Genomic DNA, 144179 nt, shown 5'->3' with positions numbered 1-144179 from the left:
GATACTCAGTGCTCTCCTCTGGCCTGTGCATGCACACACATTCATACACCACAGGTCACACACTACATCACATACACTTTCTACGTGCACACAAAAGCCAGGTGTGGTGGCTCACACCTGTAGTCCCAGTGCTGGGAGGCAGAAACAGAAGGATCCCTGGAGCTTGCTGGCTTGCTTGTCTAGCTGAAATAGTGAGCTCCAGGTTCAGTGTGAGATTTTCATGTAACAACCTACTGCTTCTTGAAGCAGCATGCTCAGATTCTTTAAATGGGTTTTTCAAAAGTCTATAGTTTTGGTTAACTGTCCCTCATCCCCTCCTTTCCTCCATCCCTCTCCCCTATACTCACTTAAACCTTTCCATACTCAGTATTCTGCCCCTCTACTTACATGTCTACTATCGCCTCCCCTCAAGACCCCCCTCCTAGGTCCCATAGCCCCCTTCTAGTTCCCTGGCTTCTACAAACTCTTACATTCAAATCTAAAAATTCAAAGCCAGGAACCATATATGAGAGAGAACATGCAGCATTTGTTAATATTTTCCCCATCCATTTTCCTACAAAGTTCATTTGTCTTTACTAATGAATAAAATTCCACTGTATATACATACCACGTTTTCATTATCCATTCATCAGTTGATGAATATTTAGGCTAATTCAATTTCCTAGCTATCGTGAATAGAGCAGCGATAAGCACAGATGAGCAAGTATCTGAAGTAAAGTGTCGAGTCTTTAGAGTATGTAACCAAGAGGGTACAGCGGTGTCCTTTGACACTTTATAGCTCTGCTAAAAAATGAGAAGCTTTGTATGTGCAAGTCTGTGGGTATGATGCATGCGTCTGTGCATCTTCTGGTTATCTCTGAGTTGCTGGGACAAACACCTGACCAAAATCAGCTAACGGGAGGAAAGTTTATTTGGCTTACAGTGTCAAGAGGAAGCTCCATGATGGCAGGAAAAGATGGTAGAGCAGAGGCTGAACAGCACTCCTTGCTATAGCAGCTGGCAAATGCAGCACAAAAGTGAGTTGAACTCTGGTAAGGGGGAAGCTTGAGCTGGCACACTGCAAAGCCCACCCCTAGCAACACAGCTCAGTTCTACTTCCCAAATTGCCACCAGCTAGGGATGGAGTATTCAAAGTACATGAGCGTATGGGGGAACATCTGATTCAAGCCTCCGCATGTGTGAGTATGGGCACACATATGCCATGGCATGTGTGTGCAGGTCAGAGGACAACTTCATGTATCAGTTCGTAATTTCCACCTTGTCTGAGGCTAGTCTCTTCTTTGTTCTTTACTGCTTTTTTCACCAGACTAGATTCTAGTAGATTCTCCTGTCTCTCTCATTTTGCTATAGGCTTTTCAACAGCATCCAGCCCTGTGTGGGTTCTGGGATCTGAACTCAGGGCACCCTCCTTGTGTTTCAAACACCTTTTCTTTCTGTGTTACACACTGAGCCATTTCCCCAGCCTACAGCAGTAGTTTTATCATGACAAGAATCCAAGTCAGTTGACTATATTTGGTTGCTATATCTTTCTATTCTTCCTTAAGCCAAAATGGTTTTTCAGACTTCATCTTCTGTGAGACTGACATTCTAAAAAAGAGAACAGGCCTGCTGTTCAGTGGAATGCATCATCAGTTTGGCTTATCTAGTCGTTTCCTTATGATGAAATACAAGTTATACAGATTGGGCAGGAGCATGGCATTGGTGATACTCATCTTCTCAGAGAGTCGCACTAGTGGGCTGTGACACCAGACATCACTGGGGAGTGAACTTGATTATTTATTAAGTGGGGCCAATCTCTGGCTGATGCCTTAGCTCTCGAGGACACAAAATGTCTTTTTTTTTTAAAAAAAAATGAGGCCTGTGGTCTGTGAGGAGTCTTTCTCATGGTTTCCTGAGTAGCAATAAGCTGGATGCCAGACATCCTGGAAGCCAGTGGGAAAGGGTTAATAAGGACATAGGACATCTGGTTTTCCTTAAGGACTGCTCAGCCCCCCTAAATATCATTGCTTTACACCTGAAGAACTCGAACCATCCTGTTTCCATGGAATCCACAACCAATGGAGCCCTGACCAGTGATTTATATAAAAAGTAGCTGTTCCGTAATTTCCCCCACAATGGCCTCATTCTTACCTTATGAACCTGCTGTGTCCGTGTTCCCTTTGATTTGTGGAAGAATTCCAACTCCCCAAATAACTATCCCTTTTCTTTTCATTAAAGTTAATCCCCACAAAGACACTTTCATCCACTGATTAGTCATGCCCCAGTGAGCCCTGCTAACCAGGGGCTAAGTTATTGATGTGTTAAAGATGTAATCTCTAAGTCGTGGGACCACTGAAGAAACCCCAACATGTTATTTGACAGTCAGCCTCACACAACATATTGCCTCCTTTGAGCAGCCTTGGTCGTACACGTTCCTTGGGGTCCATTAATCTCTCCAGCCTGACCACCGGTGAGGGCTGAGTGATTGTGGGGCTGAGAGTCAACTGCCAGCACATACTGCCTGGCACCCCAGTATACTGTAATGCCTTCCCCAGACTCCAGCTTCTGAGAATCAAAGCACAAGTCTGTTACACCAACAGCCACCCAGTTTCCACAGCCTTCCTCAGGAAGTGTCAGCCACCCACAAGTCAACAGGACGGTAATTTGTGTATGCTGTGGGCCACCCATGACACTGTCTCTTGCTCCTCCCCATTGGTTGGGAACATGTAAGCTGGGCTCAGTCATCATTGACTCTTTTATTGTTTTGTTTTTCTTCTCCTTCCTCCTCTTCTTCTTCCTCTTTTTCCTCCTCCTCCTCCTCTTCTTCTTCCTTCTCCTTCTTCCTTTATTTCTTCTTTTCCTCCCCCTCTTCCTCTTCCTCCTTCTTTCCAAAGCAAAGTCTCACTCTAGCCCAGGCTGGCCAAAACCTCACTCTGTAGCTCCAGGCTGGCCTCACACTCACAGTGATCTTCCTACCTTAGCTTCCCGTTGATGTTTTTGGGATAGTAAAGAGGCCTGGACTGCACAAAAGAGAAACCTCCATGGAAATGTATTGCAACCTCTCACCAGCCAAGTTCAAATTTGTAGATTAAATAAAAAGAAAAACAGAGACTTTTTACTTATATGAGGTCCAGTTTGGTCCACAGAAGTCCAGCGTTTCCCATTGGCAGACAGTCCAGTGGGCAGCATGCTCCCTGCATGGTGAGATGTTCATGGTTTAGTGGCCTTAGTTTTCATTGTAAGTGGCAAGACAGATGACTGGTCCATGTGACACTCTCAAATACCTACAAACGTTGTGTTTTTCTGCACACATTCTTATGTGGGAAGGCAGCACCAACCTGCTAACACACATGTACCAGTAAAGAAACCAACCCTTGGGGCTGGGGAGAGAGCTCAATGGATAAAGTGCTTGCTGCTCAAGTCTGATCCCATGTAAAGAGTAGAAGCCATGGCAGGCTTCTGTAATCCCAGAAGGCTGGTGGTGAGATGGGAAGTGGAGTCAGGAAAACTTCCTGGAAGCTCTAGACCAGCTAGCCTGGGGAACATAGCTGTGAATAACAGACCCTGCCTCAAACAGGGTGAAAGAGCAGAACTGATACTGACAAATTGTCCTCTGACCGCCACACAAGCACAATAGCATGGGCGCCCCGGCACAGACACACACACACACACACACACACACACACACACATACCAAAAAAAAAAAAAAAAAAAGAAGAAGAAAAAGAAAAAGATTCATACCCTTACTAATAACGGGCCCCAAACAATAAAAGTATGGATATCCACTGCCTACATGTTAGGAGACCCACCCCCTGGGCCTTTACCCCAAGTTTTGAGATTTTATTGTTCAAATAACACACATGTACCAGTACACAGTTCTATGGTAACGGAGACCAGGTGGCCCACACTAGTTATCACAACTGAAATCAGAATGCCAGCTGGGCTTATTACCCTTGGCCCAAGGAAAGAACTGCTTCCAGGTGCAGCAAGCCAGTGGTGGGATTCAGCTCCTTTGGCTGGAGGCTGGAGGCCCATTCTCTTGCTGGCTGTCATCCGGGACCTTCTCAGCTTCCAGAGACTATTCACCCTCCTTCCCATGTGACATCTGTACTGCATGGAAATTTTCTCTTGTAATCTCTCTGCCTTTCTCTTCTGCTTCCAGCTAGGGGAAAACTTTTGCTGAGCTGAGCAACTGGTCCACATTCTACTACAATGAGCCCCACTGAGCTTGGATGCTGGGGTAATGTCAAGTTACTATGAAATCTAATCGCTCTGCGTCAAACTTAATGAGTTTAGTTTCTTAAGTGACATTTATTTTTTAAGACCCATTTTAATGACACCAGAGACAGATGAATACATGCTTTCAAAACTGCAAAGCACGGCAGAGAGTTAATATTTCGTTGGCCACCTGTCATAGTCTTACCTCTCTTCTCTCCAGAAGGAACCATTGTTAGGAATGGGTGGATAGACAGCCAGGCTGTATTACCACTTAATATACATATGCATGTACCCCTAAAACATGCAGTACTGTTCCATGTGTATATTGTATTTTTAATAAATCATTAACTCTCTGTACATATTATCTGAAGATTGCATGCATCTCCCAGCTGAGATGGTGCAACTTCTCATAGGATTCCTGGCCATTTATTGTTTCTCTGTCCTTTTTTTTTTTTTTTGGTTTTTCAAGGTAGGGTCTCACTCTGGTCCAGGCATGGTGGCGCACGCCTTTGATCCCAGCACTTGAGAGACAGAGGTAGGAGGATTGCCGTGAGTTCAAGGCCACCCTGAGACTCCATAGTGAATTCCAGGTCAGCCAGGTCATGTTGGGGCAATGGCTCAGTAGTTAAAAATGCTGGCTTGCAAACCTGCTGGCCCAGGTTCAATTCTCCAGCAACCATGCAAAGCCAGATATAATGATCCCAACCTGCCTCTGACAATGGGAGTTGGAGATAGGAGAAGCCTGAGCGTGTGGGATAGCTAGCCTAGCCTGGTTTCATTTACAGCTTGATTGTTCATTTGCAGAAGCAAGAGACACTGTCTTACAGAAGGTGAAGCACAGACACTTTTCAATTGTCCTCTGACCTCCGCACGTGGGCTGTAGCACACACGCTCACACACAAGCATGAATAAGTAAATCTTAAAACTGGGGATACTCTTTGAGAAGTTTTTAAATTGGGTACTTGTCTGTTACTAATTTATGAAGTCTTTATACATTTTAACTCATCTTTTGCTGAACAATATGTAAAATTTCTTCTCACTATATTGCTAAAATTATCCTTGATGGTGTCTTGTAGAGTTTATGTTGATGTAGTCTAATTTATCTTTTTTTCTCTCACAGTTTCCAAATTTTGGATCTTAGGTTGATATGCTTTCTATAACCTAAGATAATTTATATACTTTCTTGAATTTTAATTATTTTCATTTAGCTTTTTGCTGGGGAGGAAAAAAAAAAAAAGCCTGCCAAAAAGCTCCAAGGAGGGGGAAAAAAAGAAAGGGTTGACATCTTTATGAGTCAGGGTTTTCTAGATTTCAGGTCCTGGACTGATATTGCCCTCTGGTCTTACCAGGGCAAGTTGGCATTTTATGTTCTTTTGAGACTATGTCCCTGACTAGTTACCTACAAGATGGGGCTATCTTGCTCCTAATCTTTTTCAGTTCCATTTTTAATTTTTTGAGAGACCTCAGTATTTCCATAATGATTTTGATAATGATTTCACATTCCCAGCAACAGTAAATAGGGTTCTTTCTTATTTCCTTGTATACTCACCAACACTTCTTGTCAGTTTTCATGATGGCAGTTCTGGCTGGAATGAGATGCAATCTCAAAGAAACATTAATTTGTATTTCTTTGATGGGCTTTTTTTTTTTTTTTTTTTTTTTTTTTGTGGTAAGTTCTCTCTCTAGTCCAGGCCAACCTGGAATTAACTATGTAGTCTCAGGCTGCCCTCAAACTCTTGACAATCCTCCTGCCTCTGCTACCTGAGTGCTGGGATTAAGTGTATGCCATCATGCCCAATACAGAGAAAGGGAGAGAGAGAGAGAATATGGGCATGCCAGGGCCTCTACCCACTGCAAATGCACTCCAGATGCATGCACCACTCTGTGCATCTGGTTTTACATGGGTCCTGGGTAATTGAACTCCAGTTGCTAGACTTTGCAGGCAACCGTCCTAGCTGCCGACCCATCTCTCCAGCCTCCCCACCCCCACCTTTTTTTGAGAGAGAGAGAGGGGGGGGGGCGGGGAGACAGAAAGAAAGAGGAAGACTGCCTTGGAGCAACTTTGTAAAGCTGCTTATCTGGGAGAGAGAAGAAATGAGTGTTTGAGTAAAGATTCTTTTTTTCCCCCTCATTGCTGTGAAATAGGTTTGGCCTTTAATGGAAAAGTGGAGTCTGCTGAAATGCATAAGGGCCATCTCTACCTTGGTGAGCATTTAAAATCCTGTTGAATGTGTTTGCCCTGATTCTCCAAGGAGGCACTGTAGACCTGGCTTTGACTGTAGACCATTCAATTGCTTCAAGACTGGGTCACCCACTCCAGCTCTGCAGGTGTCACTCAGCATGAATAAATTACCAGTAATTAATTAATTAATTACCAGCACACACAGTTTATTTCAATTAGCTTATCAAAAGGTTTGGCCAGGCTCCAGAACAACTGGTAATAAAAATATTCAGTTACATAGATGGGATTAAGTGCAATGTTTTGTTACAGATCAGGAACCGGCTCTGAAACAGGAAGCAAATGGGAAAGAAAAGCTCTGGTAGAAACACTCCAACAACAGATCTTCCATTACCTGTAAGCAGGAGTAGCCACTTACAAGCTACTTTGTAAGCCGGACAAAGTAGACACTAGATCTTCACATTTACAAAGGCAAGTGCTAAGAACTCGAGAGTCCCTGAACAAATTCTTGAACTTTATTTCTTTGAACTGTAAATGGAAATATTGCATCTTCTTATTGTACAGGAGGATAAATGAGGTAATGCCTTTTATCATCTGGGATCCTTTGCTACAAGTGAGGATTAACTACTCTTCTCATTGATGTGACAGAGTACCTGGCAAAAGCAACTCAAGGGGGAAAGGGTTTATTTTGGCTCACGGTTTGGGAGGATATAGTCCGGCATATCAGGGAAGGCATGGTAAATTCCATAGCTCCTCAATTACTGCTGAACAGGATGGGACAAGAAGTGGGCTCTGGCTATAAACTTTAAGGCCTATCTCCCCAGCCACCCACTTTTTCCAGCCTCCTAAAGATTCCACAGCCTCTCAACTCAGCACCGCCAGCTGGAAAACAAGTGTTGGAACACATGATACATCTATACCATAACAAGCTGTTCATCTTATTTCTCCTAGTAATTATTAATCTGATGGGAGCAGACTAGACAACACCTCAGTGAAACTGCATGCTAAGCCCTGACAGCAGATGAGACCTGCGTCCTCAGACATTTGCCATCCTTACCGGACTGCTCATTCTGTACTTCTCTGCTGGTGTTGGGTCTCATGCTCAGGGCATCAGCTCCTTTCCCCAACCCTCACCTTGCCCTGTTTACTTTTTAATCTTGTCTAAATATCTGTCACTTCCCTTCTCCACCCCCATGCTGCCTTGCAGCTCTTAGTTTATATCAGGAGTCAGCAAACTTTTCTTTTGAAACACATCACATAATTTTTTTTTTTTTTTTTGGGTTTTAGAGGTAGGGTCTCACTCTAGCCTAGGGTGACCTGGAATTCACTCTGTGTTCTCAGGGTGGCCTCAAAATAATTTTTTTTTGTATTGCCAGCCACACCCACTCTCTGTTACAACTTATAGCTGCCCCTTAGTTTGGGTGGCTCCCCACCCCATACCTGTGGAATTTCAAGCTCTTTATATAAATGGTGTGCAGAATTTGCACACATCAAATTGCTTCTAGATTACTTACAATACCAAAGCAATACAAATGGTGGTTTGTTATGCTGTATTGTTAGGTAATGAGGATGAGGGGAAAAGTCTGTTCATGATCAGTACAAATGTGATTTTCTTCCAAACACATATTAGTCTGGTGCTAGAAGAATCCATACACGCATATCCTATAGATACAGAAGGCTGGCTGCCTGGACTCTTAAATGCCATAGTCAATTGCATAAGGGAATAGGTATGAGGCTCCCAGGTGTTGCTCAGTGGTAGAGTGCTTATCTAGCATGGCTGAGGCCTGGGTTCCATTGACAGCATTCAAAGGGTGCTAGGAGGCAGCATGGTCATGTTCCACAAATCTGTATTCACAAAAGCAGGAAGAAGCACAATTTCATTCTCCAGAGTATAGTTAGCTGGCCTCTGCTTTAGTGATGATCTCTCTGGACCTGGGAATATGGGCCCAGAACTCTTGAATGCTTCTTATAATCTTATCACTTCTCCCCCTAATGCCAGGGATGGAACCCATTCCAGAAAAGCACTGTACTACTTAGCTACAACTCCAGCCCTGCATTTTGTCACTTTTATTTAAAACCTTTCAGTGGCTTCCCGTTGTTTTCGTAGGTGGTGACTTTGGACCATATCATTAGAAGGCCAGGACTGCATTTATAAATACAGAAATCTAGAATCTTCTGTTACAAACCACTGAAACTCCTAACTGGAGTTTTTGGGCAAAATATATGGCTCAGGTAGTTCCAACAAGCTCAGCTTGGACACTCATCCTAATATGCCAATTAAAGATACAAGCTCTCCAGGTCTGGTGGTGCACGCCTTTAATTCCAGCACTCTGGAGGCAGAGGTAGGAGGATCACCGTGAGTTTGAGTTCACCCTGAGACTCCATAGTGAATTCCAGGTCAGCCTGGGCTAGAGTGAGACCCTGCCTCGAAAAACAAAAACAAAAACAAAATAATAAATAAATAAATAAAGATACAAACTGCTAGATGTGGTGGTTCACACCCAGAACTTAAAAGGGTAAAGTAAGAGAATTTCCATGAGTTCAAAGCCAGCCTGAGCTACTGACTGAGTTCGAGGTCAACCTAGACAAGAGTGAAACCCTGCCTCAAAAAAGACAGCACACATGTGCACACACGTGCATGTGTATGTGCATAGACACACACAACGATGAAAAGCAGAGAGAGAGGAGATTTAATCAATACCCATTGGAAAGAGGAACAGATACAGGGCCTTCTGACTCCATGTCCGTCTTCAGGTTGCCAACATGAGCTGGAAGTTAAAATAGAGAAAGAATTTGTGCAGGAAGCAAGAGGTATGCATAATTAAACAGTTCTGCTCAAGGTGTGCTCTGGTTACCCACTGTCTCCTTTCTGCAAAGTGGTCTGAAGAGATTGTTATTACAGTCCTTGATTGAGGGGTGCAGTTGAGTTCCCATAAGATGATTATTCCTGCTCTGGGTTGCAGCTTCCCCACCATATAGATAATTGTCCTCATGGGTGGCATCTGTCTTTGAGGATTTGCTGTTCTTTAGAATCCAAGGTGACTGCAAATTTAGGACAGTGACTCATGTTTGTGCCTTTAGCCTTGAAGGGGGATGAGAGAGGTTAGGCAGACAGACACGTCCTGAGTGATTATCACGTCTATGCACAGTCAAGTAGGAGTCCCTCTCAGAGTAAGGGGACAGACAGGGAATGAAGGCAGAAGTGCCAGGCATTCTTCCTGCTTTTAGCTACCTCAGGAGGCCAACTGAGAAGTCTTCTTTTCAGCAAAATCGGCTTCTAAGTTCCTGCCATGGCATCAACTGGACTGGGCTGAAGAGCTCCCAAGGAGTTCTAATGCAGTGTTCCTCAAAGGGATTTTCTACATGCTTGGAGGAGGTTGGTGAAGCAGAAAGAAAGAACTAAGTGTGTTGTGGGGGCTAGGCAGGGCAAGGGGCACAGAGAACCTCATGGGAGGTGGCAGCCAAGGCAGTGCCTGAACAAGGCAGGAAGTATCCTAAGCAGATGTCTGGTAAGGACATGACAGAGGGACATCACGTTCAAGGCCCCCAAGGTTAGTGTTGCTGATAGAAGGCCAGCATGGCTGATGTGGAGAAGGGAGAGATCTCACAGGGAGAGGGTGAATGCAGGAGTGGGAAGGAACTAGGCAGATGGAGCCCAGCCTTGGAGTCCCTTAAATGATTTTGGCTTTTCCTCAGAACAAGACAGGGATCTTGGCATGTTTGAGCAGCTTGAACTATGCAAGCTGTTTCAAGAATCTAGACCTCTCTTCTTTCTTCCTCACACACTTTTTCATGGGCTTTTAATTTTTTTAAATTTATTTATTTAGAGAGAGAGAGAGAGAGAGAGAAAGAGAATTGGTGCACCAGGGCCTCAGCCACTGAAATTGAACTCCAGACCGTGCTACTTAGTGGGCATGTGTGACCTTGTGCTTGCCTCACCTTTGTGCGTCTAGCTTAGGTGAGATCTGGAGAGCCAAACATAGGTCCTTAGGCTTTGCAGGCAAGTGCCTTAACCACTAAACCATCTCTCCAGCTGAATTTTTAAAAATATTTTAGGGCTGGAGAGATGGCTTAGAGGTTAAGTTACTTGCCTGCAAAGCCAAAGAACCCAGGTTCAATTCCCCAGGACCTACATAAGCCAGATACACAAGGTGGTGCATTTATCTGGAGTTCATTTGCAGTGCCTAGAGGCCCTGGTGTGCCTATTTTCTCTTCCTCTATCTGCTTCTTTCTCTGTGTGTCAAATAAATAAATAAATAAAATTAATAAACCTACTTTTTGGACAATGGAGCACTCAGAAGCCATAGATTGTTACTAGAAAATTTTTAGTGCCAGGGACGGGATACCTTCCAGTGAGTTATTGGCCAAGGAGGTAGTTGATATCCCTAAAATATTACAGGCCATTACTGAGGCTCTTGGTTTCCCACCAGGAATAGATGGTAAGACACTATTGCTGAAGACTCCACATACTTGGGCTGCTAAGGTCACTGAGAAATCCTGCTATAGCTAAGCTGAAAACCTCCTCCATGTGGAGCAACTGGCAGAAAGCTGGAGAAAGATAAACTGCATGCAGTTCAGTAGGAGAGAGAGAAATCACCAGTGGAGCTATTCACCAGTGGACACTGCAAGCCTTAAATTTGGCCAGCCAGGCCAAATGAGCCAACAGGTGCAACAGTGGCATGCCTGTTATGGGGAAAACCAACCATTCTCTAATCAGACGGGAGGCCTGCTCCATGGGCGGGAATACATCCTTGATACTGAAAACCTACAACAGGGGTAGTCATGAGCCCTAGGGGTATATCATCTGCTGCTGTCTGGCTGAATGTATATACTATGCTTACCAAACTGCCCAGTAAGCTCTTCTCATATGGTCCATATCCATATATTAATGCTTAAAGAAGCTTCTCTTTTCAGATGGCATTGACATTGGGATGACTCAGAAGGCACCATCATGCTGAGAAGAAGTGACAGAGGAGTGCTCAGCACTGAAATTTCTCTATCACAGCTTCCAGGGCTCAGGGTCCATTGTGGAAGAGGTGGCAAAAAGAACGTAAGAGCCAAAAGAAGAGTATGGCTTCTTTCAACGTGCTCCTCTGGACACAAAATGGTCTAGATATCCATGACCCCACATGACCCTGACACTACCTACACAAGACCATCATAATAAGGAGAAGAAAATCATGACATCAAAATAAAAGAGAGATTGATTGAGAGGGGGAGGAAAAATGATGGAGAATGGAGTTTGAACAGGGAGAGTGGGATTATTGTCTACAATTATGGAAATTGTTAATATAAAAATAAATTAAATAAATAAAAAATTAAATTAAGAAAGTAAATTCCTTAAAAAATTTACTTATTTATTTGAGAGGGAGAAAGAGGGAGAGAGAGAGAGAATGGGTATGCCAGGGCCTCTAGCTACTGCAAATGAAGTCCAGATGCATGTGCTACCTGTGCATCTGGCTTAGATGGGTATACTGGGGAATTGGACCTGGGTCCTTAGGTTTAGCATGCAAGCACTTTACCCACTGAGCAAACCCTCCAGCTTTCTTCATGAGTTTTAGTGCCCCCTTACGCTCCTTGTGGGTCCAGGTTCTGTCCTATGTACGTTTATCCTCAGTACCTAAGATAACAAGGTACCCATGGGTATTTGCAGAACACAGATGAAGGTAAGAACATCATGGTCTTCCTCCAAGGCTTGACTCTAACTTGAGCTAGTAAGAATTTTGTGGGAAAATTGCAAACTTTAAAAATAAATAAATAAACACCCCAAAAATATTTTTTGAGTAACTTAAATGATGTGTTGCCATATTTTAAATCCATCATAAAAATCATAGCACTTCACCAAAACATCCAGAACTCATCATGCTGTTTCTTTGTAATCATAAATAAGTCTGAATTGAACAACTAGTATTTTTCTGGATGCAATTCCATGGTACTGGGGAAACAAGTCCTGCTCTTCTATATTGGGTCTTCATGGAGTTTTACAAGGCTCTTTTCTACTCTACTCAGTGAATGTGGCTGACCTCCTGAACTAAAGTGGCCAGCATCTTCCTGTGGGGGAATTTTGGGGTGGTGTTTCCTCAGCACCACCCTGGCCACCCCAAGGCTGGGTCCCAGGTAAAGCAGCGATAGCTCTCTCTCTTCACTGGGCTTCAACCTTATATTCCCTTCAGGTTAGCCCCAATCACCTCATCTTCCTACAGGACTGAAGTGCCTGGAAGTGAAACATGGATTGTTAGGAGAGGCTGCTAGACCCCATCCTTTCTTCCTGTTCTTGAGAAGGGCATGAGGTGAGAATGAGTCAGGTAGCTTTGTTAGGTAGTTTATGGTGACTGGGGCCCAAAAGTAAAAAGCAGAAATGTCTTTAAATCTGTCCTTACAATCTCCACCTTACTAGCTATCAGAGCAGGATCTCTCCTCTTCTGATCTCTTGACTAAAGGAATTACCTAGACCTGTTTTTCCATAAATAACCTGAGACCCTCCTGGGAAGGATTTACCCTTTCCTAGAATTTAAAACTGATCCTGGTACTGTGGTTGGTTAATCTCAGCCCCCAAACTTGCTTTCATACCTGGCCTCTTCTTGATCCAGCCCCTAGCCCAGACCAATCAGCCCTCACCCTGGCTCACCTGAGCCTGGAGGTAAGGCACAGCACAATAAGAATGCCTCCCTTTTTGCTGGCTGTTATTCTCTCCTGAACTTCCAGGTCCTGGTAAGCCTCCCCTTGCTCCCACATAGGCTCTCTACTCCCTCCATCCCTTCATGTGGCAGGAGCTCTCTCTGTACTTTCTTCTCTTTCCTCTCTAAATCCCCTCTCATAGTTCAGGCTTAGGCTCATTTCCACAGGGGTCCTTGGGCTATGTGGGTGCATCCATTTTCCCTTCCTTGGTTCCTGTATCCTCATTCTCCCTTGTATATTCCTGAATAAAGTGCAATAATTTAGTAATTATCCTTCTCAGTCTTGTTTTATTTCAATTCTTTGGTAAAACAGACATGAACTCAGGGTTTGGCATATGTTTCATGAAGTCAGAAGTCTCTAAGAAGGTATCTTGTTTTAATGAAGCAAAGTTGCAAATCATTAAGGAAAGATTTTAATACAGATTCAAGAAGAGAGGGGGTGTTTCTCAGTATAGGCATGGATTTCTCAAGAGGTAGTGGCCTATTTCTCTGTCTTTATAGCCAATGGTTCATCTTTCCCTGTAGACAGAGCATGGTTTCAGGGCAGTGAGTATTACCAATGTATTTCTATGATGGCTCTGGTTGCAGCACAGTGTGTGAATGTGGAAGACATAGCACTCAGGAGGCAGAGGTAGGAGGATTGCCATGAGTTCAAGGCCACCCTGAAACTACATAGCCTGGGCTAGAGTGAAACCCAACCTTGAAAAACTAAAACATAAATATACATATATATATATATATATATATATATATATATATATATATATATATATTTATGCTTATATATTATATATATTTATTAAACAGACAAGTAAGACTTAAATTTTCAAAAAATTAACCTCTGTTTCCCCCCAAATTTCATTCTACCCAACAAGCCAAGCTCTAGCCAGGAGAGATGGCTATAGAAAGGCAAGCATTTGTTGCCTTGACTGGAAAGAGGGGCTTGTGAGGGAATTTAGGGCAAAATACCTTTAACTTGGACAGCCTAGGGAATGAGATATGCCCAGGTAATGGAGAATAAGTGGGGACTGGAGAAAGAATGAAGAAGTCCTCTACCTTCACTCTCCTTTCATTATGTTATATCCAAGATACAGAAGACAGCAAACCCCCAGGGGTGGGGTGGAGGGGCTCTGAAGAAGCTGAGAAAGATGGAGAGCTGCCCTCTGCCTGAGCCCAGCGAGAAGCAAGTGCTATACCAGGGCAGAGTAGTGCTGCTGGCCTGCCTTGAGCTGTGGAATGCATCCAATGAGCCAATAGTAAAAGTAATGGGCCACCTCTCTGGGCCCAGCCACAGACTATCACCACAGTTGTATGTGGCCTCCAAAAGGCCTGAAACTGACAGACACAGTTAAGTCTTGGGGTTAGAAAAGTGGAGGAGACACAGCCATGACAAGAGTGAACAACTCCATAGACAGCCAGTATATTCATGGTAGGGCACCCAGGACCAGATTCCCACCATCTCTCTCAGCCTTTGTGCCAGGGGAGCTCCCCAAATGTAAGACTCAGCCCAGGAGAAAGGAAGGGAAACCCTGAGATGAGAGCCAGAAAGTTTCCTCTTACCTAGGGAGAAAGTGCTTAGGAATGAAATGCAGATCTGCTCCAAGAAAATTAATGCGTTCTCATAACTAAGTACATGAAAAAAGTTGCTACAATGACCAAAGCCGGGGGAAGATGTGTCACTGGTGCCCTCTCTGTCTCATCCTTCACTGCCAAAGTCCAGAAAGGCACAAAAGAGGAACTGACTGAGAGGATCTATTACACCATGCTTGCTCAGATATTTGTAACAGTGGCCCTGCGCCCGTAGGCACTGTGGCACCAGCCATCTACCTCTCTCCAGTCCTGCCCTTGGACACCTGCACCCTGCCTGGAGAGCCAGGTCCATATGCCGTGCTCATAGAGATGACAGGCTTGACAGCTGAGCTGTGTAGGAAAGTCATTCTGAGGAAATGAGCCCCACAAAGACTGGTGTCGAAAGGAAGTCAGTATCTTGTGATCCCTGAGCTTAGGCAATGGGGATGGCTCTGATTAGAGAAAGAACACCTGGAATTACAATGATCCATTTTACCCTTTCCCCTCTTATTTAATCAGTCTTGGGACATACCAGACATTCTCCCAAGCCCTTCGCAAATATCATTTCATCTGATACCTAAAATAGCCCTTTGAGATAAACTTACTTCCTTACATTTTTTATTGTACCAGATTATATATAACATAAATTTTTACTATTTTGATCATCTTAGGTGTATAACACAGGCCACAAGCTGCATTCACACTGCTACACAACCATTACCTCTCTCATTTCCAGAAGTTTTCATCAATCTAAACAGAAATTTTATCCCTGATTACTAACTCCTTATTCTTCTGCCTGACTCCAGTCCCTCATAATTATCATTTACTTCTTGTGTATAAATTTGCCTATGCTAGGTATCTCACATAAGAAGAATCATACAGTATTTGTTTTTTTACTCCTGGCTTTTTTCACTTAGTATGATGTTCATGCATGTATGTATCCAAATTTAATTCCTTTTAAAACTAGAAACTATTCTATTACATGCAAATGTCACATTTTTTGTTAGATTCTTTTTTTGGGGGGGTGAGAGGTTGAGGTAAAGTCTCACTGTAGTTCAGGCTGACCTGGAATTGACTATGTAGTCTCAGGGTGGCCTTGAACTCATGGTGATCCTCCTACCTCTGCCTCCCGAGTGCTGGGTTAAAAAGCATGTGTCACTACGCCCAGCCAAATGTCATGTTTTGTTTAGCCATTTGTAAATATTTGTGTCGCTTTCACTTCTTGGTTATTTTGAATTAACACTGCTATGCATGTGACTGTTCATAAATCTTCATTCCTATGTTGTTCTTTTGGGGCATGTATCCCAAAGAGAGATGACTAGGTCTTGTAGTAATTCTATGTTTAACTTTTTGAAGAACTGCCAAACAATGTTTCACAGTCTACATTCTCACCAGCAAAATACAAAGACTTGGGCTGGGCAGGTAGATCAGTGGTTAAAGGCACTTACTTGCAAGCCTGCTGGCCTGAGTGGAAGCCCCTAGCACCAGCCCCAAGTAAAAGCTGGAAGGAAAGTGGTGCACACATCTGTGATTGCAATGTGCCTATAGCAAGGGGAGGCAGAACCAGGAGAATCTGAAGCATGTGGGCCAGATGGATATGCACAGCAAAATCAAGGGAGGCCCTACCTCAAGCAAAGGTAGAAGAGGACCCACCCAGATCCTCGATTGCCATGCACACACCACGCACACATGTATGTGTCAAAAAATACAAGGACTCCACTTTCTCTGTCCTCACCAATATTTGTCATGTTCTACTTTTGAAAAATAGGGGGCTGGAGAGATGGCTTAGCTATTAAAGCATTTGCCTATGAAGCCTAAGGACTCAGGTTTGATTCCCCAATAACCATGTAAGCCATACACACATGGTGGCGGATGAGTGTGGAGTTTGTTTGGAGTAGATGGAGACCCGGGTGTGCCCATTTTCTCTCTCTTTCTCCCTCCTCCTTTCTCTCTCAAATAAATAAACTATCATGATCCTAATGAGTGCGAAGTAGTATTCCATTGTGATTTTAATGTCTATTTTCCTAATGACTAGTGAGGTTGACCATCTTTTCATGGACTTATTGGATGGACGTTTGTCTATCTTCCTTGAATAAATGTCCATTCAATTTCTTTGCTCAATCTCTCCTTGCCCCAAACCCCATTCCTCCTGTGTTGCTTTGAATCAGATGTCCCTTATAAACCCATGTGTTCTGAATACTTCTCTGCAGCTAGTAGCCATTTGGGAGGTGGGGCCTTGCTGGAGGAGGTGTGTTGCTGTGGGTGAGAGGTTTATTAGCTCTAGCTTGCCAGTGTGAGTTGGATCACTTACCTGTTGCTGATTTCCACCTGCTGTGGCAGAGATGATGCCCAGCCTCTGCTCATTCCAAGGTTTTCCCTGCCATCATGAAGCTTCCCCTCAGGGCTATAAGCCAAAATAAATACTTTCCTCCCATCAGCTGATTTTGGTTAGTTGTTTTGTGCCAGCAACCAGAAGGTAAGGACAACATCCCTTGCCATTCAAATCAAACTCAAGGTCTTACACATGCTAGTCAAATACTCTTCTACTGAACTATATATCCAGTTCTCTTCTCTCTCTCTCTCTCTCTCTCTCTCTTTAGTTTTATTATTTTTGAGCTGTCCAGGCTGAACTGGAATTCACTCTGTATTCTCAGGATGGCCTTGAACTCACAGTGATCCTCCTACTTCTGTCCCCTGAGTACTGGGATTAAAGGCGTGTGCCATTACACTCACCTTTTTTTTTTTTTTTTTTTTTTTTGGTTTGAGGTAGGGTCTCATTCTAGCTCAGGCTGACCTGGAGTTTACTATGTAGTCTCAGGGTGGGTTTTTATTTTATTTTATTGTATTGGTTTTTCAAGGTAGGATCTTGCTGTTGCTCAGGCTGACCTGGAATTAGTCTCAGGCTGCCTTTGAACTCAAAGCGATCCTCCTGCCTTAGCCACCCAAGTGCTGGGATTAAAGGCATGTGCCACCACACCTAGCCTTTTTTTTTTTTTTTTTTTTTGGTCCTCTTGAGGTAAGGTCTCACTCTAGCTCAGGCTTACCTGGAACTCACGGTGTAGTCCCATGCTGGCCTCAAACTCACAGCAATCCTCCTATCTCTGCCTCTCAGTGCTGAAATTAAAGGTATGTGCCACTATGTCTGGCTGTTTGGCTATTTTTGGATTGACTTGTTTGGGTTTGGTGGTTGAGTTATAGGAATAACACATTTTGGGTATTAACCCTTACCATATTTGCAAATATTATATTTATATGATTTGCAAATATTTTCTCACACTCTGAGGATTATCTTTCCTCAGTAGAATCCTTTGATTCACAAGTTTTTTATTTCGGTGAAGTCCAATTTTTTCTTTTGTCTTCTGAACTTTTGGTGTCCTTATCCCATTTTTCAGATGGAGAAACTATGGCCCAGAGAAGTTAAGTAACGTGTACTAGATCGTGCTGTCATTTAGGGTGAAGTTGAAACTGTGAACTGAGACAATGTGGTTGCAGATCAGTTTGTAGCAACCAATTTATCAGTCAGCTCTCTACTGCTTAGAGTGGAACAGTGCCTGGCACAAAGCAGGCATTATTTACTGAACTAATATATAGAGAGGTGCTCAGTGATGATTTCCAGCTTTCTACACTTTGCCTGAGTGAATTTTAAGCCAGTGATGTCTGTTACTCATCTGTGAAATGGAGACATCCTAACACTCCCACTGGAGACAGTGGAGGAAATAGCTGATCTGTTGGTTATCAACCCTGCATCCTGTGAGGCACTGAAGGAAGACTCTGACACACAGGCATGCCCACAGAACCCAGGCCATAACTGACTGGGAGGACAAGACTCAGGTAGTAAAAGGAGGTTTATTAGAAAAGTAAACATATAAAAACCAGATGAGGTTGACATCACTACCAGGGGAATAGAGTGTAGAGAGGGATGGGGGGTGGTGAGGATATTGAAATTTGAGCAGGATTGAAATGAAGGGGGAAGGCATGTCTTATGTGAGGAGTAACCAGCCTTTAGTGTTTCTGAATGGCAGATAAGTTCATATCTTCCCAGAAATAACCAGCTAACAGTTGTTGATGATGAAGAAATTCAGAGCTGGGCATGATAGGAAATGTCTGTCATCCCAGTTTTCAAGAGTCTGAAACAGGATTGAGGTCAGTCTGGGCTACTTAGTGAATTGGAGACTAGGTTATATGATAAGATCCTGTCTCAAGAAGAGGAGAGAGCCAGGCTTGGTAGTGGTGCATGCCTTTAATCCCAGTACTCAGGACGCTGAGGTAGGTGGGTCACCCATGAGTTTGAGGCCAGCCTGGGACTCAAGAGTGAATTCTTGGTCAGCCTGGGCTAGTGATACTGTATCTCAAAAACAAAACAAAACAAAAACAAACAGAAAACAAAACAAAAAAAAGAGGAGAGGGAACAGGAAGAGGACGGGAAGGAGGATGAGAGGGAGGAGAAGGGAGAGGAGGAAGAGTCAGAGGAGGAGCAGGAGGTGAAGAAGTGGGAGGATGGGGAAAGAATGAGCTGGAAGAGGAAGGTGACTGTTTGGGATAACCTGTTGTGATATTTCAGGGCTGAAGCATGGTTTTGAAAAAAACATCAGAATACTGGTAAAAAATTTATCAGCATTAACTGTCAGAGGGCTCTTGTAGCAGGTTCCTGAGTGCCTCTCTTTCCCTTCTTCCTCACTTTTTAATGATCCATTTATTTCTCAGGCAATTCTTTCAGGAATTTGAAAGTTTAAGCAGGGGTTACGTGGAGAACTAACAGGAAATGTCTCATCTTTCCAAGTTTACTGTTGAGAGTGGCCAGATGTCATTTGTTTGTGAGTGGGAAATGGGAAGTTAGATCACAGAATGTGAAATTTAAAACTTTTTTTTTTTTTGAGAAAGGAGGAGTGGAGAGGAGACGAGCACACAGGGAAGCTTCTTTGACTCCTCAGACTATGTTAACAGGGCCAGGGCAGTACTAGGAGAAAGATGCTAATAAGAGCACATGTTTACTGGCTGCAGACTTTGCTCTTGCTGAGGTCTGTGGCAAACAGCTGGTCTCCACCCGGCCAGGCCAGGCTTTTTGGGAGCTCTCTGTGGAGCTGCTATAATTATAAACCCCACAGAGGGCCAGAAATGGGGGCCGATGTTCTTATTGGTCACCATGGCCCAGAATAAGGAATCAGAAAGTTAACTAAGAGTCTTTTGGCATTTAGCACTTGCAACGGCAAATCTGGACAGAAAATTTAAATTATATTTTCAGGCTCTGCTGATTAAATTCTGGATCAAGTACTTCCAACCTGCTGGGCCCTCTGGTCCCTGCCTATTAGTTGCTGTCTGTCTGTCCCGGAAGTGCCCTCTTCATCCCTTGCCATTGCTACAGTGGCCTTTGGCAGGCTTCTGCTTGGCCAGGTGTAGTCCCCAGCCATTACCATGACAGCAATGTACAATAAAGACTCTAAGGGGCTTGGAATTGACAGGCCAGACGTGGGATCTGGATTCCTGTCTCCAGCCCACAGTCTGCTGATCCATCTGCCTTTCTCAGAAGGAGTGAGTAGATGCAGGTTGGGTTTCTTTGGAAGATTATGGGCTCCAGGCCAGATAAAGTGATGAAATCTTGGAATCTGTTATTGGATCACAGGGCCAAACATGGAACATTTAGGTGAATGGGAGGATATAGAGCAAAAAGGAAGCCAGGAACAGTTACAAAAGTCAGCATTTCTGCCCAGATTTGCAAAGGAAAAAGGGAAGAAATCCCCCACCTGCCTGCTGGACTTTGAAGGTAAAGGAACAGTTCTCTCCAATTGCATTCCCTCTTCCATTCAAGTCACTGGGGGGCTGGAGAGATGATTTAGCAGTTAAGGCGATTGCCTGTGAAGCCTAACTCAAGTTCAATCCCCAGGACCCATGTAAGCCAGATGTACAAAGTGGGACATGCATCTAGCATTCATTTGCAGTGGCTGGAGGCCCTAGTGCACCCATTCTCTCTCTCATAAATAAATATTTGAAAAAAAAAAAAGAAAAAGATCATATGGCAGTGATTTCTTCCATGGGCCCTACTCAAGATCTTCAAAGAGCCATACTCATCCTTCTGGGATGAAGCCCTTCAGGCACCGTTCTGAGTAAGTATTGAGCTGGGAAAGCAAGCCAGCCCTTCACCTGGCTGGTACGCCATGTTGGCTTCTTTGCCATAGTCTGTTAGAGTGCCCTAGGGGCAGAAAAAAAACCAGCAGACACACCCAAGCATTTGTTTGTTTTGAGACAAGGTTTCACTATATAGCTCAGGCTGTTTTTTGTTGTTGTTGTTGTTTATTTTTATTTATTTGAAAGCAACAGACACAGAGACAGAGAATGGGCATGCCAGGGCCTCCAGCCACTGCAAACAAACTCCAGACGCGTGCACCCCCTTGTGCATCTGGCTAACGTGGGTCCTGGGGAATCGAGCCTCAAAGTGGGGTCCTTAGGCTTCACAGGGAAGCACTTAATCACTAAGCCATCTTTCCAGCCCCAGGCTGTTTTTTAACTCCTGGATCCTCCTGCTCAGCCTCCTGAGTTCTGAGATTATAGATGTGAGCCACCACATCTAGCTAGCAGACATGCTTTTTTCTTTTTTTGTTATTGTGACAAAATATACATAAGAAGGGCCACAGAGTGGAAGGAATTGTCCAGAGGCATTGCTCACTCCTTACAATGACTAACTGCTGCTCTCATATTTCATAACCCATAACCCCATGGTGAACAGAAGCAATCCCAGCAAGGAGGGCTTCAGCAGAATGGGGGCAGGAAGGAAGGAAATGACGCTACTAACATATGATGTGTCTATAGAAACTATATACTTAATAAAAAACAAGTATGTTATACTTACTCTCTCTATGAGCTTTGCCTACTCTAGATACTGACAGGTATTTTACAAAAAAAATTATTGTTTTGTGAAAATAATGAACATTTGCACATATACTCAAGTAATATGGGAAAGTACAAAGAAAAAAAAGATGGAAGAGAAAATTACATCATAGCATAGCATACCCAACATATACTAAATAGTTTCACAAACATCATTTTATGTATTTAGAAATATACAACTGCAGTAATAGGCTGGTAAGATTGCTCAATGAAGGCCCTGATTGTGCAACTGTTGAAGTTACCTCTTATTGCTGGGATAAAACACCCAACCAAAAGCAGATGATGGGAGGACAGAGTTTAAGGGGGTGTACATTATTGAAGGTCCATTTTATGATGGCAAGGAAAGGATGGTAGAGCAGAGGTCAGACATCACATATTGCCATAGCATCTGGCAAAAAGCAGCAAGAGTGAGCTGAGCTCTGGCAAGGGGGAAATTGGTCTATAACACTCCTAAGCCTGTCCCCAACAACACACCTCCTCTGGCAACACTCCATCTCCCAAAATGCCACCAGGTAGGGACCAAACTCAACTCTCAAGAGCCTATGGGGGACATCTGATTCAAGTTACCACAGCAATCATGAGTACCTGAGCTCCAAACTCCAGAACCAACATAAAAACCAGAAGCTGTGGCAGGCTTCTGCAATTCCCATGTGCCTACAGTAAGAAGGGTGGCAGACACAAGACACTCTCAGAATCTCAAGAACAGAGTGCAATGAGAGACCCCACCTCAAATGAGATGGAAAATGAAGACTAGAAAAGTTACCCTCTGACCCCCCCTGGCATACATGCCTGCGCTCATACTTGTGAAAATGTACCCAGACACACACAGCAAATTCATTGATGTTAAGAAAAATATAGTATTAAATATCCAGCTAGAGAAACTTTACAGAAATGAGGTCATTCAGGAAGATTTTAATTTGGGGGGAATTTAACAGAAAACAGTGAGGATATTTGATCCTTTCATTTGTTGTTCAACCTTGACTATGACACTTGTATTGCTGAAGTAAGCAATCGCCATGTTCAAGCACTTAGGACCACGAGGCCTGGTAGCTTCATAGCACTGGGATCTCCTACTTGGAGCCTTCATTATCTAAGCCAGTCACGACGAAGACAGCTCCCTCTGGGTCAAGCGTCCTGCTAGTTTACCATCTTCATGTATTAATTCCTCCTTCCTTACAGTCAGGTAACATCGTTTGGGGTGGGAGTATGTATATGTGGTGTGTGGCTTGTTGATATGTGTGTGGATGTACGTATGTGCACACGGAGGCCAGAGGTCAACGTCAGTGTCTTCCTCAATCACTCTCCACTTTATTTTTTGAAATAGGAACTCTTGTGGAACCTGGAATTATTACCTAGCCAGTGAGCCCCAGGGATCCCCTGTCTGCCTCCCCAGTGCTGGGATTTTCTAGGCATTTAGTGCCATATCCAGCTTTTGTGTGGGTGCTGTGGATCCAGATTCAGGTCCTCATGCTTGTGCAGCAAAACACTTTATTAACTGAACCAGCTCCCCAGGCCTAGATAACATAATTTTTGCTGTATTTGCCAATAGCAGAAGCTCAGTGACAAAATGCCCAAGGTTGCGAATCTGTAGGATTCGGAACGAGGTAGGCTGACCACAGAGCTCATACTACATGTAAAAGCGAGCAGCGATTGCTCCTTATCGAGTCAATGTGGGAAGGCGGTCCACAGCAGGGCTTGAGAGGAGTGGTGCGAGGCAGGGAGGGGCCCCCACAAGGGGAAAGAAGGCAAATAAACTCTGGGGCCTTCACCTGTGACCTGTTAAAAGCCTGAAATGTGGTTCCTTCTGCCTCCTTGTGTTCTCTTAACAGCTCTGTCAATAAACACCAGATTATGCCACAGGCTAGAATGTTTACACCTGGGAGCCCCTTATGACTAGACCAAGCTAAAAGCTAGTGAGGTTCAAAATAGTTACACAAATGATAAAGATGAAGGAATTACTAACTGAAGAAAAACCTGAATAAATCCTCTAACTCTGCATGCTTTGTTGATTTAAAAATCACTGATTTTGGAGGTCATACAGCCTACCCATTCATATTAGCTCCCTTATTTGTGTGCTACAAGATAGATAACACATCTGACATGTGGGTTAGGAGAACAATTGCCTTGGTTACTTTACAGAAGCTTAAAAGTGACTTTGGCTTGAAAGCACCAACTCTTTCCTAGACCCCATTGATATCTGATGGGTGACTGAATGGGATGACTGGCTTTGAATCTCTGTTTTCACATTGTATCTATTCCCTTTCTGTCTCAGCCTTTGAGTAAGAGTAGACACAGCTCTGCATGTGGCCACCTATAGCCAGTGCTGCCTCCCTTTGGCTTGAGTCAGCTGGCTCAGGTTGAGAGGTCCTAATAAAGAAGCCTTTTCTCTCTCTCTCTCTCTCTCTCTCTCTCTCTCTTTTTTTTGTTTGTTTGTTTTTCGAGGTAGGTTCTCACTCTGGTCCAGGCTGACCTGGAATTAACTCTGTCATCTCAGGGTGGCCTTGAACTCATGGCAATCCTCCTACCTCTGCCTCCCAAGTGCTGGGATTAAAGGCGTGCGCCACTACGCCCAGCCCTGCCTTTTCTCTCTTATTCAAATGCATAGCTTGATGTCATCTTTCCTGTTTCCATGCTATGAGCTCCTACCATTTGGTGTTGCCAGAATCTAGCCAATCCCGTGTACTGCCATGGTGCATTCCCCAGAGATCTCATTTGGTCTTCTCCATTATATTCCTACCTGACAGGTACACCAGAATCCAAGTGCCTCCTCAGGTACACAGCTCTGAGTTAGGCTTGGCCTGTTCCTCCAGAACCACTTCTGCTCTGCCCTCTCAGCCCTGCCCACTCTGAGTCTGATGATATCACTTGACAAGCTAATTGGAAGAGGGGAGATTACTTTAAAACAAAAGATCCTCTTTTGAATATTTCCTGTTGAATACCATTAATTGACAATCGAGACTACACTCACTATTATTTATTTATTTATTTGCAAGGAAAGAGAGCTAGAGAGAAGAGAGATAGATAGAATGAGTGTTCCAGGGCCTCCAGACACTGCAAACAAACTGGAATCTTGTTTTACATGGATACTGGGGAATTGAACCCTGGTTGTTAGACTTTGCAGGCAAGCACCTTAACGGCTAAGCCATCTCTCCAGCACTCTTTTCCTCTTCTATAAAGACATTTATCATTGGATGTAGGGTCCACTCCAATTCACCAAAATCTCATCTCTAGGTGCTCATCATTGTTACATTTACAAATACCCTTTATTCTAACCAGGCATGGTGGCCTCCACCTATAATCCCAGCACTTGGAAGGCTGAGATAGGAATAACAGTGAATTTTAGTCCAGTCTGAGGTTCCAAGACTGAGTACTAGGTCAGTGTGGGCTAGTGTAAGATTCTGCCTCAAAAAAGAAAAAAATAAAAAGGATACAGAAAAAAAAAAAAATCCAAGTAAGGTTTAAGGTTGCATTTCCAGTTCTGAGTGGACATGTCTGTTGATTGAGAGGCTATTTAACCTCATGGCAAATGACTGAGTGCTTCAAGCCCATCGATACAGTGGGCAGAAAACCTACCTGTTGGTGAAATTTTAGTTCTGTCTCCAGCAGGGAGCCATGGACTGTATGGGAACTCAGTTCTGCCTCCTAGAGTTCCAGACACACAAATATCCCTCAGGTGTCTATTGCTGGCAGAAATCACCTGACCAAAGGTAGCTTTTTTGGTGGGGGGCACTATTTTGGCTTAATGACTCGAGGGGAAGCTCCATAATGGCAGCGGAAAATGATGGCATGAGCAGATGGTGGACATCACCCCCTGGCCAACATAAGGTGGACAATAACAACAGGAGAGTGTGCCAAACACTGGTAAGGGGAAACTGGCTATAACACGCATAAGCCCAGCCTCAACAGTACATTGCCTCCAGGAGGGTCAATTCTCAAATCTCCATCAGCCGGGAACCTAACATTCATTACACCTAAGTTTATGGGAGACACCTGAATCAAACCACCACACCCAGCAAAGCTCAAACACCGTGAGTCTGTGTCACAGATCTATATATAACACTCTCCTGTTGATCTTACAAACACCCACAAAGATGTTTATTTTACATTTGGAACACTCTTCAAGTTTATAGCACATATGAATGGGGTTGGAACATCTGAGAAATTATTTTGGGGAAATAAACCTGGTCCAGAACATACATTTGAACATGAAACCTTTTGTCTGACTTTGTGCCATTCACTGTAGGCATGGTATGAGGTGGTATGAGGCCTGTGGCCCACCATTTCAAAGGAAGCACATACCAATGAAAGGACTGAGGTTCAACACTGGCCAGGAGAACTTGATCACTAATTTTGTGCCTAGTAAATTTCTCCCTCAGTTAAAATTCTGCTCTGCTCTCTCCTTTCTAGCTTGTCCCACTCCAGCCCAAATGGAAGGAGGATTGGGATGAATATTATTTTGGTACCGGATGCTTCCCAGGGGGAGATTCCTTTCTCATCAGTCTGCCTTACTCAGAGCCTGTTCATTCCTTGAATCCTTCCCTACGCAACCAAAGCCTCACAATTCAGGCTTCTCTCCAATATCCCCAAGGCTCTATCCTTCCTCACTGGCACTTGGCACCTCTGTGCTGAGGCTGGGAAATCCATTCCTTGCTTATCTTTATTCACATCTGTGTCAAAGACCAGTATAACTTGGTGAAGTGTCAATGCTACTTGAATGGCACTGGAAGACTCTGGTGTTCCTGTCCCCACGCCCCACCACACCGCATCAGGACAACTGAAAGACACTCAGTTTTACAGATTTCAGTAGCTTCACATATTTCATTCATATTTGTTTTTCATTGATTTTTAGACTTTTAGAATTTGGGGAGATAGCTCAGCGAGCAAAGTGATTACTGTGCAGGGATGAGGACTGTGTTTGGATCCTCACCACTCATGTGAAGTTCAGGTGTGGTGGTGAGTGTCTGTAGTCCCAGTGCTGGGGAGGCAGGGACAGGAGGGTCCCCAGGGCCTGCTGGCTAGCATATCTTGCCAAACCAGTGTGTTCTGGGTTCTCTAAATGATGTTTCAAAAAATAAGGTGGAGGGCTGAAGAGATGGCTTAGCAGTTAAGGTGCTTGCCAGCCAAGCCTAAGAACAAGTTCAATCTCTCTCTAGATCCCTCATAAGCCAGACGCACAAAAGTGACCAAAGCACAAGGTCGCACATGCCCACTAGGTGGCACAAATGTCTGGAGTTTGATTGCAGTAGCTGAGGCCCTGGCACACCAATTTATTCTCTCTCTCTCTAAAAATAAAATAAAATAAACAATGGCTGGGCATGGTGGTACATGACTTTAATCCCAGAACTTGGGAGGCAGAAGTAGGAGGATTGCCATGAGTTTGAGGCCACCCTGAGACTACATAGTGAATTCTGGGTCAGCCTGGGCTACAATGAGACCCTACCTTGAAAAACTAAATAAATAAATATTAAAAAAAATAAGGTGAAGAGTGACTAAAGAAGACAGCCATTACAATCTCTGGCCTCCACAAGTATGCACACACATTTGCAAGCACACCTGCACACCCACATGCACCCATACACACACAAACATGCACAATACATGCATGCACACCACACACACATACACATGCAAAAAACCACAAAGCAGATATAAAAGTCCCTAGACTTGCTTTTTAAAATGGCTCACTGTTGGGAGTGGGGAGAGGGCTGAGGTGTTGTAGGTGCTTGCTTGCAAGCCTGCCAGCCCTAGTTCAGTAGCCCAGCACCACACAAAGCAGTGCATGTGTCTGTGATCCCAAAACACCTTCATGAATGGGAGGTGGGACCAGGAAAACCCAAGAGCTCACAGGCCAGCCAGACTGGGACATAGGCAGCAGCACAAAAGAGCAAACAGCAAAACAAACGGGACTGCCTCAAAAAAGGTCAAGCCGGGCGTGGTGGCGCACACCTTTAATCCCAGCACCCAGGAGGCAGAGGTAGAAGGATCCTGTGAGTTTGAGGCCACCCTGAGGCTACATAGTGAATTCCAAGACTCTACCTTGAAACAACAACAAGGATGTAGAAGAACAGAGAGCCCAAGGCTGTCCTCTGGCCGCCACATGCGCCTCTGAGCACTAGCACCCCCAACACACATTAAAAATAAATACCTGGTTGTGAATTTTATTAGTTTTTCTTTTCTTTTTTTTCTGTATTCTGAGATTTTATTTTGATGATATTTACATAAAATATACTTTTAGTCACTGAGTTCTTCCTCATCACTGAAGTACGTGCTCTTCTTTATCCTTGGACGTCTGGAATCATTGGAAGCTGAGGGACCCCCGGGACTGGGCCTCCATCTGTTTTGCTCTTCTTCAGTTTTGGCTTGCTGGAAAGCAATGGCCTGACTGAGACTGTCCAGAGCCGGATCCTCCCCCTCTTCTTCACTTACTTCTACTTCTTCAATTTCTTCTTCTGGTTCCGGAACCTTCTTTTTTTTCTTTCTTTTTTGGGGGCTCCCGTTCTCCAAGCATATTTTTGGGGCAGGCATAACTTAAGTGTCCACTTTCCCCACAGTCATAGCATTGAGATTTATCAAACTAGTTTCTCCTGCAGATGAATTCAGCAGCTCTTCCATTGTCAATAGCAATACTCGCTTTTATCACTCTACCAAATAACTGCTTGTTGTTTATTGCTCTTGTACAGTTTTGTGCAGAGTCTTTATCCAAGAATAAAATAAATGCAACCCCTTTACTCTTCCTGGTATCTTTGTCTTTCATTATAGTAACCTTCACAACTTTGCCATACTTGGAAGTCGTACAAGTCGTTGTTTGTTAGGGAGAAGGGCAAGTTGGATACATAAACTGTGCTCTTACTGGGAGCCAAGCCACCACTCATTTCTTCAGTGGGGCCGAGGAGCGCGAGCCAGGCCGGCTGGGGCTCAAGCCCGACAAGTTCTCCGCCGATTCGGCGGCGCCGGCATCGGGAACCCAAGCAGGCAGGCAGGCAGCGCATCAGGAGACAGCAGCAGCGGCGGCGCCTCCCCGGAGACCTACGGGCGGAGCCTGGAGCATCAGTTTTTCTTTTCTTAATATTTTATTTATTTATTTGAGACAGAGAGAGAGAGAGAGACAAAGAGAGAGAGAGGCAGGTAAGAGAAAAAGAATTGGTGTGCCAGGGCCTCTAACCAGTGCAAATGAACTCCAAATACATGCATCACCTTGTGCGTCTGGCTAACATGTGTTTGATTCCCCAGGACTCACGTAAAGCCAGATGCACAAAGTGGTGCATGCATCTGAAGTGTAATTGCAGTGGCTGGAGGCCCCGGTGTGTCCATTTTCTTCATCTGCCTCTCTTGCAAATAAATAAAAATGTGAAGAAAAAAAAAAAAAAACTGGGTCCTGAGAAGTTAAGTAATCTACTTAAGGCCAGAGAGTTGGACCCTGGCTGGTGTCAGCATGTGTTATAACCCATCCATTTTGTCACATTGACAGGTGGGCCACAGCCATAGGCCATACTGCCACCTTTGGGAAGAACTGGTACACACCTTCACAATATTCACCTGCATTGTTTCAATGTGAGATGTAAAGTAAAGCACATTCAGTATCATGAGACTGCCATGGGTTAGGATGAAAGTCCTATTTTTTTGACATGTGAAGAAATTGAGGTTCTGATGACCCCATTTGCCTAAGGTTGGGCCATAGGTAGAGGAGGAGAGACAATTTGACTCCAACTCTTCTGTCCCTAGCTCTGGGCTCCTTCTCCCACCCCTTGAGAGGCTCAGGAACACACCTCCCAAACACCAAGGTGAGACCTACTTCTACTTGCTCTGTTTTGTCCCTACAGAGAAAATGTGTGTTCCTGAAAGCATCTTCACCCTTGTCTGAGGCCAGCCCACAGCACTGCCTCAGCTGAGTTCAACCACACAGGGTGTCCTCCCTGTGCCAAGCCTAGTCCAGCTGCTTATAGATATGTGCACAGAATGAATGGATTTCTTCCCTGTAAGTTTTCTCCACAGAAAAAAAGTTAAAATGCAACCAGGCGTGGTGGTGCATGCCTTTAATCCCAGCACTCGGAGGCAGAGGTAGGAGGATTGCTGTGAGTTCAAGACCACCCTGACACTCCATAGTGAACTGCAGGTCTGCCTGGGCTATAGCGAGACCCTACCTCATAAAACCAAAAAATTAAAATAAAAAAAAAGTTAAAATGCAAAGGTGTTGCCTGGCACAGAGGTCTGGCATTTGTTTATTGGTCTCCACCCAGGGACATGAAGGGGTGAAAGGATACAGGAGGGGAAGGCCTTGGAGGACAGTGGCCTCGGAGAATCCAGTCACCGGACTGGAAAGCCAAAACACCATGGAAGGGAGAAGAGAAATCGGTCCTGGTTGCAGGGAGAAACTCCAGCTCTGCACTCTTCAGTGGGGCCACTTGGCCTTGGGGTGCAGTGAGCCTGATCGCCACCACAAGCAGAGGCTAGTCACTAGCAGAGTCCAGCTCTCTATCCTCCTCAGTCCTGAGAAAGGGCAGAAAAGTAGGTGCCCCCAAGAGGGTGAGGAGAAATGCCCAGCTGTCCACTCATCCTCTTATTCACCCAGGGGCTTCCCTTCCTCTCACAGGACATCAGATGGACAAAGGACAGCAAACACTGTACATCATCACATCCTCCTGAGTCCGAGTCATCAGCGCCCTGCTGCCCTCCTGAAGCTTCCTTCCAGACCTTCTGTAGATGTGGACAGATGTATACATTATGCCCAGCAATGGGTCTCATGGAACACATGGTGATGTGCCTTATCTGTCCCGTTTAAATATTTTGGCCATCTCATTGTCAATTCCCATAGATGACCCGTAGTTCTCAGATAGGTGCACTGTATGTCATCACCTTGTATACCAGACATACACCCCTCTCCTGAAGGAGGCAGATGTCTCCAGTTCTTGCTATTGTGGATACCACCAGCAGCAGCATCTACCTGCCAATATCTGAAAAACATACTTAAGAGATTCCATGGACCACTCTGCTTTCTGGTCTGTCCTTAGGAAGGGAGAGAACAAGTCTCTCCTGTCTGAGATTTAGAAATCTAGCTCCAGGCTGCCCTTCTGACTAGAGAGAAGCCAGTGAATCATTCCACCCAGAGTCTGAGCCCAGACCAGCAAAAAAGACCATGAGTGAGGATCCTGACCCCCACGGTTACCACCCAGGTGGCCTCTGGCCTTCCATTCCGGGGAATGGAGGCTCTCCTGCATCATTTTCTGTAATGCCAGAGGAAATCCCCAAACAAGGCGGACACCTCCTGCCTCCCAGAAGGCACTCCCACAGAGATAAGTGGGTGAGTGCTTTCTTTTTCAGCACCGGCTGTTCTTGATGGCCTCTGCCTGCCAAAAACCTTCTCATAGCTCACTGCCACTGCCTCAGCCTGACGAGGCGCTTCCTAGAAACTCCTCCTTACATCCATTGCTTCCTCTGGGGGTGGGTCATCATTTCCCATAAGCTCTTGCAGCCTTAATGTAGGTTTTTGGAGATCATACTTTTAGTTTGTGATAAAAGCAAGCAACGAACATATTCTAACTTGAGAATTCATGAGGGGTTGTTTTATGGCCATGGTCTCCCCCCGCCCCCGCCCACCCCCAGAAGCTCCCGTGCCTCCTTGGCATGAAAAGGAACAGGACTGTGTTCCTCACATAGTAAAGTATATAAATTTCTCACACTTTTCATTGGCAGTCTTGATTTCCTCCCCCAAAAGATTTGGGAGCCACTTGTACAGTTAAATGTATAATGGCTTATCTTGTTGATGTAGCTTTACCCTCATTAATATGTTACATAATTGATTTGGTGAGCTGATTGTATCCATACTACACATTAAAATTTAAAATGTTTCCTGTCTCTTAAGGTGCTCTGGAACCCAAACTGTGGCATTCTGGAAAATACTGGACCATACATGATCTCACACTTCCACAGGGGAGTATGCAAAGCTAACATGGAGCCATTTCTCTTTGCACTGTATATACCACAGATCCTAAAATTGGGTTGGGAGAGGGAAAATTACCTACTTTTTGGAAGGAAGAGTAGTGTAATGGAAAAACATGTGCTTTAGAATGGAGTCTAGGTATCCACGTGAGTGACATTAGCATGGGGTCTAGATCCCCAAATGAGTGACATTAGAAAGGGGTCTGGGTCCCCACATGAGTACATTAGGATGGGGTCTACGTTCTCACATGAGTGACATTAGAATGGGGTCTAGGTCCCCACGTGAGTGACATTAGAATGGGGTCTAGGTTTTCACATGAGTGACATTAGAATGGAGTCTAGGTTCTCACATGAGTGACATTAGAATGGGGTCTAGGTCCCCACATGAGTGACATTAGAATGGAGTCTAGGTTCTCACATGAGTGACATTAGAATGGGGTCTAGGTTCTCACATGAGTGACATTAGAATGAAGTCTAGGTCCCCACATGAGTGACATTAGAATGGGGTCTGGTCCCCATGCGAGTGACATTAGGCTCTGTTTCTGTTTTTCATCTGTGAAAGGGTCATATTGAAAGCCGCTTTCTAAAGAGAAGCAAAAAATTAAATGAGTTAATCTATAGAGTGCCTCATTGGGGAAGGTTCCAGACTATCCAGTAGCCAGTATGGCCTTCTGAGAAAGTACAGATGTGACAGTCACTCGAGTGCGCACAGACATAGCCAATGGCAGGCTAGACACACTGGTGCCTGAAGGGCTCTTGAAGAATAAATGACAATTCAGAAAAGAGTGGTTTCAAGTTGTATGAGGGTCAAGATTCCTAAAGATTAAGATAAAGGAATGGAACCCTGCCCTGAACGCATCAGAGACTTGTGGAGAAGTAGCAGCCGGAGCTCTTCCAGATGATGTCCAAGTCTGCTATGTCTTACACTGCAACCAAGTAACTTAGGGTTAGAAATTAAGAGGAGCTTTTGGCCTACCTCTTTTGAAAAAGGAAGAGGTGATGTTCAATATGTAAACTTCTCTAAACGGAAAAAAAGCAGCAAAATGTCAAGGTGAAATGCGTGGACCATAGACTTGGTGTGTGAGCTGGGATCCTGCTTCCACTACGCACCTGCACGGAAACAGTGAATGCAAAGGGCCTGGGACGGGAGTGTGGCTGCGGAGACTGGGACAGCAAGGAGGCTGGCACGGCTACAGAGGCCTGGAAGATGGGTTTCAGCACCTTGGGCCTCCCCCAGGAAGTGGCTCTCCTGGAGCCCATGATGGGAAGGATGCCACTTGTAGGACATGGGTCAGGCAAGTGAGGACTGGGAGGAGGCAGCTCAGGGCCTTGAGAACAATTCTGAGATCCTCAACCAGTACCTTGAGTTGAGAAGGTATTGGAGGATCTTTGAGCAGAAGAGGGATATGAGGTGAGTTCTTCCCATTTTGCCTGGTTTACATTAGTCATATCCCAGATCAAATGTCTATTTATACATGTCTGAAATAGAAGCTGGAGTAAATGGTTTTAATAACGCAATAGTGATATTCATCCAATTTCTTAGAAAGAGGAAAAGGAAACCCTACATTATAAACACAGTGGTCCCTAGTCAGAGGTTCACTGGTCTAGGGGCTCTTTCTATAGCCTCTAGGGTGGGGAACATTCACACCTGACCCCAGCTCTAGTCTTGGCTCTGCCTCTTGCCAGACATGAGATCTTGAGCTGGTAACTTAGCTGACTGGGCTGTCAAGGTCTTCAGTGACACAGTGGGGATAACACTGTCTATACACAGAACCAGTAAGATGAAATGAAACACATGACAAGCACTCCAGGCCCCAGTAGGGCCTTCAGCTAGAGACCTATGGCTGAGCCCTGTGCTATGCTATGGTTAGCAGGCCTCTTGGTGTTGACAAACCAGGTCTCGTCTCTCCTTGTCTTCTGGGATTAGAGAACACAGACAGGGAATCCTGCTAGCAAGTAGCATGTGTAAATGAAAACATCATGGCAATGACCTACATGGCCATTCTGGACTCATAACCACATTGGGGTAATGCTGGCTCTTGGAAGTGCTCAAAGCTGATCTAAGTTTAAATGAAATGAATTTACCATCCTTCTGAGCAGGGAGTAAGGAGCAGAGAAGACTTAGGAATCATGCTCACTTTCCTCGATGCAGGGCCCAGGCTACCTCACACATGGTGTGAGGTCCATCTCTCCCCAGTGGACAGGGCACAGTGGAGGACAGTGTTAGGGGACAGGAAGGCACACTCCAGCTGAGTTCTTGCAGGTCTCACAGTTGCACCCCTCCTCCTGAGAAGATGCACTCAGATGTGGTGCTGAGAAAACAACGCTGCTTCCTGTGGAGACTTGTAAGCCCACGCCTGCTCTACCGCTGCACATTTTTGCAGCTGAAGAAGACCCTGCTGGAAATAGGAGTTTCCCTGATGTCATTGGGATGAGGCCGACTGTGTTCTGCAGACAGCAGGGAGTTGGCTCAGGAAGGGCTGGGTGGGAAGTGATGCAGCTTTGCACAAAGGCGCTGGGCTCTTCGCAAAGGGAGGTTAAAAAAAAAAAGGGAGGTAAGGTGGGGCTCTCCCTTGGCTGAACTTTCATGTACCCATAATGGGGCTATCACAGCTCCGGTCCTGAGACTGAGGTGGAAGAGGCAGAGAGGTGGAGAGCAGATAAGGCCATGCAAGAACCTCTGAAGTCTTCCAGTCACCAACTATATGTCCTGCTCCTCCAAAAAGAATGATAAGAAGAAATCTGGATGTTAGGAACTCATCTTGTTGCTTCCGATTCTTTTCTTCAGTGCTAGTTACAACTGCATTGAGAGTTGCCTAGAGGGCTTGGGGTTGCAGATCCGTGGTTGAACACGTGTGAAGTTCTGGGTGTTACTCCCAGTATTGAAACAAAACAAAACAAAAACCCTCACAGAGTGCCTCAACTACCTACTACCTACTTGACTACAGGAACCAGCTCCTTTACAGAAGCAGCGGAGTCCCAGTCAGGACAGAAAGTGCCCTAGCTGAGGTGGAGACCTGCAACCACACCAGAAATGAGGGAACTCATCAGAAGCTGACCCCGGAACAAGCTGGGGAGTCCCAGTGTTCGAAGATGGGGAATTTTTCATTGAGAAAAGGAATAATTGCTTGAAAACATGGAAAGGTAAAAATGCAGATTTACAGTTCATAATAATAACAAGAGACACCCTCACCGGTCATCATAGAGCTTGTTTGGTCATTTCTCTGAAAATTGACAGAGGGAAGAACAAGCATCTATCCCACCATTCCTATGGGAATCAGATTTCAAAGTAACCAAAGAGCTGATAAGGCGGAGCTCATCATACGTAAGAAACTGGAACTGGAACAAAAGGAGGAGGGGGGGGGGCGAAGCCTCAGCTGGGTGTGGCGGTGCATGAGAGTCATCCAACGTTTGGGAAGCTAAAGCAGAAGGATCTTAAGTTCAAGACTTGCCTAGAGTGCGTAGTGAGACCCTGCCTAAGAGAGTAAATGCCCCACAGTTACAGAAAGATCTCCAAGAAAACATTGGATTTTTTTAAAAATTATTTATTTATTTATTTATTTGAGAGCGACAGACACACAGAGAAAGACAGATAGAGGGAGAGAGAGAATGAGCACGCCAGGGCTTCCAGCCTCTGCAAACAAACTCCAGACGCGTGCGCCCCCTTGTGCATCTGGCTAACGTGGGACCTGGGGAACCAAGCCTCGAACCGGGGTCCTTAGGCTTCACAGGCAAGCACTTAACCGCTAAGCCATCTCTCCAGCCCCAAAACATTGGATTTTGAAGTGGTTATCAATAATACTAATCTATTTGGTATCCTGGGAACTTTAAAAATGGAACGATTGATGAGGAACTTAAGGGGTTCTAAAAAATGTTTTTATTTATTTGTAAGGAGAGCAAGAGAGAGAGAGAGACAGAGAGAGAGAGAGGGAATGCATATGCATACCAGGACCTCCCTGCTGCTGCAAACAAACTCAAGATGCATGAGTCATTTTGTGCATTTGGCATTATGTGGGTACTGGGGAATCAAACCCAGACTCTCAGCCTTCACAAGCAGGTGCCTTAACTAAACTACTTAACAGCCCAAACTTTGGTTTTTGTAGTTGGCTTTGTTTTTTTTTCCCAATTTTTATTTTTAGGCATAGTCTCTCTTTCACCCACGCTAACCTAGAACTCACGCTTTAGCCCAGGCTGGCTTTGAACTCAGCCTCTTGAGTACTAGGATTAAAGGTGTGTGTAACTATGCCCAGCTTTTTGTTTTGATTGTTTTTGAGACAGTACCTCACTATGTTGCCCAGCTAGTCTTGAATTTATGGTCGTACTGCCTTAGTTCTCTGATAGCTAGAACTGCAGGTATGAACCACCAAATCCAGAGACAGGGAACTTTAAAATAAGAAATAGACAGTGCCTTACCCAGGTTCACTGGTTTGTGTCTGTACTTCCAATCAGTCAGGAGGCTGAGACAGGTGGATCTCTTGTTTCTAAGAGTTCAGGTCTAGCCTACAGCCGAGACAACCCCATACCTTGCCAAAGGAAAGGCAAAAACAAAAACAAAAATACACCTCAATAACAGTAATTTCTATGAGAAGATTCTTGTATATAACGGGTTTTCAAGAGCTGGGCATGGTTGTGCACACCTTTACTCCCAGCACAAGGTTTGCTGTGAGTTTGAGGCCTGAGAGTACATAGTGAATTCCAGGCCAGCCTGGGCTAGAATGAGACCCTTTCTTCAAAAACCCAAAAACAACAACAAAAAAAAGGGTTTTCAATTAAATTTAAGTAAGCCTACAGATCTGCACTATTCAATATGGTAGCCACACATACCCCTCAAATCCTTGAAGTATGAGTTTCTGAACTAAATTTTGTTTTGAATATTCAATGCACCTCTGATATTTGAAGAATATATAAAAAAGAATATAATTTATATTTATAGATAAATAACATCTTAAAATGATGTTATTTGAGTTACTTTATATTAAATAAGATGGATTATTGAAAACAGTTCCAAAGTTAGGCATGGTGACTCATACCTTTAATCTCAGCATTCAGGAGGCTGAGGTAGGAAAATTGATATGAGCTCAAGGTTAGCCTGAGCTAGAGAGAGGTCCAGGTCAGTGTGGGCTAGCGTGAAACACTGTCTCAAAAATAAATAAGTAAAGCTGGGCGGGGTGGTGCACTCCTTTAATCCCAGTGCTCGGGAGGCAGAGGTAGGAGGATCACTGTGAATTTGAGGCAGCCTGAGACTATGCAGTGAATTCCAGGTCAGCCTGGACTCGAGTGAAGCCCTACCTAGAAAACCAAAAAATAAAAATAAATAAATTAATATAATTCCACCAGTTTTTAAAAACTTTTTAAATGCATCTCTGGAATGTTAAAGTTTAGTATGTGGCTGGAGTTCTACTTCCCCTGGGCAGTGCTACCCTAACCTGAACACCACAGTTTATAGAAAGTTCTGGCCACAGTGGAATTGTTTAACCAATGTCAATGGGAAACAGGTCCAGAATGTGAGGGAATTTGCCAGTCTAGAAATGATTTACTCTGACCTCTAACCCCCACTACCAGCATGGGGCTATCATCCACAATGAGCTTTTGATCAGAGAAACCTACAAGGTTTCCTAAAACAATGACAGACTTCTGTCAGAGTACTTGATGACCCACCAAAGGTTAGTGGTAAGACCCTATTGCTGAAGACTCCATATGCAGCTGACACGTAAAATGGAATGGCATGGCTGGAAGCCAGGAGAGAGTCAGTCCCAAGACAGTCAGCTCATCTCGTGCCAGAAGGTGCTACATGGGGGACTGGGGGAAATGACCAATAACTGTCCCAGCAACTCATGGTCCAACCTACTTAGCAACAAATAACCTGTTGTGATGCCCACACAAGTGCAATAGTGGCACACAGCCATGGTGGGGAACCAACTGCTCTTGATGTGGTTAACCGATCCCTTCAGTGGTACGGGACCCATAGCTGGAGCTGGGAAACAAGTCAGAACCATATCCAAACATAAGCCCACTCTCCAATATTAAGCTACCATCAATCATGGGGTACAAGAAGGCCTACACCTATTAAACTCTCTATCAAAAAAGTAAGTGTTATCTCAATTTTCCAGGTGCTAACTTACTCTCCGTTGGAGAATCTGCTTCTCTTTTTCAAATAGATGCAGATCCTAAGGAGAGAGCCGCCTCATCATACCTCAAAAGGGGCCTGACTGAAACTAAGGAAAATTGGCGAAACAAACAAGTGTGCTGTTTTCTTGATGAACCGGTACCAGCACAAAGGGGAAGGAGACCAACACAGAGAAAAATCAACTCCTACCAAATCAGAGAACCAGAGCCTCAGAGGCCCCCAACCCCTCATCACTGAAGCAGACCAAAAATGAACCCAACATGGCTCAGGGAAATTTTGCGGAAGAGGGGGTGGAAAGAATGTCAGAGCCACATGTTGGGTCATGATATGCAGAGACATTTATCATACCAATAACTGTGGGCTAACTCCACAATGCACGACCCATTTACATCAACCAGGAGGGTCCAATGGGAGGGGGTAGATCATGGATGAGCCTAAACAATGGTACCAAACTGCCTGTATTTGCTGAAAAGAAATCTAATAAATTAAATTTAAAAATAAAAATTAAAAAAAGATAGAAATGATTTACTTTCTACAACAAATACCTGCATTTAGAACAAATGGAAAAGGCATGGCTTGAGAGCCTACTGTCTTAAACTGTTGGTTGCAACCCAATATGAGGTCATGTAACTGAATGTAAGGGTCACTAAAAATGATGTAACAACAGTAACGGGTCTCTGAACACATGATGACCAAAAAACAATTGGCAGTTGAATGCAAAAGGAATCCAAGGTGTTTCCTGCATTGCCCGTTTGTGTTACACTGGGTGGCTTTCCTGCAGCCTTGGTTCTGAAGACACCCAGCACCTTGCACTGCACATGCCATCCATACACTGCAGGGCCGGGAACACCCCGGCTCGGATTCAGGATTATTGCATGTTATGAATTGCGGCATTTTTACTGTGCATACCAAGTTTGCTGCTCTTATAGAAACATAATGGTTTAGTTACAGAAAATGATTTTGGATGTTTTCCTACTATCATTTCCTACTAACATTCAAGTATCAAGTTAGTATGTCTGTAGATAGTATTCTGTTAAATGTTTCATTTTTAAAATTGCTGATTGAGACACTGGCTTAAGTTTTATTTTAAAAAAAATCATGCTGGGCATGGTGGCACATGCCTTTAATGCCTTTAATCCTACCACTCGGCAGGCAGGGGTAGGAGGACTGCCCTGAGTTTGAAGCCACCCTGCGACTACATAGTGAATTCCAGGTCAGCTTGGGCTGGAGTGAGACCCTACCTCAAAAATGAATGAACAAGTAAATAAACAAATAAAATCATTGTATGAATTTTGTCTTCAGACTTGGATAATCCAATAATCCCTGAAATGGCCCAAAACATACTTTTGCTATGGAAGCAGGGATCTCAGCAATAATAATATAAAAAATATCAGTGCTCTTCATCTCACAGTGTGAAATATCTAGCCAAGATTTAATTCTTCATACAAAAGTAAATAAACATGCCTATTTATTAGTATGCAAATGTGGTGGTTTGATTCAGGTGTTCCCCATAAACTTAGGTGTTCTGAATGCTAGGTTCCCAGCTGATGTCAATTGGAAATTAATGCCTCCTGGAGGCAGTGTATTGTTGGGGGTGGGATTATGGGTATTATAGCCATTGTCCCCTTGACAGTGTTTAGCACACTGTCCTGTTGCTATTGTCCACCTTATGTTGGCCAGGGGTTGATGTCCACCCTCTGCTTATGTCATAGTTTTCCCCTGCCATCATGGAGCCTTGAGCCTGTAAGCCAAAATAGGCCTCTTTTTTCCCACAAGCTTCTTTTGGTTGGGTGATTTCTGCCAGCAATGTGAACCTAACTATGACAGTATAGTGGTACCAGGAGTGGAGTTGCTGCTAGACACCTGACTGTGTGGCTTTGGCCTTTTGCAGCTGATTTTCAAGAGGAATGTGGAAGGATTTGAAACCTTGGCCTAAGAGATGCCTTGAAGTGCTATAAGTACAGCTTGATGGACTATTCTGTTGAGAGTTGAAAGACCTGAATGCAGTAAGAACTATGGACTATGAGATTTGGCTTATGAGTGTGAGAGAGAGCTTTGCTTGGACTGGGCTAGAAGCAGTTTAAGAGGCTTGCTGTTATAGCTGTGTCCTGAGTTGTGCAGAGTTGTATTGTGTAGAAATGGACTGGTGGGATATGACACAGAAAAAAAGAAATCTCTGTGCCCAAACAGATGCCTTTTCACTGGCAAGTTGTTTGAGAGATTACAGCCTTTGAGATTGGGTCAGCTGACTGGCACTGGGGTAACAGAAAGAATATAGACTCTTTTGAAGGGGCCTGAGTGCTCAAGGAGTATCCTGTTCTTCAAAACCTGCTTTATCCCCCCCGCCCTCCGGATCAACAAACTGGCACCCTACCTGGCACTGTAAAGTATAAGAGATGCAGGAAAGAGAGGGTCATCGAGTTTGCAACATGGTCTTATGTTTTGGAAATGGCTATAGGCAATGTGAAGCAGGTTTGCTGGATGCTTGCATGGAAACCTGATGGAGCCATGAGGTTGAACTGTGGGTTTCAGTGGAGACCCATTGGAGATGCCAGGACCACTAGATGCCTGCCAAGTAGAGCTGCTAGCCCTGGGAGAAGTTTCCCAGGACTGTAAGTAGTCTAGCTGGAGGGCCGGAATTGAAACTCCAGAGAGTTGTTGCTGATTAGAATTATTGAACTTGGAGACGTGTTACTGACTAGAGTTGTTGGACTTGGAGCTACAGAGTTTGATGTTTTCCCTGTTTAAATCTTGTATTGGTTGAATATTTCTTTTCTATGCCCATTGTCATCTTTTGAGTGAGTGTTTATTCTGTGCCATTATGGGTTTTGAGGGGATTTTTTGGTATGGACCATGGGGATGTATGAACATCATTGGAATTGATAGAAACTATGGGGACTTTTAAAGTTGGATGAATGCATTGCATTTTACATCATTTATGGTTATCAGTTCATGGAGGCCAGGGGCAGAATGTGGTGGTTTGATTCAGGTGTCCTCCATAAACTTAGGTAGCCTGAATGCTAGTCTCTCCAGCTGATGGCAATTGGAAATTAATGCCTCCTGGAGGCAGTGCATTGTTAGGGGAAGACTTATGGGTGTTATAGCCAGTGTCCCCTTGCCAGGCTTTACATGGATACTAGTCTCCTGTTGCTATTGTTCACCTTATGTTGGCCAGGGGGTGAAGTCCACCCTTTGCTCATGCCATTGTTTTCCTTGCTGTCATGGAGCTTTCCCCTCAAGCCTGTGAGCAAAAATAAGCCTCTTTTTTTCCCCCTACAAGCTGCTCTTGGTTGGGTGATTTCTGCCAGCAATGCGAACCTGACTGCAATAGCAAATTTTCCCTAATTGCTAATAAATGGTGAAATTATAGTATACTATAAAATTATAGGATATAAGCTATTTTATTCACTTGTTTTAATGCTTATGATTTATTATCAGGATATGTTTGACTTGCATATCTATTTTTTATATACCTTTATACCTAGGTTTGCATAGAATTTTTTGGGTGAAAAGGGGTTGTGAGTGAATTAATTTAAGAAGCCCACATGGGGCTGGAGAGATGGCTCAATGATTACAGCGCTTGCCTGTAAAACCTAATGACCAGGGTTCAATTCCCCAGTACCCATGTAAAGCCAGATGACACATGCGGCTGGAGTGTGCATTGGCTAGAATCGCTGGTGCACCCAGTCCTCTGCCTCTTTCACTCTCTCAAGTGTAGATATTAGAGCTAGGTAGAGAGAGAAAGAGGGGGGAAAGCCTGCGTGAAGGTAATATCTTCTGTGGAAACTCAAAACTCATCAAAGTCCTGGGAGGGATCAACACTAAATGAGACATCTCTATCACATCCTCGAAGGCTCAGGGAACTTAGTGGAAGAGGGGCTGGGAAGAATGTAAAGCCAGAGGATGGGGAGGAGTGGTTTGGAAAACTCTCCAAAAATGAAGTAGTCACTGCATTCATTACCTGACAGTGTTGTTACCTGCACAAGATCTGTACAACATTCCATCCTGGATGATGGAGAAGGGGGAATAAGACATCAAAGTAGAAGAGAGACTAATTGGAAAGAAGAAGGTGGTCAGTGGAAAAGGTACTGGAGGGAAGACAAAGGAAGGTAATAAGAGGGCATTATGGCACTGGAGAGATGGCTCAGTGGTTAAGGCACTTGCCTATAAAGACTAACGACCTGGGTTCAATTCCCCAGTATCCATGTAAAGCCTGATGCACAGGGTGGCATATGCATCTGAAGTTCATCTGCAGTGGCTGGAGGCCCTGGCATGCCCATTCTCTGTCTGCCTCTCTTCTATCTCTCTCTGCAAATAAATAAATAAATAATATTTTTAAAAGAGGGAATTGTGATCAAAATGCATTATATACATGTATGAAACTGGTCAGCAATGAAGTTTTGCTTTGCTTATTTATTTTATTTATTTATTTTGGTTTCCAAGGTAGGGTCTCACTCTAGCCCAGGCTGACCTGGAATTTACTTGTAGTCTCAGGGTGACTTTGAACTCATGCTGATCCTCCTATCTCTGCCTCTGGAGTGCTGGGACTAAAGGCATGCGCCACCACACCTGGCTATAAAATTTGTATGTTTGTTTATTTTTTGGATTTTTGAGGTAGGGTCTCACTCTAGCCCAGGCTGACCTGGAATTCACTATGTAGCCTCAGGGTGGCCTCAAACTCATGGCGATCCTTCTACCTCTGCCTCCTGAGTGATGAGTGCTAGGATTAAAGGCGTGTGCCACCACACCTAGCTTAAAAATTGTTTTTTAAACCATTAAGAAAAATAGACGTCCTGCATTAGATAAAATAGATGTCACACACTTGCCTACAAAGCCAAAGGACCTAGATTCAATTCCCCTGGGCCCATATTAAGCCAAATGCACAAAGCTGTGCATATGTCTGGAGTTTGTTTGCAGTGGCTAGAGACCCTGGTACATACATTCTTTCTCTTTCTGCTTCTCTTTCTCATAAATAAATTAAAAAAAAAAAAGATGTCACAACCAGGTATAGCATATGATCCTAGTTTGCCTTCTAACCAACCAATTGAAAAATGAGACTTCTGAAATAGTATGGGAAACTTGAACATTGGACCTGGATATTACTAAGATTTTGTTGTTGAGACCTGGAGCTTCTGGCTAAAGCGTAGTCATGTTTCTCCAGTATTACCTCAACGAGCAGGGAGATCGTGTCTATACACTGAAGAAATTTAACCCCATGGGACAGCAGACATGCTCAGCTCATCCTGCTCAGTTCTCCCGAGAGGAAAAGGGCTCCTGACACCGCATCACCATCAAGAGATGCTTCAAGGGGCTCATGACCCAGCAGCCGGCATCCGTGCCCTGGGGACTGAGGGCCACTCGCCCGACGTTGGGCACCTGCAGTCCCACACAGGCCACCGTGTGCTGAAGCCTGCTGCCCCCTGCTCATTGGAGACCAGTGTCCTCCTGGCCTTCGACATGCTTGTTTGAGTCAATCCTGATGGGCACCTCCCTTCAACAAGTTTGAATGGGCTTTGTTTCCATGAGATAAAGTGATTTGAAAGATCTCAAAAAAAGAAAGAAAGAAAGAAAAGAAAAGATCTTGTTGTTGGGCTGGATAGATGGCTTAGTGATTAAGGCATTCACCTGTAAGCCTAACAGCCAGAGTTTGATTACCCAGTACCCATGTAAAGCCAGATGCACACTGATGCATGTGTCTGGAGTTTGTTTGCAATGGCTGGAAGCCCTGGTTCTCTCTCTCTCTCTCTCTCTCTCTCTCTCTCTCTCTCTCTCTCTCTCTCTCTTTCCTGAGTGTGGTGGCATACACCTTTAATCCCAGAACTCAGGAGGCTGAGCTAGGAGGATCACTGTGAGTTCAAGGCCAGCCTGAAACTAACTCCAGGTCAGCCTGGGCTAGAGTAAGACCTTAGCTTTTTAAAAAAGAAAAAGAAAATTAAAAAAAAAAAGAAAATATAGTTTTGCTAAAAAGCTCTATGGAAACCTACTTCTTTGCTAGATAATAATATACAATGTTATGTTAAAAAAAGAGAGAGTTTGGGCAGAAATATCTGGTGGGAATGGATAATGTGTCCAGAAACCACAGATTATTAGAAATATTTCAGTGCCAGGGGTGGGATACCTTTCAGCCCTGTTGCTGGCCAGGGAAGCTTCTGATGCCTCCCTCCCCAAATTAAAGCATATTTCCAAGGTTCTTGGATGTCCACCAGAACTAGATGAGAAGACCCTATTGCTGAAGACCCTATATGCCTGAGCTTTAGTCACTGAGACATGGAGGTGGAGCTGAGCAGGATGCCTCCTCCCTGTTGACCTGCTGTCAAGATTCTTGAAAGACCTATGCAGCCTGTTGGGGGAGAACAGTTATCAACATTGTTAACCAGCAATGAACCCTAAAAGCTTATAGCTAGACAGACAGGCCAAATACACCAACTGGTACCATGGTGACATGTCTGTTATGGGGAAACCAACTGCTCTCTGATTGTACTTGAGGCCTGTTCCACAAGAGGGAATTCCTGCTTGCTACTGAAAACCTAATGAAAAACCTATGGCTAGGGAAGTGATAAGCCCTAGGGGAGAAACTACTACTGTTGTCTGGCTATATACATATATTATGCCAAACTGCCCCCTAAATAATTATGTTTATGCCCATATATTTTGCTATTCTCACTTTTGGTTAGAGAAGCTTCTCTTTTCAGATGGCAGTAACCACTGGGGTGACTCAAAACCCAAAGTGCTAAAAGATATGACAGTGGAGTGTTCAGCGCAATTGGAACATCTCTGTCACACCCTCAAGGCTCAGAGTCCATTAAAAGATGTAGCTGACCATATATTAATGCTACTCTCACGTTTAGTTAGAGAAGCTTCTCTTTTCAGATGGCAGTGACCAAGGGATGACTCAGAAGGCACCATGGTGCTAAGAAGAAGTGACAGTGGAGTGCTCAGCACTGAAATATCTCAATCACACCTTCCATGGCTCAGGGTCTATTGTGGAAGAGGTAGGGGAAAGAATGTAAGAGCCAAAGGAAGGGTAGTACTTCTTACAACATGCTCCTCCAGACACAGAATGGCCTGGATATCCATGAACTTGCAGTGTCTGACACTACCTACACAAGACCATCATAATAGGAGGAAAACATGACACCATCAAAATTAAAGGCTGATTGAGAGGGACAAGGTAATAATGGAGAGTCGAATTGCAAAGGGGAAAGTAGGGGGAGGGAGGGAATTACCATGGGTTATTGTCTTTAATTATGGAAGTTGTCAATAAAAAAAGAAAGATGGGCTGGAGAGATGGCTTAGCGGTTAAGTGCTTGCCTGTGAAGCATAAGGACCCCGGTTCGAAGCTCGGTTCCCCAGATCCCACGTTAGACAGATGCACAAGGGGGCGCACGCGTCTGGAGTTCGTTTGCAGAGGCTGGAAGCCCTGGCGCGCCCATTCTCTCTCTCTCTCCCTCTATCTGTCTTTCTCTCTGTGTCTGTTGCTCTCAAATAAATAAATAAATAATTTAAAAAAAAAAAAGAAAGATGTAGCTGAAAGAATGTAAGAGCTAAAGGACATGAAGGACTGTTTACAATACTGTTTTCCAGACAGAGAGAACCCTTGATATTCATGACCTCACAGTGGCTGATGCTACCTATACAAGACCTGCATAACAGGAGGGAGAAAGTAATGGCATAAAGACAATTGGAAAGAAGAAGGAATTCAGTGGAGGGGGGGACTTGGGAAGGGAAAAAGGAGGGTAATGGAAGGGGTTATGATCATGTTATGTATATTGTGGAAGTTGTCAATGAAAATGTTTGAAAGGGGATGAAGAGATTGCTTAGTGGTTAAGGTGCTTACCTGCAAAGACAAAGGACCCGGGTTTGATTCCCCAGTATCCATGTAAGCCAGATGCACAAGGTGGCACATGCATCTGGTGTTTATTTGCAGTGGTTTAAGGCCCTGGTGCACCAATACTCTCTATATATCTGTCTCACTCTCTCTCTCAAATAACTAACATAAATAAAATTTTTTTAATTGTTTAAAAACAAATAGAGAGATGGCTCAGGGGTTAAAGGCACTTGCTTACAAAACTTGATGGCCAGGGCTTAATTCCCCAATATCCATGTAAAGCTAGATGTACAAAGTGGCTTATGAGTCTTACTTCATTCAATGAAGTGGTAGGAGGCCTGAGCACACTAATCCTTCCTCTCTCTCTCTCAAATAAGTAAAAATATTTTTAAAGAAAGTTTAAGGTAAAACAACCAAGCTAACACCAGCGAAGATTTTATCACTCATTTTGTTAAAAGAATCGTTGAAGCTGGGCGTGGTGGCGCACACCTTTAATCCCAGCACTCAGGAGTAGGAGGATCATCGTGAGCTCAAGGCCACCCTGAGACTACATAGTGAATTCCAGGTCAGCCTGGGCTAGAGTGAGACCCTACCTCAAAAAAACCAAAATAATAATAATAATAATAATAATAATAATAATAATAATAATAATAGAAGACGATATTATGCTGTAGTTTTGAAATGTGCCTATCTGGAGCTGTGGTTAGAGATCATGGGTAGAACACTTGCCTAGCATTCATGAGGCTCTGAATTTGATTCTCAGCAACACACACACACACACACACACACACACACACACACTCAGAAATGGCTTACCTGTTAGTAACATGATCATATATTTGTAAGTGAAATCATAAATCCTCTTGTATTTGCCTTAAAATGCTTTTGGAGTCAGTGAGTGTGCTAAGGATAAATGAAACTAGGTCAGCAAAGTATTAATTATTATTTATTTATTTATTTATTTATTTATTTTTAATTTATTTATTTGAGAGCGACAGACACAGAGAGAAAGACAGATAGAGGGAGAGAGAGAGAATGGGCGCGCCAGGGCTTCCAGCCTCTGCAAACGAACTCCAGACGCGTGCGCCCCCTTGTGCATCTGGCTAACGTGGGACCTGGGGAACCGAGCCTCGAACCGGGGTCCTTAGGCTTCACAGGCAAGCGCTTAACCGCTAAGCCATCTCCCCAGCCCAGTATTAATTATTTTTTAAATGGGATGATAAGACTGCTGCTGGGAGTTTATTACAGCTGTCCTTTTACTTCTACTTTTTAAAAAATTAAAAAAAAATTTCTAGACAGGGCGTGTGGCCTTGAACTTTTCAGCCTCTTGTTTCTACCTCCCACAGGCTGGGCTTATAGGCATGTGTCATCATACCTGGCTCTCTTCCCTAAGCTTTTTTTTTTTTTTTTTGAGACAAGTTCTCACGTATCCCAGGCTGGCCTTGAACTCCCTATGTAGCTAAGGAGAACCTTGAATTTCTGATCCTCCTGTCTGCCCCTTTTCTGTGCTGAAATTAGAGATCTGTCCTACCATGCTTGGTTTATACAGTGCTGAGGAATGAAACCCAGGGCTTTTTATATGTTGAATACTTCTGGAATTTAATCATTATAAACATACAATATGTCTAGAATCTATGTATAACACTATAATGTTGATCATTAAAGTATATACATTTATAAATATTTTTATTTATTTATCAGACAGAGATAGAAGGGAGACAGATAGAGAGAATGGGCACATCAAGGCCTTTAGCCACTGTAAATGGAGTCCATGCATGTTCCACTTTGTGCATCTGGCTCTATGTGGATACTGAGAAACTGAACTCAGATCATTAGGCTTTGCAGGCTTTAACCCTTTAACCACTGAGCCATCTCTTCAGCCACCTAAAGTATATTTTACATGATAAATTATAATGATTTTTTTCAAGGTAGAGTCTCGCTCTAACCCAGGCTGACCTGGAATTCACTAAGTAATCTCAGGGTGGCCTTGAACTCCTGGCAATCCTCCTATCTCTGCCTCCCAAGTGCTGGGATTAAAGGCGTATGCCACCACATCCAGTTTATAATGAATTGTAATGCCTCTGAAACTATTCTTAGTTTGTTATTTCTTTGGTGCTAAGGATTAAACCCAGGTCTTCACATGGGCTAAGCACACACATGCTTTATCATTGAACTATATGCCTAGTCTTGTTATTTGTACTTTTTGTCTAAATTATTTATTTATTTATTTATGTGAGAAAGAAAGAAAGAGGCAGACAGAGAGAGAGAGAATGGGAGTGCCAGGGTTTCTAGCCACTCCAAATGGACTCCAGAGCATGTGCCACCTTCTGCGTCTGGCTTACTTGGGCACTAGAGGATCAAACCTTGTCCTTAGGCTTTGCAGGCAAGTGCCCTAACCATGAAGGAATCTCTCCAGTCCTGTATTTTCTTTTTTTTTTTTAATTTTTGTTTATTTGTATTTATTTATTTGAGAGTGACAGACAGAGAGGAGGAGAGAGAGAGAGGGAGAGAATGGGCACGCCAGGGCTTCCAGCCACTGAAAACGAGTTCCAGACACATGTGCCCCCTTGTGCATCTGGCTAATGTGGGTCATGGCGAATAGCCCCAGCTCTGTATTTTCAATACGTAGGAAAGGTAACAAGTGATGAATTTGTTCATCCATGGTTCATGAATCTCTACAATTCAGTGTCCACCCAGGTGTGGTGGTGCATGCCTTTAATCCCAGCACTTGGGAGGCAGAGGTAGGAGGATTGATGTAAGTTTGAGGCCACCCTGAGACTACATGGTGAATTCCAGGTCATCCCGGGCTAGAGAAAGACCCTAGCTCAAAAAAAAAAAAACAATAACAATAAAAGGGAAAGAAAGCAGTGTCCAAAGTTGAACATAGTAGCATAACATTTGGGAGGTTAAGGAAGGAAGATTGCCAGCTTGGGCTACAGAGTAAATTTGAGGCCAGGCTGGGCTATAGTGTGAGATGCTATCTCAAGAAGAGAAAAGGCTCATGCTTGTCTGGGCCCCTGCAGTAACAGGTTGTACCTATCTTATCGTGAAGAACATTGGCTGTCCAGGGAGCAGCTCAAAGGTCCTGGATTATTAGGAGGAAAGAAGTTTGGCAAGGATCAGGTCCTCTAAAGAAACCCTGAAAGGAACTGACAAGCACCCACCCATGCCACATGGGCAGGCTTTGTGGCTGGGGTCAGGACTGTTAACTGTTGTATCAGTTACTTTCTTGCTGCTAGAACAAAATATATGACCAGAAGAAACTCAAGAAAGGAAAATGTCCATTTTCACCTTGCAATTTGGAGGGGATGTCTGTCATGGATAGAATGGCAGGCCCAAATCTGGCCTCATGCCTTCATACCAACAGGTAGTAGACAGAATAAGAACCTCAAGGCCAGCCTCAGTGACACACTTCCACTAGCAAGACTCTACTCCACAATATTCCCAACAGAACTACGAACTAGAGATGAATTACTCACATGCTTGAGTCTATGGGGGACATTTTGCATTCAAACCACCATATACATATATCTGGAAAGCATAAGGTCCTAAGTTCTTGAGATGCAATGAACATTCACAATTCCAATTTGTTAATTGACAATGAACCATCAAGAATCAAATATCCATAGCCACTGAGCAGTATGTTGTAGACGAAAAGCACCCAGGGAAGAAAATTGAGAAGATAGTGGTGGCTGATAGCATCAGGCTATGAACATTCCCAATGCCTCTGCTTCTGCTGCTGCAAGTAGGAAAGCAGCTCTGTGTAGAGCACATGACTTTCTTTGTTGTATTAAGTGGAGAGGACTCAGGCTGGGGAGATTTCTCAGTGGTAAAAGGCACTTTCTTGAAGCCATCCCAGATTCAATTCCTCATTACCTACATAAACCCAGATACACAAACTGATGCTTGCATCTAGAGTTCATGTGCAGTGACAAGTGACCCGAGTTTGTGCCCATACTCCCTCTCTGTCTCCTTGCAAATAAAAATAAATAAATAATTTTTTAAAGAGGAGGGCTAGGGAGATAGCTCATCAGTCAAAGGCACTTGCTTGTAAAGCCTGCCAGCCTTGGTTTGATTCCCCAGTACCCATTTAGAGCTGGATGCACAGAGTGGCACATGGGTCTGGAATTTGTTTGCAGTGGCAGGAGGCCCTGGCGTGCTCATGCTCTCTGTCTATCTCTCTTTCTGGTCATAATTAATTAATTAAAATTGATAAATAAAATAGGAGAAGACAGATGAGTGTGTGTTCCTGATTTTAGTCGTGGGAGTGCTGACTGAGCATCTATCCTTCTTCCTGTCTGTGTACCTCCAATCAGGTTGCAGCTGAGACACTGCATCTCTGTAGAGTAACTCTTCTTTTTGTTCTTTACAAATCAATCTAGTCCCAAGTTTTCATGCCATCTGGATTCATTTGTGCTGCTACAACAAAATGTCATAGACTGAGGAACTCATGAAAAAAGTGGAGATTTATTTCTCACAGTAATGGATGGCGGGAAGTCCAAGATCAAGGTGCTAAGGGTCTGTGTCAGATGAGGACTGCTCTCTGTTTTCTTATCTCTGTTGTCACATGGTGGAAGAGGGAACAGCAAAAAGGTACAAATGGGGCTGGAGAGAGAGATGGCTTAGGGATTGAGGCACTTGCCTGCGAAGTCTAAGGACCCATATTCAACTCTTTAAGTCCCACATAAGCCAAATACACAAAGTGATGTAAGGTCACAAATGTGCACAAGGTGGTACACATGTCTGGAATTAGATTGCAGTGGCTGGAGGCCCTGGCATGCTAGTTCTCCCCCCCCCCCCGCCCGACTCACTTTTGCTCTCTCCCATAAAAAATAAAAGAAAGGCCAGTCTTGTGGGCTTGCCCCCGCCCCCCAAAGGGAAAATGTTGCAGAATCTTTCTTTGCACTTGTGGGAGTGTGTGTGCACATGCATACACGTTTGTTTTGGGACAGAATCTCACTATGTAGCCCAGGCTGGTCTCAAACTTGCCACCCTCCTGCTTCAGCCTCCAGAGTGCTATAGAAGTGTCTCTCATGAGGCCTGAATCCTTCCCTCCTGAAGGTCCTATCTTCTGACTCTGTTGTTGGGGATTAAGTTTTTCCATAAGAATTTTGGAGAGGACAAGGACAGTCAAATCACAGCAGATGGGACCCCTCAGCTATCCCTTCGGAGTATAGATGAGAGATGGTACTAAACATGAACTTGATTCACTCAGGATTTGCAAAGCTTAGCAGTGTAGAACACTGGTCCTGGAATTACATGTGCAGGGATTTTATTTAATCCTACCACATCTGCTGTCCAGTTGTATGACCTTGAGAAAGTAGCCCCTCTGAACCTTTGTTTCTTAAAAATGCATGCTCCTAACATTGTGAAAATCTGATCCCATGTGGCGTGTTGTACAGTGCCTGGCACCTGCGGGCTCTTGATAAGTGACAGCAGTAGCTGCTTGTCGCTGTCATTGTCCCAGCAGAGCTGGCCCTAGCTAAGGGAACTCTGCTCACAGAGATCAGAGTACATGTCCAAGCCAGCAGCCGAGAACTGCTTCCACCCTACTCACCTAAGGTAAATCTCAGCCCTTCCTTTCTTCTTTTTCTTCTTCTTCTTTTTCTGGTTTTTCAAGGTAAGGTCTCACTAGAGTCCAGGCTGACCTGGAATTAACTATGTAGTCTCAGGCTGGCCTCAAACTCACAATAATCCTCCTACTTCTGCCTCCCAAATCCTGGGATTAAAGGCGTGAGTCACGACACCCAGCTCTTTCTTTCTTTTCTTTTTTTTTTTTTTTTTTTAATATTTATTTAGTGTGTCAGCTTTTACACTAGATCCGAGACTCTGAAATCAGGTACTCAGAGTGGCTGACAGGCACGTTATCCATTGAACTATCTTCCTGAGGAAGAAATACTCAAGTAGTTTTATTTTCAGGTAGCCAGCTAGGGAAGGGCCCAAAGAGAATTCAGTGTCTGATTCAGTCCAGTCTCAATGCTCAGCAACAGCGCCCTGTACTTGGGTATACTGGCTTCTATGTGGACTAACCCCTGGGTCCAAGCCAATCAGCTCTGTCAGAACTCACCTGAGTATAAAGCCCACCCCAATAAGCTATATGAGGGGCTAAAAGGTGGACAAGGCCTTCTGTTTTGGTTGTTCATCTCTCCTAACACCTGAACCTCCAATTCCTTGCTCGGGTGAGCACTCCCCTATCTCGGCCTGGCTGGGCTGTGCTGGGCAGGGATGCCGGGCACTTTTTCATTCTGTTGCTTTCTTCTAAGCTACAGACTCTTTCTATCTCACCTCTTAGCTTCTTTTCATAATGGGAAGGAAAAAGGCTTACATCCTTTTGCTCCACTTCCTGTGTGAGAGACACCCCGAGAGTGAGTAGGGGTGTGTGTGTGTGTAAATGCTGGCTCTTGTTTTAATCTCCCTAAAATTCCCTCCATCATTCCAGCTTTTTTCTGGATACCAATTTTATTAAATAAACCTTATTATTTAACCTATTCAGAATATGCTTCCTCAGTTCTTTTTTGGAATGGACAAGGATCTAAAGTTGGGGATTCACAGGCCAGGGAAAGAAGCTCCCTGCCCTTCTCCCACCCTGTCCTACTTCATTCCTGGTCCCTCTTCCTTCCTTTCATCTTGCTACATAGCTAAGGTTGGCCTTGAACTCAGAATCCTCCTGCCCCAGCCTCCCCAAAGCAGAAACCACAGGCATGCACCAATATACCCTGCTCCCTTTTCTTTTTCCACGGCACAAATTTGTATCCCTGTCTATCCTCAGACCTATCCATATAGCTCTCTTATTCCTTGGCAGTCTCCATGGGAAGGATAGAATTAATGATTGCTAATGCTTTGTGGCTTACTTTCAAAGAAATATTTGCTTTGGTTCCGTTTTTAGTTTAGTTTTTTTTTTTGAGGCAAGTCTTGTTATGTAGCTGACTGTTCTCAAACTCAAGATCTTTCTTCCTTGGCCTCTTAAGTGCTGGGATTACAGAAAAGTGGCTCCTCACCCACTGGGATATTTGCTCTTCAGCTCAGGCGCAAAACCACAGACCTGTGAGGATGCCTATGAAATGTCCCAAGTGCCTGGCACCTAGTAGGTGCTCAATACGTATTTATTAGGAGATAAATGGAGGGAATTTTGGGAACTGTGTGAATTGCTGAGGGACATTCTTTGGGCTTAGGGACTTTCCTGGGATCATTTTAATCAATCCTCAGAGGGTGGTTTCCGGTTTGTTACTGAGATCAGCCCTGAATGAGGGCCCCACAGTAGCAGCTCTGCAAGGACTGAGGGTGACCGGGGTGGGAGCTGGAGGCCTTCCTCCTCACTGTGCTGCAGATCCATTGAGGTCAGCTTCTGGGGAATGGCTTCCTGGGATGCTGGACAGTTGGGAGAGAAAGCTCACCACTGAAGTCATGCTTTGGCCGTCCAGGCTTGAAAAAAAGGCCCCCGGGAGCAATCGTGAAGTGCAGCAGGATAAGTTAAATGGCTTAATAGATCCTGGCAACTTCAGAAAGGACTAATGGCTCAACGTTAATTGAAGAGGGATTTCAGATTTGCGCATTCAGCTATCATCAGCTTCAAAGCATCAGACTCCCACACTGATGCTGGTTATGACAGAAACGGGAGCTCTGGATCCTTCCCTGACCTTCCGAATCCAGATGCCCCAACGAGTCTCACCTCCACAACACATGGAGTGCCTACTCTGTTACAGCCTTGTGCCAAGGGTTTCAAGATAAAGTTATTGAAACTGTTCCCATCAATCTTTGCTCAAGAAGGCCAAAGGTGAGCATTACAAACCATGAGAGCCCTGGGCACGGTTGCATGTGCCATTAATCCCAGCACTTGGGAGGCAGAGGCAGGAGGATCGTTGTGAGTTCGAGGCCAGCCTGAGACTACATAGCAAATTCCAGGTCAAGCTGGGCTAGAGTGAGATCCTATCTCAAAAAACCAACCAAATAAATAAACAAACAAACAAAAAACGAGAGAGTCAGGTGTGATGGCATACACCTTTAATCCCAGTACTCAGGTAGCAGAGGTAGGAGGATTGCTGTGAGTTCCAAGGCCAGCCAGGGAATACAGAGTGAGTTTCAAGTCATCCTGGGCTAGGGTAAGACTCCACGTCATAAAAAATCAAAAAATAAAATTAAAAATTAAAAACAAAAATCAATGAGAGGCTGGGAATGTTGATCAATTGGGAGAGTCCTTGCTTAGCCTGAACCAAGTCCTGAGTTGGATACCCAGCACTGCATAAAGCCAACATGGTAACCCATGCCTGTCGTCATATCACTCAGGAAGCAGAGGAAGGAGGATCAAAAGTTGAAGGTCATACTTGACTACATGAGAAATTTGGGGCCAATACCAGCTCTGTGAGACTCTGTCTCAAAAGGAAGAAGGGGGCTAGAGGGATGACTTAGCGGTTAAGGCATTTGCCTGCAAAGCCAAAGGACCCAGGTTCAATTCCCCAGGACCCACGTTAGCCAGATGCACAAAGGGGCGCACGCATCAGGAGTTTGTTTGCAGTGGCTGGAAGCCCTGGCACGCCCATTCTCTCTGCCCCCCTTTTTGTGTCAAATAAATAAAAATAAAGTATTTTTTAAAAATAAAAAGGAAGAAGGAAGGAAGGAAGGACAGAAGGAAGGGAGGGAGGGGCGAGAGAGGGAGGGAGGGAGGGAATTAGATAGAAGGCAGTTGGAGGTCTGAGGAAGGTGCACAGGAAGAGGAAGAGGAAGAGGAGAACGCGGCTGAGGTAGGAGCTGGCAGATTGGGGATAGGAGGAATGTACCAGACCTCTGAGGTGGGCAAACAAGGTCTTTTGGCCAAGGAAGCCACATGTGACTCATGCTGGGAGTGACCCAGGATATATGTGAGCCAGAGGGAGGAGTGTGTGGGCAGGCAAGGTAGGCAGGGTCGAGATCCTGAAGGGCCCAGGCACCCTCAGAGGAGTGTCTGACTGCTCTCTGATGTGACAGTGAGTCACGAGGGGACTGGAACATGGGCAAATACATACAGCTATGTGTTATGGAAGACATATAACCGGAACCAGATGAAAAGCAGGGAAACCTCTCTTTAAGAGTTATGATGAGGGCCAAGTCTGAAGCAGTATGAGAATTCTTGCTGCTCGCTCTATGGTGAGATATTGGACAGCTCAGTTAATTGTTCTGAGCTCCTCCCTCAAGCAAGGAACAAATGAAACGATGTCTAAATAGGAGCTCTTAGACTCTTTAGTTGTAAGTGACAAAGGTACATTCAATTGGCTTAGGAAAACTGTAGGCGATCTTATGTTGCCGGGGAAAGGCAACATAAGATTTATTTGAGAGGGAGAGAGAGAAAAAATGGGCATTCCAGGGCCTTCAGCCGCTGCAAATGAACTCCAGATACATGTGCCACCTGGTTCATCTGGCTTATCTGGGTCCCGGCTTTACAGGCAAAAGCCTTTACCACTAAGCAATCTCTCCAGCCCTCAATTCAATTTTTAAAAATTATTTTATTTATTTATTTGAAAGTGACACACAGAGAGAGAAACAGGCAGATAGAGAGAGAGAGAAAATGGGCGCGTCAGGGCCTCCAGCCTCTGCAAACGAACTCCATGTTCGCTCTCTGCTTTGTAGCCAACATGCGAGGAATAAGTTTCCTGTTATGTCCTTCCACCATGTTTTTGCTTTGCCACAGGCCTGAAGTTAAAGAGCTGGCCAGTCTTGGACTGAAACCTCTGAAACAATGAACTAAGAGAAAACTCTCCTCTTTTTAAATTGGTTTCTCAGGTATTTGTCGCAATGATAAGGTGCTAACAATGTCCTCCAGAATCTCATGAGCTGGAAATTGGAACCCAGTTTGGCAATGAAAGACCATACAGCCTCTTAATCTGTGAGGTTTAGTATAAGGTAATTGGGTCAGAGGATGCTGTCCTTGGAAGGAACTGATGTAATTCCCAAAGGAGTAAGCTAAGTGGGTGGTCAGGAAGTACCTCCCCTCCTGCAATTGGACTCTCTTTGGACACGACCTGTTCTTTTCCTGTTTCTCCACTAGAGAGCCTAACCAAGGGGCTCTCGCCACACTGCTCATGAGTCAAACAAACTCTTTGCTTTATAACCACAGGTATATTGTTGTATCAACAGAAAGTAGACAAGAAACAGTTGGGAAAATCCTGGACAGCACTTCATGGGCCAAGCAGGGGCCAAGTATTCTTCCATTAACTAGTCAATATATAGCTGGTGAAATAACATAAATATCTCAGATTAAGGCAGGCCACTCCTTGTCAGTGAGTAAACATGACCAAGGATGAAGAGGCTTGAAGAAATGATGACAGCTTCACTTCAAACACAGGTTTTCTTCAAGAGTATGACTCTAAGGGGATTGTTACAAGCAGGATGCTTTCATCCCTGCCCCTTCAAATCCACAAGGTTAAGGCTGTAAGCCCAAGAGGATGATATTTAAGGTGGTGCCTTTGGGTGGCAGTTAGGTTTAGATGAGATCTTGAAAATGGGGGCCCGTCAAGATAACAATACCCTCAGCAGATAAAGTTCTGGTTGCACAAACATGAGGTCTCAAGTTCAGACCTACATAAAATGTCAAATGTGATGATGCATGCCTGCAATTCCAACGCTGACATGGCAAAGACAACCACGTCCCTGACTGGCTAGCAGCTGCAGCCACATTGGTGAGTTCCGTGTTCAAGGAGAGACCCTGTCTTAAAAACAAGGTGAAGGGTAACTGAAGAGGACCAATGTCAAACTCTGGCCTTTACCTGCACCCCTCACGCACATATATACCCTGTACATGCAGACACACATACACACATACACTCACACCACAGACATGCACAAAAGAGATGTGTTTTTTTTCCCCAAATGCACTGAGCAATAGTTAAAAACAAAAGGATATCTACATGCCAGGAAGAGGGCTCTCAACAAGAACCACATTTCCCAGTGCCTTCGTCTTGTACTTTCCAGTCTTAACTCAGAAATAAATGTCTATTATGTAGGCCAACCAGCATATGGTACTTTGTTTCAGCACCCCAAGTTAAAAAACTGAGGTACACTAGACAGATAAAATTTTATGGGCATGCAGCATCATATAAATATAAAATATTTCCCACTCTTTGAGAGAGCAACACTTTAGGTTCATCTCTTTAGTTTTAAGGTATAGGATAATTACTGACATGAGGTAGGGAAGTCATCACACGCGGTGCTGTGTTATGAATGACACAGACTGAGTTAGCAGATAGCGCAACACACAAGGGAATTTATGGTTCTAAAATTCACATGCACTGAGGGATATCACATGCAATCAGTATAACCCTTGAAACCTCCCCAGGGAGGCCATGTTGAAAAACAACTTGCCACCCCTAGTAAACTTGACATAGTCATGTTCACTCCATATTGGAACTCATCACTGTTTCACTGAACACTAGCTAAAGCAGGTGGCCTCTTAAGAGTGATGCTTTATGAGAAAATACATTAACATCAGAATACCACTGAGCATGATGGACACACAGGAGGAAATGGCTGATCCCCTTCTCCCACCTTGGGCTTTCTGTGGATGTGGGCTCATTAAGTGGAATGACAGGTGGATCTGCTTGCACTTTGTACATTACACCTTTTCTTTTGCATTACTGAACAATGTGGAAATCATGAAAAACAAATGGGCACTGACTGTCATCTGATGGAGGAGGACAAGGATACAGGTGAAATTGGCCCTTAACTCAGGACATTGTTAGTCTAATAGGGGAAATGAGACTTAAAAAGCCGCCAGGCATGGTGGCTCACGCCTTCAATCCCAGTACTCGGAAGGTAGAGGTGGGAGAATCACCGTGAGTTCTAGGCCACCCTGAGACTACATAGTGAGTTCTAGGTCAGCCTGGGCTAGAGCTGAGACCTCCCTTGAAAAGCCAAAAAAAAAAAAAAAGGCTTCAAATACATAGAAAGACCATACTATCAAATAGAGGAGCAACTGCTAATGAATAATAGAATAATAGAAGAAAAAGTTGGGCTGGAGAGATGACTCGGAGGTTAAGGCACTTGCCTGCAATGCCTAACAACCCGGGTTAGATTCTCCAGTACCCATGTAAAGTTAGATGCACAAAGTAGTGCATGCATCTGGAGTACATATGCTTTCAAATAAATTACTTACAAATGAGTAAAATAATTTTTTTAGAAAAAGAAAAAGTTATGGTGGGAACAGAGGATGCATTATGCCAGATTTCTGTGTCTGTGACAAAATACCTGAGATAATCAACTTAATGAGAGGGAAGGCTCATTTTGTTCATGATCAGAGGTCCTTATGCAATGGTGGGCTTGTCATGTGGCTTTGGCCCTGTGCCAAGGCAGAATATCATGACAGGAACACATGGCAGAGGAAGGGGCTTGGGTATGCTTCCAACTGCCAACTTCCACAGCTCCCACCTGTTAAAGATTCTCCCCCATAGCATTTCAGACTGAAGACTAAGCCTCAATACGTGGGCCTTTGAAGGGTGAAGATCCAAATTGTAACAGGAAGTAGAGCCTCTAGGGATAGTCCCCTGACTTTTCTCCAAATTCCATTCTTATTGGTTCCCCATTCATCCAGAAAGATCTCATATTTCCTGCATCCTGAGGCAAATTCATGCCCAAGTATTTACCTCAGAGATTGCCTGGTATCTGGAACCAACTTCTTTGCCAAGTCTTTGCTCAGGGTTTGTCCCTACAGGAAGAATTCCTCCTAAGCTGGACCTATGCCAATTAACATCTAAGGTGATACATATCAGCTTTCTTTTTCTCTGAGTCTGGAACAGCCTGTCATAATAAGAACTGTCCACCCTGCCACCGTGAGTGTGTGACCTCTCAAACAGTGCACAGCTGCCAGTGCAGCAGCCTCCTCTGTCCTCACTAACTTGCCCATCAGAGGAGCAGATTCATCTTGCTATGTTCTCCCAGGAGAGGGGAAAGAAAGGCCATCTGTTTAGCCAGACCTACTCTGGTCTGAGAAGCATCTCTGCTCCTGGATTTAACCTCACATCCAGATGGGGACAGGGTGGTAGGATCTGAGCAGTTAGGCAAGCATCCAGGTGCCACAGAGAGAGGCAGCCACCTGTTTCACCAGCCAGGTCACTCATGACCCCACTTGGAAGACATTTGTTTTACTTTGCAGCAGAAAACATAAAGTACCATGACATTCTCAATGTATATAGATACTTAAAAAATCCTCTTTTTATATAGATTATGTATGTTGTCAGTCTTTTGGGGCTACTATAACAAAAAGATAATAGACTGGGTGTTGTATGAATCACTAAAACTTATTTTTCACAGTTCTGAAGGCTGAGAAATCCAACATCAAGACACAGGCAAATCGGTATCGATGAGAGCCCATTTCCTCATAAATGATATGTGAGTCAGCTTCCCGTCACTGTGACAAAATGCCTAAGAGAAACAACTTGTGAGAAGGGAAGGTTTATTTTGGTTCATGGTTTTAGAGGTTTCGGTCATAGTCACTCAACGTCATTCCCTTGGGTCCTATGGGCACACTACACTATGACAGGAGGTGTAGCAGAGGATGATGCTCACCTTAGGGTGGCCAGGAAACAAAAAAGAAGAGGAAGGGCCAAGTTCCCACTGTCCCCTTCAAAGGAACACAGTGATGATCAACATTTTGTCGTGGTCAGTTTCATGATGTTGGGATGAACCTCCAAGCCAGACAGTTTATGGAAGGGATGGCATTTATTTCAGGTTTACAAATCCAGGGGGAGTTCCATAATGGTGAAAAAGAGAAAATCTACCACCAAAAGTAAGTGTAAAAACAGGCAGCCAAACAGCATACGTCACTCTGCATACCTTAGGCTTGAATTCAGATCCGCCCCAGTGACACGCTCTCCCCCTCCAACCCCACGTAGCAGGAATCTGCCTGCTAGGGGCAGAAGCTGCAAACTCAATTTTAATAACATCTGAATCTATACATTCAAACTACCACAGTTGCTCACCAGGCCACACCTCCTAAAGCTTCCATCATCTCCCAGTAGCACCACAGGCTGGCAACCAAGCCTTCAACACATGGGCCTTTACAGGACATTCAAGAGCCAAACAATATAGCAGAAAGGGTGAAGGATCACTATGGCACCAATCCCACTAATGAGGGTGCCACCTTTAAGACCTAATCACCTCCTGAAAGCCTTCTCCTACTGCCACCACAGTGGAGCTTAGAGTTCCAGTGTATGAATTTGAGGGGTCAGGATGTAAGCATTCAGTCTATAGCAATGTGAAAATATGAAGATAGGATCATGTCATTTTGTAACCTGATTTTTTAATGTTTACCATATCATGAATATCTCTCAGTGCTTAGAAATACAGATTTGTCATGCATTTTTATGGCTACAAAATTACAAAATACCCCATTGTATGGATTTTCTAGAAGCTCTTGAATAGCATTATATCATCTGTTTCATATAGAGTTGCTTGCCATTATTTGGAATTTTTATGGGCAATGCTGTAATAAAATGTTTTGTGTATAAGCATATATTTATTTGATAATTTCTTAAAGGAATTTCCTTAACATAGGATTATAGATTGAAGGATATGCATGTTACTATGTTGGGTCATTTGGAACCTTCTAACAATGGTAGATATTCACCAATGAGATATATACATTATCATTTTTTTAATCTTGACCACTCTTGAGATCTTATAGCTTATTCTAATTTTTATTTTTGACCTCTAGAAAGTTTAGAATTTCTTTTTGCATGTGTATGTGTGTGGGCAAGTGTGTATATGTGTGTGTGTATTTGTGCATTTGTGTCCTTGTGCAAGTTTGCACATGTGCATAGAGAGGCCAGAGGTTGACACCAGGTGTCTGTCTTAGCCACTCTCCACCTTACTTTCTTTTAAATATTTTGTATTTATTTGAGACTGAGAAAAAGAGGCAGATAGAGAGAGAAGGAGTATGGGCATGCCAGGGCCTTTTGCCAGTGCAAATGAACTTCAGATGCATGTGCCACTTTATGCATCTGGCTTTACATGGGTACTGGGGAATCAAACCCAGGCCATCACTTACAAGCAAGTGACTTTAACTGCAGAGCCATCTCTCCAATCTGACCTTATTTTTTGAGACAGGGTCTCTCACAGAAACTGGAGCCCATCAGCTCAGCTAGACTAGCTAGTCAACATATTCTGGGTGTCTCCCTACCTCCCTCTTTTAGCTCTGGGATTTCAAGGGCTCACCTCCATACCCATCTTTTATATGGGCTCTTGGAATTCTAACTCAGTTCCTTATAGTTTCTCAACAAGCACTTTACCTAATGAGCCATCTCCCCAACTCTCTGAATTTTTTTTGTATTTATTTAGTGTCATGTTCAATTTCTTTTGGAGATGCCTATTTATGGGAGACTTTTGAATGAGAAGCAAAATGATTCCAGGTTACAAGGTGGACCTATGTGAAACATGCTAATTTCAAAAAACAACAAAAGAAAAAATCACCTTTCCTGTCTTGTCCACCCTTTCTGGATCTAACCTCTAATTCACCCAGTGGGTCCTGGTCCTTGCTATGATCTGTCCTGTGTCTACTGTAGCAGTGATCAGGATGGCATCTGTCCCCTCACTGGATTTGGCTGCTATATCACTAGATGAGGATGTGTGCTAGGGCCTGGGTTGAGTTCTGAGAGAGTGAAAATGAAGAAAACATGAACACTGCTCTCGAGAGCTGAGCACTTAATGGGAGAGTCGGACGTGCCCTGTGCCATTGAACCAGGGCCTGCTTTGGGATGCCCTCCACTGGAAGGGAGATGGAACCATAGTAGAAGAGAAAGGAATTTGGATGTTTGGACTCAGAGGATGTCCCACAGGACTGAAGTTTGAAGGGACAGGCATTCCAGGCAGCACAAACACTAACTCTAAGATAAGTGCCGCGTACTGGGTTGAGCATATGTTACTGCTAACTCTTCCACATCTCCATGTGGTGGTTGTTATTCTCACTATTGTGCGCCCAAGGAGAGGAAGGCTTAGTGAGGTCGAACAATTGACCCAAAGCTTGATAGTGTCAGAACAGACACTTGAGCTCAGATCTGGTGAAACATGAAGTGTAATGGTTTGAATGAGTCTTCCAAAGGCCCATGTGTTGCAGACTGGGTCTGCAGGAAGGTGTCATTGGGGATGGTAGGTGTTTTAGGAGGTGAGACCTAGGTGGACGTTCTCAGGCTATTGGAGAAGTGTTTCTGGGATCCTGGTCTTTTCCTCCTTCCCTCTTGCTTCTGGCCGTAGGGGAGGCAGTGCGTTCTCCATCATTGCCAAAATAAACTTTTTCTCTTCATAAGCTAATCATCTCAAGAATTTTATTTCAGCCATAGAGAGCTGATGAATACACACAGTGTATGCTTCTTGCTCTTCCAATGAATGACTGCTGTATAAAAGCTAATGTGCAGGACTGGAGAGATGGCTTAGTGGTTAAGCGCTTGCCTGTGAAGCCTAAGGACCCTGGTTCGAGGCTCGGTTCCCCAGGTCCCACGTTAGCCAGATGCACAAGGGGGCGCACGCGTCTGGAGTTCGTTTGCAGAGGCTGGAAGCCCTGGCGCGCCCATTCTATCGCTCTCCCTCTATCTGTCTTTCTCCGTGTCTGTTGCTCTCAAATAAATAAATAAATAATGAACAACAAAAAATATTAAAAAAGAAAAAAAGCTAATGTGCAGAGTGTGTGGAGCAGGGGGTCTCTTGCTGGGGGTGGGGGGATCAGCAGGGGAAGGTGTCGAGGCCAATGTGCAGACAGCTGTAACAGAGCTGCCTGACACCACTCTCCTTAGTTAAGCTCCATTGTCCCCACTGTCTTGTGGACCTCACTTCAGGCCTCACCTCCTCGAGGATTCCTTCCCTGATATCCACCTCCACCTCCCATCTCCACTTTTCAGAGCCTTCCTTTCTCACGGGCTTATTCACTGCTTGCACCTGCCTACTCATCTGTCTGCCCACCAGACAGTAAGCGCCCCGAGGGCGGGGCCACTGAGTCGTGTTTGCATTCTCAGTTAGTGAGTAAGGCCATGTAGACGTCAGAGCGACACTGGGTGTGGGGGGAGAAGGTAGCAATAGGTACAAGGCAGCTGGGAGGACCTGGCCACAGGCAGTCAGCTTAAGCCAGCTGGAGAAAAAATTTTGAGGATTTGGCTTCACAGGGGAAGAAGGGAAACTGATCGGCCAGAAAACAGCAGTGTGGTCCTATCTTGGCTCAGGCCTGGTATTGTCTGAGTCCCAAATTCTAGCTTCATTCCCAAACCCCTTAGGAAACCTGTCTGGCTCTCTGTGCTTGTATCTTCCTCACTGATAGAAAGGGACTGTCCACCAGGGCAGCTCTGGGCTCTGAACTCCTCTTGGCCTCTGATTCAGTGACAGCAAACCAAGGATAATATAGTATGTGCTTGTTGGGGTTGTTTTATTAATTGAGACAGTACATGGCTACCTATCTGACATGAATAACTTCCAGTTCTATCATGGCCTGTGTGTTAGTCCCCTGTGTAGTCTGACTTCCACGCAGGGTTTTGGGCTCCACAGCTGCCCTGCTCCCAGCCCCTACTGTATTAGTTTTATTGTGGTTGTGACCAAATACCTAGCAAGAAGCAACTTAAGGATAGAAAGGTTTATGTTGATATACAGTTGAAAGAATATCGTCACCATGGTGGGGAAGATGCGGTGGTCACATTGCTGCTGTGGTCAGGAAGCAGAGACCAGATAGGAAGTGAGGCCAGACTATTAAGCCTCAAGACCCACTCTCAGTGACCCACATCCTCAGTGAAGTCTCACTAACCAAAAGGTTCCACAGCACTGCCAGCTGGAAGCCTGCTGTTCAAACACTGGAAAGTTTCCCGTTTAAGCCACACTTGAAATCTGAATTCAGTTTGGCTGGGTGAGGATCAGCGTGAGCCACGGTGCAAGCAGGCTGGTCCTTTCAGTCCTCAAAGCATGGCTTCTCTGAGCTTGTGTCTCATCTACAGCCCCTACACACCTATCTGCCCATTCTGAGGAGCTGTTTTTGCCCTAGGTCTGTGTGAATCATTTTTCTCACTTCAGGCCTCTTGCTTAATGATACCTCCCCCACAGTGGCCTCCCTGGCTCCCCCTTCTCAGCTGATTTCTGTGATGCTCATCCTGCCACTCCCTACCTGCTGCCTTGCTGTCCAGATGAAGCTTCACACGTTCCTGGTGTGGGGTTCAGAGATTCCTGGGACGTGGCCTCTCCCTCCTAGAGCCTAAGCTTCAAGAGCCCTAGCACCAATCTGTCTCTTTCAGCAATGTGGGGCAGTGCCAAGAGATGCACCCAGCACATAGTAGGTACTCAAACACTTCAGGATTGAATGTGTGCATGAACCATGCTCCTCACACAAAGTCAGTATGACTTTAAAATGCTGTCTGTGGGCTGGAGAGATGCTCAGTGGTTAAGGCACTTCCTGCAAAGCCTAATGACCCAGGTTCAATTCCCCAGTACCCATGTAAAGCCAAATGCACAAAGTGGTGCATACATTCGGAGTTTCTTTGCAGTGGCTAGAGGCCCTGGCATGCCTATTCTCTCTCTCTCTCTCTCTCTCTCTCTCTCTCTCTCTCTCTCTCTCTCTCTCTCTCCTTGCAAGTAAATAAATTAAAGTAAAAAATCTTTTAAAAATGCTGCCTGTGCAGTGACCTTGGGATGACTCAGAAGGCATCATGGTGCTGGGAAGAAGTGACAGAGGAGTGCTCAGCACTGAAATATCTCTATCACACTTTCCAAGGCTCAGGGTCCATTGTGGAATAGGTGGCAGAGAGAACGTAAGAGCCAAAGGAAGGGTAGGACTCCTTATAACGTGCTCCCCCCAGACACACACAAAATGGCCTGGACATCCACGACCTCACAGTGCCTGCCACTACCTACACAAGACCATCATAATAGGAGGAAAAGATAATGACATCAAAATAGAAGAGAGACTGATTGAGAGGGGATATGATGGAGAATGGAGTTTCAAAGGGGAAAGTGGAGGGAGGGAGGGCATTACCATGGGATATTGCTTACAATCATGAAAGTTGTTAATAAAACATAAATTAATTAAAAAATAAAAAAATATTTTATTTATTTATTGAGTGAGAGAAAGAAAGAAAGAAAGAAAGAAAGAAAGAAAGAAAGAAAGAGGCAAATAGAGAGGGAGAGAGAGAGAAAGAATGGCTATTCCAGGGCCTCTATCCACTGCAAGCAAACTCCAGACACATGTGCCACCATGTCAATCTGGCTTACCTGGGTACTGGGGAATTGAACCTGAGTCCTTTGGTTTCACAGGCAAGCACCTTAACTGCTAAGTCATCTCTCCAGCCCCTCTGCCTTATTCTTTCTGAGACAGGGTCTCTCACTGAACCCAGAGTTCACCAATACTGCTAGAGAAGCTAACTAGCAAGCCCTGCTGATTCTCCTGTCTCCACATTCCCAGTGTTGGAAGTGCGGCGCAAGCCACCACACCCAGCAGTTTTACATGAGACTGCAAATCTGAACTTCAGTTTTCGTGCTTGCATAGCAAGCATGTTACCCACTGTGCCATCTCCCCAGCCCCTGTGATAAAGTCTACAAAATAAATTAGTCACAGTAAGAAACTAGCGACAACAATGATAAAAATAGGACAGCTATAGCAGTGTAATGTAATAGAAGTTGTGTGAGTGCAATCTTTCTTTCAGAATGTCTTACTGATCTGTCCTCACCTTTGAATATAATTTTTTTTTTGAGGTAGGGTCTCACTGTAGCCCAGGCTGACCTGGAATTCACTATGTAGTCTCAGGGTGGCCTTGAACTCATGGCGATCCTCCTACCTCTGCCTCCCGAGTGCTGGGATTAAAGGCATGCGCCACCATTTCCGTCTGAATATAATTTTTAAAATTCCTTTTGGTATATGTAGTGGATTTCTGGCTCACATGATAAATGAACGTTTAACAGTTTGAGATTCTGCCAGCCTGCTTTCCAATTTGACTGCACAATTTCACATTCCCACCAGCAACAGAAGAGAGTTCCGGTTTTTCCACACCCTGATAACACTTGAATTTTCTAGATTTTCTTTTAAAACTGTAGCTATGATTGTCTTGATTGTGAATTTGACTGGATTGAGAGACACCTAGAACTAGTAAGTCACACTCCTGGGTGGTCTACGATGTGCTTTCAAATATGATTGACACAGTGAATGTGGGCCACACCACCCAGAAGGCTGAGGGCCCAGATGGAATACAAGTGGAAGAGACAATGCCAGCCTGTGGGTGCCAGCTCAGCTCTTCCTGAGTGGGGGTGTCCATAGCTGCTTCCACCCCGGGGTGCCAGGCTCTAGCTTCTTCAGCTCTCACACCAAGGACATTGCAGAATGCCTGCAGCCTTCAGCCTTGGACCCCCACTGCATGGCTGCTGATCTCACCTTGTCTGAGGCTTCAGCCTCATGGACTGAGCAGCTTCCAGGTTCTCAGCCTGTCCAGGTTACAGATGGCCATGCCTCAACTACCCGGTCCCCACCATGCAAGCCAATCCAATATCCTACTGGTTCTATTTCTCTAGGGAACCCTAGCATCCATCTGGAGGGTGTGAACAAGCATCAGCCCTTAGCATTTCCCTAAGGAACCATATGCTGGACTGCTTTCCACATACTACGTGTTGGTGAATCTGAGGCAGATCTTAGTTTGATAGCCTTTCCCAAGGTTATACTATACAGGGAAATGCCTTTGGAGAATGCAGGCTTCTCTTCATTTTCAGGGTAGGGGATTGCCTTCTCACATTCTATTTCACCTTCATGTGTGGCACAGTCATTGGGAAACACCCCTCCTCTGTTAAATGGGGACAGTGGCACCTGGCTTAGACTGAGGATGTATGAGACAGGGAGGCTCTAAAACCAGATCGTGGACAGATATGGAGCTCTGTGCCTTTGGGCTACACAAGTCAAAGTCTCTGCCTCAGTTTCTTGTCCATGGCTGGGTTAAATAACAGTGTCTGTCTGACAGGATTGTTGTGAAGATGAGATAAAACCAAGGGCCAGCATTCAGCAAGGGCTGGCTGCTAGCACCCTGGGCATTTGGTATTTCATCATCTGGTGGACCCGACATTAAGCTTTTGTTTGTTCTGCTCTTTGGAAGTTTCTCCTCTTTGGAGGTCTCTGTGGACCATCTTCATTTGAACTACATAAGGACGCTCTTCTCTGTTATTATCTGTGCCAGTCTTCAAAGAAAAAAGAAAAAGAGTATGGCCTCATGTGATGGTTCATCTTGTGTTTAGGCAAAAGTTTGATGAAAGCCTGTACGACAGGGCCTGAACACAGAATGGGAAAAGGGAAATTTGAAAGGGCAGCTTCTATCCCCATACCATAGTTGCAAAAGGCACAGTATGGCATTGAGGAACCCATTTCTCCTAGCTCAGCCTCCCCACACCACATCTGAATCTGGTCCAGTGCATGTGGCACGCAGCCTGATTAACCTCACCTGGATGTTCCAGAACACACTCCACAGAGCTCCAGCCTTTCCCATTCCTCTGCTTACCCTGGGACTCTCTTACTTCTAGCCTGAAAAGATCTTCAGTGGAAGACAAGGATAAAAAGATCACTTTGAACTATTCCTCTGAAGCCTCTTTTGTTATCCTGGCTGCAATGAACCAAAGCATTTTAGATGGTGGGAAACACTTTATTTCCTCCACCTTTTTAGTACTGAGGATTGAAGTCATGGCCTCACTTACACTGAGCAAATGCTCTATTCCTGCGCCCCTAGCCCACTGGAAACTATTCTTGTAGCATAGAAGAAGGTGGACACTGAGTGGACTTGAGGAGGTTAGCATAACCACTTATGGCTGTGTCGCCAGACTCCACTCTCAGGGGAACACTGGGGGGACTCTTCCTGCTCACAGTGGGATAGGTGAGCCACACAGGGACCTGTGCAACCTATGCAGAGCTCTAGGCTCAAGCCCAGGATGTTCTATTTTGCTGGTCCTCCTTTGCACAGTAGACTCTAAAGACTTCATCTGTGGTCAGCATGGTTTCACGTCAGCATGGTAGCATGTCAGCATTGATCAGCTCTATGGAGGTCTTGAAGCAGACTGTTAATTACTGACCCAACAGGGTTCAGCCCACACTCTCCACTCAATAGAATCAAGTGGATATTCAGCTTTTAGCACCCAAGCCTGGGGTAGGAAGATTCTTGAGCACTTCTAGGATGTACCCCAGACAGGCTGGAGCCCCTTATTATACCTCAAGGTGTACCAGAGCTGTTTCCCAGGATGTGCAGTCATGTCTCCAGTGTAACTATGGGTCTGAGTGACAGATCACCACATGCCATCTCCACTGCTTAAGTGACTGAGCACTAAGTAATGGCAAACTACTATCATTGTGGGCATTTTGTATCCCAGCTTCCATCAGACACGGTTCTCCCTCCCCTCCCCTTCTCACATATACCCCAGAACCTTGTGTTTGCATTCTACCACTCAGCTACACACCTAGCCCTTACATCTCAAAACATAATGTGAAGTAAATAAACCAAACTCAAAAGAAATAAACACCCATCATCTGGCTACATTAGAATGAAGATTGTGATTTAAAAGATGTTAGGAAATTGTTAACCTTGTCAGGTATGGTACTGTATTTTGGCTATGCCTTACTTCCAAGATATTTAAATCCTGAAGTATTTTGCAATGATGTGTCATGATTTTCTACACATTCCTTTGAAATAATGAAAAGGAGTAAACGTGAGAAAGGGAAGGAAGAAATGGGGTTGATAGTGAGAGATAAATAAAGCCACTAAGGTAAACAGATGACAGCTGCTGACTCTAGGCCACGTTCATTGCACTGTATGATCTTGACTTCTTTGCATGTTAGAAAACTTACACAATAAAAATATCGAGAAAAAATCCTCCATGGGCTACTAGACATGGTGGAATGTGTCTATAGTTCCAGCTACAAAGGAGGCTAAGGCGGGAGAATCACTTGACCTCAGGAATTTAAGACCAGCAGACTGAGAACCAGCTTCAAAACAAACAGAAATAGGGCTTAGCGGTTAAGCGCTTGCCTGTGAAGCCTAAGGACCCCGGTTCGAGGCTAGGTTCCCCAGGTCCCACGTTAGCCAGATGTACAAGGGGGCGCATGCGTCTGCAGTTCGTTTGCAGAGGCTGGAAGCCCTGGTGCGCCCATTCTCTCTCCCTCTATCTGTCTTTCTCTCTGTGTCTGTCGCTCTCAAATAAATAAATAAATAAATAAATAAATAAATAAAAAACACAAATAGACTGAGGAGATGGCTCAACAATTAAAGGCACTGCTTGCAAAGCCTGCTGGTCTGGATTCAATTCCCCAGGACCCATGTGTTGCAGTCAGGTTTGCATTCCTGGTAGAAATCACCCAACCAAGAGCAGCTTTTTTGGGTGGGGGAGAGAAAGGGGTTTATTTTGGCTTACAGACTCGAGGGGAAGCTCCATCATAGCAGGGAAAATCAATGGCATGAGCAGAGGGTGGACATCACCTGGCTGACATCAGATGGACAACAGCAATAGGAGAGTGTGCCAAACACTAGCAAGGGGACACTAGTTATAACACCCATAAGCCTGCCCCCAACAATGCACTGCCTCCAGGAGGTGTTAATTGTCAAATCTCCATCAGCTGGGAACCTAGCATCCAGAACACCTAAGTTTATGGGGGACATCTGAGTCAAGCCACCACATTCTGCCCCTGGCCTTAAACTTATAACCATATATAATGTAAAATGCAATGCATTCATCCAACCTTAAAAGCCCCCATAGTTTTTATCGATTCCAATGATATTCATATACCCCCATAGTCCAAGACCATTTTTTTGTTTGGCTTTTCAAGGTAAGGTCTCACTCTAGCCCAGGCTGACCTGGAATTCACTCTGTATTCTCAGGATGGCCTCGAACTCACAGCATTCCACCTATCTCTGCTTCCCAAGTGAATGCTGGGATTAAAGGTGTGTGCCACCATGCCTGTCTCATAATCCAAGATCTTTTAACTGAGCCACAACACAATACCAACCCCCCCAAAACCCATAATGGCACAGAATAAACATTCACACTGCAAAACTTGGCATTGGACATGGCAAAGAAACATTCAGCCAGTACAAGATTTAAAACAACCAGTGCAAACATCAAACTCTGTAGCTCCAAGTCCAACAACTGTACTCAGTGTCAAATCTCCAAGTCAGATATTTCTAACCAGCAACAAGTCTCTAGACTTCCAATTCTACCTCTCCAGCTAGGCTATTCCAGTCCTGAGAAACTTCATCAAGGCCTGAAGGTTTCCTTAGCAGCCATCTCGTGGTTCTGGCATCTCCACTGTGTCTCCACTGCAATCCATGGTTCATCCTCATTGGATCTCCATGCAGTTATCCAGCAAACCTGCTTCACACTGCCCATGGCCAATTTCAAAACACAAGACCGTTTGCAAACTCTATGGCCCTCTCTTTCCTGAGTTTCTTATACTCCACAATACCAGGCAAGTTGTCAATTTGTTAATCCAGAGGGGAATAAAGCAGACTTTGAAGAACATGACACTCCTTGAGCACTCAGGCCCCTTCAAAAGAGTCTACATTCTTCCTGTTGCCCCAGTGCAGGTCAGCTGGCCCAATCTCAAAGGTTGTAATGTCTCAATTGCAGCTGAATGAGCAGCAGTTCACCCAAAGATTTCATTTTTTTTTCTGTGCCATATCCATCTACTCACACTAGTCTGTTTCTATGCAAAGCCACCCTGTACAACTTCTCAGGACAGGGGCATAGCAGCAGGCTTCTCATACAAGCTGCTTCTAGTCCAGTCCAAGCAAAGCTTTTTCTCACCATTATCAGCCAAACCTCACAGTCCATAGTTCTTACTGCATGCAGGCCTTTCAACTATGAACTGAAGAATCCATCAAGCTGTACTTACAGCAATGCAAGGCATCTCTTAGGCCAAGGTTTCAAATCCTTCCACATTCCTCTTAAAAATCAGTTCCAAAAGGCCAAAGCCACACAGTCAGGTGTCTAGCAGCCAGTGACACCACTCTTTGGTACCAACATTACTGTTGCAGTCAGGTTTGCTTTGCTGGCAGAAATCGCTTGACCAAGAGCAGCTTTTGAGGAAAAAGGATTTATTTTGGCTTATAGACTTGAGGAGAAGCTCCATCATGGCAGGGGGAAAAGATGGCATGAGCAGAGGGTGGACATCACCCCCTGGCTAACATAAGATGGACAATAGCAACAGGAGAGTGTGCCAAACACTGGCATGGGGAAACTGTCTATAACACCCATAAGTCATCCCCCAACAATACACTGCCTGCAGGAGGTGTTAATTCCCAAATCTCCATCAGCTGGGAAGCTAGCATTCAGAGTGCCTAAGTTTACAGGGGACACCTGAATCAAACCAGCATACCATCTAAAGCCAGATGCACAAAGTGGAACATGTGTCTGGAGTTTGTTTGCAGTGGCAGGACACCCTGATGTGCCCATACTCTCTTTCTGCCTTTCTCTCTCTCAAATAAATAAATAAATAAATAAATATAATTTAAAATAATCAAATAAATGAAACCCCAGTATCTTTTGTTTTTATGAAGTGCCTAGGTTAGGGAGAGGTCCCTGATGCCAGTGACATAGGTGCTTCTGGCTTTCCTCACCCACATGAGCCCTGGATAATCTCTCTATCACACCTGGAAGGCATTCTGGCCAGGATTCATTGATTTAGATTTTTTTAAAAATTTTTATATCATGTGTTGTGTGTGTGTGTACATGATGCATGCTTATTTTTGTTGTGTGTGCACATGTGTATGCAGGTGCATATGGAAGCCAATTGGTCAATGCTAGACATCTTCCTCAATCCCTCTTCACCTTACTTTTTTTTTTTTTCCTGTTTTTTTGAGGTCTTGCTCTAGCCCAGGCAGACCTGGAATTCACTATGTAGTTTCAGGGTAGCCTTGAACTCAAAGCAGTACTCCTTCATCTGCCTCCCAAGTGCTGGGATTAAAGGTGTGTGCTACCATGCCCAGCTCCTCCTTACTTTTTGAGTCAGGGTCTGTGGCAGTTTGACTGTATCTTCCTCATAGACTCGGGTGTTTTATTATTGAGTTTGTAGCTTCAGGCCCTAGCAGGCAAACTCCTGCCACAGGGGTTGGGGGAAGGGGCATGTCACTAGGGGCCGATATGATTCCAGCCTAAGGTATGCAGAGAGGCTTTGAGCTCTGACTGAGCTTGCTTCTGGTGCTGGTTGTTTGGTGGTGTCTCTCTGCTTGGATTTATGAATGGGAGCCAGCTTCTTCCACTATTTGATGGAGTTTCCCATGAATCTGTAAGCTTGAAATAAATCCTTTCCTCCCGTATACTGTGTCTAGTTTGGATGTTCATCTCAGCAACATGGAGCTGACTGCAATAGGATCTCTCACTATGATGGTTTGATTCAGTTGTCCCCAATAAACTTAAGTGTTCTAAATGTTAGGTTCCTAGCTGATGGAGATTTGAGAATTAATGCCTCCTCATGGCAGTGTAGTATTGGAAGCAGGCTTATGGGTTTTATAGCCAGTTTCCCCTTGCCAGTGTCTAGCATACTCTCCTATTGCTGTTACCCACCTAATGTTGGTCAGGAGGTGATGTTCACCCTCTGCTCATGCCATCATTTCCCCCTGCCATCATGGAACTTTCCCTTGAGTCTGTAAGCCAAAATAAACTTTTTTCCCACAAGCTGCTCTTGATTGGGGTTCGACCAGCAATGCAAACTTGACTGCAACAATATAGTTGGTACCAGAGGAGTGGGACTACTGCTAGACACCTGACTGTGTGGCTTTTGGCCTTTTGGAGCTGTTCTTCAAGAGGAATGTGAGCTGGGTGTGGTGGCGCACACCTTTAAGCCCAGCGCTTGGGAGGCAGAGGTAGGAGGATCGCTGTGAGTTCAAGGCTACTCTGAGACTACATGGTGAATTCCAGGTAAGCATGGGCTAAAGTGAGACCTTACCTTGAAAAAACAAGAATAAAAGATGAAGGTAGAAGTATTTGAACCTTGGCTTAAGATGCACCTTGTAGTTCTGTACAAACAGTTTGATGGACTATTCTGGTCACAGTGGAAAGACCTGAATGCAGTAAGAACTATGGACTGTGAGGTTTGGCTTGTGAGGGTGAGAAATAACTTTTCCCGAACTGGGCTAGAAGCAGTTTGTGTGAGAGGTTTGCTGTTATGTCCATGTCCTGACAACTTGGGCAGGGTTGTATTGCATAGAAATGGACTCATGTGAGCAGAGGGATATGACACAAAAAGAATAGAATCTTCAGGCCCAAATTGCTGGCTGTTTAGATGAAATTGTATAAGAGATTACAACTATTGAGATTGGGCCAGCTGGCCTGCATTGGGACAACAGAAAGAATGAGATGTTTTTGAAGGGGCCTGAATGCTGAAGTGTCCTGTTCTTCAAAGTTTGTTTTATTCCCTCCTGGATTAACAAATTTGGCACCCCACCTGGTATTATGGAGTCTAAGAAATGCAGGAAAGAGGGCCACTGAATTTGCAACATGGTCTTGTGTTTTGGAAACGGTTATGGGCAGTGAGAAGCAGGTTTGCTGGATGCCTGCATGGAGACCCATGGAGCCATAAGGACAAATGGCAGCTAAGGAAAGCTGCCAGCCCTCAATGAGGTTTTCCCAGACTGTGAGTAGCCTAGCTGGAGGGGTGGAATTGGAACTCCAGAAACTTGTTGCTGGTTAGAATTATCAGACTTGAAGATTTGACATTGACTAGAGTTGTTGGACTTGGAGCTACAGTTTGCTGTTTGCCTTGTTTAAATTTTGTATTGGTTGAATATTTCTTGGCTATGCCCAATGCCATCTTTTGCAGTGTGAGTATTTATTCTGTGCCATTATGGTTTTTTTGACCGGGGTTGGCATTATGGCTCAGTTAAAAAACCTTGGATTATGGGGATGTTTGAATGTCATTAGAATTGATAAAAATTTGGGGACATTTTAAAATTGGACTAAATGCATTGCATTTTACATCATGGATGTTATTAGTTTATAGGGGCTAGGGGCACAATGTAATTGTTTGATTTAGGTGTCCCCCATAAACTTAGGTGTTCTTAATGCTAGGTTCCCTGCTGATGGAAATTTGGAAATTAAAGCCTCTAGAGGCAGTGTATTGTTGGGGGCAGGCTTATAGGTATTATAGCCAGTTTCCTCTTGCCAGTGTTTGACACACTCTCCTATTGCTGTTGTTCACCTAATGTTGGTGATGTCCACCCTCTGCTCATGCCATCGTTTTCCCCTGCCATCATGGACCTTCCTCTTGAGTCTGTAAGCCAAAATAAACCTTAGTTTTTTTTCTTCATACCACCAGTTACTCTTGGTTGAGTGATTTCTGCCAACAATGCAAACCTACCTGCAACACTCACTAAACCTGGAGCTCACTGATTTGGCTAGAAGAGGCAGCCAGGAAGCCACAGGCATTCTCCTGTCTCCACCTCCTTGGGGCTGGAATAATAGGCATGCACCTCACTGCTATGTCTAGCTTTTTAAAAAAATATTTTTTTAAGTTTTATTTATTTCAGAGAAAAAGACTGAGAGAGAGACACACACAGAGAGAAACAGAGAGAATGGGTACACCAGAACCTCCAGCCACTGCAAAAGAATTCCAGATGCAAGTGATAGCTCATGCATTAGGTTCACTGGAGAATCTAACCAGGGTCCTTTTGTTTTGCAGGCAAATGCCTTAACCACTAAGCCATCCCTCCAGCCCCTAATATTTTTAGGCTGGAATTTTGTGTGAAGAAGAAGGGACACTATTTGTGGTTAATTTAAAAAAGTTGAATACAACTTATGTAAGTAATACATTGAAAAAACCCTTCATTTTCTTTAAGCTTTTAACTTTAACTGACAACTTTCATTTTATTTATAAATCTACTAAACTTTAACAGTTGCTTTGAGGGGGCCTTTTACAGTTTACTTAGTTAAATCCCCTTATATATTTTAATTGGATTTATTTATAAGCACTTCAAATGACTGATAATCAGAACATTCCCAAACACTTAAGTGGTTCTAGCAAGGATAATAAATTACACTCAAAAATACAGTGCATCTCAAGTACTCATAAACATTCCAATATTGTTTACAAATCTAGTAAAATCATGAATCTAAACAATTATTCAACTACACAATTGAAAATGGAACCATGAGGCCTATCGGTTAGATTCTTTCATACTGACTCCTCTTAAATATTAGAAATACTCAAAATGTGCAGATTATTGCCAAACCTAATAGAAAAGCATTTATACCTCATTCAAACCCTTCCCAAGGTCTGCAGACATGCATGGAAGAAACAAGTGAAGCTAAGCAACTTACCATTCCCAACGCAGTGACTGAGGTCATACAGTCACTCTGTTTTCCTCGTGACACTCCCAGACAAGTGGAACCATCTTAGCATGAACTCCATGTCTGTGAGAAGCTGGAATCTCTAGGGCTCAAAATGTTCCACTGACTACGTGTCCCATCCAGTCTGAGTGTCTTCTTATTCCCAGATAGTTTCTCTGTTTATTTATTGCATGATTCTGTTCAGACTCTGATTCCCATATCTCATCTCATGTGTCTTTCTCTCTAGTAGAACCATAACTCCTAAATAGTGAATGAAAAACACTTGGATAGATTCTGCATTTCTCTGATGGTTTTGTTCATCTCCACACTCAGAACACAAAAGTCATGCTGGAGGCTAACAGGGGTCCAGACCTTGCTGACCACCTCAGCGCCACACTGACCCCACTGGTATAAACCATGTCTCTGGAAGAGGCACAGGTGTCTTCTACTTACCACTTCCAAGAGTCGGCTTGGGCTATGGACACTTCCCAGAGACCTGTAGGGCAAAGGCAAGGCCATCTTTCTTCTCCATGTCCCCCAGCCTTGGAAGTATGTTCCTGGTGTGAGAGCCTAAGAACTTTGTTATTGCTTTACCTTTCCCTAAAGGAGATTTTTATGCTTTTAGAGTTTTAAAAGACAAGCAAAAAATTTCCAGATACATCCTCCCTCCATCTCTTCCTTCCTTCCTTTCTTCCAACCAGCCTTGTTTTTCTTTCACCTTTTTACTTTTAGAAAACATTGAGGTACTTCCATCATGCCAAAAAGATAATAGAGCTGGGCATGGTGGTCCACGCCTTTAATCCCAGCACTTCATTCAGGAGACAGAGGTGGGAGAATCGTGAACGCAAGGCCACCCTTGAGATTACAGAGTGAATTCTAGGTCAGCCTGAGCTAGAGCAAGGCCCTGCCCTGGAAAAAAAAAAAAAAGGTAATGAAAAGAACACCCAGGTATTTGCCATTAAATATGTTATTTAGTCTTTACCATAGTTGTATGCATGCATGTGTATATGTATATAGTATGTTTGGTGTGCACATGCCCCATGTATGCATGTGCAGAGGCTAGAGGAGAACATTAGGTGTCTCCTCCATGGCTCATCCACATTTCCTTGAGACAGAATTTCTCACTGATTCCAGAGCTTGCCTTTTTGGGGAGCCTCAGCAATTCTCAAGTCTGCTCCTCATAGGACTGGGGTTACAGACTATGTGCGTGGCTATGCCCAGCTGTTTACATGGGTGTTGGAGAATCCAACTGAGGTAGTAGTCTCAGGCCCTTCTTATGCTCACACTGAGCCATTTCCAACTTCCTGGGTTTTTTTTTGTTGTTGTTTTGTTTTGTTTATAGCGTTTCGCGTGTGGTATTATGCTTTTATTTAATGTGTGTCTATAATAAATGAAACAGTGCTGCATCTTCTTAATCATAAATAAATGACATCATATGATCTATCCCTCTCCACTTACTTTTAGTGTGGAGGTGGATCCATATCGGTACCTGTAGCAACAGTGCAGTCCTTCTTTCTCAGCCCGGTAATGCCACCCTGTGAATGAGCATATCACAAAGAGCCCATTCTCCTCTTGATGGACAGATTGCTTCTAATTTATCTGTATAGACATGGTAGAGAGACATTCCTGCGTGTCCTCAGAGGTGCACGTGTGAGGGCTTCTCTAGGCATTCTTTGTAGGAGTGGGTTGTTGAGCAACACAATGTATGCATATTTAATTTTGCAAAGTGTGGGAGGTCATATACTCCCACTAGTAATTATGAGAATTCCTCTTGATCCACACCCTGGATAACCATTCATATTGTCACATTTTTTTTTTTTTGCTTTTGCTAATCTGATAGGCATGAAATGATATCTCTTTGTGGTTTTAAATTGTATTTCTTTAATTGCTGATGAGGTTAGCACTTCTTTATGACTTCACTATAAGGTTTTCTAAACCATGGCCTCCCTCTCCCACAGTCATGAGCAGAGATAGCCTGGTGGTTTTAAAAGGGGGAAAAGGAACAAATAGTTTCAACAACCATACAAAGAATAATTGTTCCATTTATTTTTTATTCTGAGATGCTGGTTGTTGGCTAGGCGAGCTCTCTACCACTGAGCTATCCCTAAGTTTCCACAGTAATTCTTTGCTATTTCATTAACAGACAGTGGATGTAGGACAGCCATTCAACACTGTCTTGCCTGCCAAGCTGCCCAGGCAGCATGTCACTAACAAGGATCCATTCCTTGGTTGTCCACAACCACCAAACTTAAGTCTGAGGTGAAGTTTGCTCACCTAGGGTCGATCTACCCAAGGTCTGAGAGGTCTAGTAGCTGGTATTGAAGGTTTTTCACCTCCCATCAGCGTGTTTGCAGAAGCACCAGCTAGGGCCCTCTTCATGGAAGAAGCTCTACACAGTCTTTACAATTTGCCTTTTGATGTCTGGTAACTTCCTCCTCTGACCAAAAGCTAGGATTCCTACCACATGAGACCCTCCACATTTTCAGAGAAACTTCAAAGCATTCTGAGCTGGTGAACAGCAACATTGTTTTGAGAAATATTGGCTTTATACCCCTTTCCAGTTATTTTTTCCCACAAAGAAAGTAACATTAAAGTTTTTTCTTTAAATCATTTCTGGACTGGAAAAAAGGCTCAATGGTTAAAAGCATTTGCTTGCAAGGCCTGATTGCCTGGGTTCAATTCCCTGGTTTCCAGATGCACAAAGTTGCATCTAGAGTTCATTTGCAGTGGTAGAAAGTCCTGGTGTGCCATAATCTCTCTGTCTCTCTCTCTTTTTCTTTCTCTATCTGCCTCTTTCTAATGAATAAATTAATTAAATCACTTCTGTTGCTGGGAGTGGTGACCCACACCTTGAATCCCAGCACTTGGGAGGCAGAGGTAGGGAGACTGTTGTGAATTGGAGCCCAGTCTGAAACTACAAAGTGAATTCCAGGCCAACCTGGGCTAGAGTGAGACCCTACCTCAAAAAGCAAAGTCACTTGTTTTAATTTATAAAGGACATTCAAGCCACAAGAGTGGAAACCTCTGGCCAGCATCTATGCTTACCACTGATGCAGAGACTCCTCAGGTGTGCCAGCTCTTTGGCTTGTGGACTTCAAATTAGACCTCAGAAAATTGAAATGGTGATATGTTAGGGACCCTTGAAGTATTGTATGAATATTCTCAGACATTAATTGTGCTAACACTTCACTCTTAAAAGTTTACTAAATGTTTATCTATTTTTTTTGTTTTTCTAAAGAGCTCCATGGGAATATATTTTACATACTATATAACGTACCCACTTGAAATATATGATTCAATGATTTTTAGTATATCCACAGATACATTCAACCTTCACCACAGTCAAGTTTTGAACGTTTCATCATCCCAAAGAGAAAACTCTGTGCCTGTTAGTTATCACTCTTCCATTCCTTCACTCACATTCTCAGTCCTAAGCAGCTACTGGTTTACTTCCTGACCCTATAGATTTGCCCCTTCTGGACACTTCCTACAAATGGAACCATATGTAAGTGATATTTATGACTGGTTTCTCTCACTTAGCATGCCAACAATTTACAAGGCTTATTCTCACTGTAGCATGCCAACACTTCTTTCATTTTTAGTGGTCAAATAATATTTTATTGTATGGACATAGTGGTATGTTTATCCATTCATCCTCAGCTATTTGGACTCATGCTACTATGAGCGCTTATGTGCATGTTTTTTGTTTGGACATCTAGTTGATTTATCTTTAATTTACTTAGTTATTTTGAGACATAGCTCAAGCTAGTCTTGACTACATTTTTACCTAGAAGTAGAATTCCTGATTCATATGGTAATCCTATGTTTGATGGTTTGAGGAACTTCCAAGCTGTTTTTCTACAGCAGTTATACTATTGATCTACTGTGTAAATTTGACTCCTCTGGATACTTCACACAAGTGAAATTATGTGAGTAATATACAGTGTTCCAATTTTCCATTGTTTTTACCAGCATTCATTTCCTTTTTTAACAATATTATTGTAGGGCTGGAGAAATGGCTTAGCAATTAAGATGCTTGCCTACAAAGCCCAAGGACCCATGTTCTATTCTCCAGCTCCCATGCAAGCCAGACACACAAAGTTGATGCAAGCATAAGGTCACACCTGCCTACTAGATGGCCCAAACATCTGGAGTTTGATTGCACTGACTGAGGCCCTGGCTTTCACTTTCACTCTGTCTCTGTCTCTCTCTCTCTTGCTGTCTCTCTAAAATAAAACAAAATATTATTGTAGGGCTGGAGAGATGGCTTAGCAGTTAGGGAACTTGCCTGCAAAGCCAAAGGACCTAGGTTTGATTCCCTAGGACCCATGTAAGCCAGATGCACAAGGTGGCACATGCATCTGGAGTTCATTTACAGTGGCTGAAGGCCCTGGCATGCCCATTATCTATATCTGCCTTTTCCTCTCTCTCTCTCTCTCAAATATATTCAATTAAAAAATGTAGGGGCTAGAGAGATGGCTCAGCAGTTAATACACTTGCCTGAGAAGCCTAAGGACTGAGGTTCAATTCTCCCAATCCCACATAAGCCACATGCACATGGCGGTACGTGCATCTAGAGTTTCTTTGCAGGGGCTGAAGGCCCTGTTGCACCCTTTCTCTTGCCTTTCAAATAAATAAATAAAATATTTAAAAATATATTGTAGGAGTGATGAGAACGTAATGGGAGGGGATAAAATATTATTGTAGCCATCCCAGTGTGTATGAAATGATATCTCATTGTGCTTCTGATGTACATTTCTGTATGCCTAAGATGTTGATCTTATTATGTGCCTGGTAGCCATTTACAGATCTTCTCTGGAGAAATGTCTGTTGAAGGCTTTTCTCTCATATTTCAGTTGGACTGCTATATTCTTTCAATTAACATTTTCATCACAAATTATGTGCCAGATATTGGCTACGACACTTGGAAGGAGAAGTGCAAGGATGAGACAGGTGAGATCTCAGCCTGGAAGTTCCTCTCAGCTGTCATGTGTGCTACTGGCGGGGGACCCACCCTCAGGGGTCAGTCAGATAGGAGGTGATATGTCTAGTCAAACAATCCAGGGACCCTGTGAGGGGGATAAGACCTGAGCTGGGCCCAGGGAAAATAGGGCCTGAGTGAATGTGGAGCCACTGTTGGAATTGGGGAAATAGTAAGAGTGCCTGGCTAGAGCCTAGGGATTCCAGGAGAGATAGTGTATCCAGAATGCTGAGTGGAGGTGAGGAAGGCATGCGGGTGGGAGAACAATTATGAATGAGGAGATACATAGCTAGAATCTGACCAGGTAAATTGGCAGAACACTTACCTAGCATGTGCAAGACCCTGACTCTGATCCCTAGCACTACAAAAAAAGAACAGCAAAACATTACAGAAAATGATGGACTGTTTTAATGACCCACTCCACTCAAGTATTGCTTTCCCAGCTTTTGGCTTTCACTGGGCATGTGTATTACCAAGAACAACAAATTTATATTTTGACAGTTCTTTTCACTTGCTGCAGTCTTTAGTGAGTAACTTCTTTTCCTTTTTATTGATCTGTTTTAAAGACTGCCTATCACTGTACTTGGTAAAGGAAACTGCATATGCAGATTTGGTATTGTATATTTTTGGATTATTAGATGGACCCTTAAAAATGGGACTTCTTTACTCTGACAGGATCAGTTATAGTGCCCTGTAGTAAGAAGTTAAAAGTTCTCCCTTTTTTTGCCAATAAATTTGTAAATAAAGAATATCATGGGCTGGAGAGATAGCTTAGTGGTTAAGGCATTTGCCTGCAAAGCCAAAGGATCCTAGTTCAATTCTCCAGGACCCATGTAAGCCAGATGCATGAGGGGGCACATGCATCTGGAGTTCCTTTGCAGTGACTGGAGGCCTTGCCGTGCCCATTCTTGCTCTAACTCTGTTTCTCTTTCTCTCTCAAATAAATAAATAAATAAAATAAAAAGAATATCATAAAAAATTGACAATGGGCTGGAGAGATTTCTCAGTGGTTAAGGCACTTGTCTGCAAAGCCTAGTGGTCCACGTTCAATTCTCCAGTATCCATGTAAAGCCAGATACACAAGGTGGCACATGTATCTGGAGTTTGTTTGCAGAAGCTGGAGGCTTTGGCGTGCCCATTATTTCCCTCACTCCCCCCCGCCTCTCTCTGTCTCTTTCTTTTCTCTCTGTCTCTCTCTGCTTGCAAATAAACAAATAAATATTTTTTTAATGACAAGGATCTTTTTTTTTCCTGTAATTTTTTCCAAGTTTTTTTCTTTTTCTTTTTTCCCGATTTAGTTTTTATTGACAACTTCCATAATTGTAGACAATTCCCTCCCTCCCCCCACTTTCCCCTATGAAACCCCACTGTTCATCATATCCCCTCCCCCTCTCAATGAGTCTCTCTTTTATTTTGATGTCATGATCTTTTCCTCCTATTATGATGGTATTGTGTAGGTAGGGTCAGAAACTGTGAGGTATGGATATCCAGGCCATTGGGTCTAGAGGAGCATGTTTTAAAGGAGTCCTATCCCTCCTTTGACTCTTACATTCTTTCTGCCACCTCTTCTGCTTGGTTTTCCCACTAATAGACATGCCACTATTATATCTGTTGGCTCATTTGGCCTGGCTGACCAAAGTTAAGGCTTGCAGTGTCCACTGTTGAGCATCTCCACTGGTGATTTCTCTCTTTCCCATTGAACTGCATGCAGCATAGCTATTTCCAGCTTTCTATCTACATGGAGGAGGGTTTCAACTCAGTTCCAGCAGAATTTATTCATGACCTTGCAGCCCAAGTATGTGGAATCTTTAGCAATAGGGTCATTATCATTTGAGTCTATGAATTTTTTGATTCCTTCATTGACCCATTCATCATTTAGTAGTGTATTGTTTAGTTTCCATGATTTTGTGTATGCTCAATAGCATTATTTTTGCTATTGATTTGTAGTTTAATCCCATTGTGATCAGATTGATTGCAAGGAATTATTTCAATTTTCCTGTGTTTGTTAAGATTTGCTTTGTGTTCTAATATATTGTCTATTTTAGATAATGTTACATGTGCTGCTGAAAAGAATGTGTATTCTGCAGCATTTGGATGAAATGTCCTGTACATATCTGTTAGGTACATTTGTTCTGTGACCTCATTTAATCCAGATGCATCTTTGTTTATTTTTTGCTGAGATGACCTGCCAATTGATGAGAGAGCAGTGTTGAAGTCACTCTCTACAACTGTGTTTTGTGTTATTTGTGACCCTAGTTCTAATACTGTTTGATGAAATTGGGAGCCCCCATGTTAGGTACATATATGTTTAAGATTTTAATGTCCTCCTGTTGGAGTGTGCCTTTAATCAATATAAAGTGATCTTCATAGCCGGGCGTGGTGGCACACGCCTTTAATCCCAGCACTCGGGAGGCAGAGGTAGGAGGATCGCCATGAGTTCAAGGCCACCCTGAGATGACAGAGTTAATTCCCGATCAGCCTGGACCAGAGTGAGACCCTACCTCGAAAAACCAAAAAAAAATAAAATAAAATAAAATAAAAATAAAGTGATCTTCATTATCTTTTGTAACTAATATTTGTCTGAAGTCTACCCTGTCAGATATTAGGATAATGACCACTGCTTGTTTTCTAGGCCCATTTGCTTGAAACTCCATTTTCCAACCTTTCACCCTAAGATAGTGTTCATCCTTTGTAGAAAGGTGAGTTTCTTGGAGGCAACAAATTTTTAACCCAGTCTGCAAGCCTGTGTCTTCTTGTTGGGGCATTGAGGCCATTAATATTGAGTTATTATTGAAAGGTGTGTATTTATTTTGCCATTTTTCTTGTTTTGTAGTTCTTCTGGTTTTACCTTTGTTCTCTTGTATTAACTAGTATTTGAGTATTTTTTTTTTCCAGGTGCCTTATATGTGTGCTTTTATTTCCCTTCAGCATGGAGGATCCTTTCAAGTATTTTCTGTAGAGCTGGTTTTGTCTTCAAATATTCTTTTAGCCTGCTTTTGTTATGGAATGTCCTTATTTCTCCATCTGTTAGAATGGGTAGCTTTGCAGGATAAAGTAACCTTGGTTAACAGTTGTTATCTTTAACAAGTTGGAATATATTACTCCAAGCCCTTCTGGCTTTTAAAGTTTGTGTTCAGCAATCTGCTGTGATCCTGATGGGATTGCCTTTGTATGTGACTTGATTTTTCTCTAACTGCTTTCAATATATTTTCTTTGGTTTGTGTGTTTGGTAGCTTAATTATAATATGGTGAGGAGAGGTTCTTTCCAGGTTTTGTCTATTTGGTGTTCTAAAGGCTTCCAGTATCTGCATTGACATCTCTTTACCAATTTGGGAGAAGTTTTCTTCTATGATTTTGCTGAAAATACCTACTATGCCTTTGGAGTGAAATTCTTCTTCTACTATACCCTGGATTTTTATGTTTGATCTTTTCGTAGTGTTCCAAATATCTTGGAATTCCCATTCATACTTTCCTAGTAGTTTGTCTTTATCTCTGTTGAACTGTATTAGATCTGCCACCTGGTCTTCTAGTTTAGATATCTGTTCTCTCCTTCATCCATTCTACTGGTGAGATTTTCTACAGGGTTTTTTATTTGTCTGAATGTGTTCTTCATTGCTAGTAATTCTGAGTGGTTTTTCTTTATTATTCCTATTTCCTTATTTTTGTCTTGTATTGACCTCCTTATTTCATTAAATTGGTTTCCTGTGTCTTCTTTGATTCCTTTGATTTCTTTGAGCATATTTATAATCATCCTTTTGAAATCTTAGGCATTTCCTCTTAAATCAGTCTCACAGGAGGTCATTTCTGATGCATTAATACTTTTTGTTGGATTTATATTGTCTTGATTTTTGTGTTTCTTATATTATAATGTAAAGATTTTTGCATCTTACATTAATTTAATCCTTGTATTTTATAAATATCTTCAGTATTATTAGATGTATCAATCAATCTGATGTGATACATCTTCAGAGTAGGCGCTTAAGGTGTTAGGTATGGCTCTTAAGATTTTCAGAGTAACTACATAAGTGACCCCAGGTATTGGGTTTGCCTGCTATGAGAATATTCCAGTAGGCTGGGTGGAACAAAATATAGGCAAATTCTAAAATTTAACTAAACAATATATACATTCAATGAAAAACAGCACAGAGTATTTATGCAAGAATAGGTATTACAACAAGAAGATCCTCTAACAAAGTCACAGGCCCTAAGGATGTGTGTTGCCCCACACCCTTAATCCTGTCAACTTCAAGGCTGAGATTTCTGGTCTGTAGAGGGTTACAATGTTAGCTTGTGACCAAGTAGGACCCTTCCCCAGTGAACAACAGGAGATATGACAAAGGCACTATAAATCAGGAAGCAACAAATGACAAGCCCAAAATATAACTTATTTAAGAATGGCAAATCCAGCCATCCATCACATTTAACATATAATTTACCCTGACATGGAAGGTGCAATTAGCACTTGCGATTCAAGCTTATATATCAGGCTTTTTTGGCTGGTATTGACCTGGTGTAATCCCAATTACCTTTTGGGATGGCTTTGGTCTCAGCTAAGCTGCACTGCCACTTGGGACCCTCTTTGCTGTGGTGTGGACTCAGGTGGGCTGGGTGGGTGAGTGGTTCACTTCTCTGATTGCCTCTGCCAGGTGCTGTGTAGGTGAGCTCCCTTCCCTAGGTCTCTGGTACTTGCTGGAGCTTGTACTGGTAGTGATGGGAGGGGAAGCTGTGGATGGTGGCTAAAGTTCTCCTGCTAGTCCTTGCATCTGATCCTCTTCCTCACAAGATGCTCCAATGATCCCTGCCATCCTCCCTTCACATTTCTTGAGTTTGTAAGAAGGCTGGTGTGAGTGGAGAACAACCTCACCTGGCTTTTCCTGTGTCTTAGGCAGATCTTTGTGGCTGTGGCTCCGTGGCCCTGGTTCTGGCTGCTGTTGGAGTGGCTCTTGCCTGATTCTGTGGGCTCTAGATGCTCTGGATCTCTCCTACTTCTCTGCTGTGGTTGATAATTTCTGATATGCCTCACTTTTCAGTAGAAGACTGTATTTTGCTGTTTTTTATTTTTCTCCCCTAGGCTGCTTTTGTGTGGTTCCTAAGCTATCATCTTAAGTCAATGGCAAGGGTCTTAACTGTCAACTTGATTGGATGTAGAATCACTATGTAGACAAACCTTGGACATGTCTGTGACAGAGTTTCTAAATTAGGTTAGTTGATGTGGGAAGACCCATTCTAACTGTGTGTCATACTTTTCCTTGAGCTAGGGTCTCTGACTCTAGAAAAAAGAGATAGTTGAGTACTAGCATTCATCTGTCTATGACATGTGTCCAGCTGCCTCAAGCTTCTACCACCATGGCTTTCCCACCATGATGTATCGCACCCTCAAACTATAAGCCAAACTAAACATTTCCCCAGCTAAAATGTTGTTCATAAGGTATTTGGTGTTAGCATTGAGAAAAGTAACTAATACAGGAAGTTTTGTCTGTGACCACAGTGCCTAGAACATCAGCAGCACACTGACAAGGAACTTCCAAGGTGATGCCTGCAGCAGTGCCCATTGTACATGCCCACAACAACCACGGTCTTCTAGTTTCCCCACAAAGGTACAGATGACCCACAGGAGCAGCAACAATGACATGTACAGTTGAGCTGCCATTGCTCAGGTTTATGGGAGTGACTGAGAAATGTGTCCAGCATGTCCTGTTTCTCTCCAGGGAGCACCTACATCAAACTTCATGCTAGATTGCAGGGCTGGATTCTTGGTAGCCTCAGTGCCTGCCCTGCGGTGGCTGCGAGGTTTCTTGGGGGCCACAGTGGGCTCTGCAGGCTGCCTGAATGTTCGTGGTTGTCTGCCAGCCTTAGCCTCAGCCTCATGGTTTCTTATCACAGCTCAGGCCATCTGCTGCAGAGGGAAGGATCAGAAGGTTTTCAGGGGAAAAGCTCCATTTCTGCCCACCAGAGCCTAGCCAGGTAGCTAGTTCCCAAGTGGATAAAGTGCTTTTCTTAGTTTGGGCACAAAGACATGCAGTAGAAAAACTCATGTGCCCTAAGAGCCTCCTGGGTGCCAAGCCCTCCAGTGGGAGAATGCAAGCCCAAGTTGACCCTGACTCAAGGGACACCTAGTCCAGCCAGGGTCAAACCTCTTGTTTGCTGCTTTCCTGCTAAGAAACGAATGACCTTCAGTACCAAGGGTGCTGGTGGTGTTGCTGGGAGCAGCTTCTTGCTCTAGAGCACTTTTGTTTCTCTTTCTTTCCCTCTCTCTTTTGTCCTTCCTTCCCTCCTTTCATTCTCTATTTCTCTTTCGTGCTCTCTGTCACGTGTGTAGGTGCACATGCACATGTGTGCATGTGTGTGCAAGGGTCACAGGACAAGCACGGGTGTTTTCCTCAGGCTTTATCCACTTTTTTTGGCTTTGAGGTAGGCTCTCACTCTAGCCCAGGATGACCTAGAATTCACTATGTAGCCTCAGGGTGGCCTTGAACTCATAATGATCCTCCTACCTCAGTCTCCCAAGCACTGGGATTAAAGGCATGCCACCATGCCTGGCAATTATCCACCCTTTGTGAGACAGGGTCTCTCATTGGACTGGAGCTCACCAGTTAGGCTACAGTGGCTGGCCAGTAAGCCCCAAGGAGTCTCCTGTCTCTGCCTTCCCATCTTTCAATTTGAGATTACTAGTATTCCACATCTAGCTTTTTCTTTTTCATTTGAGAGGGAGAAGAGAAAAAGAGGCGGTGGGGGTGGGGAATGGGCACACCAGGGCCTCCAGCCACTGCACACTCCAGACTCATGTGCCACCTTGTGCATCTGGCTTACGATGGTACTGGAGAATTGAACCTGGGTCCTTAGGCTTTATAAGCAAGTGGCTTAATGGCTAAGCTATCTCTGCAGCCCCCATACCTGGCCTTTTAAAGCATTCTGGAGATTGAACTCAAGTCCTCACATTTGCAAGGCAAGCACTTCACCAACTGAGCTATCTCAGTACCTCCCCACCTGCAGAACTTATCTAGTAGCATCTCATGGGGTTAATATTACAAGGGATACATCAGGGAAATGCTGTCTGTGGCTTCCTGTACACAGTGAGAGTGGCTGGCAGCTAGAAAAGCCATGGTACATGAAGTCAAGACAGTGCAAGGTCACTGTGGCAAAAGTCTTTGTATTATTCATAGAGAGGTGATTCCTGGTCTGAGACCAGACGGCCCACGTGTCCTTGTCCTCTTTGTGCCCTCACTGCCGAGAAAGTGGCATCAGTTTATGAACTGTGTGCTTGTCCTGTGATTTCTTCCTTTCTTGTCACATGCTAGGATGACATTGGCTTGTGAAGACATATGCTGTGGCTACTTATGGCTGCAAATCTGCCTTCTTAAATGTGATCCTAAACATGCCAACCTAATTCTAAACAAGCCTATAACATATACAGATTCTGGGGATACAGCTGAAAGAATGGAAAGTCATCTTCATGATGGCCAGGTATAGTGGTATCCACCTATGGTTTATGCTGAGGCAGGAGGATCACTTGAGCCCAGGGGAAATTAGAGCTAGCTTAGACAACATAGTGAGTTCTTTGTCTCTTAAAATAGACATAATGTTGTTTTGGAGAGCTGAGGGTGAGCTCAGTGATAGACTGTGTTTAGTATGCACAAAGCCTTAGAGTCAATTCCCAGAACTTAAAAACATGTAACAAAGTTCATATTTTTTAAATTTATTTTTTATTAACACTTCCATGATTGTAAACAATATCCCATGATAATGCCCTGCTTCCCCCCCCTCTTCATTTTTGCCACCTTGATAAGATTTATCATCTTTACCATTCCAAGTGTATACAGTCATTATACAACCAACATTCAATTATTCTTCATCTCCAAATTGAAACACAGTCCTAGTCATTAAACAATGTCACTTACCCCTTCTTTAACTCTCCAAACCCCCTACTGTCTTTATGATTTTAAAAAATCCCACCCACTCTCTCTCTTTCTTTCTCTCTTTCTCCCCATCTCTGCTTACAATTAAATTAAAAAAATATTTTTAAAAAACTAGGGGCTAGCCGGGTGTGGTGGCGCATGCCTTTAATCCCAGTACCTGGGAGGCAAAGGTAAGTGGATCACCGCGAGTTCGAGGCCACCCCGAGACTACATACTGAGTTCCAGGTCAGCCTGGACTAGAGTGAGACCCTACCTCGAAAAACCAAAAACAATAAAAAATAAAATTAGGGGCTGAGAGCTGGGCATGGTGATGCACGCCTTTAATCCCAACACTTGGGAGGCAGAGGTAGGAGGATCACGTGAGTTCAAGGCCACCCTGAGACTACATGGTGAATTCCAGGTCAGCCTGGGCTAGAGTGAGACCCTTCCTCAAAAATCAAGAAAAAAACCCAAAAAACTAGAGGCTGGAGAGAGAGCTTGGTGGTTAAGGTGCTTGCCTGCAAAGCCTCACTCCATCCCAAAAGTATTAAAAAAAAAAACATCCTAGGTTGAGGCTGGAGAGATTGCTTAGTGGTTAAGGCACTTGCCTGCGAAGCCTAAGGACCCAGGTTCAATTCCCCAGGTCCCATATTAGCCAGATGCACATGGTGACACATGCATCTGGAGTTCATTTGCAGTAGCTAGAGGCTGTGGTGTGCCCATTCTCACTCTCTCTGTAATAAATAAAAATAAATCGGAAGCCAGGCGTGGTGGCACACGCCTTTAATCCCAGCCCTTGGGAGGCAGAGGTAGGAGGATCCCCGTGAATTTGAGGTCACCCTGAGACTCTATAGTGAATTCCAGCTCAGCCTGGGCTAGAGTGAGACCCTACCTCAACCCCCCCAAAAAAATAATAATAAGTAAATAAATCCGAAAAAAATTGAAAAATCTTAGGTATTTCATATAATGGAGCTATACAATGTATAGTATTTGTCCTCTTATGTCTCGTTCATTTTACTGAGCATAAAGTCCTCTTCCTCTATATTGGAGCATGTGTCATTTCTTACTCTTTTTCTTTCTTTCTTTCTTTTTTTTTCTTTTGTGACATGGTCTTGCTATATTATCCAGGCTGGCCTAGAACTCCTAAGTTCAGTTGCTCTTCCCTGCTTCGGTCTCCTAAGTAGCAGATATACAGATGTTCACTGTAGGTGACCAATTCATTTCTTTCCTTTTTAAAGTTCAATAATATTCCTGTGTGTCTCCTTCTGTTTCTTAGCTATTGTGTGTAAATGCACTACAAAACTGGGTATACAAATGATCATCTTGAGACTCTCAATTTTTTGGATTTATATGCACAAGTAGAATTGCAGCTTCATATGGAATGCATGTATATATGCAGCCCAGGCTGATCTTGGTCATAAGATGCTTCTCCTTCCACATTCTGCGTCAAAAGTTATAGGTATGCACAGACACAGTTTGCTAATCTAATCTTCTAAGAGCTGTACCATTCTTCCCATCTGGTCTTTTTTTTTTTTTTTTTTTTTTTTTTGCCCATTTTCCTACTTCCAGGAGGTGATCTTAGGGGCGCCAACAACAAGAAAATACTATAAACCATAAGGCTGCAAGCCGATACCGCCAACAAGCATTTTAGTAGATTGACCTGGTGAAACCTGTTCTTTCTGCATTTTCCTTACTCCACAGGAACTTCATCCTTTCCTTTTCAGCTAACATTTAACCTATCTTCCCAGTTACTTAATTTCCCCTATCCATAAAACACTTCTTCCTTTCTAAGATAAATCATTTTAAACTGACATTTTCTTGTGGCGGATACACTAGAAGTGCCCGCGTGAAACAAACCTCGTCTTCTGTGCTTCACTGAGCACATTTAAAAACCTAGAGGCTTGAGCGAAACCTGTTCCCAAAGGCTTGGTCCCCGGGAGACGAAGCGAGCAGTCCGGACTGCACGGAGCTCCCGCGGCTGCGTGTGCAGCAGGTAAGGAGCAATGGTTCCCGGGCTTTCAGCTGGCCGGGGACGGTCTTCGGGGACACCCTCCGGGCGGTGGAGGACAGGAAGTCGGAGCAGCTGGAGGAACTGTGGTTAGGGAATCTCCCCTGGGCCGCAGCTTTTGCTCCATTCAGTTCCTTCCGTGGCAGCCTTACTCATTTCTTCACTCCTTGGCCAGGTTCTGCGTTTCCTGGCTCCCAGGCCTCCAGGAATGCGGAGGACAGCGGCTGGGGCTCCAGAGTCCTTGGGTTGAGGAAAGCATCAGGTGCACCTCCAGGGGCGTTGCAAAGCCCGGGCACACCCTGCCTCCATCGCCAAAGGGGAAAGAAATAAACAGCAGCACTTCTATTTAATCTTTTTTTTTTTTTTTTTTTTTTTTTCCTATAAGGATAAGCTTTTCATTGTCACGTACAGCCAGGAGAAAATAGTAGTGTTTATAGGTTACTCTGCATCCGCCTCAGTGCTGGCCCTTTCCAGAACTTTCGCTTTTACTCTCCAAAACGCTAGGTATTGTGTGGGCTTGGGAGATCTCTCTCTGTTTAATTTGAATCTGATCCGCCTGGGTGGGGCTGCCTCACCAACTACCCCTGCATGCACGTGAGGCTGAAGGAGAGCAAACTTTTGTCAAAGGGCCTGAAAATTCTGCAACAGAGCAAGAAAAAAAAAAATAATAATAATAACCTGGAAATCCTTTTCATAGGTAAGGCAGATGTCACAGACAAGATGGCCACAGGTATTTGAAGAGTGTAATGGGTCACATAGGTCCTACATTTATTGAGGGTCTTTTGGTGTCCTAGACTCTGTGCCAAGTGTTAGCATGAGCATTTTTGTTAGCAACAAGGGCCCTTGTCCTCAGACATACAAAAAAATACCTTCATGGGCTGGAGAGATGGCTCAGGGGTTAAGGCACTTGCATGCAAAGCAAAAGGACCCAGGTTCAATTCCCCAGGACCCATGTAAGCCAGATGCAAAAGGGGGCACATGCACCTGGAGTTCATTTGCAGCTGCTGGAGGCCATGGTGCACCCATTCTCTCTCTCTACCTCTGCCTCTCTCGCTAGTAAATAAAATATGTTTTAACATATAAAATATATATTTAATATAATATAAAATATTTTAATAAAATATATATTTAATATATATTAATATAATTAATATATGTATTATATATCCATATAATAAATATAGCTTCAGCACATTAGCTGAAATGTAATAAAACATATTTGGTCTTTGTCCTCAGTTCATAGTACAGAGCTAAAACTAAACTTTGAAAGTGGTAAGAGTGTCTAACTATTCTTAAACTGCCCCTTTCAACCATACCTGAAGTTATGCTAATGAGGTAACACAGGGTGAATTTTCAACCATCACTCTCCTCTAGGGAGAAAAAAGATGGAATTTATTCCCCAGTTGCCAACAAACTTATTAACAAACCTAGACTTAAAAAATTTTTAAATATACCACTGCTCATTAAGAAGAGTGGACATACACATCAACTTTCTCTAATAACTAGGTTTATCCTCTTTAATTTAAACTGCTCTGTCTTTTTAGCTAAAAGAGAATCTGTTCTATCTTAAAGAGGGTGGAGAATACTGGGGAGAACCAAGAAACATCAATGAATCAAGAATTGAGAGTCAGCCCAGTGTGGTGGCACATACCTTTAATCCCAGCACTTGGGTGGCACAGGTAGGAGGATCAATGTGAGTTTGAGGACACCCTGAGACAACATAATGAATTCCAGGTTAACCTGGGCTAGAGTGAGACCCTACCTCAAAAGACCAAACTCCTCCCCCAGCACCCCAGGGAAAAAACAACAACCACATACACACAAAAAAAAAAAAAAAAAAAAAAAAACAATGAGAGAGCCAGATGTGGTGACACACACCTTTAATCCCAGCACCAGGAGACAGAGGTAGGAGGATCTTTGAGTTCAAGGCCAGCCTGGGACTATGGAGGGAGTTTTGGATCAGCCTGGGCTAGAGCGAAAACTTACTCTGAAACGAAACAAAACAAAAAGAATAGGGAAAAGAGAGCCATGAGACGGGTCACCTCCATCTCATCTGCTGGGCGCAGAAGTCATTACAGGAGAAGCAGTGACATGAATACTGCTCTCATGGTACCCTGAAAACCAGTTCCAGGGAGATGGTGACAATGTGGTCACTCAAACCTCATCAAAATAGATCCAGAGGCAACAGAGAAAGCAACACTAAATCAGTCTTGACCTTGTCCACCAAGGCTCAGAGAACACTGTGGAAGAGGGGGTGGAAAGACTGTAAGAGCTCAGGGTAGATGGAACTAGCCTGAGGCACCATCCTGCCCTCCCTGCTCCCAGCAGACTGACTGAAACCTCTTGCTCCCTGCAGTGAATGCCAGTAACCTTCACCAGAACTGGGGCAGGGGTGAGGGGTTCTAAGAGTACAACTTTTAAAAAAAATAAAACATCAGTAAGTAAAACTTTTAAATAATTAGATAAAACCTCTTGATCAGCTGGGCATGGTGATAGAGACCTGCAATTTGAGCACGTGGGAGATGGAGGCCTGTGAATCAAGAGTTCAGGGTCAGGGGCTGGAGAGATGGCTTAGTGGTTAAGACAATTGCCTGCAAAGCCTAAGGACCCAGGTTCAATTCTCCAGGTCCCACATAAGCCAGATGTATTTGGTGGCACATGTGTCTGGAGTTCTTTTGCAGTGGCTAGAGGCCCTGGCATGCCCATTCTCACTATCTCTGTCTCCCTCTCTGTAGCTAATAAATAAAACAGAAAAAAAAAAAATGTTCAGGACCAGCCTAGGCTAAATAGCCAGTTCAAGGCCAGCCTAGAGTTATATGAGTAGCAGCATCTGTGAATGTCAAAAAAAACCCAACCAAACAAACAAATAAAACTCAGAACAAAAGGATCCTCTTGAACAGTGAGGCTTGGAGAACTGGGTTGTTGAGCACATTGGGATTTGTGGGGCCGTGTGACCCACCACACTCTTCCCATGAGCTTTGTTCCGCATCTCTTCTACTTCACTGTTCCCTGCTTCCTTCCTTAGTAAGATGGAACTACTGCAGTGTTTTCTGGATGTTCTTCAGCATTCTGTGGAAGTAGCAACCTGTGTGGGGTTACGGGAGTCCCTGAATTTGTAATCAAGTAGGCAGAGAGGCAGGTGGCCTGGAGCCCCATTTGCAGCTGCCATCTGAAGTAGGGGCAGTATTGGGGCATTAAGTTGTTCATCCTGTGGCATCTGCACTAACTTTATTTCAAGATAGGTTCTCACTCTAGGCCAAGCTGCCACAGAATGCTTTCTGTAGTCCCAGGCTGGTCTCGAACTCACAACCACCCTCCTTCCTCTGCCTCCCAGGAATCTGCACTAATTCTTAGGAGAGTCAGAAATCAGGCTGAACTGTGGGACACCTGAGCGATGCCTGGGAATTGGGAAGTGTTCGTGTTGTTGGAAAGACAAAGCAGTACTAGGAAGCAGACTAGAACGTGAGTACAGACACTGCCCCTCTGCACTACTGTTAAGCAAATCATGTGCAATGGCTTTTTTTCCCCATGTGTATGTTATGTGTGTGTATGTGTGTTTAAATGTGTGTGGACACATGTTGTGTGTGAGGAAGACAGAGGTTGGTATTGGGTGTTGCCCTGGGGATGCCTTGTCTCTGCCTCTCCAGGGCTGGAATTACAGGTGAGTTGCCATCCCTGTCTAGCATTTTAATCAATTTTTAAAAAATTATTTATTTATTTATTTATTTGAGAGCGACAGACACAGACGGAAAGGCAGATAGAGGGAGAGAGAGAGAATGGGCGCGCCAGGGCCTCCAGCCTCTGCAAACGAACTCCAGATGCGTGCGCCCCCTTGTGCATCTGGCTAACGTGGGACCTGGGGAACCGAGCCTCGAACCGGGGTCCTTAGGCTTCACAGGCAAGCATTTAACCGCTAAGCCATCTCTCCAGCCCCTGTCTAGCATTTTATATCGGTTCTCCTGCTTGTACAGCTGGCACTTTACCCACTGAGCCATCTCTCCAGCCCTGTAATTGTCTTTCTGTAGATCAAAATAGTTGAGTGATTGCAGTTTCATATGCTTCAGCCTAGCGAGATCTTTGCACACTTACGCAGTGTGGGGCCGTTCAAGTGCTTTCCACACACCCTCTCCTAGCCCTCACCACACTCTTACCAGAGGCCCTGTCCTTATTCCCGATTCACACAGGAGGAGACGGAGGCATTCGAAGGCTAACACAGGCTCAGTACACCCAGCCGGGAGAAGAGAATTTGAGCTCAGCTGGGCTCATAACTGACCCTGATGTCACTTGGACTGCAGGAACAGCTTCACAAACCCAGTGGCTTAAAATAAGAGCTGTTGGACTGGGGATGTAGCTCAGTGACAAGGCACTAGACTAGCATATGCAAGTTCCAGGGCTCCGTGTCTAGTACCCCAAAACTAAAATAACAGAAATCTATTCTTTCACAGTTCGGAGGTCAGACATCTGAAATTAAGGTGTCGGTAGGGTCTGCTCCTGTTTAGAGGCTCTGAGGGGGAAAGCGCCACACCTCTCTCTTGTCATTGTCAATCCTTGGTGTAATTCCTTGGTGCTCATTAGCTTGCAGCTGTACACTCCAGCTTCTGTCGTTGTAGGGTTGTGAGGTGTCTTCTCCCACTGTTTCTGTCTCTTCTGATAAGGACACTGATGACTCATGAAGGGTACTTAATCCAATATGACCTCATCCTGACTCCGTCTGTAGAGGCCCTATTTTCAAATAAGGATTTTTTTTTTTTTTTAACTCTAGTTCAGACTGACCTACAACTCACTCTGTAGCCCAAGTTGGCCTTGAACTCATCACAATTCTACCTCAGTCTCCCAAGTGCTGGGGTTAAAGGCATGCACCATCACGCCCAGATTTTCACTTACAGGACTTCCATGTATTCTTTGGAAGGACATGATTCCATCCACAACGCTGAGCCTTTGAAGAGGAACTCTCCAGGATACGTGTATCTGTGTCTGAACCAGGATTGCCACCTGTCCATTAGCCACCCGTGGGACTCAGATGAGTAGGGCTAGCCAGAGACGGTACTGTGAGCTGCAGTGAAGCCTAGCTCCAGCTCTTCCCTAGGGGGAGGGGAGCTAGCTAGCCACTAGGTGTCCAGGTGGACCACCCAGGATGCGTGGGCAAGCACAGGAGGCATGTTTCACCGCTGCTAGGCTCTCCCTGCAGCATGATTTCCATCACTTTGACAGGAAAACCTCAAACCTTGAATCTGGGATGAAGACACTTTGTTTTTCTTGCTAATCAAGACTCTTGCTTTTGGCCGGTGTTAACAAAGGCTTTAGCAGTCACAGCTAAAATGATTGTTAAAGCTCCTGGAAGATATTATGTCAATTCTCTCTGAAAATGGAGCAAAGTAGGTGGCTGGGGATTTTGGGTTCAGTTGGTAGAGTGCCCATCCTGCACAAAACTCTTGGTTCAATACTAGCACTGGATAAACCAGGCATGGCGGTGTGCTTCTGTAATTATAGCAGCTGGGAAGTGAATGCAAGAGGATCAGTGGTTCAAGGTCGTCCTCCATGACATAGTGAGTTCAAATGAAGCAAACAACAACAAAAAAACAAAACAAAACCCAAACACCTGAAGTAAGGCAAATGACAAATAATCATTAAGCAGGATTCTGTCACTGTGAGCCTTTAAGCTTTCTCAGAGACAGGTAATTGTGAAATGCATGCTGTGCTATCACTGCATGATGTGGGGTTGTAAACCCAGGGTAAGAAGGTGGACTGGGACCATGAAACGCTCTATCTTGACATTCACTGGGAGACAGGGGATGTCTATCTTGACTTGGGCTCTGCCCAAAGTGGTTCCTGGCCTGAGTGAGCTTAATGCTTCAGGAACCAGATAGGAACCTCTCTTTCTAAACAGACTGATAGAAGCCCTTTCTGTTTTGGCATGTAAGAAGAATCCATTTAAACTAATATGTATCTATTTGGTGATAGTTGAAATGTATTCTCTTTTCCCCCAGGGTTCTCATGAAACATTGCCTGTACATTTAAGCAGTTCATGCTTCTGAGGCCAAGCAAACACAATTGCCAAAGAACAACAATTTCCAGGTTTTACTTAGGGAGAAGTTTTCCTTTGGTGTTTTAGCAATGGATTTGGTTACTAGAAACTTGAGTGCAAGGTTAAAGATGCCATGTGCTATCTGTTAACACTGTCCTTCACCTTTTGGGCCTCTGCCCCAGGGCTGGCCACACAGACTCTTTTCCTTGGGCCCGGCTGAAGTTTCTGAAGTGTGACTCAGGCTGCAGACAGAGCCAGGCACAGAAGAGCTTTGTTTCTAGTCTGTCTCTTTGAGAGGAGGAACTTTCCCTCCTTTTTTTTCCTCTCCTCCTCCTCCTTCTTCTTAAAATTTCATTTATTTATGTTTATTTGCAAGCAGAGCGTGAGAAAGACAGAGATAAATAGGTAGGCAGATAGGGAGAGACAGAAAAGAATGGGCACACCAGGGCCTCTTGCCACTACAAAAGCTACTCCAGACACATGTACCACTTTATGCATCTGACTTTATGTGGGTACTGGGGAATAAAACCTGAATCTGGGCTGTCAGGCTTTGTAAGCAAGCACCTTAACCACTGAGCCATCTCTCCAGCCCGGAAGTTGCTCTCCATATAACTTGGGCCCAAAGTTGCCCCAGCTGTCCCTGGCTTTCTTATTGTTACCTCTCTCTCCTGTGTTTAGTCACATTACAGCTTCTATGCAAATAGCATCAACCCCTTTCCTGAGGACAGGGCTACTACAGCTACAAGGCTAGTTCATTCAGCCTTTTAGTTTTTTACTTTGAGACAGAATTTCAGTTGCCAACACTGACCTTGAACTCACTCTATAGGACCAGACAGACCTTGAACTTTTGACCCTCTTGCCTCAGCTTCTTAAGTAGCTGGGATTACAGGACTGGGCCTGGGCCCAGGTGCAACATTTTAAAATTGGATTCACTGTAGATTCTGCTTTTCCTACTGAAAATGCCTTGGCGACATGCTAGCATTCAGTAACCTAAACTCTCAAGTTATATCTGCACAGTTCAGCCCTAGTTCTCCATCCTTGATACTCTCCCTTTTACAGGCTGTTTACCCCTCAGTCCTCTTTCAAAACACTTCCTGAGTCTTGGAATTCTCTCCAGCAGTTTAGGGGGTTTTGTGTTCTCTCTTCTGTATCAAAGAAAGCCCCACTCTCTATCTGGACATTCTGTCAAGATGGGATCTTTTTAGGAATGGATGTCAATCTCTTCCTCTGCTCCACGTTTTAAAAACTATACTTTCAGGGATCCTAGTTCCCCATGCTCCATGTTTTAGCCAGAGGCATATAATCCTTTGTTGACCTCTGAGCCTTTCCTGATAATCTGTTCCTAGTATACCCAAACTCCACCCTCAACCTCCAAGCTGCCTGACCAACTGTGGTGGTTTGATTCAGGTGTCCCCCATAAACTTAGGTGTTCTGAATGCTAGGTTCCCAGCTGATGGATACTTGGGAATTAATGCCTCCTGGAGGGAGTGTATTGTTGGGGGCGGACTTATGGGCTTTATAGCCAGTTTCCCCATGCCAGTGTTTGGCACACCCTCCTGTTGCTGTAGTCCACCTTATGTTGGCCAGGGAGTGATGTCCACCCTGTGCTCATGCTATCGTTTTCCCCTGCCATCATGGAGCTTCCCCTCAAGCCTGTAAGCCAAAATAAATCTCTTTTTCCCAGAAGCTGCTCTTGGTTGGGTGATTTCTACCAGCAATATGAACCGGACTGCAACAGTAAAGTGGTACCGAGGAGTGGGGTCGCTGCTAGACACCTGACTGTGTGGCTTTGGCCTTTTGGAGCTGATTTTCAAGAGGAATGTGGGAGGATTTGAAACCTTGGCCTAAGAGATGCCTTGCAGTGCTGTACAGCTTGATGGACTATTCTGGTCAGAGTTGAAAGACCCGAATGCATTAAGAACTATGGACTGTGAGGTTTGGCTTATGAGGGTGAAAAAGAGCTTTACTTGGACTGGGCTAGCAGTTTGTGTGAGAAGCTTGCTCTTGTGCCCATGTCCTGAGAAGTTGTGCAGGGTTGCTTTGCGTAGAAATGAACTGGTGTGTGTAGAGGGATATGGCACAGAAAGAAAAATCTTTGGGTGAACTCTTGCCCGTTCAGCTGCAACTGAGAGATTACAACCTTTGAAACTGGGCTAGCTGACCTGTGCTGGGGCAATAGGAAGAATGTCAACTCTTTTGAAGGGGTCTGAGTGCTCAAGGAGTGTCCTGTTCTTCAAAGTCTGCTTTGTTCCTCCCCTGGATTAACAAATTGGCACCCTACCTGGTATCGTGGAGTATAAGAAATGCTGGAAAGAGGGTCATTGAGTTTGCAACACGGTCTTGTGTTTTGGAAATGGCCTTGGGCAGTGTGAAGCGGGTTTGCTGGTTGCCTGCATAGAGACCCCATGGGGCCATGAAGATGGACCGTGGCTTGCAGTGGAGACCCAGTGGAGATGCCGGGACCATGAGATGGCTGCCGAGGAGCTGCCGGTCCTGATGAAGTTTCCCAGGACTGTGAGTAGCCTAGCTGGAGGGGCAGAATTGGAATGCCAGAGACTTGTTGCTGGTTAGAATTATCGGACTTGAAGATTTGTCACTGGCTAGAGTTGCTGGACTTAAGCTACAGAGTTTGATGTTTGCCCTGGTTGTTTTAAATCTTGTATTGGTTGAATGTTTCTTTGCTATGCTCAATGCCATCTTTTGCAGTGTGAATATTTATTCTGTGCCATTATCGGTTTTTTGAGGTTATTTTTTGGTATTTCGGCTCAGTTAAAAGATCTTGAATTATGGGGATGTATGAACATCATTGGAATTGATAAAAACTATGGGGACTTTTAAAGTCAGACTGAATGCATTGTATTTTACATCATGTATGGATATCAGTTTATGGGGGCCAGGGGCGGAATGTGGTGGTTTGATTCAGGTGTCCCCCATAAACTTAGGTGTTCTGAATGCTAGGTTCCCAGCTGATGGATACTTGGGAATTAATGCCTCCTGAAGGGAGTGTATTGTTGGGGGCGGACTTATGGGCTTTATAGCCAGTTTCCCCATGCCAGTGTTTGGCACACCCTCCTGTTGCTGTAGTCCACCTTATGTTGGCCAGGGAGTGATGTCCACCCTGTGCTCATGCTATCGTTTTCCCTTGCCATCGTGGAGCTTCCCCTCGAGCCTGTAAGCCAAAATAAATCTCTTTTTCCCAGAAGCTGCTCTTGGTTGGGTGATTTCTACCAGCAATGTGAACCGGACTGCAACACCAACCCTTCCAGGCGGTCAGCTGCCATCTCTCCTTCAGACCTGACCCAGACCTCACTACACTGAGAAGCTTCATTTGCGGCAGAATACACAAAGCTAGTACCGCAGTTAAAGCTATTTAAGAGCCTGGTTCAGATGCCTACCCTACCTGCTAAACCGTGTATGCACATGTCCTATGCTCCTCAGCTCTGAGTTCTGGCTAGTTCCTGACCATTATAGCTTGGCTTGTGTACTCCTCTTTGCAACCAGATGCAGGCTTAATACTTGGTATGGCAAGAACTGCCTGGCTCCCCCAGCCCTCACTGATTTTAGATTTTGTTGGAGACAAAAACAAGTTTCCAAGATTCAGGTCAACATCAATTTAGAATTATGTCTGATAGTTGGAAAAGAACTTTGGAAAAGAGACTTAACTTTTTTTAACTTGGGAAAACTTTTGAAAGCTATAGCCTTTCATGCTTAAACACACCCACACACCCACAACCAGCCTGGCTTTATATAGTTCAATCCTGTCAAGCTAATCTAATCTTCTGTGACAGAGCAGCCGACCTGGTAGATCAAGAGGATAATAGTTGGACTTCATCTCTGCTGGCTTGGAAACTTTTTTCATTTCTGGGTCCCACTCAATAGGAGTGTTGGCTGGGGAGAGAAGTGGTATTCCCTAGTGGGGTTATCCTCAAGCCTGTTGGCCCTAAGAATTTACACAAATGACAGAAAAGAGATCCAATTTAGAAGAGTCAGCACTAATATCAGGGCAGAGGGAGTGGGGTTTAGATACAGATGATTAACCAGCCAGAGAAAGAACCCTGTAATTATAAAAGTGATCCACTCAACTGACTTGACCATAAGAGATTTCATGTTTGGGAAAAATAGCACAAATGCATGAGTGCAGGTAAAACACACACACACACATGAAGAAACAGAACATGTAGGAACCCTGTAGTTCATAAGTTGCATGAACAGGATTCTTTTCAAACTCTACAGCTAACAAAACAGTGAGCGAGAGCTGAGCTGTGGTGGCACATGAATTTAATCCCTGGATTTGGGAGATAGAAGGATTGCTATGAGTTCGAGACCAGCATGGTACTACAGAGTCTTAGGTCAAACTGGGCTAGAGTGGTGAGACCCTATCTCAAAAAAAAAAAAAAAAAAAAGAAAAAGAAAAAGAAAAAAAAAAAGAAACAAGATTAAATTAAATGTAGAGATCCCTCTTATTCTGCATGAAGTTCAATGGAAGAGAAAGAAATCACCAGTAAAGATACTCAACAGTGGACACTGCAAGCCTTATATTTGGCCAGCCAGGCCACATGAGCCAATGGGTGCAATAGTGGCACATCTGTCATGGTGGCAACCAACTGCCCTCTAATTTGACTGGAGGCCCACTCCATGGGAGCAAATACATCCCTGATACTGAAAACCTACAACAGGGATAGTCATGAGCCCTAGGGGTGTAACGTCTGCTGCTGTTTGGCTAAATGTATATACTAAGCTCATCAAACTGGCCAGTAAGCACTTCTCTTGATGTTCATATATTAATGCTCTCACGTTTGGTAGAGAACCTTCTCTTTTCATATAGCAGTGACCTGGGGATGACTCAGAAGACACCATGGTGCTGGGAAGAAGTGAGAGAGGAGTGCTCAGCACTGCAATATCTCTATCACACCTTCCAAGACTCAGGGTCCATTGAGGAAGAGGTGGCAGAAAGAATGTAAGAGACAAAGGAAGGGTAGGACTCCTAATAACGTGCTCCTCCAGACACAAAATGGCCTGGATATCCATGACCTCATAGTGCATGACACTACCTACACAAAACCATCATAATAGGAGGTAAAAGATCATGACATCAAAATAAAAGAGAGACTGATTAAGAAGGGGAGGGGATATGATGGAGAATGGAGTTTCAAAGGGGAAAGTGGGGAGAGGGAAGGTATTACCATGGGATATTGCTTATAGTCATGAAAGTTGTTAATAAAACATAATTAAAAAAAAGATTCCTCTTGGTTTTGAGGCAATAAATGGGTCATTAAATAACAGATTTCTCTAGGATAGTGTGTGCTCCAAGCTATCATAACAAACCCGATAACCTGAACATAGCTGTCCTCAACACACATTATACTACTACTTAAAAGTACTTATTTAAATCCATAATTAAAAATTGAGTAGCCAGGCGTGGTGGTGCACGCCTTTAATCCCAGCACTTGGGAGGCAGAGGTAGGAAGATCACTGTGAGATTCTACCTCGAAACCCCCCCCCCAACAAAAAAAAAAATTAAGTGGAGCGAGGGTATGGCAGTGCATTCCTTTAATCCCAGCACTTGGCAGGCACAGGTAGGAAGGCTGATATGAATTCAAAGCTAGCTTGAATCCAGGTTAACTTGGGCTACAGCAATAGCTTGGCTCCAAAAAAAATTAAGCTGTAGGCAGTGCCTCATTGTAATAAGGTCTTCATGGTGTGGTTACATTCATAAAGAGATGCCCAAACACAAAAAGTTCTTCTTTACAATCCATACGAGGAGCATGGGCAGTAAGCCTGACCTCTCTCCCATGTGACCCTGCAGCTTTGATCCATGGTGCAGCCAAACTAACATAGGCAGTAAGTTATTCTGGGTCCCCACTTACAAAATAAGCAAGCCCTTGCTTTGCTACTATAGGAAGATAGTAGCATTGAAGATTGGGGTATCTGCACTCTACCCAGATTGTTCCCAAATGTTATCTGATTCAAACATATTTTTTTCTCAAGGTAGGGTTTCACTTTGGCCCAGGATGACCTGGAATTCACTATGTAGTTTCAGGGGGGCCTCAAACTCAAGGCAATCCCTTTACCTCTGCCTCCCAAGTGCTGGGATCCGGGTGACTCAAATATTTTTGATAAAGTGAGGTAGGGCACAGGGTGGGACATAGGGGGTGGGGGAAGAACACAGTAATTTTCCTTATACTGAATGTAATTGATAACTGATAAGTACAGTCAGGTAGTAAGTTAATTCTTTGCATTTAATCATAAATTTTATAAAATGTCCCAATTAGTAAAAGTTGGCTTATTTTAATAGCCTTAAACATTGGTCACTATTTAAACAAGACATTCTAAAAAAAAAATCAATCACATAATAGTTCATAGGTAATTTACAAGTGGATGGTACACATCTAGATACAGAGGTAGAAATTCACTTTTACAATGTTTCACTAATACACATATACCAAATTCAAGGCACAAAATAGTTTGCTTTACAAAAAAATACTGTAAAAATGTCATTTGCGGTTCTACAATGTGAATAAACCTTTCAAAGGAATCTTTACACCCTTCCACACATACTCCATACAATAAGGATTTTCCCCCTCACTAATCATAGTTGGCACAAAAATGGAGACTTTTTAATGTAGAAGTTTCTGTTTTCCGAAACTTTCTTTGCAGAGTTGCTGTTTGCTTAGACAAGAGTCCAGCCCCAAGCACAAAACACAGCAACTCCCTGAGGAAAGGGCACTTTCTATACGCAGCAAAATCCACAGGTAGAAAATGTATGATCTTTTTGGATAACTAGGTCTCAAGACACTTCATGAAGTATTTCAGAGATAAAATTTAAAAATCAGCTAATACTTTAGTTATTACAAGTTTAAGAAAGAGACCTGGTCACCCTCACTGTGATGCTGAGATGTCATGGACTTCACAGTGATGGGGACTGCAAAATTCCTTTCTAAAAGAGCTGAATATACAAACACCATGAAAAAGCCACCCGGGTTTGCAAAAGTAGAACTTAGAAAACCATTACTCCTTGGAGTTTCAAGAATGTCAGTTGGCTAGAATTTCATGACAACAATGAGTAAGCTCTATGAGAATTCAGAAAAATCATACAAATTAAACACATTATAGATTTCATATCTAGACTTTATGATCATTAAAAACAACAATGATAGCCCAAAGATGCCACCCAGTGCTTGTCTAAAGACTAGACTGGTCTTAGGGTCATTTCTAAAAAGACCCTGCTGGCAACAACTTTAGCACACATTTATGATCACATTTTCCAAGTTTTCTAGTCAGTTAATTTACACTTTATCTTTTTTTAAAAAAGTTGATTATAAAAAACAAAAGTCAACATGGGGTTAGAATCCAGAGAATATCAGTCCTGCTGGTGTGCATAGACTGAGCTGTCCTGATCGTCTTCTGGGAGGAAGGATACTCCATACAAAAAGATGCTTTGACTCTGTCAGATTCCATTTTTTGCTTCATTGTTGTTTGTGGCTTGTTTTCTTTGAGCAATGAAGGGGTACATACACTTGTCTGCTCCCAGGAACCGATACATGCACACAACTGCTTCAAAAGGAAGGATGCTGGAAAGAAAAGCCAGAGTTAGCAAATGCCAAGCCTTGAGTTAAATTAAATGTTGGGGCAGGCAGCACGGCAGGCCTCTTGGTTACCTCTTCATGAAGGTCACAATGTACATAAGGCGAGGGGTGCAGATCATGGGCTGGTCAGTGAGGATAGCCTTCATGGCCTGCTTCACACAGTAATCGGGCTTCAGAGGGGGCAAAAAGGGCTCAATCTCTTTCCTAAAACATTTATGATCAAAAATAAATCAAGAATTAGCACAATAGGGAAGACTGACAACAAAACATCAAAACATTTAACTGAACCAGGTATGGTAGTACATGCCTTTGATCCCAGCACTCAGGAAGCAGAGGTAGGAGAACTGTTGTGAGTTCTAGGCCAGTTAAGACTACATAGCAAATTCCAGGTCAGATGGGCTAGAGTGAGACCCTACTTGAGAACCCCCACCCCCTCCAAAAAAAAACCCAACAAACATTTAACTATTATATTTTGCTTTTTTAAAAAAATTATGCTTTTCCATTTTAAAAAATAGTTTTTCTATTAAAAAAATATATTCTATGTATTTGAGAAAGAGAGAAATAGAGAGAGAGAGGATGGGTGCACCAAGGCCTCTAGTCACTGAAAATGAACTCCAGACATATGTGCCACCTTGTGCATCTGGCTTACATGGGTCCTGGAGGATTAAACCAGGATCCTTTGGCTTTGCAAGCAAATGCCTTAACTGATAAGCCATCTCTCCAGCCCTGCTTTTCTATTTTTTTGTCCCTATTCAAATTGTTCTCATTATAGCTGGGCATGAAGAAACACATATCCTACCACTTGGGAGGTAGAGGCAGGAGAATTAGGAGTTAAAGGCCATCCTCAGCTACATAAGGAGTTGGAGGACAACCAGGAATATATAAGACTGTCTAGAAACCAAAATAAATAAAAATTCCTACTATACACTCATTTTATTTGTAGAATCTAAAAAATAAATTAGGAGAATAAGCCACATTGGTTGGCTATAAAGTGAGAAAAATAGGTTGTGAAGATGCCTTAAGATACATCTCAAATTCTTTTTATTTTGAATAGAAAAAGGAGATATTTGTTATCATAAGCATTAAGCCTGCCAAACAGGTGACACTTTTGGCATTAGGTATAGGTAAAAGGAGGGTGTGTAAACACTGGCATAATGTTTTCTAGTGCAGTAACAGCCAGTGCCACCCTTTTCAGAATGCTGAAAGCTAGGGACAGCTAGGACATATTCTTAAGGGCCTCTGAAACAAAGGGCACACAGACACTTGCATTCAAATTAATTCATGGGGTCTAGAGAGATGGCTCGACAGTTAAGGCACTTGCCTGCAAAGCCAAAGGACCTCGGTTCAATTCCCACAAAGTATTAGATGCACAAGGTGGTGTATGTGTCTGGAGTTTGCTTGCAGTGGCTGGAAGGATTGCTACACCCATATTCTCTCCACCCCCCCTTACTCTGCCTCTTTCCCTCTCTCAAATAAATAAAAATATTTAAAAAATTAATTCATGAAGTTTACATGTAAGCACAACAATACAACTCAGCTGGGTGTGGTGGTGCACAAGAGGTAGGGTAACTGCCATGAGTTCAAAAAAAAAAAAAAAAAACCTTTTTCTTTTTACTCTTCATTATCTTGCACAACTTTGAACCTTTGCACCTGCTGCCATGCTAAACAGGACACAGTTCCTCAAGGCCCTGAGCAAATGGTTCCTATGCACATAAGAGGAAAAATGTCAACATGATCTACCATACCTCAGGCACACGGGAAGGCACAAGAAAAGAAGATGAGGCATATATCTGAGTTCAGGTTTCTCCTCTTCCGTCCATCCCTCCCTCCCTCCTTCTCTCTCTGATGCTGGGGATCAAACCCAGGGCCTTACATGTGCTAAGCACATGCTGTACTACTTGCCACATCCCCAGACCCTACAGTTAATTTCTCAGTCCAGACTTGGCGCCAGCCAGAGACTGAAATGACTCAAAGCACCCTCCACCTACTTCACCACCTGTCCGATTCAGCATGTGTAAAGAATGGCCACCAACCAACAGGGAACTGGTTGGGATACCTTTCTGTGCCTTGCAACTTCACCCAGGCAAAGATCTCAAAGTCAGCATGCCTTCACATGTATCCTGATGACTCATGACTGTGTTCATTCTGCAGAGCTCAAGTCAGATGGAATGACACTTATGTTCCCGTATGCCTCCTTTCTAAGTGTGGACACTGCGTTTTTAGTCAATGTAAAAGGTCCTTCTCATTCCATTACGATGAACCTAGCTAAGTACACTTGCTGGAACACAGGTTTCCAAACCTAGAACATAATAATCAGTCTTTTCGGAAGAAATGGATGGTACTCCTCTGGGGCAATGGCACTGTTCCATGTCCAAATTTAAATCACATTAAGGATTTTCTTCTGGAGCTCTAATTTACCAATACTAATATTACAGAAATAAAATAACTCTGAAGGATATAACTTCTAAGAAAAATCCTGGGCATTTGTATCTTTTCCTTGAAGTTCTAGAAAAGCCACTTCTTATCTGATGCTTTGAATTAATTCCTGCAAGTTAATACCAGCAAGGCAGCAGGCCCTCAATTGTTTTGTGTGAATGTGTGTCTGTGCGAGTAGCGTGTGGAGGCCAGAGGAGAACGATGGGTGACTTATCACTCACTTAGCTGTGTGCTTCCTTCAGATAGAGTCTTTTTTAGGACCTGAGGCTGCAGTGTTTGTGAGCCCAGCAAGGATTCTCCATTCTCTATTTTCTGTAGGACTGGGGTTACATGCATGTGTGGCCATACCAAATTATTTATGTGGGTCCTGGGGAATTGAATTCAGACAGTCTCAGGCCCTCATGCTCATGTGGCAAGGGTTCTTAACTGCTGAGCCATCTCCCCAGCCTGAGAGTTTGTTAGTTTTATATAGCCACTTTGCAAACCTTAACCAGTGAAAAATACAGGTTAACTATCTTTTTGTTTGTTTTGTTTTTTTGAGACAAAATTTTGCTATGTAAGTCTGCTTGGTCTAGAACTAAGCTATATACCAATCTGGCTTTGCTCTTGTGGTACTCCTCCTGAATTGCCTCCCAAGGAGTATTGGGGATCACAGATGTTAGCCACTATACCTGGCTAAGGTAAACTGTCAAATGAGGATTAAAGTGCAAGACTGACTGAAGATCAATTCCACATATCCTCACAGTAAGACTGTTTTGTCAGTAATCAGGTTAAGGTTCTACTGACCTGATTCTGCAGCCTCTGAACATGCCGGTATCTACAAGGTAAGGGCAAACCAAGGTTGTTTTAATTCCATCTTTTTCAGCAGCCTTTAGCTCATGGCTCAGAGATTCATGAAAACCCACAACTCCAAATTTACTGGCACAGTAATCCTGAAGGAAAGGGGAAAACAGAAATGGTAAGTATTTGCAAAAGGCCCCAACTAACCTGAAGCCTCCCTAGTCTCGTTTGCTACAGAAGAATCCAGGTAACCAAGCAGAGAACAGAAAGCCATTTTAAAGGACACATCTGATGTGATTCAGTACAGAAATAATATTTTCAAAGCAGCAACGTAAACAGATGAACACTTTTTCCAACAACAAGTAGGTATCACATTACTTTGGGGAAGTCACCACAAAAAGATTCTATGAAAGCTAGCAAGGCTGGAGTTAAAAATGTAGACAGTTTCCCTTTGAAATGTCTAGAAAATTTACAAATGGTCTCCTGTTTAGTAAAGGCGACTGAAAACCTGTTAAAATTGATGCAAGAAGAACAAAGACAAATCTAGCATAGATTTTATATTATTATGATCTGACTTTCTCTTGGGTGAATTTTAAATGAAAGTGACAACTATACTTTGTAAACATGAACCAGAATTTAAGGACACATGATATAGAAATATGTGCACTGAATGATGTTTTTCAATTTTCTAGGCCTCCGTAAGATAAACAGTACAGAACTGTGTGTGTTAGTTATAATTTAACATGGTTAAGAACAGGGTTTGATTAAGCCTGGTTCTACAAAATTATAACACAGAGCATCTGCCAGTGGTCTTAAGCTCACAGCAGGTATCTTACTTTTGGCAGGTTGGCCAAAACAATGTGAACTTTAAGCTCACTTCATGGCACTGCCTTGCCCACTCTATGGACCCATTCTACATCCTGAGCCTTCCACAATCACAAAGGAAAGCTGCTAATAAAAATGAAGGCCCTGAGGCCTGGCCCATTTATGTCTCTGGCTGCTGCCACCTTGTCCAACTGGCATAGGTGATTTTACAGCATGTGAGAGATGCCCTTTGAAAGGCTGGTCCTGGCTTAGAGGGAAACACCACCGGCCTTTGCAAAGGTTTAGCAGCAAGTCATCTTGTGATGTGTTCATTACAAGGTAAGCTGAATGAATGAAGGAAATGCTTTATATCTGACAAACCTCAACTCCAGCAGTACTGAACAATCCCAAGGAACTGGCAACTGTCACAATATGACCATGATTAATCTCCAGCATTGTAGGAAGAAACGCCTTAGTAGTCTGAAAGAAAAGCAAGATGCAAGCTTTAGAACCAACACTGCACATTTGCTTGAAAAGCCAGGATCACAGAAACTCAACCAAATGTGATTACATTTCCCAGCTCACTTAAAACTATTTTACATTTAGCAAAAAGGGAAGCTCCTTTAAGTGTCTGGTTAACTTAGCACCGTATCATTGTCATGGCAGGCTTATGATGAGCCGTGACCAACACAACTGTAACACAAGAGCTTTGTGGGGGTATGATGTCCAGAGATGAAAAGAAAGTCATTAGTGGAAGACTCTTTATCACCTTTCCAATGACAGTGATCCGCTAATCTGAACTGCTTCAGGGACAGAGGCTCCTTTCTGCGCAGCACGGCCAGTTTTTGAGGACCCTCCAGTCTACCTGCAAGCAGGTGCCCCTGTACTGATGTTTCTTTTAGGGCTATGCCTACCGAGTGACAGACTGATTAATGAACAGCTATCTTAGCCCTATAGTGCAGCACCCAAGGTTTATAGTCTAAATAGACTAACAGGAGATGAAGTACTGTTGGATATAAAAAATGGTCAACCAGGTGTGGTGGCTCACTGTGAGTCAAGGCCAGCTTGGGCTACAGAGTGAGATCTTTGGATCTGGCTATATGTGAGTACTGGGGAATTGAATCCCAGGCCTGCAGGTTTTGCAAGCAAGTGCCTTTAAGCACTGAGGCATCTCCCCAGCCCCTGTCTTCTTTTAAGTATCTAGTTAAGATTAGTGTTTGCAGGGGCTAGGGGATGTCTCAGCTGGTAAACTGTTTGTGGCTCCTAAGCACCCATATCAAAGACTGTTTGTAATCGCGGGTTACGGGGAGGTGGAGACAGGAAAATTCCTGGGGCTTGCTGGCTAACTAGTCTACCTTGATTGGTAAACTTTAGGTTCAGTGAGAAATTCTGCCTCAAAAAAAGAAGATGGAAAGCAACTGAAGAAGACATTTGACGAGTTCAGGTATGTTCAGTGTGGTATAGCCGAAGACTGAGGAAAATATCTGAAGGTGTGCACACACAAGGATATATATACACAGATTGCTAGACCACACTATGTGGTCTCAAGGTGGCCTCGAACTCACGGCGATCCTCCTACCTCTGCCTCCCGAGTGCTGGGATTAAAGGCATGTGCCACCACACCTGGCAAAGATTATATGTTTTTACATTACCTAAAATGTCTAGAATATTTTAGTTGTCTATTGAAAAAAATATTCTTAATGTTCATCAGAGACTCTAAGAACTTATGTCCCAATAAACTTATTAGAGGTAAAAACAAAACAAAATATCATTACTACAACAAGTCTACCAAGCAATAAGACTTAGACTGGCCTACCTGAAATGTGCTCGGAGCACTTACATCAGCCCACAATCGGGCTTCAAGAGAGCTCATGCCAGATATTACCAGCCCAGGGAAAATTCAAGGTTCATTTCCTGCTAAAAGTGTTAGCATTTTTAAATCATTATAAAGTGCAAAAATTCCAAGTCAAACCACTCTAAGTTGGGAGGGATTGTCTATATTAAAAGTTTGCCTAGTGTTGAAAGACAGGGATAAATTTAGTACCTTTTATCTTTTTGTTTGAAAAGTTCTTAATATAGGTAAGTACAAAGATTTAATACTGAATCCTAAGAAATTGCACACAATCTAAAGCACCAGTAAGGACTTGCTATTGGCTATTTGACAAATATGAACTACTGAACTTTTTGCTTGGTAACCAGTGTCCACTTTTAACTCCAACACCAGAAAAAAGTGCCCCATATTCATGTGCTATGTTTACAGGTGTTAAATGATTCAATCCCCAGCACAAAATAAAGGCAGGTGACAGCATATTAACAAGTTTTGTTTCAGGTTTAATTTGGTGCAAAGTTCTGAAACGGGTTAATGTCCCTTTCTCTCACCTAAAATGAGTCTGGTGGTATTTAATTATTTGAAAAGTAATTTTTTTTTAGCTTGTGGTGTGTGTGCACATTTGGATGTGTTTATAAGTGTATGTGTGTGGGTTTATTCATGTGTACAGGTGCATATACAAGTCTGTGCACACGGAGGCCAGAGCCTGAGGTTGGGTGTCTTCAATTGCTCTCTGCCTTTTTTTTTTTTTTATTGAGACAAGGTCTCTCACTAAACCCAGAACTCACCAATTCAGCTTGACTAGTTAAGCCTGCAAGCCCAAGGGATCCTGCTGTGTCTCCTCTTTCCCAGTGCTATGGTTACAGGTGTGCATCCCTATGCTTGACTTTTATGAGGGTGCTGGGGATTCAAACTCATGCCCTCATGCTTATATGGCAAGCATATTCCTGACTGAGCCATGTCCCCAGACCCAACAAACAATTCTTGAACATCAGTTACATGCAGATAATAAGCTATGATTTAACCATACAGTACTGAGTAAAATAACATAATCCTATTCCAGTTCTCCAAGCAGGATTTACACATATCAAATGTAAGCACTTCTAGCTTATCTCTCACACAAGCAGGATACTGTGGTTACATTGTTTATGAAAAACAGCATCACTGTTTGGGTCTTATTTTGCTCCTAGGTCTCTCCCCACACCAGTCTCAAAGTTGTTTGTGAGTAAAGCTTTATATTTAAAGGGGGAAAAAACACATAGCCCAAATATAGCTGTATAACTAAAGTCTTTCCCAGTTGAATATTAAAAGTATACTGTTCAGGCAACTCCTTTAAGTGGTTAGTATAGTGTGACATGGTGGGTTGGTATGTTATAATATAGGCAAGTCCAATCTGAGGCCCAAGGTCAGCATACCTATAAATGTGGCTCAATACATTGTAGATATGTCATAAAGGCAAAAGGTTGGACCTATCTGTGAAATACAAAGCATTATTTTGAGATGGAATTTTAGTTTTTAAAGGAGTAGTAGGTTAATACTGGGCTTAAAACATCATTACTGAAATCAGGAACAAATTTAGCCTGTTATATAAAGAAAATATGGGCTAAAGGGATGGCTTAACCATTAAGGCATTTGCTTGCAAAGCCAAAGCACCCAGGTTCGATTCCCCAGGACCCATGTTAGCCAGATGTACAAGGGGGCACATGTGTCTGGAGTTTGTTTGCAGTGGCTGGAGGCCCTGGTATACTCATTCTCTCACAGTCTCTCCCTCTTTCTCTGTCAAATAAATAAAAAGAAAATATTTAAAAAGAAAATATAGCCAGGCTTGGTGGCCATGCCTTTAATCCCAGCTAATCCCAGCACTTGGGAGGCAGAGGTAAGAGGATCGCTGTGAATTCGAGGCCACCCTGAGACTACGTAGTGAATTCCTGGTCAGCCAGGACCAAAGTGAGACCCTATCTCGGCAAACCAAAAAAAAAAAAAAAAAAAAAGGAAATACAATGCATCTTTTCATATCCCACATTTCAAGATGAAAGCCTATATCCCTTATTTAGAAATGTTTGCCAATTCTCAAAAGTTTGCTACAAAATACATCAGCTTCTGAGGCTGTTGACCAGAAACATTTGTTGAGGCCACCATGAGGTAGAGTAAGCCATCTAAGGCTGTAGTCAGCCTCATGGTGTTCACTTTTGGTGTTTAAAATTTTCTGGGTCCTACTCTGCGCTTTCATACCAGGATCACTTGGATTTCTTTGAAGACTGTGTTCCCAGCTTCCGCTGGGGCCTAGTACATGTGACTGCGCACTGAAGCTATTAATCATTGCCTTGCTGCCCAAATGGATGTGAGCAATTACAGCTTGAGCATTATTTCCACAAGCAAACTCCTGCTGTCTGCAGTGCATTATTAAACTTTGATCAACATTTAATTCCTTACTTGCAAGAAAATATTGGTGACTAGAAAGCATAGCATTTTCAGGAATTTTCCCAAGTAATCTGACTAGTTTTCCTTTCTAATTACTCTTGCCCTCAACAGTCTGATAGATGACATCTGAGATAGCACAGCATATTCTGTCCTTGACACAGCTTGACAGCACAAAGAAACCTGGCACTCTGCAATGAATTATTAATGTGCACAAATATTGCAGCATGTATGAGGTGGGGACCAGTGAAAGGTGAAATGCTAGTTGCCATGACACCAGTCAGTTCAAGCTAAGGTTCATGATCTTTAACTCTGTCTCAAAGAGTTGTTAGGAGAGCACACAGGGCAAATCTAAAATGCACACCCAAGAGGATAAGTATGAGCGCATGTGCTGCATGCAGGACGTGAAAGCAGTAACTTGGATACTTCACTGGACCATAGTCTTGCTGTATTCCATCAGCTCTAAGGATGGATTGCCTATATGAGGAGGACAGTTTAGTGATGGATTTTTACAGGCAATACATTTGATTAGACTCCAGAGAGTAGGCAAGGCTTAGTAGATGTGGACCTGGAACTGGGGAATTGTACTGCAAGAGTATGTCTTTTCACTCACATGTAGGAAACAGATGGGGAAACAGTACTTTGCTAGGAAAAGTTAGTTGACTCTCAGTTCTTATTTGCACAAAAACAAAACCTGTAATAACTAACTCAGGCTATGTAGCGTGAAGATAGCACTGTGATTACTAGTACTTTCTTTTAACAGAAGGCTCCAAAACCATCATCTGCTAGCAGCTAACAGGGATGGCTGTGAGATTAAAAAGGAAAAGAAAGGAGGGCATTCAACTGGACACTGGCATTCCTGTGAGACATGCTTAACTGGTTGAGTATCTCCATAGCTCCTCAGGGTTCCTCTTCAAAGCACTAGTCACTCCAGAAGATAACTGTAAAGGTCATGTCTACAATATGAGCAAGACCTTCCTAAACAGAAGAACAAGCACAGAGACACAACATGTCATAGCTTGAGAAATCTTTGAAAATTAGGTTTACGCCAAATTAACTCCCAACAGTTCCAACCTCTAGATTGCTCTGGTGCTCTTAATGACAGACGGGGCAGTGTGGAGCCTGCAGCTGCAGTGTCAGGACAAATTAGCTGAAAATTCAACAAAAGAGAATGTGAAGAAATGTGCAATCTGGCAGTCTGACTTTTGAAGTTCTGAGATGCCTGACATCTTAGCAGTGTGGGTAAAACACTCAGAGTACACCGTCCATATTTATACACAATCTCAGGTTCACAGACAATACAGGAAAAGCAAAGTTAATTTCTTTTAGTACAAAAAAGCTTCATCCTAAATTTTTGTGCATTTGCAAGACCATGCTACGATCAGTTTCAGAAGTCTTTAAAAAAAAGTTTTTAAATGTTTTGTCTCTTAGTTGAATGTTTAAAAAACAAAAACAAAAACAGAGGCCAGGTATGGTGGCACATGCCTTTAATCCCAGCACTCAAGGCAGAGGTAGGAGGATTGAGATGAGTTCGAGGCTACCCTGAGACTACATAGTGAATTTCAGATCAGCCTGAGCTACAGTGAAACCCTACCTCAAAAAAAAGTACAAATTCATTTCATTTCTAAACTACACCATAAATTCTATTACAATGGGAAACAGATTATATAGTTCTCTTACTGAGGAGGCAGAAAAAGGAGGATCCCCAGGGCTTGCTAGCTAGCTTTTGTAGCTGAATTGGTTTCAGAATCAGTGATAAACCCCATCTCTCATAAAAATAAGGTGGAAGCCAGGTGTGGTGGCACACACCTTTAATCCCAGCACTCAGGAGGCAGAAGTAGGAAGATTGCTGTGAGTTTGAGGCTACCCTGAGACTACACAGTGAATTCCAGGTCAACCTGAACTGGAGTTAAGACTCAACCTTGAAAAAACAAAACATAAATAAAGCGGAGAAGCAATGGAAGAAAATACCTGACATTGACCTGTGGCCTCTACATGCACATGCTCCCAACACATGCACACTGAACACACTGAGCAAAGAATACATACATAGAAATGCTCATGACACCCCACAACCCATGGCAAACACCCTTCCCCGTATTTTGCTCCTTCTGCCTGTTATTACCAGAGTAGCTGGTCTTTATTAGGATTACAAAGGAGTATTCCCCTTTTTATTTACAAGGCCAACGTGACACTTCACTCTCAAACCTCCATCACCACTCTTAGAATACTGTGATTCAATAGGACAAACTTTTGGAGGTACTGGAAATATAACAAACTATGTTATGAAGATTAGTAAGACAAATCAATATGTACACAGATTACAAATGATGATATACCACACCCTGTGTAAGGAATAAATGGCTAAATACTCTGAATTTTACAGATTTGTAGGTATGAACTTAATAAATAAAATGATGAAATTTTAGAACTTTTACTTTGACCACTGACAGTGAGTGCTGTTTGATAATCTTTACTACAAAATTATTTTTTAAATAGTTATTTATTTGCAAGGAAGGAAGGAGGGAGGGAAAGGGAAAAGGAAAGGGGCCTCCTGTCACTGCAAACAAATTACAGATACATTTGCCACGTGATGCATCTGGCCTTATGTGGGTACCAGGGAATCAAACCCAGGCTGTTAAAGGCAAGTGCTTTTAACCACTGAACCATCTCACTAGCCCCAGACTATCTTTGAGTGACAGAAATATATTTGCTAGCAATATAATGACTTTAATTATTTAAGTAGTTGACAAAAAAAAATTCTGACCTTCATATAGCTGCTCATTTTCTTACTTAGATACATTTTCAGAGACAGAAAGTTCTCCTGACCAATTATGCAACACAGCCCTAAGGTACTGGAGCCTGAACCTACTCTCTGATAGTTAGCAAAATGTGCATCATAGTGTTTACAGTGCTTAGATAAGAGAGGAGAGTACAGGATATGTTATTAGAGTCAAATTTCTACCAATGTTGTACTTACTAACCTTTAAAAATTTATTATTGTGAGGCTACAGGGACAGTTTAACATTTGAACAGCATTGGCAGTTAATACTTAACACACATGCACAAGAATACTCCTACAGTTGCCCTGCAACCTAGAAGCTAATAAAAGAGCTAGGCTTTTCAAATGAACACCTAGATGATGACACCCTTAGTTATTCAGCAAAAATAAATGCTTCATTAACTTGTCTTCCCACTGTTAAAAGATGGGATGAATCTACCCCAAGGCAGAACTCAGATACTAACGTTTCCTTATATTTTAGGGCTTGCTATGCAGAAATACCAGAAATTAGGTGACTTAAAACTCAATCTGCCTGGAAAATACCCTGGTCTTTGGAATTCAGAAACCCACATGCCCTATCTGCCAATCACTTAGCCTTCCTTATTACTTGACCTCTCTGCATACTGATTGACTTCATCTGTGAGACAAAGAGATCCCTTGGGGGTTTTCCCCCAATAATGTCAGGACTTATGATTTATATTCACAAATTCTTCAATTCTTTCTTTGGTTCCTACCAGGCATTAACAATACAAGTCTTAACACTGAGGCATTACTTGCCCAACTCTCATAAATGACTCAATAAGGTATCAGCTCCATTAACACAGCTGCCAGCATCTGGTGATCAGTAACAATATCTACTCATTAAATGTTTATATGTTGTTATGGCTGTACTTTTTTAACACAATAGAACTTGCATTCATGCCTCTTATCCATTAAAAATCACAAATTCTCTGCATGAAACACTCATTATTTTTCTGTTTTACTTGCGTCTGTGGCAGTTCAATGTGTTAAAAGATGAACGGGTTTTGAAATGCTGTTTCCCCTGACCCCTTCTTCCTCACAGATCCCTAGATGATCAAAGGAGAGGTCGACAGGCTCTCTCAGACTCAGGCCCCTCACCCTATTTAATAACTCCTTATGGAATAATGAAAAGAACCCACAAAATTACACCCAAATCACCTGCCAAGCAACAGACGGCCATGAATCTTCCTCCTCCACACCTCACACTTGCATCCCTCCCCAGAAACTGTAATAAAGACAGATCTTCCAAGAGCAGAGGCTTCTGTTCTGCTCTAGTGACCAGGAACCACATCCATGTGGCAGAAACATGCATGAAGTAGCTAGCCAATGCTCAGGCCATCTCAAGTGGCAGGATGCCTTAACCCGTTCCAGAGGTGCAGTCAACAATGTACCCATGATCATCGGCCCTTGTAATTCATAAGCCCCTGTAATTCACAAATGCACATAGTTCAAATTCTTCCCTGCTTTCCCATTTGCTTACTAGAAGTCTTTAAAAGAATTAAATTCTTTGCTTCAATGAACAATGAATATAATCAAGAAGGTATTCCTGAAACTTTACTCTTAAAACATGTACCATGATGCTTTAGGAGTCATAGTAAGTATGAGGGTTGATGGCACCTATACTGCTAAAGAACAAAAATAAATCTTTGTGACTGTCTTAAAGAACTTTAAGGATTGTAGCAGCCACTTTTTTTTCCTAACCTTTTTTCTATAAATTCTTGGCTCACAAGTCTTGTTATACATTAAACCACCTATGGAGTATTTCTCCTGGTGTCTAAGCCATATCCTGGCCTTAGTAAACCATAATCCCCATGGAAGAGAATCTGGCACAGGGAGGAGACATTCCCCAGATGATTGCAGTAATAACAAGTTTGGGAACTACTGCTATAGAACAGAACTTTCCAGGCTCAGGACCATTCCATTTGCTGCTGGGAAAGTGATCCCTCTCCTCTCTTTACTAGATGCCAGTAGCAGCTCCAACAGGCTGGTAAGAACAATGCCTCAAGAAGTTGCCAACTGCTCATGAGGACTAAAGGGTCTCTATGAGGACCACTCTCTAAGGAACATGGGTATGAGCAAAACAAGTTCTATACTGTACACGGTGAGGATGGTCTCCTCCTAAACTTTAAGTCGCATGTGGTAATAAAAGCTTTCTAGATTAGGAATATATTCTGTGCTGAAAAGAAAATCCACAAAATTGGGCTCTGCATTTCATCACTTTTAGTTTCTATGCACTTATACTATCTCCTTACAATGAATTTAGAGATCTCGTTGAAAAACAATAATGGTGATGATACACCCAGTCACAATAGAATAATATTAAAGGATTTTTTCCAATTAAATAACCTTTATTAATAAGAATTCATAATTCAATTAACATAACATATTTTGAAGTGAACTTTCCCAGAATATATATTAAGTATCTATGAAATTACAGAGCACATTTTCTTTAAAACTTATGTGTAGGGTGCAATAGATGTCTCAGTGGTTAAAGGTACTTTTTTTTTTTTTGGTGGTACAGGGATTCAACCTAGGGTCTCATCTAAGAGGCAAACCACATGTACTCTTGCCCATGAACAGGGTTAAAAGGTAACAGAAGGAAGTGTTAGTCTGGTAGTCAGTCACAACTCTGACTACACCACCCCAAATATCCTTACTAAATTGTGAAAACTAAAAAAGAAAACTTCAAGTGTAGTAAGTACATGTGAAACACCATGGCCTTGATCACTCAATAGTTCTAAATGACCCTAACATGCCAGATCCCAATCTGGGAGCTGGAAACCACACACAGCAACACAGGCAAATCTCTCCTTCCAATAAATTACTTCCAAAAGTCATTTGGGTCCTAGGAAAGAACATGACTCTTTGTTTTCTGTCATGTGGATTTATAGCTGTGGACACAGCAACTTGGAGGAACTGAGAGCAAAGGGCCTCTTGGACTTGTCTTTCTAGAAACTGGATCTGAATTTAAAAAAATAACAATAAGCTTAGTGAGGTGTGGTGGCATATTCCTGGTAGCCCGGCACTCCATAGGCTGAGGCAGGAGAACTGTAGTTCCAGGCCTATCTGAGCTACTTAGCAAGATCTTATCTCAGAAATAAATAAATAATAAGGCTTGATCAGGGTGGATGAAAGGACATTTTCCTAGTTTACAAGATTACAAAGAGTTAGTTAACTAAGGAGAAAAGGGAAGAAGGGGGATTAAGAAAGCAGGAAGAAAAAATATGGAAGATCGGGGCTTCTTCAATGCTGAGCCCAAATATCGATTCTGACTTGGGAGGTGTGGACGAGGCTGGGAAGAACCTAGGTACTCCCAGGTGGTGGAACTGTGCTTCTACTCTGCACTACCTACACAAAAGGGTTCTAGAGAGCCTGGCAAACTGTCTACTCCAAATTTCAAGTGGCTGCAGATGCATTTCTCCTAGATGTTCAGCTAAGCAGGGACACCCATGCTTCCCAGCTCTGTTCTTACCATCCCTTACCTCCTACCATTTATCAAGTAAAGAGCCACCAATCCTTTGTATGAATAAAAGACTGTGCAAGTCTGTGGGCTGGCGGTATGCATATTTGCCTTGGATCTACTTCCAGCACTAGCAAGCCACCATTGCTACTAGAACAAGAACACAGGGAGACCAAAAAGACTTCAAAATCCTTTCCCTTTATCCACAGTATCTTAAAAAAATTATGTCAAGGCAACACAGACCCAGACCACTTCAGCATTTGCCTCTTCTTCCACTTTCCCTTTCCTTTTGGACAAATCAACCCCAGCTCTGATGAACGAGACCCTGAGAAAACTCTCACCTAGAGGGGCTAGAGATGGTTGCTCAGTGGGTAGAATACTTGCCAAGCATGTATGAAATCCTGAGTTTGGTTATCAGCATCACAGTAAAGCAGGCTTGTAATCCCAGCACTCAGGAGGTGGAAGGAAGTAGGAAGATCAGAAGTTCAAGTGGATTCTCAGCTACAAAGTGAGCTCCAGGCAAAACTGGGTTACATGAGGCAAACAACAGCAACAACAAAAGCCCATCTAGGAAAAGATTACCTCTGTGTAAGTCAGATGTTTGGGTCATAAGCTTGGGCACATTATCAGCTGCCCCAAACTGCACAATTTTGAAAATCCATGATTAAGATTTTAAAGGGAATGGCTTATGGAGCTATCTGGAATTATGATCCCATAAGATGCTTATATAACAGAATAAAGATTTTACATTTTCTAGGAGCTGAGCTAACAAAGCAAACTAAATTAAACCCATAGTTACTGAAATTTTGGTACCAGCTACAGAAATATGCTCAACTGCCCTTTTCATTCACTGTCTTCTCATGACTCGTTTAAGCAATACTGGCATGCAAACCAGAAAGAGGGGAAGGAAGCTGGGTGATCAAGGGTGGACTATACTGGTCTCAGAGATCTTAACCACCATGAATATAGATGATGGGAAATTGCAGAGGGGGTACAGAAAAACCCAAGTTGAATTGAGCTTTGGTAATAAAAGCCTAGTGTGATATCAGTTCTTCAAGCTAGAATTTTACATGCATACTTAATTTATAGAGCAAACTTTCTGGGGATATTAAGCTGGGATTAATCAGCTACCAATTATTAAAAAAAATCAACATTTGCATATTCTTACATTATCCCACAAGAAAAAATCTTAATTGAGTCAAAGGAAAATCAACCAAACCAAGAGGTTTAAATATGTAGCTTGGGTAACTATTTTACATGGTCTAACCTGGAGCTCTAGGCTGACAGCCTGGAGTCTATCTTCTTTCTTCCCTAAAGAAGGTCTCAGGGAAGTCCTTGAGATTGCTGCCTTATACATAGAAGTAGAGGTAATGGCTCTACTTAACTCAAACTTGCTGTGAGGCTCCAATGAGAAAATAGTGTTTATGAAAAGGTTTGTAAATTTAAGCTCTGTATAAAAACTCTAGCAAGTGGACAGAAGGCTCATTAAGTATGTATTTATGAGCTATTTTGGCTGTAAGTACTATTTTTGGTTAGGTTGGTTCTAGTTTTTTTCTTCAAACTGTTGTAGTTCCTGGTTCTACTATATATAGCTCCAGGTCCTCCCAGTCCCCCACTCAACACCTGACCCTGCTCTGGGCTAAAATTCAATGAGGAACTACAAAAAAAAAAAAAAAAAAAAAAGCCTTTGGCAATGTTGCTTTATTATGCCTCACCCTTTCTTCCAGAATTCTAAATACTGTGAAATATTGTAAGAATACTTTACAATAACATGCCTCTTTGAATTATTTTCTTCAGTCTCTGTACTAAGAGCAGAACACAACTGTTTTAAATACAAACTAACATGCTTGAGCCCATCAGATGCAAAAATACTACTAGTTAGTATGGAGTTATTTTAAATAACTGATTATACTTTTAAGAGACTGGAGAACTATTCCACTTAAAAAAGCCTTGAGAAATCAGTAGGGGGCAGTATGTTAATTACAATTTGCAGGTGGGAAAATTCAGTCTTTGAATTTGAAGTTTCACTTGTCCTCAAAATACCCACGTATTTACCAAAGTTACACTACAAATATTTCCCCGGCTACACTGATTTGGAAGTGTTATTTTGAGCCTCATTGCTTAGACTAACACTAAGAAGCTGAACCTTGTTAGTATTCAAAGTTTCCAATACTAAGGTATTTGAAGGAAAAGCAAGAAATTCACATTTTATGCAAGCAGCAAAACACTTGTGGTTTCCCCAAACCAAAGAACCATGTTTAACACTGCTGACACCTTTCACACATCTTTTTGTGATCTTTGCAAGTTTCACAGACCAAGTAATGTTTTGTTTCCAAATGTGAATTCATTCTAAGTGGCTTGTCATTGTAAGGGGCTAATTTGACAGCACTCAAGCTTTCCCAGTAATTGCCCTTACTTGTTAAATATTCTAGCAGCATTTGCTGCTGTGTTGAAAGTTTTATGATCATTACAAGAGGATATTCATTTTCCCCCCTGTGGTTCACTTAATTTTAGTTTCAGAGCATTTAGGAAAATGGGCTCTGACAGGTATGAACTTGAGTTTTAGGAGAAATGACAAATAAAGTGAAAAAGAGGAATTCACAAATGGGCCACACTGGGGAAGCTGGGCAAGTAAAAGATGTTAACATTCCTGTGGGTGAGAAGCCTTCCCCTCTCAGTGGAGATGTGTAAGCCTGCATAAACCCAGGGATCCAGGTGTCTGAAACTGGTTGGCCAGGTGTGTCAAGTGTGACTAAATCCTGAGGCCATGCTCTACCAACCTATATTCTCAACAATGGCTGGTATCTCAATACAGTGCTAAGTTACAACAAAGGGACATTTTTTTTACCCACCTACTTTATGTCTTCAGAGAAAAAAAGAAAATCAATCAAAATCACTCATCCTGTGAGTTATTTTCTAAACATGCTTCCATGACGGTTCCTGTGTTAAAGGAGTTTCAAGTTCAGCTGACAGAAGGAACAAGGGCATGGGTCTTTGAATAGTGACCTTAACCACAAAAACTTCTGAGATAAGAAATCACTAATTAAACCAAAAGAGATTTGCACATCTTAATGAGTCCTGGAGTTACAGGCTCAAAACTGAAGGAGGGGATAGTTCCCTAGTCCTTAAAGATTACTAGTTCTTGCCACACTCCAAAGGTTTGTTACAAAGTCCCCCTTTCTCCTAGGAAAATACTGGTTATGTGGATAGGAAATAAGATATAAATCCACCCTGTGAGGACACCCCCCCTAGTGGAACTTCAGCAAAGTACAGTTGGGGGTCCAAAGCTGGGCATAGACTGAAACTCCTAGGACCAGAAGGGAAATACTTAGCCTTATTTACATATACTCAGGAAGATATCTTCGGAGGCAATCACGTTCAGTCACTGAGTCATATCTCCAGCCCATGAGGTATCTTTGGGATGGGACTCTACTCCAAACACAAAATTACATTTCAAATACACCTTGGATACATACAGCCTGAAGGTGATTTTATACAAACATGTTTGCATGCCTGGGTTTTGATTACGCCTCTATCACATAAGGCCAGTGTGGAATTTTCCACTGTGAAATCATGTTTATACTCAAAAAGTTTCAGATTTTGGAGTATTTCAGGTTTCAGATGTTTGGTTCAGGGACGATGAACCTATATTTAGGACTTACACAGCTTAAATGGCCTTTCTCAGGACCAATGGCTATATCTTTTAAGTTTTTTGTTTTATTTTTATTTTTATTTATTGATTTGAGAGGGACAAAGAGAGAAAGAGGCAGAGAGAGAGAGAATGAGCACACCAGGGCCTCTAGCCAACTGCAAATGAACCCCAGATGCATGTGCCACCTTGTGCATCTGGCTTACGAGGGTCCTGGGTAATGGAGCCTGGAACTGCGGTCCTTAGGCTTCATAGGCAAGCGCTTAACCACTAAGTCATCTCTCCAGCCCCCAATGACTACTATACCATAGTCACATGTCTTCCAATTTTTACTGAACAAGTCAAAGCAAACAAGTATGCCATCCACACATTTACCTACAGAAGCAGATACTAGATTAAAGAGAGCAACTGGCTGCCTATCTCACTTGAAAGAGGCTTAATTTTAATTTCTGAAAGTGAAGCATAAATTTATGTGAATCTGAATATTAGTGTTCCTTACTTCAAGAAAATCTTTAAATAAAAAGAAGTTCCTACTTAAAATTCTTCTAATTCTCAACTAATGTTACTAAATTGCTTGAAAGTAATTTTCTGACTCCCACTAAATTAATTCACCAAGGTCACTAAATCAATTCACTGGAATTTGCCAAAGATCTGAAAAGCCAAAAAACAATTAGGGGAAAAACAAATTTAAGGGACGAGAATAATAAATGGAGAGAATGTAAGCATGTTTAACTATAGCGTTTGTAGCACTTCTGTGGGCCCCCGTGACCCAATCCTGCAATGAATGGCCAGAGATTCTGCCGGGGGGCACTCTCCATTCAGCCTTTTTGAAAAAGCTATTCAGTGTTAGCATTAGTGAGGGTTAAAGAATGCTTCCACTTTGACATGTCCTATAGATGAATTTCTACTTGGGCACATAAAGAATGAAGCCCTGAATACAGAAACACTGAGGGAGAAAATCAAATGTCAACTTTGCTTCCAAGAATTGAGATAAACAGTAAAAGTCACTCTAAGATGTGGTGATTCCTTGAATAAGACTTTGAGGACTGTTAACAGGGACTGCCACCTTAATATATAAAGACACTATTAAGTCCATATGAAAACACTTTGAATTTTTCCTTTATGGTTGTGACATCCTTTCTCCTCTCCCTCTGTAAGACAGGGTCTCACTCTATAGTGCAGACTGGCCTGGAATCCACTATGTGGCTCAGGATAGTCTTGAGCTCGTTAATTAACTCTTGCCTTTGCCTCCCAAGTGCTGGGATTACAGACATGAGCAACCAAGCCTACCTTGTGATATATTTTTCCTGAACTATTTAACTTTTGTTGCTTCTAGATAAAACAGATCTCAAATGACTGCAGAGCTCCCTGTGTCTAGTGTGGTTGGAGTTGAGTATGGCCGGTGATAGAACAGGTGCTGAGCTGAGAAGGCAGGAGGGAAAGCACTCAGTGCTCTGCTTGTGGCCTCAACTTGCCACTGTGAGCACTTTGGTCACTCAAGGTTTTAAGCTGAAATACTATAAACTCAACCTGCTTAGATACCCCTAAGTTGGGGAGCAAAGGCTAGACACAGGCAAAGTAGTCCTGGAGGCTCTTTATAATGCTGGTGAGAGGTGATGAAGGTACACGTGGCTGGAGACTTGGTGATCCATGAATGTGTGCCCAATGTAGAACTGAAGTGAATGTCGATGCCGTCAGGAGTGGTGACTGATCACAATGCAGATGGAGCAGAGAGGAGTTAGCTCAGTACTAACTTTAAAGTACATGTGGAATAGCCAAGAGAATGTGTGAACTTGGAAAGGCCTAGAAATAAAGTTGAGGCAATTGAAACAGATCACCTAGTTAGATATAGAGCACAGTGAGAACTGACCTGAGCACACGGTAGTGAAGAGCCTGTTTTAAAGGGGCGGGGGCGGAGGGAGGAGGAGAAAAGGATTAGGAAGGCTGAAAGAGAAGCAGAAGGTGGCTTTTCACAGAAATCTTGAGTTTCAAGGAGGTGGTCAAGAAGGTCAATTCTGTGGAAACAGCAGGCTCCCCCTGCATTTGCGGAGGAGGGAGCACTGTTACTTGTCTAGACAACTTAGAAATGAAGGCACTGCTTATTTAGCAGTGCTTTCTAAACAAGCACAATAACCAAGCACAGATGAATATAAGTGTTATGGTGCTGGAGAGCTCTGTATAGGAGACAGAGTCTGAGTCCCCGCTCACGCCAATGACATGAAGTGCCTTTTTTTTTTTTTTTTTTTTAAGGTAGGGTTTCACTCTAGCCCAGGCTGAACTGGAATTCACTATGTAGTCTCAGGGTGGCCTTAAACTCATGGCAATCCTATCTCTGCCTCCCAAGGGCTGGGATTAAAGGTGTGCATCACTACACCTGACTATGAAGTGCTATTTTATATGGGTAGACTTTGACTTCTAGGAGCAGTAGATCTGGGCCTAGCATGTACTACATCCAGTATAGATACTCAGAATTCAATAAGCATGTGATCCTATTTTGTGCATAGTTCAGTCTCAGGTATCCAAGAAGTTGCTATCAAGAGATGTTTTCAACAATCACCCCAAGAATCTGACAAAGTATGTCATCTTACATGAGATACAGTCTATCTTTCTAGACCTCTAACAGTGTTATACACTTGTCATTTACTTAACAGAAACCAGTTCTGGACAAGATTTAAAAATATGTCACAAATTCTGTTTTTCAAAGCTATTCTAAGACAGGCCAAGTGATATTCTATAAAATATTTAGTTTCCTAACACTATGGTATGAAGGAGGAAATGCTGGGTAAATAATTTTAAACAAATGCTTTAGAAATGATTTTCTAAAAAATTCTAAGCCTAAGAGGGCTTAAGCAAAACTAGATTCCTCTAGCCAAAGAATATAGTATATGAGATTAAAAACCAGTAAATCACATATGAACTTAAACATTAATGATTAGGAACATTCATGAGATATTAGATACAACTATAGCACTAATGCTTTAAGTGCTACATTACTCAGATCTAGCTGGTAGGCTTTTACTTTTCCTGGATGGATTTTAACTAAATAGATTTTAGACATTTGGATATAGATAAATGCCTAATTCAGTAATTAGTATTTTAAAACTGTGAAACCTTTTAAGTTAAGTGGTCTATTAATTAACTACCAATTACCTTGTCTGACTACCATATCAATAGAAGTAAATTACTGACTAGCTCTCTGACAGATTTAGTCCTTTACCATGGAAAATTTCTTCGAAACATAAAAGGTCTAGAGTTAAATGCTTTTGCTTTCCCTCTTTTGGTTTATCAGGGATCAATTTGCTGTTCTCATAAGGGCCAAACACAGCTCTTGGGTGGGTGAGGATGTATAGATAAACTTTGGCTTTAAGAGTCTACTCCCTCTCTGAAAAGGAACAAGTAAAGGATGTTAATTACTGGGGAGATGTGGTTGTAGTTACCATATGGGGACAAGTTTTCCACGTTTCAAGTTGAAATAGAGATGTCTTTTCCCTGAGACAGAGATAACATCTTTGTGAAAGATTGCTATAGCAGCATTAAAGTGCATAATAATCGGCTGGGAAGATGGCTCACTGGTTAAAGGCACTTGCTTACAAAGCCTAGCAGCCCAAGTTTGATGACTCACTATCCATGCAAGGCCAGCTGCACAAAGTGGCACATGCATCTTAAGTTCATTTGCAGAGGCAGCAAGAAGCCCTGACATCTCTCTCTCTCTAAAATTGCAAACAGGGCCAGCACTTGGGAGGTGAGACCCTACCTCAAAACAACAACAACAAATGGCAAATAAATAAATAAGTAAAAGTATTTTTTTAAAGGTGCATGAAGGCAGGTATTGTGGCACATGCTTTTAATTCCATCACTTGAGAGGCAGAGAGGTGGTAGGATTGCTGTGAGTTCAAGGCCAGCCTGGGACTAAAGAGTGAGTTCCAGGTCATCCTGGGCTACAGTGCCTAAAAAACAAAAACAAACAAACAACCCCCCCCAAAACAAACAATAAAAAACCCATGCTCATGATATTGCTTTTGCTCTCTGTGGTCTTGTTCTGTGTGTCAGAGCAGATCAGGCTCAATGATGCCTATTCCAAATCTACCACTTCCAAGCTGGTGAGCAGAGAAGGTTCCTGGAAGATCAACTAGTGGGAGAACAACCCTGGAAGATCAGTGTCATAACTGACTGGAAGGCTGTGCTAAATAACAGCAAGTAATGTAAAAACTTACCAACTGTGTTGAAATAAATTGCCACATAGGTCCCCTCTTTGAGAGCTGCTCATTGGTAAAATGAATGATGATGGATCCATATATTCTTTTTTTTTTTTTTTTTTTGGTGTGGGGGGAAAGGGTCTCATTTTAGCCCAGGCTGACTTGGAATTTACTATGTAGTGCCAGACTGGCCTTGAAGTCAAAGTGACCCTCCTACCTCTGTCTCTCACAAGTGCTGAAATTAAAGGTGTGTGCACCATGCCCAGCTCCATACATTCATTTTGAACTTAATTTAAATTGGCATATCTACAGCAGCTGTCTTAAAAGTCCCCATCCTCACACCAAGTAGAAGGGTCAATTGAGTATAAATAGGCACATGGGAGGGATGAGAAGAATGTGAAAGTTGGGTAGGGAACCAAAGGAGATGCAGACAATGAATGCAAGCCAGGCCCATTGTGAAGTGTCAGTCTTGTGGGCTTGAGTTAGTCCAAGATGATGCTTAACACTTTCACAGGTCACAACACAGACCCATGTGAGTGGTCTCAGAATAGGTTATCTTCAAAATATCTAACCAGGGCTGGAGAGATGGCTTAGCGGTTAAGTGCTTGCCTGTGAAGGACCCCCGTTCGAGGCTCGATTCCCCAGGACCCACGTTAGCCAGATGCACAAGGGGGCGCATGCGTATGGAGTTCGTCTGCAGTGGCTGGAAGCCCTGGCGCGCCCATTCTCTTTCTCTCTCTCTGCCTCTTTCTCTGTCTGTCGTTCTCAAATAAATAAATAAAAATAAACCAAAAAAAAAAAAATTAAAATATCTAACCAGAAGCCTAGCACATATAGTCATGTATTTGTTGAGTTCCAGGTGGGAGAACAGGAATAACAAACTACTTTCAGACAGCTTGCCATCAACTTGGGCATGTAGGGAATAATGTAGAAAAAGTTATGCCAAAAAGCATCTACTATGTACCAAACAATAGAATGACAAAAGACACACACAAAAAAATCATGAAAAGAAAGCCTCACATAATTCATTTAATTGCAGATTCACTGGAAACTAAAGGAATGAGCTGGGGGTGTAACTCAGAGGTACAGTGTTCACCTAGCATGTGCAAGGCCCTAGACTTGATTCCCAGGTGCTGAATGAGATGCTGACTGAGATAGTCTCTAAGGATCCTCAGAGCTGCAATGCCAAAAAGGCCAATAAGAGCAAGAGTGGGAAGAGAAGGGTACATTGTGAACTTGAAACAGGTCTGTTTTGTTTGCTTGTTTGGAGGTAGGCTGACCTGGAATTCACTATATGTAGTCTCAGGCTGGCCTCGAACCCTCAGTGATCTTCCTACTTATGCCTCCTGAGTGCTGGGATTAAAGGCATGTGCCACCACACCCAGCTGAAACAGGTCTTAAAGGCAGAGGGAGTGGGGGAAAAGGGCGTTCCAGGCAGGGGCTAGTATGAGGAATGGTTTGGAACTTGTAAGGCACCCACAGCTTTTCAGTGGAAGTCACATGGTTTTCTATTTCATGTATATGGACATGACCTTAACTCTGAGTCAGGATCAACATACGACTTGTTATTCTATGAAAACGCCATTAACTGCTACTTAAAAGTCTGGCTCAAGATGATCTGTTCCAATAACTGAATGAACTCTTCACTGATCTACTTTTTAAAATAGATGGGGCAACTTCTTTTCCCCACCCAGACACAGGAGAAAGACACACTGGTTATTTTTTGTGGAACTGGAACCACACACAGTGGCCAACACATCTTTGGAAAATGACCACTAACACTTTTGCCGAAGAAAACTATTAGCAAGGAAGCTGAATTCAAATGGCTCCTAGCAGTACTATTTAACCTACCCTAATCACTATAAAATCAGAATAAACTCTCTTTAATTTTAACTGCTAAATCTCAACTTCTCCAATGGTTTGTTAAGTCTCGGCAAGAAGTCAGAAATTCCAAAACTAAAATGAATTTTGTGACTCAATACTGAAAATAAATTCTTAAGTTTAGATGCTTAGGGGAAAAACAGCTGGAGAATTCAGGAGCCTCCCATATTTTAATATGAAGTGACGTCATTACTAACAAGGCTTCCAAGAACTCCCTAAATTGTGTGGTTAAGCAACAACCCAAACCACAGTGAGGACACTAAGAAGGTATACGCTCCTCCTTGGTATACAGATTAAATTCCAAAATCATCTTTATCTTAGAGATTTGAATCAATGTCTTTCTTATGCCAGAAGTATCCTAATACTAGAAGCACAGTGTATCAATTTATGTGCACTTTCATAGCAAGGGCATGGATTTTCTGCACTTAACATTGACGTAGCACTCATTTTATAGGATGTTTAGAGAAGATAAGCTGCTTTCCTGTGGTAAGTACTTAACTGAAGAAGACTATATACAGGGTTCTTGATAACTGTGGTTATGCTTGAAAATCTGCAAGTTAGCAAAATAATCATGCAGAAAGCAATTAACTTTTTTTTTGTTTTTAATCCCTATACGTCAGCCTTCTGAGTGCTGGACTACAGGTGTGAGCATCAAGCACAGCTAAGGATGGTGAAACTTGAAAGAACTTGGTAAAGGCGAAAGTTTATAGTTAGGAAATCTTGCATCATCTCAGTCAAAGGTTAGTGGGGGGAAAAACACAATGTCCGTGGTTCATATTAACCTACCAATTTGTCTGTTTTGTTTTTTGAGACAGGGGCTCACTCTAGCCCAGGCTGTCCTGGAATTCACTATACAGTCTCAGAGTGCCCTCAAGGTGTGCGCCACTACACCTGCTATACATCTTTTTTAAGGCAACAAGTAGAATGAAATCAAATGGAATGTCTGTGGCTGTTCAACCTTCACATTATTCAAACACGTAATATACATCCCACTTACAGTTTGGCTTTATATCAAATGTGGTCCTGTGTTTCACTCAGAATAATAAGCACACACAATTCTTGATAAAGTATACTGCGCTTAAGTACGTGCAGTTGGCCTTTCCTCTCCTAAACCATTGCTGATGTATGGATGCCTATTCTTATGAACCTGGCAGCAGTGCAAAGCTTAACTCAGTTGCCCACACCCACTGCCTACAACCAATGCACACCCATGTACACGTACTCACATGACACACTTCTGTTCCCTGAAACTATACATGGTGATCTTCTTACTCGTTTAGCACACAGTGATCCAGTTATTTTTATGTTCATTACTGGAGGTTTGGAAATGAATTAAATAAACTTCATGTTTAAAAATAATACATTAAAATAAGCTTCATCCAGGATCAGAGAAAAGCCGTAATATTGGATGAGCAACATCTGAATAGTTCTAAAGCCAGATTAAGTTTTCAAGCAGTGGCTAAAAAATTAATGAGGTTTAATGTGACCTATTTAGGAGAAACGATTCTTTGTTGTGTTCTATTAGAAGCCTAATCTGCCATAGGGGTTGGGGGGGGGGGATCCTATCTTCTTATCCCTTCTTTTACTCTTAGTGCTGAGATAGAACCCAGTGCCTTGCACATTCTAGGTAAGCACTCTCACTGCCCTTACTGCTTCTTTACGGCTCCTTCCTGTGCACAGAAGGGAAAATATGAGGAAACAAAGCATACAGTGATCAGTAGTATAGGGAAGGGAGAACCTCATATCTACCTTTATTGATAATTCATCTGAAAAGCTGGAGTTACTTTGGCCTCTACCAGGAGAGGCCTCCTCCTTCACCCAAATCCCTGGAGCTCTGATGGCTAAAAGCTGACACTTTTGAAGACCCTGGATTGCCAGGTCTCATAAATCCCCTTCCTTTAGTAAAGGTCTGTGGTCCTTTAAAGGAGGCTTCTCATTTGTAAGGCACCTTACAAGCTGACAAAGTTCTCAGCTGTCTACCATCCAAACAATGCCATGGACTCTGTAGACAGTGGATGGATGTTAATTGGCTGCCAGGGTGGCCTGGCCACTCTCAGTGGACCACAAATGCTGATCTCAGAATCTCTGGCACTTTCTAAAATGTGGCTAAGCAGCAATTTGGAAGCCTTATCCCTGACTTTATGAATTCATAAGAACCAGTGTTTTATAAACTCAATAGAAAGCTAAATAAACAAACCCAGAGGTTATACTTCCCCTTGTTGTTTTTATGGCAATCTTTCAACTCAGTTCACCATGTCCATTCTCTTCTCTCAAGAAATAACTAATGGAGTTGGGAGATTTAACAGTAACCAATACACATGTAATTCACCATATGGGAATAGCTCATTAGAAGGACATCTTGTGTGGGAGAAAGCAGGTGGCTTTTGAGCTCGCCCTGAAATCACTCTCCTTTCCAGCCTGCTCATTGAGGAGGGTTCCAAAATAAAAACAAGGATGTTTATATTTACCCAGAAGTGTGCGTGACAGTTGACCATCATGGTTCTCTCAATGAGCTCATCAGGACATTCCAGGAGGTGATGTCCAGAGACTACACCAGCATTATTGACCAGGACTGAGACCTCGCCAACCTCTTTACGGACCCTCTCAGCTGTCAGGTAGACATTCTCCCTCTTTCCCACGTCACAAGTGTAGGTAAAAACCTGTAGGTTACAGTGGGGCAGAATTTCCTCCTCACCATTTCCAGCTGTCATCCGAAATCCAGATGAGGGGGAGAATGAACAGAGAAGAGATGCACAAAGTGAGTCACATGGCAATGAGTAGAACAATGATCACACAAAACAAAAATACTACAGTGAGCTTCAAATTTCTCACACCAGAATACTTGCCAACAACTGAACTTACAGCTGCCTTCCTCCCTAAAAGTCTTTGGGAATTACAGCAATTTACTGGACAACTTTACTTAAGGGAAACTCATGTAATTGTGACAAGCCCAATACAAGTAGACCACTTGGGATCAGCTTGCTGAAGCTAGACACCTGCAAAGAACTGATCTCAGCCCAGAGAATAACACACACATATTACACATGCCTTTTTAAGAGAGGAGGAGGGGAGGAAACAGTGGCTAAAACAGCTTTTAAAGCTTAGTATATGTACCCTCACACACACACAAAAAAATCTCAGGGCTCACAAATCCAAACTGTAAATAATAATCTGAAGCCATGAAAAAATGTGTGTGTGTGTTGGGGGGGGGGGTGTCACTGGTTTGTTCTTACTGCAGGAGCTAACTCCCCTAAGAAAAGACTTAGAGATCAGATTTTACATGTAAATATGCAATTTTACCATTCAACAACTTAAACAGAAAAAAAAAAAAATCCAAATCCCATCCCTGCAAAATGAATAGAGTTATTTTATCTTTCAGGTTTTGGAAGAGAGCACAAAAACTCGTTTGCCCCTCCATACTAGTATTGAAAAATTTAACTTTTTAAAAACTTTAAATAAAGAAGACAGGTGCCAACAAGGTTGGTAACAAATGATGGCTACAGAGGAGTGGTGTCCAAGACAATCTTCATATAATTCAAGGTTTTCAAAAAACCCAGCCATAGTCAGACTTCCTGGACCAATATTTATAGTTTGGTTATGGTCTACACTTAGGTCAAAAAGTTTCAGATATAGGCTAGTTAGCAAGTATGTAAAAATGCAGGTTGGGGCGACCAAAAACCATGGATGTTCACAGCGAAGCTGAAAACTTTCAAGCACTTTCTCAAGGGGAAGGGACTCTCAGCCGTGATCAAGACTGGTAACTAAAGTACACACATAGGGCTGGTGAAACAATGTAATTATTTTCCTGTCGCTAAAGTTAAAGTGAAATCATCATCACTGCCCTAGTCTAAGCGGCTCTCATCACAGAAACACAGATACATGCTTGTCCATTCTGGGAACTTCCTAAAGACACTTCACTTTTCCATCATGCTTCACACAAGACAGGTTATTATTTCTTTAAATGCCAAACGCTCCGAAGCAAATTCTCTCTTCCTAGCCTTAACCCTCCCTCGCGCCCCAAGAAAGTGTAGCGTCACTTCAGAGTTCTGCCCAGAGAGTCAGGACCTCCGGGAGGGATTTGTCTGGCACACTGTCCCTGGTCTGAAAAACAGAGGCGATCGTGCTCTCTTATCAAGGGGCAAATTCCAGTCGCCCTCTAGAATCCTGGCGGGGTTCTCTTTTCCTAGATCGAGTAGCTAGCTGTCCGTGACAGCGGGCTTGGAGACCTGGCGGGGGACGGGGTGGAGGTTTAAGGCAACAACTGCGCGGACTCGGGTCCGAGTTACCTTGCAGAGCGGCAGCATCCGCCGCCTCCAGGTCGCGGTAGATGTGGCGCACCATGCCCGCGGTCTCCTCGTTGCTCTGCGTGTTGATGTCCCAGAGAACCAGCAGCGCCCGGCGCCGGGCGAACTCCAGAGCGAACAGACGACCCAGGCCGCTGCCGGCGCCCGTGATGAGGCACACCTGGCCGGCCACGCTCTTCTCCTTGGGCCGCACGAGCCAGCGCACCGCGGCCAGCACGAACGCCCACAGCACTTTGAAAGTGACCACGAAGAACTCCACCACGATGTTCATCGCGACGCCCGGGGACCACCCCCCACCTCCCAGCACTGGTGGCCGTAACCCTCCCCGAGCCAGGCAAGCCCAGCTCCCCGGTCCCGGGGGTGCTTGTCAGATCTCCGGCCGGGACGCGGGAGCTGCAGCCCGCGCTCGCCCCCGAAGGTGCCCGTGGGGCTCAAGTGCGCGGCGCCGCTGCCACTCCCGCTCGGGCTCGGCTGCTGCCCGCCGCGGCTACCGTCCAGCCGGCGCCTCCTGCTGGCGGCCGCCCGCCCGCCTGTCCCGCAGCGCCCGCTCGGGCTGGTCCCGCCGCAGCGGCCGGTGACAGCAGCGACTTAGGCGACACGCGCTGCCTTCATGGCTAAGCTGCCGCCGTCCGAGCGTCCCCGGAGCCCACCGGTGCAGTGGCTCGCCCTCGCCCCCGGGGCAGGGCTGCGCGCAGCAGGCGGCGCGAACCGGCCGGCCGTCGCTGGAGTTGTCAACTTGACCCAAGTTGCAGGAGTGTGGGAGAGTGGGGTGCGGGGAGAGGACGACTCGCTGGGCGCGGGCGAGAGAGCTGCCCGGCCGCTGCCTCTGCGGCTGTCGCGCCTCCCCGGCCCTGCGCTCGCCCGCCCGCCCGCCCGCCGCTGTCACTCGGGCACCGGGCCACCGGGCTCCGAAGCGCAGCGCCGTTCGCGAGTCGGAACGCTCCGGGTCGGCTCTGAGCTGGCTCCACGCGCCGCGCTATATAACCCGAGACCGGGAAGAGCCCGCGGCTGCAGCGGCATCGGCCCTCCCTCCGCTCGGCCCTCCCCGCCCCCGGGCGCACCCCGCCCCCGGCCCAGCCCCCAACACCCGCATCCCCCGCCCGCCCGCCCGCGCGCCCGCCGGCCGGCCGAGCGGCCGCGAGGGGCAGCCCGTCTCCCATGGCCGTGGCCGCTGTCTCCGACCCTCGTCACACCTCCCTTGGCGGCTCACGCCCCCTGCCGTGGGTTGTCCCGGCTCGCGCCTGCCGGGCCCCGGAGCCTGGGGAACCCCGGCCATCTTCCTCCGCTCGTAAGGGTCTCTGTCGCCACTTGGCTATCCCGGGGACTCCAGCCCGCCCGGTCTCCGATCAGGCGCTGCGGAGGACAGCTCTGCAGGCGGGAGGACCAAGGACCTAAGCCGTCCCGCAAAGGCGCGCGGGGGGTGTGCCCGGCTCTGTGACTGGAAGCCGTCCGCAGCTAGCTTGTCTAGGATGTACCCCCCACACACACCTACACACACACACGCGTCTCTAGCTTTTCCTGGCTGGAATCACCAGGGCGGTGGATGCCCAGAGTCGCGGGGTCAGACGTTGCCCTCCAGCCACGGCAGGCCGTGAAGTGATGCATGCTGGGACTTGTAGTTCGCATCTCTGAGGCGTGCTACTTGTTTAAATGACTTGGTGCAACTGGAGCCCAATCCTGTCAACGCAACTAGGAAGTAGGACCCTGAGTTTTTAAGGTGTCAGCGCACTTTATTTCATTGATCAAAAAGTGTACTCAGTGCATTCATTTTCCCACATAAAATTTACCCAGAGGTGACAGATAAGAAAGGTGACAGATAAATCAGGCAGCTCTTAATTTTGCGCCTGCAGTTCTGGGCTCTTTTCTGGCTTATCCTAGGACACCTATAGCTCTTGGGGCTTCCCTCTCTGTCCTTTAAGTGGACAACGCGCAGGCGCTAGCTTCCTCTTTTCCGGTTGGAACCATGGAGGGTGCCGAGTAAGTTGATTCTCATCTTCTCCAGAATCCTTTTCCATCCCCGAAGCTAGAAGCCTTTTGTCTCAAATTTTCTGTAGCTGACTGTAGCGCGTACTCTCGCCTACTTGTCTGTGTGTTTGTGACGCCCCGTGACAGTAGTGGGGACCCAGGCCAGGATGCGATGCGGGCGGCCTAGGCGCGGAGCTGTTGGGAATCAGCGATGAGTGTGAGGGCAGAACGTGTAGAGGGCCGCCACTGGCCCGGAGGTCCAGTCCCGGGTGCATTGTTCTTCGAGAGGGACTCGGGAGCTCGGCACTGCATTCCTAGCTGGTGGCTGCCTTTGCCGGCAGGCTGTGGATTTAAGCGTGTGTGGTTGGAGCTCGAGACTTGAACCAGGGTGAATGGTGGCTTTGCTCCTTTTCATAGTCCTCTCTTTTCCCCGAAAAGTCAGTGAGTAGCTAGTGACAGTTTTTCACTGCGGTGCTTTTCTGCCAACTTCCTGTGAATAGGTGTTTTGTTGATGTCATAATTGCAGTTGCTATTGAAGCGTGCTAAGAGCAACTACGGTGTCAGTGTTTTGGAGCCAGGGACGGACATTAAATGCTGGGTACAGCGTGAGATATAGGTAGAGCAATGGGAGATTTTGAGCTACTAACACCAGTGCTTATAACAGAGAGAAGAAGAAGAAGGTTCCTGCTGTGCCAGAAACTCTTAAGAAAAAGCGAAGGAATTTCGCAGAGTTGAAGGTGAAGCGCCTGAGGAAGAAGTTTGCCCAGAAGACGGTAAGCAAACTCAGGTGGAAGAGGCCTTGTTTTGGGATTGAGAACGTTTAAGTGCTGTACCAAGCTGTTGCTTAGAACTACTTAATGAGCATCTGCCTCAAACTGTTACGTCATACAATGGGCAAATAATTTTATAGAACTAATGCTGATACTTGTATTCTGGAGCTACATGTCATGGCTAACCTTGGTGATGTGTTTTCAGCTTCGAAGGGCAAGGAGGAAGCTTATCTATGAAAAGGCTAAGCACTACCACAAGGAATACAGGCAGATGTACAGAACTGAGATCCGCATGGCTAGGATGGCCAGGAAAGCTGGTAACTTCTATGTACCTGCAGAACCCAAACTAGCCTTTGTCGTCAGAATCAGAGGGTAAGTTTGGATTTTAATTGCAATCTGCACTTGAGAAGTAAAGATAGAGGTCCCCGGTACATTTTCATATTCTGGAAGTGCTGACTGAAACGCTGAAGTAACCTTGTTTTAGAAGTACCTGGAAAGAGATAGCAAGTGTCTTCATGGATTTAGTTGTGAGCCCTGTGCCCATAGATAACCACTGTGATCAACGTGGGAGTGTTGTGTCCTGGCTCTTGACGGGGGTTTAAAAATATTACCTTTGTGTTACATTTATCTTTATGTGTAAAGATGTGTCAGAAGTTGGAAGGATGGGTGTGATGGCGCATACCTTTAATCCCAGCAGAGGTAGGAGTTCTAGTCTAGATTACATAGTTAGCCTGAGCTAGAGTGAGTCCTTACCTCAAAAACAAAATAGTTGGAGAGGATGCAAGTTGGTAGAAATTATAAAACAATTCAGCCAACTGAGGGAAATAGAGATGTCTGGGACTTCTGTGTTCTGTTGTGGTCAGTTTCTTATTTATTGTCAAAAAGTATGCTCAAAGCTGGGTGAATACCTTGGTCCCTTTTTTTTACTGCAGTATCAATGGTGTTAGCCCAAAGGTCCGCAAAGTGTTGCAGCTTCTTCGCCTTCGCCAGATCTTCAATGGCACCTTTGTAAAACTCAACAAGGCTTCCATTAACATGCTGAGGATTGTGGAGCCATATATTGCATGGGGGTAAGTGGCTTTTTTCCTTTGTTTCCTTTTTGGTAAATTTGTCCTTAACAAGGTGAATGTAGATACTTGGATAGCTGGTGGTTCATTATTTGGTCATGTCTGGTTTTTCTTGTATTTCAGCTACCCAAACCTGAAGTCAGTAAATGAGCTAATCTACAAGCGTGGCTATGGCAAAATCCGTAAGAAGCGAATTGCTTTGACAGATAACGCTCTGATTGCTCGATCTCTTGGTAGGTTCTGCTCTGGAGTGAGGTGGGTTTGATATTGGACCAAGGCAGTTTTCTGGTTTGACTGTTAGGAAAATTTACATGTTTCCTAAAATCCTTAAGCATTAAAAATTTCAGGTGGCTTAATTGTTTATAAAACAAGCCTTGACTTTTAGTTTTCTAAGGTAGGATCTCTAGCTCAGACTGACCTAGAACTCAATCTGTAGTCCCAGGCTGGCCTTGAACTTATAGTGATCCTCCTACATCTACCTCTGGAGTGCTGGGATTAAAGGTGTGTGCCACCATGCCCAGCAGCAGTTACTTTAAAAACTTTATTTTTAACTAAAATTATTTGGGCCTGGGGAGATGACTCAGTGGTTAAAGGTACCTGTTAGCACAGCCTACAGATACGGGTTCAATTCCCCAGTATCCATGGATAGCCAGTCCCGCAAAGTGGCACATGGTTTGTTCATTTGCAAGAGGCTCTGGCATGTCCCATACTCTTCACCCTTCCTGTCTGCTCTCAAAGTTTACAAAGTATTTAAAACTTTTCAGGTAAATATGGCATCATCTGCATGGAAGATCTGATTCATGAGATCTATACTGTGGGGAAACACTTCAAGGAAGCAAATAACTTCTTGTGGCCCTTCAAGCTGTCCTCTCCACGAGGTGGAATGAAGAAAAAGACAACCCACTTTGTGGAAGGTGGAGATGCTGGCAACAGAGAAGACCAGATCAATAGGCTTATTAGAAGAATGAACTAAGGTGAGAGACTGCAACCTGAGGCAGGTCTTGATCATGAGTGATACTTCCTATGAAATGCTGTTTGGTTGTATCGTTGATCAGCATTCTTCATTAGAGGGAGAGGTTGGGGGTAGTGATTCCATTTTGAGAGCCTTTCTGGGGGGAAAGGATCCCATTTGTATAAAAATGGAAAGTGGGTGTCCTTAAAAAGTGCAAGTGAAGCTGGGTGTGGTGGCATATGCCTTTAATCCCAGCACTGGGGAGGCAGAGGTAGGAGGATCTCTGTGAGCTCAAGGACACCCTGAGACTTCAGGGGGGAAAAAAGAAGTGAATTACTAATGCATTTGTAACTGCTTGGTGCTAACGTCTAGCTGCTGGAGTTTTTAATAGGTGTTTTTTTTTTTTCTTTCAGGTATCTACCACAGTATTTTTGTACTATGGTCAGTTAATAAACATTGACTGCTGTCAAATTGAAATGTATTGGAGACTCTTTTGTCATCCTACCTTTGAATATTCTTAGTGAGCCCAAATGGGTTGTGAAGGGTGGATTCATAAGTGTTTGTATAAGTAGGAAATGTTTGGATTACCAGACACCTTTATTTGACTCAGTTGTCTATGGCTTTTACTTGTGAATATTATTTTCCTTAAATCTGTATTATACTTTCTTTTGTATCTTTTGGGCACTATTAGGTGAGTTATAAGTAACTTACCTGTATTAGGGATATTAAAGAAGGAGAACCTTAGTTGTGGTGAAATTTGCAGAAATTTTATAGTAATTTTCTTTGGGATGTGTAATGTATGTGCATGAAACTGCATGTGTTAGGGTCAGAGGACACCTTCGGGTCAGTCCCGGCTGTCAGCATTATTTGAGGCAGGGTCTCATTCGCTGCTCTGTATTCTATGAGCTTTTGGAAAATTCTGTCTACCTTTCTTAACATAGGCTTGGTGGGGTTACCGAGCCTGTCATTTCTGGCTTTGTGTAATATCTGGGGAGGTACTTGAGTTTACCCTATAAGCACTTTATCCATGGATCCACCCCCACCCCCGTTTTTAAGCTTATTTGAGAGAAATAGAGAGGTAGAAAGGGTGGCCAGGTCCTTCAGCCACTAAATGAACTCCAGATGCATGCGCCACCTTGTGTATCTGGTTTATGTGGGTATTGGGGAATTGAACCTGGGTCCTTTGGCTGCACAGATAACCACTAGGCCATCTCCTCCCCCCCTTTTGTTTATCGAGGTAGGGTCTCATTCTAGATCAAGCTGATCTGGAATTCACTATGTAGCCCCCCCCTTTTTTTAAAAAAGTACATTTCTATAGGTGGAGCCAGAATTAAGTCATAAAATACTCATTTTCATCATTGAGTACAGTTCCAGTCTTCACATCCATTGGCCTCAAAGGCAGGCATGTTTCAAGTAATAAGTGAATTTAGGGAAAAAGCTAGTGTGGTGATATGCACTTGTAATTCCTGGATTCAGGAGGTTGAAACAGCAGGATTTCGAGTTGAAGGCTAGCTTGTACTATATGGTGAGACCTGTTTTACAAAATTGGGAAATCTCTTTAATCCCAGAGGTCTCCATGCTTGGCTAAATTCCTCTCTCTCCCCCCGAAATAGGGTCTTGCTCTAGCACAGGCTGATCTGGAATTCACTATGTAGTCTCAGGGTGGCCTCGAACTTCTGGCGATCCTCCTACATGTGCATCACCATGCCTGGCTTAAAACTTTATTAAAACATCCTGGCTGTGCATACCTGAGACTACATAGTAAATCCAGGTCAGTTTAGGCTAGAGCAAGACCATGCTTTGAAAAACCAAAATGTTTTGTTAGGTAGCTCTAGTCTGGAATGTTCATATAGCCCACGCTGACCTTGAACTTTGAATCTTCCTGTCTCTGCTTCCTGAGTGTTGGGATTACAGGTGTTGCCACCGTGCCTAGCTGAGATATTTAGCCTTTTAGAGAATTTACAGGTTCATAGCAAAGTTGGCAGAAAATGTCTCAGGGTTGGTTATGTCCCCAAGCTTCCCTTATCTGCTATCTGCCACTGCTGCAGTACTGTACTTAAGAGTCAGTAGTCATGACTTAAATGTTCAAATTAGGAGAAAAAAAAAAGGGCCAAGGTGGTAAGGTAAGAAGAGTACTTGCAATGTTGACTATCCTTTGTGGACACATTTCTGTTTTAAGTTCCAGAAATTCTTTTTGCATTTAATCACAGGTGGGCTCAGAGGACTTTGGGGGGGGGGGTTGGAAATCTTAAGGGTCAAGGGAGGAGAATCTGTTTAATAGGAAGTTTTCTTAGGCTGTCTCAGTCTTGTAGGTAGGAAAGTCTTGTATTCACTGGCCTTAACTAGTTTTTCCTAGTATAATTGAAGGTTCATTTGTTGTAGCTGAAGTTTTGTGGGTTTTTGTTTTTAGAGGCAAGGTCTCATCCTAGTCCAGGCTAACCTGGAATTCACTTTGTAGCCTCAGGGTGGCCTCAGACTCCTACCTCTGCCTCCTGAATCTGTTTCACAAGGTCCAGATAAAGGTATCTGGAAACCTCTGTTCCTTCTGGGGTCAAGAAGGATAAATTAATCTTCAAAATACAGTATGGGGCTGGAGAGGTGCCGGCCCATCAGTTAAAGACACTTGCTTGCAAAGCCTTCCAGTACCAGATTTGATTCCTCGAACCCACATTGGCCAGATGCACTAAGTGGCTCATATATCTGGAATTCATTTGCAGGGAAAAATTTCCCTAGTGGGCCCATTATCCCTCCCTGACTCGCGCTGTCAATTTTTTTTTTTTCAAGGTAGGGTCTCTAGCCCAGGCTCAAACTCAGTGATCCTATTTCTGCTTCCCTAGTGCTGGGATTAAAGGCGTGTGCCACTTCTCCCAACATAAAAATATTTTTTAAAAATGCAGAGTGGGGCTGGAGAGATGGCTTAGTTAAGGGGCTTGCCTACAAGGCCAAAGGACCAAGTTCCTCAGGACCCACGAAAGCCAGATGCACAAGGGGGCACATGCATCTGGAGTTTGCAGTGGCTGGTGTGCCTGTTCTCTCGCCCTATTTCTCTTCCTCTTAAATAAGTAAAGTAAAATAAAACATGCAGTGATTCTGCTTTTGTGCTTTCCTCTTAAAGTTGTGACATTGCCTCTGTAATGATACAGGACACTTCCCACCTTAGGGTCATCTGCAAAGTCATATCCCTAGACCCAAGAATACAACTGACAAAACACAAAAAGGCTTGATACAGGCTGGAGAGAGAGCTTAACAATTAAAATGCTTTCTTGCAAAGCCTAAGGACCCAGGTCTGATTTACCAGGACCCAAGTAAGCCAGATGCACAAGGTAACACATGTGTCTGGAGTTTGTTTGCAGTGGTGGCAGAGTTTTTTTTTTTTTTCATGGCATTCTCACATCTGAAATTCTTTTGTCCTTCCTTAACTTCTATGTCAAGTAGTAACAGTTTCTAGCTGGTTTACTGGTGCACTCATTTAATCTCACACTGGGGAGTCAGATTAGGAGGGTTGCCATGAGTTAGAGGCCATCCTGAGACTATATAGGGTTCCAGATTGGGCTAGTGACACCCCTACAATTGAAAAAAATAAAGCAGTTACTCATGCATGGTAGGCATAATTTTGGAGGGCTGAGAAAATGAATTTAGGGGTAATAGTATGTAGTAATAGGGCACGTTAGAGAAGAGTTACGTAGATTGGAACATTTTTACAAAGGGAAAAATTTTTTTTTGAGGTAGGGCCTCCCAAGTGCTGGGGTTAAAGGCATGTCCAATTTAAAGATAAATTTTAGGGCTGGAGGGATGGCTTAGCAGCTGAAGTGTTTGTCTGCAAAGCCAAAGGACCCAGGTTCGATTCCTCAGGACCTGTATAAACCACATGCACAAGGGGACACATGCATCTGGAGTTCGTTTGCAGTGGCTGGAGCCCTGTTATGCCCCCTCCCTCCCTCCCTCCCTCTTTTAGTTTGTCAAATAAATAAAGATATTTTAAAAAAATAAAGATGAATTTTATTTATTTGATAGAGGAAGAGGTAGATGGAGAATGGGCATGCCAGAGCCTACAGCCACTGCAAATGAACTCCAGACACATGCGCCCCCTTGTGCATCTTGTTTACATGGGTCCTGGGGAATCGAACCAGGGTCCTTAGGGCAGGCAAATGCTTTAACCACTAAGCCATTTCCCCAGCTCAAAGAGATTTTAATACAAAGGTAGGGTCTTTCAGTGTAGCACAGGCTAACTAGAAACTCAGTCCCTCAACCTCCTAGATACTGAGATTACAGGAGTGTACCATGAATAAGTAGCCATTAAAAATACAAATTCAAGCCAGGCGTGGTGGCACACACCTTTAATCCCAGCACTCAAGAGACAGAAGTAGGATTGCCATGAGTTCAAAGCCACCCTGAGATGACTGAATTCCAGGTCAATCAACCTGGTCTACATGGAGCCCCTACCTTGAAAAACAGCAAAATACAAATTCATGGCTAGAGATGCCACTCCTGTGGGGAAGAGTTTAACCTGCATGAGGCATGGTTTGATCTGGCACACCCCTGTGATCCCAGCAATAGTGGAGGCAGGAGGATCAGAAGTTCAAGGTCACGGTCACAAGATTTAAGGCTATACTGGGCTATCTCAAGAAGCCATAATAAATTACACGCCAATAGTTGGTAGGCTATTCCTGTTAGCTGTATGTGGAAGGTATTGGTATTCGTTGAGCAGAGCCCACCTTTTTATGAGGGAGGGAAACTGCTAAAATTTTGCTGCATTTTCCTCTTCTAAAAATGAAATTTAGGGGCTAGGGAAATGGCTTAGTGGTTAAGTCATTTGCCTGCGAAGCCTAAGGACCCACGTAATCCAGATGCATAAAGGGGCACATGTGTCGAGCTTGTTTGCAGTGGCTGGAGGCCCTGGCTCACCTATTCCCTCTGCCTCTCAAGTAAAATTAGGGCTGGGTAGATGCTTTAGCGGTTAAGCGGTTTGTCTGTAAAGCCAAAGTACCTAGGTTTGAAGCCAGATGCAGAAGGCTGGTGTGTGCCCAATCTCTCTCTTCCCTGGCCCCTCATAAATAAAAAGAAAAAGGACCACCAAATTAAAAAGAAAGAAATTTAGCCGGGTGTGGTGATGCACACCTTTCATCCCAGCACTCATATGCCAAGATAGGTGGGTTGCTGTGAATTCGAGGCCAGTCTGAGACTACACAGTAAATTTCAGGTCACCCTGGTCTATAGCCAGACCCTACCTCAAAGAAAGAAAAAGGTCTGGAGGGATGGCTTAGCATTTAAGGGGCAGGCCTGCAAAACTTAAGTACCCAGGTTCAGTTCCATGTGAGCCAGATGCACATGATGGCTACCCTGGCGGACCCATTCTCTCTACCCCCTCTCTAATAAATAAATTGTGGGTGTACCAAGTTTCATGTGAGTCGTCATTACTTCTGTTTTGGATTAAAGACTGATGAGAGTAAAGCAGTCAAGTCTCAGATGACCTGGGTCTCAGGTGAGCAGGTAGTTTTCTAGAATCTGTTCCCTTTTTGTTTCTGCGGTAACTCCTGTTGAACCAGTTCCCACTGCAAACGTATGAAGAAGTGCACAAGTGTAGTGGCCTCCTAGCACCTTGGCCCGGGACCCTAACCCCTAGTCCCTTCCCGTGTCCAACCGGCCCGTATGCTGGTGCCTAGCAACCAACGGCGCGTTGGGCAGGACCCGCTGCAGCTGCAGAGCCGCTCGCTGGTCGCTGGCAGGGCCGGGCCAAGCGGCGGGCGCCTTGCTGGAGCATCGCAGGGCTGCCAGCCACCGAGCATGCTCGCCCTGAGAGCGGTGCCAGTGCGAGTAGGCTGCCAGCCGCCCCGCCCCACCGCGGCAGACAGCCCCGGGACCCAGCCGGCCTGGCCCGGGGGCTTGGGTCGGTGCCCGGCCGCCGCTGGCTCCCGCGCTGCTCGCTGCCCCCGCTGCCCGAGCCGCCGCCCCTGGTACCGTGGGTCAAGCACGAGAAGAAGCACCTCCCCTCGGTGGAGCTGCGGGGACAGTGAGTGGGGTCGGCGAGCACCCGGGTGGGCAGAGCCCAGGGTCTGCGAAGGGCCCTGGCCAGTTTGACAGGCTGAGGGGGAAACTGACCTAGAGAACCACGTGGGGCACTCCAAGGAGTCTTGAGATTGGCAAGATGGTCTGAGCATGGTGAGGACTTGGGCCATTCTACCCCTTCAGGTGAAAGGAAATGAAGATGAGCCCAGGTGTGTGGGAAGGGGAGGGGGAGGTATATGTGTACTCTTTCCACACTTGTTAGGATGGCAACATACCCTTCCATTAGCTGAACACACTTGTAGTTTCGCCCTGCATCCCTGTCAGGGCTTGAATGGAAAGGATGGAAGAAGAAATGTGTGCTTCCGAGCCAGGCGCGGTGGCGCACGTCTTTAATCCCAGCAGAGGTAGGAGGATCGCTGTGAGTTCTAGGCCACCCCCAAGACTACATAGTGAATTCCAGGTCAGCCTGAGCTAGAGTGAAACCCTCCTTCGAACTCGAAAAACCAAAATAAACAAATAAGTGCTTCCTTGACTACCGTGGATGCCCCTTTCTCACACACTGGGCACTCGGGCAGATGGACTAGGACGTCTTTGTGTTGCCAGTTTTTGTACCATTTCCTATTTGTGCATGTGTGCGTGTGATGTGTTACTAGGGACTAAAGACACTACAGAATCATCATGTTCTACAGCAGACTGCTGGTCATCTATCTGTCCATGCAGCCCTGTAGGAATCAACCATGACACCATAGACACAAATGCAAAGTGGTGCAAACACCTTTAGGGAACTGTGTTCCCCAAAGCACAGGAATCCCAGCTCGTCAACCTTTATTGAATAGAATGTATTCCCAATATCTAACTAAAAATCTGTTAGAATAATGTTTTTGTAAAAAGAAAAAAATCTGGCATTTTCTTTTTAAAAGTTCTGAGTGTTAGGGGAAAGTGTGTGTGTGGGGGGAGGGAATTACCATGGGATATTTTTTTATAATCATGGAAAATGCTAATAAAAAATAAAAATAAAATAAAAGTTCTGAGTGTTACTGAAATTGTAATGTAGCACTTTTAAACTTTTCATCAAAACAGAATAAATCAGACTGGGCAGTGAATTTTTTTTGTTGCTGTTGTTCGTTTGTTTTTTTCGAGGTAGGGTCTCTTAGCTCAGGCTGACCTGGAATTCCCTATGTAGTCTCAGGGTGGCCTTGAACTCGCGGTGATCCTCCTACCTCTGCCTCCCAATCTCCTGTACTTTTAAATTTTTTATTTTATTTATTTATTTGAGGGAGAGCGAGAGGCCATCTCTCCAGTCCAAATTCTCCTGTATTTTCTGCTACTTTCTTTACCATTGTGTTTTTTTTCATCCCCCCCCCCCCAGTTTTGCTCATCAATGGAATGACCTGTGCATTACTGACAGATTAGTTCTAGCTTTTCCCTTTTACAAACAATACAATGGACATTCTTACACACTGAAACTGGGTCCGATATATGTGCATTAAAGCTTGGTTGGACTGGAGAGATGGCTTAGCAGCTAAGGTGCTTACCTGCAAAGCCAAAGAACACTGATTCAATTCCCCAATACCCACTTAAGCCAGATGCATAAGGAGGCACATGCATCTGGAGTTTGTTTGCAGTGGCTGCAGGCCCTCGTGCATCCATTCTGTCTCTCTGACTATCTGCCTCCTTCTCTCAAATAAATAGATAAGGTCCGGAGAGA

General features: G+C 43.7%; 2 protein-coding genes, 1 long non-coding RNA gene and 2 pseudogenes across 4 annotated transcripts; 3 read left to right on the top strand and 2 right to left on the bottom strand.

Moving 5' to 3' along the window:
- Positions 1-27689: 27689 nt before the first annotated feature.
- Positions 27690-28446, bottom strand: LOC101611083 (annotated as a pseudogene).
- Positions 28447-42716: 14270 nt separating this feature from the next.
- On the top strand, positions 42717-42974 carry LOC101614559 (annotated as a pseudogene).
- Positions 42975-89233: 46259 nt separating this feature from the next.
- LOC123458805 lies at positions 89234-99832 on the top strand. 2 transcript variants are annotated; one of them, XR_006635793.1, is made up of 3 exons: positions 89234-89526; positions 92876-93003; positions 98767-99832. It is a non-coding gene; the product is annotated as an uncharacterized LOC123458805 (long non-coding RNA). The 2 variants fall into 2 exon arrangements; XR_006635794.1 differs by lacking the exon at positions 98767-99832 and adding an exon at positions 97251-97309.
- Positions 99833-101787: 1955 nt separating this feature from the next.
- Positions 101788-132152, bottom strand: Rdh10 (retinol dehydrogenase 10). Its single transcript, XM_004653285.3, has 6 exons — positions 131694-132152; positions 129876-130111; positions 107554-107652; positions 106375-106520; positions 103225-103356; positions 101788-103137 (listed from the first exon to the last, which is right to left on the bottom strand). Exons 1-6 carry the CDS (start codon positions 131980-131982, stop codon positions 103014-103016), a joined length of 1026 nt encoding a protein of 341 aa, XP_004653342.1. The 5' UTR covers positions 131983-132152; the 3' UTR covers positions 101788-103013.
- A 1485-nt stretch (positions 132153-133637) lies between these two features.
- Rpl7 (ribosomal protein L7) lies at positions 133638-136942 on the top strand. The gene is made up of 7 exons (XM_004653286.2): positions 133638-133688; positions 134341-134449; positions 134652-134818; positions 135379-135516; positions 135637-135746; positions 136278-136487; positions 136879-136942. The coding sequence occupies exons 1-6, from the start codon at positions 133675-133677 to the stop codon at positions 136484-136486; spliced, it is 747 nt and encodes a 248-aa protein (XP_004653343.1). The 5' UTR covers positions 133638-133674; the 3' UTR covers position 136487; positions 136879-136942.
- The last annotated feature ends 7237 nt before the right edge of the window (positions 136943-144179 follow it).

This window comes from Jaculus jaculus, chromosome 2 (genome assembly GCF_020740685.1).
Source record: "Jaculus jaculus isolate mJacJac1 chromosome 2, mJacJac1.mat.Y.cur, whole genome shotgun sequence".
Lineage (NCBI taxonomy): Eukaryota > Metazoa > Chordata > Mammalia > Rodentia > Dipodidae > Jaculus > Jaculus jaculus.
This window is presented reverse-complemented; position numbering and strand designations above follow the sequence as displayed.

Coding starts and splice junctions, on each gene's coding strand:
- Rdh10 (XM_004653285.3), bottom strand. CDS start 131,982: ATGAACATCGTGGTGGAGTTCTTCGTGGTCACTTTCAAAGTGCTGTGG. Junction 130,112..131,693: donor GGATGCTGCCGCTCTGCAAG/GTAACTCGGACC, acceptor TTCGGATGACAG/CTGGAAATGGTGAGGAGGAA. Junction 103,357..106,374: donor TTCAGAGGCTGCAGAATCAG/GTCAGTAGAACC, acceptor TAAATGTTTTAG/GAAAGAGATTGAGCCCTTTT.
- Rpl7 (XM_004653286.2), top strand. Junction 134,450..134,651: donor AGAAGTTTGCCCAGAAGACG/GTAAGCAAACTC, acceptor ATGTGTTTTCAG/CTTCGAAGGGCAAGGAGGAA. Junction 134,819..135,378: donor TTTGTCGTCAGAATCAGAGG/GTAAGTTTGGAT, acceptor TTTTTACTGCAG/TATCAATGGTGTTAGCCCAA.